The sequence below is a fragment of the Diadema setosum genome, chromosome 12 (genome assembly GCF_964275005.1).
Source record: "Diadema setosum chromosome 12, eeDiaSeto1, whole genome shotgun sequence".
Lineage (NCBI taxonomy): Eukaryota > Metazoa > Echinodermata > Echinoidea > Diadematoida > Diadematidae > Diadema > Diadema setosum.
Window position 1 is genome coordinate 33,508,405 of NC_092696.1, and position 144,179 is coordinate 33,652,583.

General features: G+C 38.0%; 5 protein-coding genes across 5 annotated transcripts; 2 read left to right on the plus strand and 3 right to left on the minus strand.

The window, feature by feature from the left end:
* Nucleotides 1-45,434: 45,434 nt before the first annotated feature.
* On the minus strand, nucleotides 45,435-47,120 carry LOC140235956 (potassium voltage-gated channel subfamily A member 1-like). The gene has a single exon (XM_072315951.1). It carries the CDS (start codon nucleotides 47,118-47,120, stop codon nucleotides 45,435-45,437), a length of 1,686 nt encoding a protein of 561 aa, XP_072172052.1.
* A 10,760-nt stretch (nucleotides 47,121-57,880) lies between these two features.
* On the plus strand, nucleotides 57,881-73,303 carry LOC140236182 (uncharacterized). The gene is made up of 6 exons (XM_072316148.1): nucleotides 57,881-57,978; nucleotides 66,407-66,538; nucleotides 67,144-67,272; nucleotides 68,112-68,249; nucleotides 70,551-70,679; nucleotides 72,454-73,303. Exons 1-6 carry the CDS (start codon nucleotides 57,888-57,890, stop codon nucleotides 72,987-72,989), a joined length of 1,155 nt encoding a protein of 384 aa, XP_072172249.1. The 5' UTR covers nucleotides 57,881-57,887; the 3' UTR covers nucleotides 72,990-73,303.
* A 12,302-nt stretch (nucleotides 73,304-85,605) lies between these two features.
* LOC140236112 (NEDD8-conjugating enzyme Ubc12-like) lies at nucleotides 85,606-97,733 on the minus strand. The gene is made up of 6 exons (XM_072316084.1): nucleotides 97,472-97,733; nucleotides 94,878-94,972; nucleotides 94,009-94,047; nucleotides 92,573-92,676; nucleotides 91,809-91,872; nucleotides 85,606-90,901 (listed from the first exon to the last, which is right to left on the minus strand). Exons 1-6 carry the CDS (start codon nucleotides 97,578-97,580, stop codon nucleotides 90,758-90,760), a joined length of 555 nt encoding a protein of 184 aa, XP_072172185.1. The 5' UTR covers nucleotides 97,581-97,733; the 3' UTR covers nucleotides 85,606-90,757.
* Nucleotides 97,734-106,338: 8,605 nt separating this feature from the next.
* Nucleotides 106,339-111,607, minus strand: LOC140236107 (UDP-glucuronosyltransferase 2A3-like). The gene is made up of 4 exons (XM_072316078.1): nucleotides 110,699-111,607; nucleotides 110,030-110,086; nucleotides 109,117-109,282; nucleotides 106,339-106,562 (listed from the first exon to the last, which is right to left on the minus strand). The coding sequence occupies exons 1-4, from the start codon at nucleotides 111,605-111,607 to the stop codon at nucleotides 106,339-106,341; spliced, it is 1,356 nt and encodes a 451-aa protein (XP_072172179.1).
* A 14,244-nt stretch (nucleotides 111,608-125,851) lies between these two features.
* LOC140236201 (UDP-glucuronosyltransferase 2A2-like) lies at nucleotides 125,852-132,778 on the plus strand. Its single transcript, XM_072316169.1, has 4 exons — nucleotides 125,852-126,760; nucleotides 127,287-127,343; nucleotides 129,026-129,191; nucleotides 132,555-132,778. Exons 1-4 carry the CDS (start codon nucleotides 125,852-125,854, stop codon nucleotides 132,776-132,778), a joined length of 1,356 nt encoding a protein of 451 aa, XP_072172270.1.
* The last annotated feature ends 11,401 nt before the right edge of the window (nucleotides 132,779-144,179 follow it).

Genomic DNA, 144,179 nt, shown 5'->3' on the forward strand with positions numbered 1-144,179 from the left:
TAAAAAAGAAAAAAAAAAAGAATCATGTGTAGACAATCCTTCCCATCACAAACAAACAAACTGCTTTCTGTGCTGGTATAACAACAAGCTGTGACTTCCCTTTAAACTACATGTGTCTGCCCAAATCAGCAAGAATAAAAAAAGAAAAAAAAAGAATCATGTGTAGACAATCCTTCCCATCACAACAAATGCAAACATTACATGATGTTACAGCATTAAAAAAGAAGATTAAAGGTCCTGTTTACCTTTGGGAAAAGTAATTTAAAAATATTTAAAGACATGACATTTGATGCATATGTATAGGTCTGTTGTACCACAAAACATCCTATCATATAATTTTATTTGCAATAAAGCCTAAAAAAAAAGGAGATATCTGTATTTTTTCAATAAACCACAACTGGAGACAGTTTAGTCTGGAAACATTTTATCATAACTATTGTTCAATTTTGCACATTTATGTGATTGTAATTACTTAAGGAACTCAGCCAGTATTTTGCTATCTACCAAAGATAACCCATTGCAGACTAGCCATGATTTGTGTGTGTATTTTTTGCTCTTTCTTTAGAATAACTCAATAGGGACAACTGCTGTATTTCAAAGTGTGTGCCCAAATCAGCAAAGAAAGAAAAAAAATGATAATGTGCACACAGTAATTTTCACCACAAAACAATATAAACGTTACATGATTGTTACAGCATGGGAAAGAAGGTAAACAGAGCAGAATGTATACAGTGCAGACTTTTGGTCTGTATGTATTTTGTAGTCATGCCTTATTATGTGATTGTAATGACTGTATAAGGAACTCAACCGGCATTTTGCTATCTACCAAAGATAACCCATTACAGACTAACAATTATTTGTGTGTGTAGTTTTGCTCTTCTTTTAGAATTTGATAGCAGGAACAAGTGTTGTATTTCAAACTACTGTAGTCTGCCCAAATCAGCAGGAAAAAAAGAAAAAAAAAAGAAACATTCACAGTAATTTCCACCGCTGAACAATGTACATGGTGCATAATTGTTACAGAATGAGGAAGAAGGTAAACAGAGCAGAATGTATACAGTGCAGACTTTTAGTCTGTTTGTATTTTGAAGGTATGCCTTGTTCAGTGATTGTAATAACTAAAAGAACTCAACCAGCATTTTGCTATCTACCAAAGATAACCCATTACAGTCTACCCATTATTTGTGTGTGTACTTTTTCCTCTTCTTTAGAATAATTCAATAGCAGGAACAAGTGTTGTATTTTAAACGAGTCTGCCCAAATCATATAAAAAAGAATCATGTTCACAGTAATTTCCACCACAGAACAATGTACATGTTGCATAATTGTTATAGAATGAGGAAGGTTAACACAGCAAAATATATACAGTGCAGATTTTTGTCTGTTTGTATTTTGTAGACATGCCTTGTTACGTGATTGTAATGACTACAAGAACTCAACCAGTATTTCGCTATCTACCAAAGATAACCCATCACAGACTAACCTTTATTTGTGCCTGGGCTTTTTGCTCTCTTTTAGTAACTCAATAGGCATGATTAAATATGTTTCTTGTAATTAATGGATTATGTATGATTGCATTGGATATGCCTGCCATAAGTAATACTTATTATTACAAATGCTGAGCATAGGCCTAATTTTTCTCATTCAGGGTGGAATCACCCCTAGACTGCACAATATGCTTCTTCCCTATTCTATTTTATCTCAGTATCCTGCCTGGATAAAATATCACTGCATGTGGGCCAGGTATGCATTGTTCATGTACATACAACACTGTATTCAAATTTGTTGGATGATTATGAATTATTAATTTAATACAAGCTAAATTATACTGTACCTAACATGTAATCTGTCAACACATTATCCGGATTATCTATAGCTGAGAAACTACAAATTAAGAGAATTTGGCTGAAGAAAATGAAACTTTATTATTATTTTCCATAGTAAACACAATACAAAGTATATAAATCTCTTATGAGTTTAATCTTATGCACATTTCATTGCATAAGCTGGTTTTCTCAATCAAGAGGTCTGTTCTTCTAATGTTTCTGAGGAAGGTTTCTGAGAATAAGAGAGAAATCACATACATATTGAAGGCTTGCAGTCCCCAAAAGTACTCTCAACATAATATCTCCTATTTAAAGGGGAAGGCTAGTAACTGATCAGTGGGAATCAGTGGAAATGCTGGGAGGTGATTGTTCCAATCCTTATGGGATTCATTCAAGAGTTCATTGTATATCTATTGTTGTGTGAAAATGATTTGCTTCAGAACGGTCTCATATTCAAGTAATGTGCAGATTAATGCTCCGTCACTGACCAGGGACGCTAAGCTGGAAGCATTAAACTGCACATTACTTGAATATGAGACCATTCTGAAGCAAATCATTTTCACACAAAAGATATACAATGAACTCTTGAATGAATCCCATAAGGATTGGAACAATCATCTCCCAGCATTTCCACTGATTCCCACTGATCAGTTACTAGCCTTCCCCTTTCTATGTGTATGATGCTATGTGATGTCTTTTATCATTAAAAAAGTTCTTTGAAATACAATTGAACTCATTGAGGACAAGTCCCGAGTATACTCAGGCAGGTGTCTATGGAAGATGATGTTGTAGCAAAATCAGCCTGTCCTCAATGGGTTACTCATCACATAAACAAATAAACATACTTGGATGGTAATCATTCACCCAAACCGATATCAAAGAGAATATTAAATCTGCATGTCACATTTACTATATATTTGTGAAAGACTTCTAAACTTTCATGGCGTTCATGTTATCGCAGATACATGTATCTGCACTGGGACTTCTATGAGTCTGGGTGACATCATGCGTGCACCAGTGAAGGCTAATGATGTATGATCCACCTGTCCAGCAACCCATGACGTGTAATTACATTTTGGGGGTGGTCAACTTTATGACTTGGGCAAGGCTAAGAGTCGAGGTGGATAGGCTGGATTGGGGGGGGGGGAGGAGGGGGGTACTTGGACTCAGCTGAAGCAAGCTGTGCGACAGTACAGGTCTAATTGGCTCATTACTTGCCATCCTTCAAACATGAGACTTTCTTCATTGCCAGATGAGGAGGAGGACAAAATGAAACATATGCACATCTGTTACAACACAGGCACTGTACATCAATACGTGCTCACTTACTCTTTTATCTAGGTCGCTGAGCAATGAAAACAAAAGCATATTATTGCCTGTACAAAAAATGTAAGGTTGACAAACAAATTTATGAGGAAAAGATAAACTTCTCCTGTCATGTTTATTTTTTTTATTGTTGTTATTTCAGTGTAGCTGTCAGTGAGTCCAACACTGGTGTAATTCCACTTCTACAGCTCAGTCAAGATCTCAAATTACAATTCATGAATGAATTGCAGATTTTGTTTTTCACGCAAGAAAAGTCATCATATGAGATGATACAAGTATTGTGTATAAAGGTTTCATTTTGAGAGTTGAAGTATGAACAAACATGGTATTTTAGCAAGCCATGCACAGTGGTCTAAATGTTTCACTGTCGGAAATGAAAACCACTGGAGGCTAGATATCGGGAGTCATATTGTGAAATCTGGCAGACCTGACAAAAAGTGTTATTTTTTCTTTACTGGCAGATTAAGAATGAAAAGTCATGTCATGCCTTTTCACTAAATATGACAATAAATCATCCTAAATTCATACTTTAAAATGAGTTTACAATTAGAAAAATGCACAGAGTGAAAGCAACATAGAGTACGTGCGGAACTACTGTTTTAAACATAATGAGAGTCATCATTGAAACTGTTGGATATGCAGGCTTCTCAGCCACATTGCATGAATTTGTTTAAAAACACTAAATTTCTAATCTCGACATGATAGTACTGTAACTAATAAATCATAAAGCCAATTTTTGTTCTGTACACAATCAACGGCAAGTTACTACACTTACAGCATATGGTACTCTCCAAATCTCTTTTTTTTTTTTTGGTAATAATATTTCTGCAGTTGGATTTCCATTTATCTTTTCCCATATCAAAGCAGGCAGAAATGATATGTGCCATAACATTTCAATAGTAAGATTTAAATTTGAAAAAAAAAAAAATCTTGTTGACTGAAAAATAAGCATATCATCATAAACTGATACTAATATCACTATTATAACTTTGTAAACTTATGTAAAAAATTCACAATATCACAATTTCAAATATCATTCACTCAGTTGTGATTAGATGATGTTAAGTTACATTTCTGCAGGAAGATTTGCATTTCAGAAAAAAAAAAATGGCTTTGTTGACTTAAAAGTACATCTGCTCAAACACTGACACTACACTCACATTGTAGTGTCAATGAAATTATCATCTTTCTAATCTATGATGGCAAAGGGTCAACTGTCACAACTTCAGATTATTTGCACATCTGTAGATACAAAGTATCTGAGGGTATTTGGAGTGGTAACATTTCACTCAAAAGAGACTTTGTTACAATATGTTAAAACCTCAAATAAACAGCACAGCACACTGTCACCAGCATTTACAGCTGTAGTCAAATGCACACACTGTACATGTTTATAATGTTCATTTTAAATAATCAAATCTATTTCATCAAATTGCAAGCGAGTCATGAAGGGAGATAAGAGAAATTTATACTGGTCTTCATAGCATTTGATCTGATACTTAATCTGTTTTCAAGTTGAATAATGAGTCAATAAATTAATCAGGTAAGGCCTAGATAGCAAATAACGCTGGTTCAATAATGTCCATAATGATATACATGTGTAACCTCATTAAAGCTGATTTTATTGTACTCAATTTCCTATTTAATTGCCTCCAGTCGAAGGATTTTCCAGCTTTTATGACACATCAAAATTTACATCTCTCATTTGTTATGCATCGTAATGGGTGGAAAAAATAGAATAAATAACCTGCATGGTAGTCTTGCTCCCTGACTCATTTGTTGTCTGCTCAAAAAGGTATTCAATTTTCATAGCATGAATCAGATGGAAGTATTAAACATAAGGATTCCTTTTCCTACGACTTAAATATTTTGTGTCTTTCCATGAAAATTATATCTCATCATAAATTATGAACTCAATATGAAAGTTTCTTTGTGGTGTATAAAAGTGGTGTATAAAAAAAGGTATACAGTTACTATTTTACAAGAAATTTGATGGTCCTAAAATACAATAGATAAGTATGGGAATCAGAATGCGGTCAAGAAAATGCTAGAACATTAAAACAAGAAAAAATAGAAATATGCTGCAAATAACTCTAAAAGGAAAACACTCAGTCAGGGGTTTAAACAGGACTGGAAGTAATGTTTAATCATGGATACTAATTTGGAAACTGTACCAACATTTTCAAAATCAGTATTATGATGTTAGCATTAAAGTCATAATAAAACTGTGAATAAGGCACATTTTTTTAAGACTATTCATACATACAATATGTCAGTTCAAATCTTTTTAGAAAAAAAAAGTATATGTTAATCTCATTGATCCAAATATAGCTAGACTGGTGCCAGAGGGTGATGAGTCTGGGGTGAAATACTAGAATTTATTTCAACACCGGTGTCAGGATGTACAGCCGTCATATGCAAACAGCAAAAGAGCAACTAAGCCCGGGAGTATTTTCGCAAGTGAAAGTTGCAGATCAATCAAATCAAGACAAAGACACTTATTAGTCAGGATTTACCTTCTGTCTTTTTATTTTTTGTTTGTAATATGCTTTTTTCTTTAAAGTAACATTTTTCAATTTTCCAAAATATCTAATGAAGCTACAGAGTAACTTACATATTGCCATGGAGTTACAACAAAAGTGTATTGACCCTCCACTGATAAAGATTTTTAGAATTTAACATTCCCAACTGAAATAGACACATCAGATAGAATGTCAAGGCATTCTATCAAAGGAGGCCAATCAACCATCAATTTAAAAAAGAAGAAAGACAAAATGATCCACTGAAGTTGGTCCCACAAGGTAAAACCCATTGCTCAGCATACAATTTATTTCAGTCATAAGGAAGTTCACTGACCGCATGAACCGCCTGTAGTTGCAATTTAATTATCCTTATGCTCTCCATTTCCCAAACTACATGACAGTTACACATGAATTGACTTTTCTGATTTTTCTCTTTTTAGAAAGGGAGGGGGTTGAACAGTCTATGGTATATGTACACATTATATTTTGTTTTGTTTGTTTTGGGGGTGATAGGCTGCAGTTTTGTGATGGACTGAGAATGGACTAGATGAAAAAAAAAATGTGGGACACAATTGCACTCCTAAATATCAAACCCTTTGAATGAAAATCATGAAAGTTTCAAGTGTAGGTCTCTTGCCATGTATGGGGACCATTATCCTACCTTATATGAGACAGTAAATTTTAGTTATTAGATACTGAATCATTCTAACATCATTTTCAAATGTCAATTGAAATATTTCAAAAGGGAGACTTGAGACATATTTTGGTAATATGGTATTGCTTATTTGAATTAAAATATGAAACTTGTGCTTTTTAAAAATTTTTCCCTGAAAATTGGCAGATATTAAATGTTAATTTTCAAATCCATGCATATATTGATCTATATTTTACTAATTCGAAGGGTTCAAGGATAAATTTACATTTGGGCATCATTTAAAATTGCCATGAAAATTTGATTGTTTAACCTAAATGTTTCTACTACAGTCAACCCTTTAAAAAAAATAATCCTTACAAGGGAAATAGAGATACAAAGTATCACATTTCACTTATGAACATATTAATCTTCATGACATACAGTAGCTCACTCTTCACGTTTGAACTTGGATATTTAAATAAAGCTTTGGTTGCAAAAGAAAACAAAGTCTTAAAAATTATTTGTAATAATTTCCTACATACAGTATAAGATTTACAGAATGCTTCTTAGACTAATTAAAATGTGTAACAGTTGAAGATGATATCTGGGAGGAATTTTGAGTAATTTTCTACAAGCTTTACCTTACTATTCATTCAAACAGTACATAAAATAAGAAAAAAAAAACTGAATGTTTGACATAATATGACATCATAACACAATGTTGATTTCCACTCACAACTCATTTAGTAAAGCTGTCCATTTTACAATCGAAAATCAACTTTTTTATGAATAACAGAGGGGGTAAAAATTGAGTCTTTCATATCTTCATCTGATAGTATAATGTTTTAAAGAGGTAGAAACTTTCCTTTCTTTTAATCTATAATGTTTTATGTAATTGCAACTTTGTCAATTCTTTTAAAATGTCAACTAAAACAAAATCTTATTACCTTAAATGATTGAAGACTGTGTATGTGAACTGTTAAACTATCTACAACTGAAAAAAAAACAAACAAACATGAATACTGTTTTATGCATTCTAATGCAAGTGACGGAAGAAATCATGTTAATTCACAGTGACACACTTGATATTTTTGCAGAAAAAAATAACAATGCTCAACACACAATAATGATGAACTGCTACTAGCTGCTGTATATCTTGTTGAAATTGAAGCAATACCAATACATACAATTTGTAAATATCCCTTCACTTCTACCTGAAGACATCCAACTCTGATTGCTTGAATTATCAAATAGCCATGTCTAAAAATTATTTTGATGATGATATATATATGGCTTTAATTTTATCAATGACATAAATAATGGCTTCAAAACAGCATCCAACCCATCCTCAAAGGATTTTTGCAATGCAGAGTTTCTTGGGTATTTCAGGGTGCAGATGGCTACATTTCATTGTAATTAAATGTGTGATGATCCACAACTGACGTGGCTCCCTTTCCAAGGTTTACAGAAAAGGTCGGCCATGTCTTCCATAATGCTAGATTTCTAATTTTTATAATGCAATACAGTTGAATGGGAGATTAGATTATGAGCACAAGCTATACGTGTCTGTGTGTGTGTATGTGTGTTTGTGTGTGTATCTAACTTGCTTCCTGTGGAGTTCAAGACATCCTAGTATTATTACTGTGAATTCGGCAGCAGACATGTCTTCCTTTAACCCGTTGAGGATGGACTGATTTTGCTACAACACAAATTTCCCATAGACACCTGCCCAAGTATACTCGGGACTCGTCCTCAACGGGTTAATACTGGATACGCTATATATTTCGCGTAGGTTTTATTTTCGCAAATTTCATGAGTCGAGAGCTATTCGCGAAATTAACAACACACGAAAATATTACCTTCCAAAATGATTTATGAATCCCTTGCCTTGATGATACGAACATTTTAGTACTAGTATACCATGTCACGGCTTACCGAACAGACCATACTGGCTAAGCTTGTTTACGTGCATATAGCACGTCCACGTCTAACTACTATTATACACAGCCCAGTCGCTGTAAGTAGCATTCGCACAGCACAGCGTATTAACAGCGTCTGGGGGTGGTCGGGCTAATCCACGTCTACTTACGAATACTGTAGAGCCAATCCATTATCGCAACCCCTCGTACCACTCGTCAGAAATCTAGCGCGATGGACTTAACCACTTCAAAAATGTTGAATTCTAATTTACTAGTTCACAGAGTTTGGTAAGTTTTTTTCATGCAGTGTATAACTAGTATCATTCTTATTTGCTAGTAAGCCGAAAATTCACACTTTCTTTGCCACTTCATATATTCTCTGGTCCCCCCAATCGCGAATTTAACCCCTCACAAAAATGTGTGACAGCGGCAATTCGCAAAAATTTATGTACGCGAAAATTATAGCGTATACAGTACATGTAGGTCTCCCTCCCTATCTCTCACTGCATACCTTGTATATGAATGGGAATACATGTGTGTTTGTGTGTGTGCTTGTACATCTAGGGGCTGCACACAGTATGGGGGCACCACACACACACACACACACACACACACACATACACACAAACACATACACTCCTGGCTCTGTGAAAGGAAAAAACATTTCAGGATTAGAAAAAAAAAAGTCACCACAAAATCCATCAGTGTTCCAGCCAGAAATAATTATTGTTGAGTGGGATTGGGGAATACCATGGACAACTGACACCCCTTACCACAAACACACACACACACACACACAACATACACTCCTGGCTCTTTGAAAGGAAAAAACATTTCAAACAACATTTCAGGATTTAAAAAAAAAAGTCACCACAAAATCCATCAGTGTTCTAGCCAGAAATAATTATTGTTGAGTGGGGTTTGGGGAATACCATGGACAACTGACACCCCTCCCCTACCACAAACAAACACACACACACACACACACACACACACACACTATAGAAAAATATATTCCATGGCCCATGCATATCTAATGAAAACTGGAACCCAATGGAAGCCAGTAAACATTATACAGTATTAATCAGCATTTGGTTAATTGATGTAAAGACATTGAAGACTGTGGTATAGTTATAATCACTCAATTTTCTATCCTCTCTCCTTGACATTCTTTCTATTGCTGTTCCTAAATGAGCACAGAAAAGTTTCATATATGTAGAGTCAAATATCTACATGGAGTTGAAATGTGACACTTGGAAATGTAGTCGTTCATGTTAAATTAAAATGCAAAGCAAAATTTAACAAACAAACCAGTAGTGATGGACATAGGTGTAAAGACATTTGAGACAAATCAAAAGAAGATGCACATACAAACACATCCACTTGAAGAACATAATTTCTCTTTCACACGATGCTGCAATGGTCGAAACATTATATGAAGGGTTTGTTTGCAAAAACCGATAAGTCCATTTTTGAAGATTTTGAAGTACGATCTCTGTCATAAAGTACAAAATAATACCTTTTAAATGATATATTGGTCACTACATATAACGGTATATTTTTTGAAGTTATGGTCAAAAGAAGCAAAAATTTTCTTATTGTTCTCTTTATTTTTCTTGACCTTTAATCGCAAATATCTCCATTTAGCAAATATGGACTTATCGGTTTTTGCAAACAAACTCTTCATATATTGCACTCATACCATCTTAATGTTATTGCTATAATTATAATCATTATCATCACATTCTAAGCCTGGAACTTTGAAAATAGAAAGGTAAGTGTTTTCATGTACCAATTTTTCAGCAATATCAGGTCAGGTGAAGTAATTTCAGCAAAGAAGTTTAACCCGTTGAGGACAGACTGATTTTGCTACAACACGCATTTCCCATAGACACCTGCCCAAGTAAACTAAGGACTCGTCCTCAACAAGTTAAAAAATAGTGTACCTTAAAAGTCATATAATACAGGAGTTTCAGTATCTGATATGCAGTAAGCGCTACTGAAAAGACTTCAATAGGACAGGTCCACAAGCACAAGAACACACACACACACACACACACATACATATATATGCGTCTATGGTGGAAACCGAGGACCTGTTTTACTCACAAGAATTTCACCACATAACCGAGGACCTGTGTGTAAGTAGGACTCATGTCAACCGAGGACTCATTCGTATATTACCATCCATCCGAGGACTTATTACAATAATGCTAATCGAGAACCTACATAAATGTACCCCTATGTGCAAAAGCAGGCCGTTTGGAATGGTCTGCGAAGCGAGGACGTCCTCGGTTCTCTGTGTGTCCTCAGTTTAAAATTTAAAGTTCATGTGTGTGTTCTTGTTTTCCACCATGGGTACGTGCACATACACACAACATACACTGTATAGAGTAAACCAATAGAAATTGCCAATGTGATGCTTCTAAAAAAACGTGAGGACAAGGAACTCAAACAGCATGACAAGAAATATGTTAAATTCACCCACTTTTTGAAGTAGCAATACTTAAAAGGAGGTGTGTGTTATGAGTACACACATTCAATATTACAACACATAGCTCCACAAGCAAGGAAGGGTGTAGAGATGGTGTTTACTCATTACATTGATTCATGCTTTATTACTGTAAAAGCTGCTATTTTCACATTGAGATAGTGTGCAAATGGCGATTTCATAGGCATTTTTTGTTGCGAGATGCTGTTTTCGCAAACTAACGCTGAGACTATCATAAGTGCACTAATCCTTGTCCATTTATAATATTTTCGCATGTTGTTAAAATTGTGGCCCAACAAAAATGTGCAAAATTCACAAAAATAACAGCTTTTACAGTAGTCAGTTATGAGCACACAGTTGTATTATCAGGGTAAGATATGAAAACAGTATCTGCAATCTGCTGTATACCTGGATTTGACTCACACTACATAATTCATCATAATGCTTCATCTGGAGAATTTCCATGCAAAAACCAATACATTGTATATCCATTTCAGTCAACTTGGGTTAATTGAGATTGAAGATACTGAAAAACAAAGACAACAATAAGTGGTAACTTCAATACCTTAAAGGGTGTGTACAGTTCTGGTCGAGGTGAAGATTTAGCTTTTAACGTTTTGTGAGATATTCAGAAACCACTCTATGAGATGTCAAAGAGCATGCGGTTCTAATGGGTATCAAGAGTTTATTCGATGAAAATCGGTTTTGAAATGGCTGAGATATCCAAAAACAAGGTGAAACAAAGAGATACTAATAAAGTTGGGGCATGTCGCCTTTTATTATTAGCACTTTTTGGGATATCTCAGCCATTTGAAAACCAATTTTCATCAAATAAATGTTGAATCCGTCTTAAAATTACATGCTCTTTCATATTTCATAAGAGGCTTTTCATTATCACACTTAGGAATGTTCAAAACATGAATCTCTACCTCAACCAGTACTGTACAGTCCCTTTAACACGATTTGCCGTGCAACCAGTGCAGTCTCACTGATAAGATTATTTTTTCTGTCTCTATTTGATGATGGCAAAAGTAAAAAAAAAAAAACAAAAAAAAAACACACACACAAACACACAAACACACATAGTATAACAATGTTGAAAATGGCAGTTATCTGTTTTTGCATGCATTTTCCCCTTCTTACAAAAGTTGTAGCTTCATGCATTATTCATTGGGTGAAACAAGTTGTAGAAATAAGGCAAATAGGAGGTGTATAAGTTCGAAAGAAGTCTATAGCTAAAATTATTATTTTCATTACTCATTATTACAAAACATATTGTATGATGTAAAGACATTATCATAAGAATAAAAGATAAAATGGTTACGAAGATCAAAATGGTTTTAAAAATCAAGTATTTTTTACCTCATTCTCTGTTCCACTTGTCCAACAGACCTCTTTTGGTGAAGTTGGAAGAGTCCTGCTGAGGCATGAGATTTGCATTTAGGCATGAGCACAGCTGGGATATTCCAAATGATTTCAGGTAAAGTCTTAAGAATCCTGGATGGAGGGACTGGCAGGGTATCACTGTCACCAGGCAAGGATCAAGTGCTGAAGAAGTTGAGGAAAATCCTTGCAAAGTAGATTTTCTTCCTCTTGGTTGCAGTGCATCAGCGAGGCCTTGCTCAAACACAGAATTGCCATGTCAGGCCCTGGGGGATTTCCCCCCTTTGGTGGTAACCTGGCAACAAGCCCCCCTGCAGAGAAGATGATGTCATCTCCTTCAATTGTTTACTCTTTCGTCCTTACAGGAAAGGGGGAGGAGTGGCTGAATATGTTCAATTTTTTGTTTTTGTCACTCTGAAAGCCGTAAGGTGTCTCAAGGTGTGAATGAAATGAACTATGGCAGAGAACGAGAAGCGGCATTCATGCCACGACCACGTAGCGGCTTAGGTGATGTTATGTTCGAGGAACAATTCCGGGAAATACAGACATTGCAGGGTGGCTGATGGTGTGAGGTAGCTTTCCAGGAAACCCAGGCTCCGGCAGCAGAAGCATGTAGGTTAACCCTAACCTCAAGGGATTGCACAATTCTTTTTCTTTTTCTATTCAGTAAATTTCCAAGGCTTCTTGAGTTCAGCAGTTTTCAGGCTTAGAGGCATCCAGAAGTGGATAACAAAGTCAGATATCCCACACAGGTGAATTGATTTGTGTAAGTCTTTCAGTGGCAGCAGACAGTACGGGCAATTAAAAATTCACAAAGGCTTGCAAGTTTTGCCTAATCTTGATTCTTTACATCACTTTTTTATCTTCTGTACATTGAAGGAGTCTTTGCAAAAGGTGGTGATATCATCTACAATTTTCTTTTCTAAAAAAGTAAAATAGTTTCCATATGACGACTCTTAAGCAGCATATCTATATCAGTGAATATATTCCATATCATTCTTCTTTCCGCTTCGGACAGGAAAAGACACTTAATGCAACATACATCAATAGTTTCATTGCTATTTGAAGAAAGGTTTGGAGAATGACATCATTGTAGCTATACAAACAAGATAAAGTATACTAAAAAAGACAAATCTAGTTTTCTGGTGTATGTTTGATCATTACTGATTTTACAATGGTGGCATAAGAAATCAATTTGTGCACAGAAATGAAACAAACTTTGATAAAAAAAACCTCAACTGATAAACATGCATTCAACTCACAAACATCACGGGTTGCTTTGTTCAAAAAATCAGGACAAGAAGTAATAGAGTAAGCTTTAGCCATTGCGTGCCCCTTGTTTTTCAGCCAATTAAAGAAACATTGATGATTAAAATCTTGAAATATATGCAATTTGAACAAAATGTGACTTATTCTATAGAATCTTTGTTCATTCTTATTGGATGAAAGTTCCTGAACACAAACATGGAAGAAGGCTTCAGGAATTAATTTGTTACATTTTTTTCCCTGCTGATACTAGAATCCGCATTCAAATTTAATGTTTGTCCAGAAAAACAAAACAAACAATCATACATTCAAAATCAATAGTGTAGCATTTGTCTAGGCTAATTGTGGCAGCAATGTATGCCCCATCACAGAGCCCTACAACTAATAAAGATGGGCATTTGTTAGAACATATATGTTAATGTAATTTTCCAGCTCTGTCGGGGATCACGTCATCATGTCATTGCCCATTTAGTGTCATGGCCGACGCATTCTGCTGTTTGGAATGCTGGAGCGATGGTCGCGACTCCCCCGGGGTCTGGCGTCTTTCTGCGCTCACCATGCCCGCTTGACTCATTCCCATTAGCAAAATACCTAGCTTGAAAAAGACTGTAGCAAGCATGTGCAGAGTAGACTACAGTGTATGTGAGGGATTTTTTTTTTCTTTGCTACTCATCCTCCTCCTCCATCTCAGCCCTCCCCCCCCCCCCCAATTTGAATGGATCTTCCCAACTGTGGCTCCACATGTACAAATATCACATGCAATTGTGGCTTGCTGGCCTGATATATTGCCTCTCCTGGGCCCGTTCTAGATGGGTGAAGAGGGATGTTAGAGGGAGAAGGGAGGAGGAGGAGAGAGGAGAGGGAATAGGAAAAAAAAAAACTCCAGAAGAAGAGAGGGGCTGTGAAGTGTATGTTGCATAAAGTGAGACAGATGAGTACGCTAGAATATGCAATGCTTGAATCATTTATGCCTGGGAAATTGGCTTCTATTGAGAGCTGTTGAATGTATTTTACCAGTCCCTGAATAGGTTTGGGGTGGGGGGAGTGGGGGGGGGGGGGAGGGGGCAGATGGGGATGATGGGAAGAGATGGGCAACAGATAGCACTTTCAATGTCAAACAGATGTTATTATGTCTCTTTGTAGAAAATTCTCTATTTTGCTACTTTACGACATTGATCAGCTACACTAATAAACGACTGTCTCATGACATGAAGTCTGTGAAACCATAATAAAAATATCATCCGATTTTGTTATTTAGTTTTGAGCTGTATAGTTGCTGATAGCTTTTGTAGCAATGTTGTATCAAAATGAATTGTTTGCCTCGACTAGCCAGAGTCACACACTTTAGTAAATATTACAGATACTAACTGTATGAACCCAGGCACAACCATGTTTAAAACATTTATGCATTAAATCATAATTTTCAAGAATCATGTATTTTATGGGGGGGGGGGGGGGGCATCCAAAAAAATCATGAAACACGATTATTTCATGGTCATGTTCCAGAGAATGCTATACACTTGTAGGTATCACACAGCAGTCAAAATATCTGTCAGTTTGTTAGACATTATGCCCTTTGCAAGCACTTTCAGAATGAATTATGACTTTGTGGTGGCAATAAAAACAAGATTATGAATTATCAATGCTGATTATGAAGCAAGGGCATAATCTATAGTAATCATACAGCTTGTGTATGTCAGATCATTTATGAATGTGCATTTGTGGTTAATGAGAGAGAGAGAGAGGGAAAGAGTATATATATGTATGGGGCTGGGGTACTAGTGGTGATTTTATTTTATCACGATCAAACAGCATACACAGTATTAATGCCATTGGCTGCTTTCCAAGAATTACAAATCCACTACTCACAACCACAAAAAAGAAATCTCCTTTAATCCCCTAGAGCCTTTTTATGCAGACTGTTAAAACATGCAAAATTGCCCACCATGAAGCCCATCCGCAGGGGGTGAAATTTCTCACCAAAATGTCGTAAAGCAGAATTTAAAGTGGTTTATGCATGCAGGAGTACAAGTATATGACAACACGCACTTTGCAGCTATCACGTCATATGTGCTGTGACATATCTCAGCGTCAATCCATATTGCCCTTACAATTTTTCGCATTTGTCTCCTTGCTCTGGAATGGTTGCTACTCTCTGGGCTGACTAGAGTAAATGTGCTGCTTCATGCAAATCAAGTGAAAATGACAAATTGAAGCACCTTTGAGACTCACTATAAAACAAAGTCTAGTAAATGAGTTTTGTTACCTAACAATATTTAAGACTGAGTGCAAATACAAAGAAAAGTGAAAGAAAGGGATTCTGAGATTAAAAGTGATTGCATGGGGAATCAATTTCAATTGCAAAAAAATCCCCAGGAAGAAGAGGCATCATTTAAATCAAGTTTGGCAGAGTTCGACGGGAGCAGAACGGTGTCACCTAGTTTGGTCAGTTGCTTGACAACGGGGGTAAAATTCACAGTTCTAATCTGATATCAGCATGAGGCTGGAACAACTCACGAATGGCACAGTCACTCCGACAGCACAGTACAAGATGCTGCTTTTACCTTCCACTGATCACAAATCGCTCAAAATCCTTTCCATCCGCGTAATGTTCACATATGAAAGAGGTGACAGCATGCATTTCGTTTTCTCATATTTGTCCTTTAAAGTCTCCATCAAGACTGGTGTGTATACATCATCAGCTGGCTTGCCCTGGATTACATGCCAACATAGCTTTCTTGGAATTGCATCTTTGGAGAAGTTGATAAAAATGTCTGATGATTCTTATTCTTTTCATTTTTTTTTTTTTTTGGGGGGGGGGTTGCTGTTGTGAAGATGACATGTCCATAGATGAAAGTTGTGACATGAAACATGTACACTCATGTCGTGACTCGATGAAAGTTTCAAATGATGGCGCCTGTAGAAAATGATTGCTACGGTTTATCGGTCCCTCTGACATTCCACGGGCTGCAGAACTGACTCTGAGTTGAGTGACCGAGTTGAGTCAAACGTCCCGTATATGATATAGCAGGGTTTACAGCTTTGTCGATCAAAGTTTTCACAGCAGTGAGCAGAATAATGCTACCCAGGTATGAAAGGAAGTATGTTGATCTTCCTGACTTCTATCCACAGAAAGAAAGAGGTTTCAGTTCTTCAGTTCTCATTTTCCCATCCCTAAACTGCGCCGCAACACATCACCACCTCACAAAAAAAAATCAGTTGAAGTGCACATCAGTTTGCATCGCTGGGATGAGAACTAGGCTCATTGCAGAGTGTGGAAGCTTTGTGGGCGACAGTCCTCGTAGCGAAAAAAAAAAGAAGGAAACAAAAAACAAAAACTGGCGCGGCAGCACAAATCCATGCAGCGGCAGATGTCCATTTATGTCTCCATTTCAACTTCCTCCCTGCACTTTCTTCCTCGCCGACGAGATGAATCGCTTCGAGACGAGGTTATCTACGGTAGAAGGGGGCTTCTCTGCCTGACTCCGGCGGTGGGGTCCATGGGATGCGCGATTTGCGAAGGCTCATTTTTCGAGACGAGAGAGGATATTGCCGTCAGAAACAGGAAATTAATAGCGTGGCTTTTTCACATGGGATCTTCTCCATTTTCAACCACAGGACAGAGAGATAAATAATTCAGAAAAGAGATAGAACAGGCATAGAAAGATGAAGACGAGGGTCAATTTTTTGTGACCAGAGTCACAGTAGGGAACAGAAGAGAAATAGAAATATCAGCATATACTGAGGTGCTAAGAAAGACACACACATTTGCGCTGAAGGTAAGGACAAAAGAAGTAAAATGTGGGCGGATGAGAAATCTCCCGAGATCTGTCACTCAGTGGCAAGAGCTTTACATAACACATCTTGTGGTGGCTTACAACATACACAACATGTGGTAGCTGTTACCTTTGTTGGTTTACATTGATAATCAGTGGACCTATCCTCACATCCATCTTGTAACACATACTTCCTATGACATAATGACTACACCATACATATGTGTGAGAAAAGGAGAGGTTCTTTAATCTCCATGCCTATAATCAACACCAACAAATTGAAACAATACCATGGAATCTGTTGGAAACCAGCTAGAGGCCTGTCACTTTTGCGCAGCGGCTGTGGTATTACACATGAACACTGATGACAATTCAAATCTTGAATGTCAGACAAAGAGACCAAGCACACGTGACCTATGACCTTTTCAATGCATGAAAGGACCAATTTCTTTGTATGATCGAAAAGAAGGGGAAACACTCAAACAGCAGTCAGCTGGTATCAGAGAAAAGAATTCTAACTGATCTTGTACTCTGCTGGGGGAAGCTCCCCATGGTTCACCTTTACACATATCCCACTTTTGGCTGCTACACCAGAGTAGATGTAATACTTTGCGAGTTTGATCCATACAAGTACAGCGTGATCATGGGAAACAAACTCACACTTTTGTTCTATGCACAGATATTTCTGAGACACTTTCAACGTTTGTTTTATGCACAGATATTCTGAGACACTTTCCATACACACCTGCAAACTGATACATGCTGTTTGTACTCGATCGACATTTCACGTATGTCAAGCACTAAAGGTAGCGACACATTTGAGGCGGGGATTTAAAAAAAAATGCAGTCAGAGTAGCCACTGAAAGTCTTTAAAAGTGAAGTCACTTGCACTCAAGCATTCACCTTGGTTTGGATCTACTACACTGATTGATAATTGGACACCAATACACACACTACACTCGGGAGGTATCCCCCGCTACTGGTTCAGAGACAGCAGAAAATACAATCTCCTGGTTGATGTTATTTCCCCAACACACGTTCTGATCAAAGGTCATGCTATGTAATATTCTTTTCAAGAAACAACAACATATGGGTGCTCATGACAAAAATTTTTTGAACTTATACATACGTATGAAGCTATACAATGACAACTTGGAACTTCCCGTTCCATCAAAATGAAATAATGCCTCAGTTTCCGTCTACAATTTTGAACGTAGTATGTATTGTGAGAATGCCAAGGTTACAACATCCACGGCTTCTATCATCGAGACGGGGAAAGGCGTCAAAATGTCCTGCGGCCGATTAACCCCATGGCGACAATTTGGTTTTGCAATAGTGTCTGTTGTCTGTAGACTCACTCCCCATTGAGAACTATAGATGGGTTAAAGAATGAATGATTACAGCACAATGAGGCTCCATCGCCAGTAGGCATGGGTAGAGGCATATCATTTTATGAGCGATGTCCTTGTAGTGCACGGGGTGTCCTTTTTGAAGGAGATTGCGTTCCATGCTGCATTTTCACAAATTTATTACAGCTCTCTTCCAAATTCTTCAGATACAAATGTAGTAGGAACGTACTCTCATCCAACCAATATCCCTTCAACACTGTCACATTGAATACTATAGTAATTGTAGCTTCTGGTATTCCTCTACATTGCATTGAATTAAGCTTCACAAATTCATTTAAGGATTGGTATTTATTAAAGGTTTAACCATCAAATGCATACCTGACCAATTAACTAGCAGACATCTCCATGACAAGGGAGAGCCTTGAAGGTTACAGTGTTTGCGACTGCTATCATCATGGTAACCCTTCGTGTGCGATGAGAGGGGATTGGCACAAAAAGGGCCATACCGTCTGTTGAGAATGAGAAGGGCTTTAAGTCTTCTCGAACACTATGGGTTTTGTGGTCACTTAACGCCCTTACGTATCATTCTCAACCGACGACCACATAGTGACTCTGTACACACAATCCAACGTCCCTGACACAGAGAGGGTTAACGTGATAGCTACCTTTAAGCCTACAGGACACACACTTCGTTATCCTACATTGTATGTTTACTTTCTCAGTAGTGTATAACCTGCTGACAGACTGCTAGGAACATGATGTTGTCAAAGCATGGGTCAACAGGTCATATAGAGCCATCGGCTCATGTCTCACACACCCAAAATGGCCTGTCCTTGCATCAGACGCCGTTCGACCACCATCCCTCATGTTACCCGACTTACGCGCTTCAGTGATTTTGCATGCACCAACCAGCCTGATGATCCAAAGGCGTCCAGAACTTTAGCCTTTTAATCCAGGCTTCTTGTTTCTCTTTTGATGAGATTAAGCATTTTATATTACTACTTTCCTTTCCATTTGCATTTTTAGAATATTTTGGCTTGCTACGCTTACAACAGTAGCAACAAGTGCAACACATGCCATTTTTGTCCCTTTCCGGTGAACTGACCAGGCAACTAAATCCTTATTTTACACCGTTTGAATATATTCTTCCATTGTTAGTACACTAGCAAACGGTCCACTGCAACGCTGTGTGTTAGTGTGTGCTGCAGCCACTATCAGTGGAATCATAAAATCCATCTAGATAATATGAAAAAAAAAAACAGAAAAAATGAAAAAAGGACAAAATTATGAGACATTAAAATCAAAACAGATCAATGGCATAAGATGTTGCAACTTTGAAGGTATAATACAAATATGGATATATAAATATAGACAAATATTGATAAATATGGCATATAGTGTGCATGTCTTGCAACATGTGCTAAAAATGAAGTGTATAGTCGGGCAAGCATGAGGCAAGCGGTAATACAGACAGGAGAGTATATGTTAATGGTATAGCATGACCTTTGAACCTTGAACGTGCGACATACAGGCTACTGCAAATAATATCTACAGCTAAGAAAGCATTAAAGTCGCTCAGGTATATGTAGCAAGACAAAGGTTTATTTATATTACCTTAACTGGCTTATATCTGGCTTATATGTCAGAATCTCTTTCTCTCTCTCTCTCTCCCTCTAGCTCTCCATCTCTCTTTTATATTAACATAAAAAAGGTAAAATTGTGAAATCCAATCCAATCCCTCCCCCCCCCAAAAAAAAAAAACATGCAAAACTGTATAAATTCTTTTAATTGTGTAAGTTCCTTACTGCCAGCTATGAGATATATCTGTATACATTTATGAAACTAATCATTTACTAAGTATATCCGCAGGCACTATGCGTCTAAATTATAAATAAAAAAAATCAAAGCTTATACCCCAAAAGTTACGTGAAGTGGCTTATCCTGCAATATAATAAGAGAGAAAAAGTATCACAGTCAAAATGGAAATAGGTAAATATTCACAATGACAGTGTGCGCCTGTCGAATTGAAACAAAATACAAATAAAACACATGTAAAATCATATTCTTTATTGACAAGCCAAAATGAGTGGTATATGAAATTTTCATGCAGTCACACTGGGCACATTCTAAAGCTCAAAAGATATACATACTTAAGCCAGCAAACGCAAATTAATCATCAGCGCATCAGAGTTCAGGAAACCAAAAAAATTAAAGAAATTAACACAAGGCACTAATTAGAGTAAGAATACTATCTAGTTAGATCATATCATTTCTTTCTATATCATATAGTGGAATGCACTTATCTGATATATCATTGAAAATCATTGATTGTACTTGTGTCTGTACACTTTTTGAGAGCTAATTTGATTTTAAAAATGATGGACAGCCACAAGACTATGCTGGAAAAGGTAATGCTTTTGTTTGGCTGAATCAAAGCATTTTCTGTAGGTAATATCATTGCATTTTTAGGGGAGGTATATTTTTTCCCCTGGCTAGACATGTTTGATGTGATAGAGTATAATTACCCCTTGATATACCTATCTGATGAATTGTGATAGATAACATCTACACAGCACATAGAAAAAAAAAATCACTGATATTCCCAAAATGACAAACTTTGAAGGGTTGCAATAAATGACCACAAACCAATCTGGACATGAATATCATAGGTTCACATTCCAAAATTGTAGAAATCTTTTTATAGAAATTCCCCCAGTTTTATTCCTCATGTGTATTATTTTGCAGCAAGAATCTGCATTTTTCTTTACATCATAATCTGATACTTCTTGGTTGTGTATAAGCACATTTCAAGCCTTAAATATAAAATATCACCCCCAGCTACTATAAGAGTGCAAAGATGCTGTTACATTTACAAATGCATATGTGTAGGTGCAGCTGTGCATGGTGTGTGCAATGAACCTGCAACCATTTTTCCTTTTTCCTTTTGTTTTTGTTTTTGATTTTTAACACGGTGCTTTTCGGATGCACTGTACCCACTGCTGGGGTAAATGAAATGAAGCTGACATTGCATAGCTTGGTCCAAATTCTCTTGTAAGATCTCTACCCAACGATTTTGTTTTCTGACCCATAATTCCTCTTTGGCCAAAAGACACCTAAGACTCTAATGATTCCCTGTACCTTTATCATCACATGCTTTAGACCCCAAAAACATTCTGACCTCACAACCATATTTCACACCTGTAGGTGTGATGTCGACATGTTCTAACAAATTCACAATTATGAAACAGAATACTGCAGATGATATCACTTCATTTTGCAAAATAAGAAACTTTGTATTTTGAATTGCGTGTTAATGAGTTACTCGAATGAACTGACTTAATATGGACTTTCCCCTTCCCATATTTTGCAAATGCTCGGGATTAAATTCTACACACTGCGTATCCCTCAGACTTGGACCCTATTTTGATTCTCATTCTCATGAATGCTCAATCTACAGAAGTTTTCACAAGACATTTTTCCCCATGTTTGTACAAACACAAGAACAATCAAAGTCTGGGATATTTTTGTTTTACAGTTGTCTCTATGGTGCAAAGTTTGGCATGTGAATACAAGATAATTGGTACTGTGCAACATAGCAATTCTTTTTTTCTTCCAAGAATGCCTTGTATTTCATTGTTACTCTTTCTTTTGTTTTGCTTTTTTGTAATATGGATCACTTGGACAAAAGTAACAAAAGGAAATTGACACAAACACATAAACAATGACTGCAAAGAAAAGGCCATTTTGATGTGTTTTTCTTTTCAAATAAAAAAAAACGGCCAGCAACGCCCGCACGCATTCTAAATGTACTCCAGTGCCAGCGACAACGGGGTGCATTCCACCTATTACACATTACATTTGACTTCACTACTGTGTCTCAGAATAACTGTGATTTACAAATCAAACAATTTTTTCAACACTTTCCACAACAATGTTAGTTCGCCCCATCTTCAGTGGCAGATACAGTACACAAAATGGAAATGACAAAAATAGCAGACTACATGTATCTACATTTTTAAAGTTCTTCTGGAACAGAATTTCTACAAGACATAATCATGTATGCATATATGCAGCATGATACAGAAGTGTGATTTACAAACAAATGCTGTGTCATACAATGTTTACAAAGAATTCAAGGCAAAGGAAATACAGTGTACAGTAAGTTGAGATTCCTTTTGCTTGTCAAGAAGGGCCTACATGTACTTACAAATACCATTTCCTTCTGGGTTTTTTTTTTCTGGAATGAACCATCTATTTGTACTAGAGACAGAATAGGCTTAGAGTGCTTTACATTTGTATGGCCTTCAACTATCACAGTGCATGGTGGGCCTCACATTTTCTTCTATGGTAGTGGATGGGTTAAGATTCTATTAACATTCCTCCACTCTCCTTGCTGCAGCTAATGTATCCAACAATCAGCATCCAAACAGCTAGACTGGTGCATGTTCCCCTCTCCAGCTGCTGTGTCTCATGGAGCGCCCCACTGCCACCCCGTCGAAGGAGAGACACAGGTGTGGCCCGGCACCAGTCTGTAGTAGGGTTGTGAACTCGTCGCAGGCAGCTGGAGCGGTAATTAGGGTTGACTTGCTGTGAAGGAGGGTAGTTAGCTCGGCAAAGCTTTCGCTGCGTGGCACGGACTTGAGGCCCCATCGAACACTGCTATTAATACATCACATATGAGGGAAGCTAATACAAACAGCTAGCTGCTCCATGCAGCAAGCTCCCAATGGGGGCGGCCTGCATGTAGTAAAGGTTACGCAGCAACACTGAAGTTCTATAACAACTCTCATGGCTTATTACTGAAACTATTTCAAATTAAGTGCAAGGAGCTGGGGAAGGGGGGGGGAGGGAGGAGGGAGTATATAGGGAAATGGCCATGATATGAAAAGCACGACCCCACACAGGATAAATTCACTCATCGAGAAACCCCAATCTAGGCGTAACAGGAGTGTCACAAGTGGTTGTATTGACAGAAACCTTAAAGAACTGTATTAATCTTCAACTAGATATATAACGTATTATATACAAGACTCCTATGTGTATAAGAGATGAAGCACAATCTACCATGCTACGTTGTGCCTGGTACAACATATGGCATTGTTTACTTCATCCCTGCTATCCCAAAATAGATGCCTCAGGCATTTCAAAAGACATACTTTGTCCACTTCAATCTAATTTTCAGGAAACTAGTAAACACATTCTAATTATATGGGCCCATGAGTCTTGTTAAATCCTTTAAACTAGTTTTGTAATCTCTGTTGGGCTTAGTGTTGTTACAACTGTCAAAAGGCTATTTTCCTTCAAATAGAAATCCATTCTGTTTAATAGGCAAATACACACTGTACAAAAAAATGGAATATTCTGTTTGTTTATTTTTCGTTTTGCCCTTTTACACTTTAAACACCAGCTCAATTAAAGATAAGAGTCACCTAGTTTGCTGCTAAGGGGTTAAATATACCATTTATACCATAGGGTACAAAATATGTTGGTTTCTTGATAAGAATACTGCAACACAATATGTGATTCTCACAGGCCATGGTTACACATTCCCTTAATGTTCTTTTTCCATCACTCAGTGATATTTTACCTGAAGCATTATCACAAGATATTGTATAGAATTGTAGCCTGCCCTTCCCCTACAATACATTGCAGGCTCACTTTATGAAGCCAGGAGAGGTACAACCTGTACACGCAATTCCCCCCTTCTTTTATTTTAGCACATTGCACCATTCTTTGCGGAGTATGCCCAGTTTCACAATGACAAACGATTTCAGGCATTGTACGTGCACATACAATAATGTATTGATATCCATTCTAACATTGCTTACGTCATACAGTGACAAACAACATTTCTTTCTTTTTTTTTAAGGGGGGGGGGGAGTATGTGTAGGGTGAAAAGTGTTTCCCCTCATTTTCTTCTTTAAACAGCTAGTATTCTTGAGAGTTTATGTTACTTTTATGCATGTGCTATTAAAGACAAATTGCCACAGGATTATTTACCGGTATTTATATCTTTCTTTCTCCTTTGCTCTCCATCTATCTACATCTACAGCACATGTTTATCTCTATACTTTTGGTCAAACCTGCAACATTCATCACACATGTAACAGTAAGAGACCCGACTGTGATGAAACGTGACAGAGATTAGCAGCAATGGGCTCATCCAAAGAGAGAGAAGGAGAGAGAGAGAGAGAGAGAGAGAGCAGTATGCACTTTACCTACATACGCATGCATGCTGCCAGTGACGCACAGTATGTCCGTGTGATACCAATGGTCGATAATAAATCAGGCGGCCAAGCTACTGCACATAAAGGGGATTGGTGGCACTAAATGTTAACAGCATTGAAAATACTGCTCTTTCCATTTGTAAATGACAAAAAAAAAATGTTCCCATTATGTGACGCAGGTACATAACTCATTTTTATGAGCTATACATACACCAAATGCTCCCTGTCTTTCTAATACAGAAGCCACCAGAGAATGGTGCATAGGGTATATCATTGTAGCAGTTCATCTCATCACTGAGCAAAAACAAAAACAAAACAAATATTTGGCCTTCACATTTCAAATCATTACTCTGTTAATATCTAAGCAAGATAAAAAAGCTTTTTAAATGGTGGCAAACACGATGCATTATATGCTTCAGAACTGAAAGTCTTAAAAAAACATATCAACACTAATTGCTCTTATTACAATTTTCCTGGCAAACATATATCAGAGATTTCCACTTTGTTTGATAATACTCTTGGGACGTGATAAAACGCTTCTTTTTTTTTTTTCTTCTAAATCTACATTTTACACACGAACGTATGAAAGCAATTGACATAACAAAAAAGTCTGAACTTGTCTCAGCTTATAACAATTACTATTGGGCAATTATAAAGAGATCAACAATTTGTACTTTGCCCATTTCTTAAGGCATAAGTATTTTCAGATGGAGAAATATTTCTGAACATCATTTTGGGCACGAATGTCAATGTTTGACTTAGTAAAATATGAATTCCCAGAAAAAAAAAAACACTCTAGTGCAGGGATCCATACATAATAATCATGTGAAGTGCATACAGTGACATACATTGTGAAATGACAACACTGTAGATTTCAATGAACAGTCTTATTTCAGGTGCCATACTTACATGTACATAAATATTTTATTTTACAAATAAGGATCATTATTCATGACACCGTCATGATAATTGCAATGATGCATTGAATCATAAACATTAAAGAATTTCTCCTACAATTATTGCGTACAACTCGATCATCAGCCTTGGATATACCTGTACTGTATGGTATAATTTTATATAAGAAGCATTTGAATGTAATGAGCAGATTATAATGTTGCAGCTGTTCTGAAGTTGACATTACAATGCACTCAAGAAATGCCAGCTGAATTGCACATTAAATCAATGCTCCTTTGTATAATTCTGAATGCAGGACTGTATTTTGCCTTTTTAATCAAATGGGTAAAAGTGTATCCTAACATCTTCTTCTCAACTTAGAAAAAAAAAATGACTCAACTTCAAGTATGCAGCTAGTGTACGACATTTGAACAGGTAAATTCAGGAAAACATAGACTTTTTTGTACAGTATGATGGCATTTCAAATTAAAGATAGTCATGCATGGTATATACAGTGTAGTCACATTCAAACATTAATGCTGATGTGCATAACATTGTCTGCCATTACACATGATTTTATGAATGCATGCACAGTAGTTGTACATTGTACTTCGTACCTTTTACCAGATTTGAAGGGTAGGCTCTAAAATGATTGATAATGCAACAATACAACGTGGTGTTACCAATTGCAAAAGCAGGGTTTAAGGGACAATGTACACACTCTATCCAATTGCAGAAACAATCAAACAATTTTTACCTAATACAGCCCCATTGTATTCCCAATGTTTGTTAGACACAGGAAATTAAAACAGCAATCTATAGAAGGCAACACTTGGAAGTATGATGCCGAAAGAACAAAGGGGGGGGGGGGAGGGAAATCCAAAGGCAATGTCTTAAATTGAGATACGACATTTATATAGCAAAGGTTATCTATAACTGGGGCGGGGCATACCCTCTAGGTACATTGTAGCATGGTATGTGACCAGAAACCCAAAGCTTGTTTTGACTGGGCCACAAGCAACACCAAACAGAAGGACAGTTTGTAGATTCAGTTGGCTCATGACACAAACACATATTAATAATGCAAACAAGCCTTCAACACTTGCATGAATGCTCATTCACATTAATCATCTGTGAATGATACAAATATACTAATAATTTAGTGGTTTTCTTAAACAATTTCAGTAGCCAGGACTTAAAAAAAGGAAAAAATGAAATTAATACATTACAATGTACAAGAAGTTGTAATACAGACTGTAATGTCATTTCTATTCATTACATTACTTTACCTTCAAAACTTTTGGCCTGTTTAGGCCTGTACATACAGTTGTAGGTGGTGCTACAATCCATCTCTTTCGAGTACACTGAAGAATTTAACATGATAGTGCTGACTTTAACTACACACAAATCTGTGCTCAGAAATTTGACTAGTCACTGTGCTGTGCTTGGTCTCTATGAAGACTGATCGCATTTTTCTCTCTTTGAAAGACAACAAGAAAAGTTTTTGCTGCAAAACAAAACTCGCCTGTTGCTTGCAGGTAGAAGCAAGAGGGAAAATGTGATAGCATTTGAATGCCTGCACTCTCTTCATTTTAAAGCAAAGCTGCCTGTAAATATGCACCCAGAGAGTGATGTTTTTCTCTATGAAACAGGACTTTGATTAGTGCAAACCAAGGCACTTGGTATATTTTGTTTGTGGGTTTTGTTTTATTTTTATTTATTTTTTTTTTTACTGTCTCATCTCTTGTTCATTTCGTGGTGCACTAAGAGCCAGTGCTGTGTGGGATCGCTGCGCACATATCGTGAGGGCGCCTTACGATCGCAGGAGACGGATAACGCAGTTGCTCTCATTGGACAGCGGACGATCCAAGCTTGCTCTTCTAAGTCTTCCAGAAAGTTTCCACCTGCACTACTAACATGCCCAAATTAGTCACAGAGTTCTTGTGAATTTCAATCACAAATCATAACAAAGAATATTGAAGTGAGAGTGAAAAATGTTGGGACATACAAGTTTAGTAACCCCACAGCATCGGCATCCCACAAAGCAATCCATGTACTTCAATGGCGCAAGGTAGTAATAGATCAAAGCAGTAGATTTCTAATTAAGATATTCTTTCTCTAACAAAATTATCAAAGGATTTATCCTTGTCAATTCGATTGCAATTAGGTTCACTAAAAAAAAGTTGCATTAGTACCTCCAGTTTCTTGATCAATCCTTAATTCTCCTTATAAATACCCCTTCAATTTTGTGTCTATTAATTGAGAGTCATGGATTAGTCATTACCCACTGGATGTTCAATACCCCAAAATGTAAATCCCTTGAACATACTTTTCCTATTCTATCAAAACACACCCACATCTAATATATAAAAAAAAAAAGATAGAGACAGCCTACCTAGAAATAATCCTTATGAATATCATGCTCATGGAATGCAAACTTTAACTAAAAACCAAGGAAAGAAAAAAAAAAGATGGTGATGATACTTGCTTGTCATTGTTCTGATGTTACTCTTGGGACAGGTTATGACAGGTGCCAAGCAAGCATGGACCCCCTGGGGCCCAATGAAGGCAGCTGGTTATTTCGCAGGGGTGAGAAGGTCAGAGGGTGAGAGGTCAAAAGGTGAACAGCAAACGCAGGGGGTCTATCTGATGCTTCTGCTTTTACGTGACTGACTGTCCTCTAAAAAAAAAAAAAAAAACATGCGGTTGTAACGTCAGCAACTGAAGCAGGCACCTTTGCAAAACGTCTCCCGGGAAGACAAGGAAAAAGAGGATACTAAACACAATGTGTAGAGTGAAACAGCTTCTTGGGTAATGTATTGAAAAATGGAGTCTCGAAAAAAGGGGGTAAGATGATACCTAGCCAAACAATAAAGAGGACTTCAGTGGTCCAGTTTTGTTGCCGCAGCACATCAGAGCTGAGCAGACATTTGTTCTGATAATCAAAAATCTGAAATCGATGTCTGATTATGCAAGGCGTTGTTCATTTTCTGCAAATCTTCCACGAGTGATTTTGTCATTGTTGTTCTCTCTTTGTTCCGCCTCTTGTGGGTATAGGAGCGCTAGTAAAGTACAATCTAAAAATAAGAGACATACGTACGGCAAGCTTGGGACGCTATGCTAAATCGTGTCCAGTTCCACGCACATGAGATCATGTGACTGTACCTACGGGTGAAAAGGGTAGGCATGCAACGAAAAACAAATCAAAATCATACGCAAACAAATTTCTATGGGGGAACTTTTAGGCTTGCACACTAGACTTACACTTTCAGGTGTCAAATTTACTGCTTTGCACATGTTTTTTGGCGATTTTTGCTTTACGGTTTTTGAGGCGAATTTTTGTAGAGACAGCCATAGAAGGTGATCAAACGAAAAGGGGCGGGGCAAACAAAACGGGACAACGGCAGTGAAGAATCGCTACAAACTCTCTTTCATGGTTGCCAGGCCTGTTTTCTCCTCTCGCTGTTGTGCTCGTTCCATACCATCTTCACAGGCTGACAGGTCAAAGGTCACTTCCTCCCAACACTCCACATGTGCCAACAATTGCAACCGAGCTGGAGTGAACATTCTCATATCTTTTGTAGATGTGGATATTTTAAATCAAAAAACAGCAATTACACATGGAGTATATAAGATGATGATTATAAAAAGCTGATGCACTCAATTCTGCAGGAGTTGTTATTTAATCGATTTCAGTTAGTGTCAAAAAAAAAAAAACAATGCCGGATTTTCATAAGAAACATGTAATGGTACAACACCTGTGGTCTTTAGAACCTCATAACATGAGTGGTGACATCCTGCAGTGTTACTTGAACTTTATCTTTATTTTTCCTCTTTTTGTTGTCTTTATAGAAGCTCATAACATGAGTGGTAATCTCCAGTAACATTACAGGAGCCTTATCTCTTTTTTTCTATTTTTTCTTTTTATTTTGATGGTTCAGATAGATAATTAAAATTGTAATCTCAGTGAAGACAATGAAAACTCTTGATTTATACTTAGGTGATGAAAAATATAAAAGGGCAAAGAAAACAGTATTTGAGGAGCATGTGTACTTAAAATGCATTATATCAATGCATGTATGGTCCCATGGAATTCATTGACTTTGATAGCTTTCTGTAGGGGTCACAATCTAATACAAGATTTCCCACCCCTAAAATCTGTTTACTTGCTAACCCCTCAGTTTGAGGATTTTTTGCTATCTTGGGTGGATTTCTATACTGTCACCTCTCTCGCCAGCTCTGATTGAAGGTTTCTATCAGTTCGGAATTCGCCATTTGCGGAGATCGGAAGAGGTAAGCTTCAACATTTACACCAAATGCTACACACTCGTATGAAATACCTATTACAGATTGATTTGAATAGTCACAACAGTGCATGCACATGGAACAGAGCAGATAACGGTTCCATGCCATCGGAAATATGATAAGACAAAATACATTGGGTGATCTACAGAGTGTTTTATGGTAGCGGATCTTGCTTTTAACAACAATTCATACGTCTGTGCATATTTGTGATTGAGGGAAGGGATGGTACTATGTAAGGGCAATCCTATAAGAGCAGGGTGACTGCACTATTTTGGATATTTCTCATGGATAATATCAAATGTTTTGAAATCCAAGCATGGAGACCTTGCTGTAGTGTTCAATGAAGGGCCACTGGCTTTCACTTTATCTTCTGTGAGGATTTCCAAGTGCTCAATAAAATAAAGAAAAGAAAAACAGGAAAAGTAATTACGAACTGCTAAGTGTGGAATGAGTGTTCCTCCATCATAAATTACATGTATATTTTCTAGAGAATGAAAATTGGACAGAACTTCCACTATAATTCTCATTGTCTGTCTTACAATGTACTCAGATGAAAAGACTTCATACTAAGCAATGCTTACATATTCCCAAATTAAGGAGTTAATAGTGATCCTCATGTGTTTATGTCATATCAATAGAAGAATGAAATTGATAATTTGATTTATTTGTTTGTTCACATACAAATACTTGAATAAAATCAGTAGCCATCTTTAGTTTGTCTATATAATATGTGATATAGTAATGTATTAGTCATTCTTATGTTCTTGTTTTTGAACAGAATAAAATCAATGCTCATCCTTATTTGTTTGTTTGTTTACATGATATCAACAACAGAGGGCAACATTTTCAGGGCCCTCTCTCTCTTTCACTCTTTTCTTCATTGTTTACTCTGCGCTCTTTGTTCTCTTGTATGTTATTCAATTTTTTGTAAATTATGAGCAATGTGCTTTTTTTTTAACGTTAAACACAGTTTCCCGCCACAACAAACGACAGTTAATCAAATAAACACTCTGCCACATTTTCCAGTGTTATTCATGCCATGGTACGGTACGTAAGTGTCAAAAATTCACTACTTGTTTGTTCTCCCTTGCCGTACATTCGGCAGTGAGTCAATTGTGAAATATACCTGACTGTCCTAAAAATTCAGTGCTTACAATATGTATTTAAAAGATGTTTACATTTGTGCGTGGGTGTGTGCATGTGTAACCCTATGTAATGTGTGCATACTGTATTTATAAACTTCCTGTACTTTCTACCAATCACCACGTGATCATCTTAAGATTGCCTAACGTTTATTTTTTCATTTCATTGCATAGCACTTCCAAATCCCTCTGACCCTAAGCTCCCTTGAACAGAGAGAGTAGAAAGCTGGCCACAGGAAAATCCTAGTTTTGACAAAATTGGCCTTATGGGTTGGACCTAGTCAACACACAGAAGATTAGGAATAAAAAATGAAAAGACAATAAAAACTCATTACATATGTGCTTTACAAAAGTGAAAAGTATCGAACTTCTGAACATTCTAATGTTGAGTACATTAAACTTTCAAATCAGTGTGATGTCATATAATTCAATTCCAGGAGTTTCACTCTGATGTCACTATTTTGCGTTTTTCTTGCTATAGGATATACAATGTATATATTCAAGTTTATCATGGTGCTGGGCTATTACATTATGTGTGTCTATATAGTTATACATCAGTACATGTGTGTACGATATTTTTTTCAAGGGGAAATTTCAAGCAATAATATCCACTTTAACCCTCATTTCTGTTGCATTTTGACAGGAGGACAAAATACAAGTGTTTACTATGTGCAGAGAGAAAGAGCAGGTAAAGAGACAGAGAGAAAAAAAAAAGAATCTAGCTTCAAATTACTAGAAGGGAATGATGCGCAATACCCTGTAGAGAGGCAAAACATTTAATGCAGGATTAGAGACACCCTTTGGTGGCAATACGACCAAAGCTCACTATTGGATGATGCATAGTTTGATTATATTGACACTGATACAGCACAGTTCGCATAATCACCTTTTCTGCGGCCTACCACATGGTTGAGGTTTTCACTCAATATCCACTGCTGATGCTGCTCTGATAGACTATGCATATCAACAAGTGCAAAATATGAATATTTTGGCTATAGTTCATTCCTGCTAACCATACAGTTCAGTAAATACGAATAACTGAAGGAAAATAATGAAAAAAAAAATGTTTTCACTTATCTCCCATGGTCACTATTACCAGGTGCTGACAAAATATGACCACAAGGTTCAATAAAGCGTCCTCTTTCCAAAGAGGAACATCCCATCTATTGGGAACAGTTGGAACGTATGTCTCGTACTGAAAAGTAATAAAGTGCCTTTACCATCTGAGCTAGAAATCATTCATATGATTATCTCAAGTTTAAGTGCTGTATTCAAATGCATTCTATACCTCGTGCGGTTCAGACCTTTTGATATAAAATCCTCAGCCATTTCAGGTTTTTTTTTTCTTTTTTTTTAATTGATGCGAGAAAGTATGCCGTTTTACAATGCAGCGGGAAACATCACGGCCTGATGATAAAGGATGAGGAACCGACATCCCGTTGCCATGGAAACCGTGTCCGAAATAATCACTTTGACAAACATCAGGACCCAAAGAGGAGGATGATAATCCAGTGCTCTGTGAATTAGCTTGCTGGTGGGAAAGTGAGGGAAAGTGATGTACACTTGTAGTCTCCATCATCCAGACCCCCATTTTATTGTTTCTATACTGCAGCTAGCTGCACTATACCCAGTGTATTCACAGCCATGACTTGCAATCTTATACATTAAATATTTTAATCATTATTATCATTATTATCATTACTATTATTGTAATGTTATTATCATTATTATTATTATTATTATTATTATTATTATTATTATTATTATTATTACTGCAAATACTACCACTGCTTTTATCATTACTTATGTCATTATTATCATCAATATTATTATCACTATTAAGTCATTATTACGAGGGGGGATGGGGGTAGGAGCAACATTCAATTTCCCCTTAAACTAGGCTATAATGCCAATGAGACATACCCACTATGGCACTACAAAGTGTGACAGTCCTTAATCAGGCTCCATTTAAAAGCAAACATATAGACAAGATTAGATGCATCTCTATAATCACTAGCAGATTTGGGAAACCCATGCCATATGGTGAAAAAAAAAAAAAGCTAGGGAAACAGTTCAACCCATCCCTATCATCGCTCTCCATTTCACATCACATCTTGAAGTGAGTAATATAACACAAAAAAAAAGGTCTGTGAAAACCAGTACAGAATATTTTTCCATCATCTGTTCTTTATCACCCATCCCCCCCCCCCCCCATATTCAGACTAACTAGAGAGTAGGCTAGGACTCTCTATTTTGTTATTTCTGAAATGAAAATAACTAAAAGCGATGGAAGAAGAAAAGCCCACAACCCTATCAAAATTGACAGATTGATAGACAGCAGATTAGTTTGCTCATTATAACAGAAAATACATGTTTTTTATGCACCTCTGAAAGAAACTAAAAGCTATACAGCAAAGATAAAGTCCAGACAACAAAACCGATCTCCCTATATTATGTCCCCATCTCTCTCTTCTCTATCTATCTATCTATCTATCTATCTATCTATCTATCTACCTCTCCTATCTATATCTATCTATCTATATCTCTAGAGTGTGTAGTATTAATGTGTGAATACATTATCCATTTCCCAGGTTTCTTCTTTCCCATTCCTTCCTCTACTATGTCTACTTTTAAATCTCTCGTTCGCTAAACTTGTCTGAATTGATTACCTATGGACCTATTCATGCTACAAAAAATAATCAGAAGGGGGAGAGGGGAGGGGACACATCATTGCCATTCATGAGTCACTGTTGACGTCAATCGAGCGTCGGTAAAGCTTCCAGGCAAGTCGAGTATTACATAATTTTTCTCCCTCCTTTCTTAAAGTCATAATGGCATGTCTCCCCTTGGTAAGGAGTGTTTAAGCTTGAAAGCCCTGGACATTAGATCTTTTCAATAGTGCACAAAAGAAATGTTTTGAATAGTGCAATGTGACTAGAACGCGGATCATAAATTGGTACGGCAAATTTAAGCGGTATTTGATTTGTATGCCATTATTACATGAGCTCACACCACTAAACCAACACAAAGTCACTGGATAGGATTGTTTCAAGCATATGCTGCTCATTTTTTTGCCACTCCTTACAATCACCCTTCAACTTTCTTGCCTCTTTTACCTTTTTTTATTTTTTTTTAAGAATCATATTTCCCATTTGCTAACTCCAGCATCTTGGAGCTACACAGTATTACTACACCATTTTGTTGTCTGCATGCTAAAGGGTTTGAATACTAAGCAAACTGACTATGTCCATGTTTTTACTAATTATATTATCTCTTATTCAAAGGGCCTTTGTAGTCTTGTTACCGTACTTGATTTGATGCACAGAGGAAAATTATGAATGATATAATGTAATATCTATGCCAAGAATCTGTGAAACAAGATAGAGAGAGTTAAACTCAAACAATAAAAATTTTACAGAGAATCTTTGTCCAAGAAATGTGAAACCAGAGGAGTGATATGGGAAAAGTCTCAAGCGCAGACTAGTCAATTCCCTAATGGCTGCGGTGGACAGGCGTTCATTTAGGCGCACTTAGTGACATGCGAGATTCTTATCACTAGAATGGCGCAGCAGCTGACAAAGGGCTGCTGGCCAAAAACACATAATGAATATATGCTCTTTAGAGTGTAGGGGAAAGAGTGTGCTGGCTTATCCATGCTGTTTGTTCCTTGTCTGAGCAAAAATAGTACATTAAAATAAAGATGAAAGAAATAAGAGCAAAAATACCAAAATTGATCTTTTTGATCTGTAGATCACTTTACAGTATACAGCTAAAAAAGTAAAAAAGAATCATCATGTCCTTGTGGCAGGAGAAACGGGATAAAAGAAGATATTCAAAATTCGAAATTTGAGGCTGTTTGTAAATCTAAAGAGATTAAGTTATGGCCATATATTTCTTAAGTTTAGGAAATAAAGGCCACCATCTACTGAAGATTTATCTGCCCCATACAATTTATTTATTAATTCAGTATTCTTTGCCCAAGGGTAGCACCGTCAGTGGTTTATACACTGTCCTGTTAAATACCTGATAATATCCCTTAACACCATGTACAAAGTTATATTTGGGATTTTTTTTCTTGGGGGGGGAGGGGTAATTTCATTTTTGTTTTTCCTCTGAGAACTGCAGCAGTGCTAAGATAACATTTTATAGGACTGTGAGATGATTTGTCCAAAATCTGAGATACGGCATGGAAAATGTAATGCTGCAATTTAGAGGAATTAATTTGCACACTTTATCATCAACCCATTGAAGACTAGTCCCGAGTATGATGCAGGTGTCTATAGGAAATGTGTCATAGAAAAAAAAATCTGCTCATTCTCAATGGGTTAAGAGTGATATGGAGGGAGATGTGTACATGTAAAACTACATTCTGATCATCAAAAAAGAACTGATTTGTACAGCCAGCATGTTAGAAGTGGTCAAAATAATACTACAGTGCACTCCCACTATAACGAACACGGTTACAACTAATTAAAAATTCAGTCCGCAACATTATCCACTCTGTGCATTTTTATTTTTTATATTTTCGGCTGAAACAAAATTCCAATATAACCAAAGAAAACTGCTGGTCGCGAGGAGTTCGTCATAACGGAAGTCCACTGTATAAATCTCCATTAGTCACTTGATTCAGATGTGAATAAATATGAGCGAATCGTAAATGACTATATTGAAAATTATGGAAGAATGAAAGCACACACAATATGCACAGGCTGTCCGCCAGCCCTCTGTGCCCTCCTGAATCCCAGGTTTGCATCCCTTTAAGCGTGCAGATGGCACTCCAATGCGAATACCCCCTAGTCCCCTTTCAATATCAATATTCTGTGGCTGAATAGGGAACATATTACTTGCATTTATATTGCGACAAGTGCTCTCTCCCTCTATCCTATCTCTCTCTATCTATCTATCTATCTGTATTTCCAGCATATACTTTAAACATACAGAGAGTGACATAGATATATTTCCTCTTTCTTCCTTTCCCCTCATATCTCTCTCATCTGTCTCAATTGTGCTCCTGTATGTATTCTGGCTGCAGTGTCCCCTTTTAGACAACAAGGGAAGATGACAAATCATCTGGAATCTAAGGCCCTTAATTTTCACAAGAATTTTGTTATGGTCAAAGTACTACATTGCTTAATTATAGAACAATATACAGCTGTATATTTCATACCAGAAACAGACATCCCACAAATGAACAGGAATATTATGACACACAAGTCGAGTAATTACAGGATTCATGAACCAACCCATTTTTCAACACTGCTATGAGGCTCCTGCTAAAGCAAGCATGTACAGTACCTTTGGGCAAACGGCCATTAGTTCTGGCACAGAGTAAACTTAAATCTAAAGAGCAAACAGCGATAAAACCCCAATTAACTCACTCTCCCCATCACCCTAAATGCTAATAACACATGTCTTGTTTTATGCACACTGCAGATTAAACGATTCCTGGTTTCCACGGGAAATCTCTCTTTAATTAACGCCTTCTCTCATCCCCTGCCATTGGAAGAGCACAATGGTTCCCTTGGGTGCATTCTCTTCCCATGTTAGTCCTATCACTATCAATCAGATTTAGATCTTATCATTATGATTTAGTCATTTCATGCTCTGCATTAATATCATTTAACTGCATACATAAAACTGTCAAATATATTCACTTTAGAGCATGCTGTACAATGTGTGCAGATGACACAAATTAATTTACAGTTTTCAACAATCCAGCCTACCACAATGTTTGTTTGTTTGTTTGTTTGTGTTTTGAAGGGGATGGAGGGGAGAAGAGAAAATCTTATTATATATTTCATCTTTTAATTTTATGAAACTAATATTCATTTACTATTAAGAAAAGCTTTACAAAAAGATATCAACTTTATAGCAACAGTTGTTTTAAATGCAGTAAAAAACAAATAAAAGGTTTGTACATTTTGAAAAAAAAAAAAAAATTGCAGCAAAAAGCTGACATACACTGTATGATTACAAAACTGTGTGACTGTCAGTTTGGCTATCTGTGTTAGTTGCAGTAGAATGTTGTCTTTTTGAAATTTCAAAATACCTAAATTGGACACCTCTTGTCCTAGGATCTATCTTGTTTCATACTCTGTTTCCTTTGCACATGTAAAATAACTACAATAATTTTTGAACTGTTTGAGCTCAGTTTCCTCTGATTTGGCTAGTTTTCAGACAGTAGGTATACTTTCTGAATGTGCACATTTTAGGAAGAGCAAAACTGGGAGTGTTTTCAGCAGAACACTGCATAATTATTGATATCAGCAATATTTAAAGGTATAAGATGATGCTGGCATCTGATGTGATATTTTATTTATTTCCTAATCATTTATGGGTGTGCATGTGTACAACACGTAGGCCTACTATTGTGGTTGTTGTTGAAATTTCATGTTTACAGCAGCATGCAAGTGCGCAATTGGCGAGTGTGTGAAGGCATGCATGACCGCATGCATAGCACAAATTTCAAAGTCCTTCTCTTCTCCGTCCCCCCCCCCCCCCCCCCCCCCCCGTATCCGTATCTGCGCGAGACATTAACGTGTACCACTTAACACAGTAACACGTCATTAACTAATGGTCCCATTGAATATCATTAACATACAACGCTCATTAGTCCTGTGCTCCATTGCCGCGCATTAGAACAGAATGGTTCAACGCTGGAAGCAGAATTTGACCCCCATCCCCCCCCCCCCCCCCCCCCCCCCGATGGTAATCAGTGCTAATGAGGGTATATCGCGCACTGAAAAATTCAATACTGCAAGCAGAATTAGGCTCTTGCTTCCACCTGATTGTTTCAGCATACCAGCCAGTTGCAGATACACGTCCAAGCATTAGCAAACTGGATATTAGAGAAAAACGATTACTCTGCCCTTAAACTTGCCACATATTTCTACAAAGCTTACTGAATACAGCAGGAGAATATTTCTACTGATATGTGGCCAAATAAATTATCTAAATATATGCCATATATTTCATACTAATTTTTCTACAATCTTTTTTTTTTTCAGATTAAATTGTACTTGGATACACCCACAGAAAAAAAAAATAAACAAAGATTCTGCCACTGCTAACCTGTCAATCATCCCTACAGTGATAATACAATTAACAACAGACACTGGAATACACACTTTCCTAGATTGAGCATAGCTTACATGTTTCGATTTCACTAATATGATTTAAAAAAGACACTGCGGGGAAACATGTGAGTTAAGCCAAGTTTAGTGGAAGTGCATTCCATTTTCTCTTTGTTAATCATATTAAATACTTCAGCAATAATTGACAGATTAGATCACTGGCAAAACTTTGGTTTGACAGTTGCTGTTTTTTGGGGGGTGCATGCAAGTAATCTGAAGAAAAATAGTAGAAAATTATTATAAAATATATGGAAGATAAGAAGATATTGATTTGGCCACATACATTGTAAGTGATGATCAGGGCATTAAATGGTGTATGAATCAATACAAGTCACCATGCATTTGCACTACATACAGTCCCTCTAATATTTGCTGCAGGAACATTATCATTTTGGGGAATATTATAAGTTTTGCACACAAGGGATGTGTTGCTGGAATATGATTTCACTGTCTACACCCCACCTCAAAACAGAAATTTCTTCTCTCACTCTCTCACACCAAAAACAAACAAAACAAAAACAATCCAATCTAGTTTTATCTTCAGGGTGTTGAAGTTGTTTGTCAGCATTTGAATGGAAGAAATTTTTAAAATCAAATGATTTATGGTTCTTTAAGACATCAAAGCCGAGCAGACACAAACATGATTTTGAATTTGAATTCTCTCGCTTTGAAAGTCGTTCTGAGAATTGAGAATTGAATTGCGTCCGTTAGATTGAGAGGACATGTAATTCGAGCATACATCTGAGCCATTATGGCTATGAATTGGCGCGCTGGATCTCTCACGCCACACGCCCCGGGCACAGTGCGTGATCACTACACATTCAAATCCAGCATGGTTCGTGTAACTCATTCCATTACAATCGCAGGCACACTGCGCAGCAAGATGTGGGTCAATTCTCGGCTCTGGAATCGGTTGCCACAGCTGAAATCAACTCCACTTATCGCATTAGATTTGTCAAAATTTGCAGTCCCCTCGTTGTGCACTCGTGTGGTCTGGCTCCTGTGCATAAATTATTTATCGGCTTGTCCTGATGCCCCTGCCGCCTTTCACTCTTTCTATACTGAAATCTAAAATCCCCCTACATTTAATACCAGCCTACTGACCACCAGCTGGCCATAGGAAAGAGGCTACGCATATTGATACTCTAACCACTGGTATCCTCCATCAACCCAATGTATACAAAAACACTTTACAAGTAGTGTTCCATGGAAAATACCCGAACAGTTTCAGCAGTCGTGTTCATATTAAACTTATTTCTACACAAGACTGTGGCTAATATTTGTGGCAGTAAAATATCTATCAAATAAGGAACCATGATGTTATAAATATCATAAGCTGTCTGGTATTAAGGTTGATGAATGATTAAGACTTTATAAAAGTCTCTCTTTGCACAACAAAGTCACTATGAAGTAAAATCTGGAGTTTACAAAGAGGTAGAAAAGATACCAAATGATGTTGGAATTCCTGGCTTATATTTCAGCAGGGATGCCAGTTACAATGAAATAAAGGACCTGAAAATCATTCACAAGAAGCTGATCTGTACCTGAAAAGGGCCTGAAATCCAGTGCTGCCAGGGTCTATGTTAAGGCGTTTGCCTAAAAAGTGTTATCCCCATATGAAATTAAAAAAAAAATGATAATGTTGGATACACATCCAAGTACTTTATTAACATTTATGCTTGACCTATGGCTTTGCTATTTGACCTTTACCAGGTTTTGCTCCAAATATTAGAAGAGTTGCATCTTGCTAGTAAACATGTTATACATAATCAAGAACAGTTTTAGCTAGGCTCTCAGCAACCATGTACTGAGTAGGGAGAGAAGCATCCAAATCAATCATAGCCACACTCATCTAACCACAAACACCAAGGGAAACCTGAAGAGGCGTGTGCTAATTCAGTGGAGATTCCAGAATCTTGTACAGAAAAAATTACTGAGTAAAGGAAACCAAAGTCCACATTACATGAATTTGGAAGGAGTGAAAGCAGCAATATAAGTAGAACACATCAGCGTATGTTTGGGGAAGATTGGACAATTGGTCCAAAAGTTGAGAATTTTTAAGTTTTAGTGACTTCATCACTGGATAAGGAGACTACTACATCTTCACAAAGTCATTATAAACAACAATATAAATATAAATATAACAAGGATAATGCTACAAAATTATATTTTCTAAGATATAAAACTATATGATATGTCCTTGATCTGTTAGTGATAGATTTCAAGGGTTATAATATCAACCTGGTTTCTGAAAGAAGAAAGTAAAGAGCTCTTTCATTATGCTAGAAAAGTGAACTATGTTATTTTATTTCAATATTTTCTTTTTATTGATATCCGGTCTGACAGCATGAGTGTAGAAGTCTCTTTTGCCTGCAATGACAGCATTTAAACTTTGAAAAAAAATGATTGTCCACTTTTCCCAAAACTGTTACTGATGCATTCTAATGATATTTCTACTTTCACTCAAATCACATTTATATTTGGGCTTTGGTTTCATTTAAGCATATATTCCCTCTACATGTATAGCAATTTATCTATAGGTTACACCAACCCTAACAGAAAATAAAACTAATTTTTCTTGTTGGAGATATATTAATTCTGCCAAAGGATAAATAGTATATCGAGAATGAGGGGGGGAGCCTACAATGTTTCAGAAGGTCATTCTAAACAAGACATTTGGCAAATGCCTGGGAGGAGAAGAAATTGAATAACTAATATTCACTTCTAGAGGAATTGCTTTATTATGGTGCTTAAGGGCAATCTTGTGTTTACCAATGCACTGAGATGCATTTTATACATCTCAGCGATCCTACGGTGGCTGCCATCATCACAAAGTAATTCCAACACATCACTTTTGTGGATCAAAGCTGTTTAATCACCAACGCAAGCACAAGACAGCTAGCCGGAGAGTCTAAGTCTGCCATGTGAAATAACAAGATGGTTCATTCCTACTTCTACACTCAAGATAACAATTGAGAAAGTTCGTTGAAATCCACTCATAAAGAAGCCAAGACGGAATTAAAGAAAATGGAAATAATGAAGCCGTACCCTTTGGCAAAAGGGGAGACAGTATCATCTTCTTCAGAAATCCCACCATGCAATAACATCTTTTTCATGCAACATTCTAACACCATCCTCCATCAGAGTTTGGCTGCAAAATCCAGAGGGGAATCCACTGTGGAGTAGACTCCCATTGCAAACTCAATTTCCCTGAACTCTGTCAAAAAGAAAAAAAAAACCCTGATTTTTTTTTTTATACACTGTATGTGTGTGTCCTTTTGAAAACAACAATACATAATTCAGGAGCTCAGAGCAAAGTGATATTTAAGTAACAGACTATCGTAGCTGGGATGGAAAAACTGCTCAGTTCACCAGGTCCTCAAATTGAAAACACTTCAAGACTGCCTACATGTAGATAATCATTAAATCCATGATTACCTTTGCTACTGTACAGCTGATCCTTGGCAAATGTTAGTGAAACAAAGGATTTGTAATCATGTCTAACAGACTGTCATTATACAAGCCAGATCACAATGTGGTTTTTTTTTTTTTTTTTATTGAATAACATAGTTTTCAGTATCATCAGTTTCTAACAGTCTGTATAATGAGGAACAAAATAAAGGATGGGGGCAGATGCATGGAATTAACCCATTGAGGATGATTCCAGAGTACACTCAGGCAGGTGTCTATGGGAAATGTGTGTTGTAGCAAAATCAGCCTGTCCTCAATGAGTTAAGGCTGAGCAGAGTAGTTTGTAATAATGATTTGAATGTAATGGGAATGACTTTCATCATCAATATTTAACCCTTTGATGACAGACTGACTTTGCTACAACATGCATTTCTCATAGACACATGCCTGAGTATACTCAGGACTCGTCCGTAACAGGTTAAAGATAATGAACATTGGAGAAGATGGAAACACACAATCAGCAAAGTAGAAAAGAAAATAAGATTAAGATGACTATTGAACAGACAGTTTTGTTTGATTAAATTCTAAATTTTTGAATTATCGAATTGCCTTCAAAATCCTAGAAGAATGTACTACAATTGCTGTAAGAGAAGGAACATATATGTACTCCCTCTGAATGGTGACAATAATAATCATCTAATTGGGAAATTAATAGTCTTGCTCAATAACAATATCAGTGTTGAATTACAAATAAATGCAGTGCTTCACGGAGTCAATGAAATGTGAAGTTTCTTGGTAATGCACAGGTTAACATTTGTACATTTAGTTTGACTCAACTGTCAAAAGAATATAACCAGCAAAATCAATTAAGAATCCAGGGGGGCTGTTTCACTTACAAGTACATGTAGCATTACAGTCAATCTTACAGTGTAAGTCCCATCCAACCAATTTCAGGGAAAATTTTGGATGACTCCTTCCTCAGAAGTCAAGGACAATTTCACTATTTAAAGCCACTATGTAGGGGGCAGTATCTTTGGTCCACTTTGCCACATTCTAGAATACATTTCAACTGACTATGCATCCTTCCCAACAGGATCTTATCTGAATCTTTCTCAAATTTGGGTCCATTGTTTGGCTTGATTCAGTGCTCATGTTGGTAAAGCAGAGCCCAGGTTTACAGTTGTGTCTTGATAAGATAGCACAGTGTGAAGTATATCTTTGCATAATTACAAAACTTTTACATATATGAGCTGAAGAAAGTAGAAATTAAGTTTCTCTCTAATGCAATGATAAACTCTCACTGATTATGCAAAGATGATAAAAACATATGTTTCAAGTGAAGATCACAATTCCTCTCTATTTTCTCTTGGGGAAAAATGGTGCAAATTCTCCTCGAGCTTCCTCAGATTGCCTTTTCTTTGAGCATTCAAGATGTCAGCCATGGACTGTATGGACAAGAAAGGCATACAATTCCTGAAGACATCATTTCATGGTGGCATGTTCTGACAAAGCTGTGAAAACATAGCAGGATGACATGACAACTGACATTAACTCTTTATGTGCCACGTTCGCACGTCCGGCTCAGTCGACGGCGTGCCAACTTCGCATATTCTGCTCAACAAACAAAGCCGCCAAAACCGATCGATAAATCGCTAATCACTGCTAATCCCGCGGCACAATCAAAGTGTTTTTCGTGCTTTTGTTCCTTTCATATACGGCTTGCATTCTATGTGGTGATTGGCTATCAAGCGGTGTTCCCAACTAGATTTGCTCGTACATTCTAAGTTTCTGTCACGGTTTTATGCGCAAAAATCATGCCTATGCAGTAATGTAGCAACTGGTCATTCGAAAGAGAAAGTGGAAATAGATTCGTCATAAAATTCATATCGAAACAAAGTTTTGCATTCCTCTTTAACTTTGCCTACTATTATGCCTATCTTAACAGAAATTTGTAGAGGTTATACAAATTAGAAAAACAGAATTTTTTCTCAAAGCATGACTACCTTCGTGTCTCGGAATAACGTGGCACACAGGGGGTTTTCACCATGGCACATAAAGAGTTAATAGAGTGTCACTAATACAAGATGGTTAAATCATATATTCAAAGAGGTAGAATGAGAGAAGTATGCTTGCTTTGATGTGTATCATTGCCTTTCTTTTGAAAAAATAAATAAATCCCCTTATATAACTGAGATTTTCTCTACTTTTTTTTGAAGTGTTAACAACTGCAGGTGATTTGTTGGCATTTGTGCAGCTCCGTGTCTCTTGCAAGTTGTACAGTCTACTTGAAAATATAAATCGTAAATGAACAGATTTTGTAAGCTTCTGCATACTGTATGAATGCAAAAAAGCATTATCGGATTCTGTTGACAGTCATTCGCAGAGTAGCCTGATGAAACAGGCAGTCCTTTAAATATGTTGTATTTCAAGTTCAATATCCATGATGTGAAAGATATATGAGTGTGTACACTGTATGTGTGTGTGTGTTGTATATATGTGTGATTTACACATTTCTCTTTCTAGTTAAAGGGAAACACATGTTTGCATGATCACTCTTCATAGTTATTGTGGCTGCTTTTTGGTTAATATCTATTTGAAGAATATTGACAATTCAGCAGATTGAGTGAAAGTCTTACAGTGGTTTGGGGCCTAAATATACAAATAAGCACACATGAACTGCTTGTAGATTACTATGAATATGTGATACATGACTATGATGAAAACAAAATATCATATCTTACGTGTACATGAAAACAAAAACACACAAAATGATATATACGTGTAATAACTTAGTTGACAATACACTATCCTAGTCACAAACATAAGACTGTATTTTATAAGATGCATAGTGCAAACAAGTCATGTAATCATTTTTTTTTTAATCAATGCAGTTTGACTACATTGTTTGTGATATTTTTGTGTAAAAAGTAATACAAATGTGAATATATCTTTGTATTTACATAGGATAGGGTTGAAATCACCTAGCCTAGCATCTATTCAAAATGTGGAGCAAAGTAAAAACATATTAAATTTGCCCAAAACAAATGTAAGTGAAAGGCTACTGTGCTTGTTCATATATTGCTTGTTGATATATTATAATGACTGATGTATAATGTTTTGTGTGTATATATACCAGAGGTGATAGTCATGTAAATACATCATATTTACAAATAAAGAAATCACTAGGGAAGCATTACAGGAATATGATTGTAAAGTTTTAGGTTTACAGTTACAAGGCATGTACTCAGGTCCTAGGATTCATTCTTTTCATTTTTATCAAATTTGTTGTCTGTGTAATCAACTCTAATACACATCAAATTCACTCAATAATCACACATGACTTAATTGCATGAGGCAAATACTGTGTAGTAAGGAGCATGACTTATGATAAATATTTCTTCCTCTATGGTTCCTGTATCTATGCACACGGGATAAGCTATTATCATGTGAGTACCCTCAGCTAACCCCAACTCACAGTGTCACACTACATGGCGATAATTCATGTTTGCGGATGCTGTTGATGATATATAATGTCAGAATATGTTCACATCCATATATGATGCCAATGGTCTATGACACTGGCTGTGTACATATCTCAGTCATGAGCAAAGACAGATATTGTATGATACGCTAATCTCTCTGTTCAATGCGTCTACATGGGAAATTGGTGTCAACTTGACTTGCTATATGTTTAGACTGATATGCCCATGTCTAAATATGGAGTATGTGTCGGCACAGGAGTATAGTACAAAGAAGGTCTAACCTTCAGATAAAAACTACAAATATGGCTAACGAGTTTGTACGTGTGTCCAGAAACATAAGCTACGAGGTTAGACATCAGTTTCTATGCTAAGAGCATTTAGATTGTTATTTCTGACACAATTACCCTGAACATTATTGGATTTGGAATTGCCATTGTGGTTTGATTTCTTACTCCCTGACTCGAGTAGCCCCTCCTCCATCTCCACAAAGTCATGCGAATCCAACTCACTATTACCTTCACTTTTGTCCTCTATAGAGGGCGTTTGTTGGAACGGACAACTGGGCACATGTGAGTAGTTTGAGGAATCTTCACTGTCTGCCTCCCTGTGGTAGAAATAATTGAAATTGGACACGATTACGGGAACGGGTAGCGCGATTGTTAACACGCCGGTAACGGCGCACAGCGACCCCACAATTTTAGCACCTGTACTTTTTGGCTTCATGTCACCGTAACCCACGGTAGTCATGGTTACCACAGCCCACCAGAATGCGTCTGGGATGCTTCTGAAGACTGGCTTACCCTTATCATCTACGCTGTCTGCATCGGCGAAGTACACGGCACTGGAATACAAGACCACGCCGATACAGAGGAAAAATATGAGCAAGCCAAGCTCTCGCATACTGGCTTTTAGAGTCCGGCCAAGAATTTGTAGGCCCCGCGAGTGTCGAGACAGCTTGAATATTCTGAAGACGCGCACAAGTCGGATAACACGAAGGATGGCTAAAGACATTGTCTGGCTGTTGGTGTCAGTGGAGGACTGTGCGATCATGGTGCCCAACTGTATGAAATAAGGAAGTACTGCTATGATGTCAATGACATTCATTACGTTTTTTGCAAAGTTGAGTTTGCTTGGGCTGGAAAGGAAGCGTACCAAAATCTCAAATGTGAACCAAACAATGCAGCACGTCTCTATGACAAAGAACGGTTGTTGGAAGTATGCTGCCAGGTCGTCCTTTGACGCGGCAGCATCTGCTTCCGACATGTTACCCGCCTGAGTAAGAGTGGGCACTGTTGTCGCAACTGACTCCCCACAGCTACTAGTAATTTCTTGGCCATTCTGACTGATTTTACGAGAATCTTTGAACTCAGGCATTGTTTCCATACAGAAGATAACGATAGATATGAGAATTACAGACACTGATATCACAGCTACAACTCTTGCTATGCGCGAAGACTCGGGATATTCAAATAGAAGCCACATTTTACGTTGAAAGAGATTCTTAGGCAAGACTTTTTCCTCATCCTGAATAAAGCCTTCGTCTTCACGATACTTTGTGAGGGCGTCGTCGCCGAGTTCATAGAATTTGATTTCCTCGGTGAAAACGTCGATTGGGACATTGACAGGCCTCCGTAGCCGACCTCCACTCTGGTAGTAGTACAAAATGGCATCGAAGCTCGGCCGGTTGCGATCAAAGAAGTACTCATTTCGAATGGGATCAAAGTACCTGATTCTACGCTGAGGATCTCCTAGTAAAGTGTTCGGAAACTGGTTGAGGGTTTTCAGGTGTGTTTCATAGTGCAGTCCACTGACGTTGATAACCACTCTCTCCCATCCAGGATCCTCGCTGGCCATATCATCACCACTGTCGCTGCTGTCATCACCCTGCTCCAGTAACCGTGGCAACGACCGGCAGTTGCTCATGCCCGGTCCAATGCTGGCTCCACCCGGCGAGTGCGTCAGGGACCGTCGGTAGTGCTGCGGGGTTGCGTAGAGGTTCCCCTGCGGCTCAATCCCAGCCATGGCTGCCTCCATCTTGGACCCTCCCGGTGAGGCCAGGGGCTTCCCCTTCTGGGCCCCGGACCACGGGCGCAACCCTCTGGAGTGCGACCGAGACCAAACGGGGTTTAGACCCCACCGCTCGATCAAATCTATTTTATTAAACACGGTGGCGGTTGGGGGTTTCCACTTTAGAAAGAAAAAAAGAATCGCGCGGACATAGAACAAAAATTGCAAGTGTCGATAAGACGTGATAGCTGCAAAGTGTAAAACTTGGGGAACTGAAGCTATAATCACTCTTCACAGCTAAGGAAACTTCTTGAATGAAATGCAAAACTTAAATTGTTATTCTGTGCACAAATATCATACTCAAACCAACACTGTTTGCTTGCATTAAGCCAAGCAAGAGTACAACATGGTAATATACTCAGATGAAATATATAACCACACAAAACATACAGATGCAAAAAGGGATTGAATCCCCTCAGGGATAGGTGTGTATTTGCTAGTGAATTTGGCAATAATTGGGTTTGTTTCACTTACCACAATGACATCAATCAAAAATAAAAGGAGGGAAATCTATCAGTTGCGATTATTAATGATATCACCGAAGAGCAAGCAATAACCTCACTCTCACTTCAAACTCCTTCCTGTCTTCCTATCTGATGTGAGACAAGTGTAATGCACACTCATGAAAAATGGCAAAGGTGTGCTTCTTTTACAGATAGAATGCCCATTACAGCTCCAAATGTTGTAGACATTTCATCACTTACATGGCTAACATTTCCGAGTTCTGTCCACGGAATGTTTGGTGCTAACAAGCCTCACTGAGTGTACGTGATGGGTTGTGTTCGCTCTGTTCCGCAAGCGAATAATGATCACTGGATGTAAACATGGAAGATGGATGAGAAACCGTGCACTGTGATTGCGAGTTCTGCCCGTCTCTAAGTTTCTCGTGTCGGGCGCGAAACTATCACGAATCTTCCTCGATTTCGTGGATGAACCACCGCAAAATACTGGTCCTCCTCCCCCTATCTATGACGAGATAAGAGTCGAGCTCCATGCCTCAAGCAGGCCCTAAACTTTCACATCGCGTCATCAGGCATCTAACGTCTGCCCAATCTCCTCCACGCAGCATAAATGCGTGTCGTACAACTGAAGTATCGTGGTAGATAGGTAGATGCGCAAGGCGATGTATTACTATCTACGGTAGCTGGTTACACTGGGGCGCTGTAACACACAGGCCATAGTACTTATGGCGAAGCGCGTGTATTAATGGCGATAGAGAAAGTAGGTAGTTCGGTCGCCTGTCGCCGTCGTCGCTGCAAGCTTCGTAGAGGCCCGGTTCGTCGCCTCTCCCTTCGCAGTCCCCTTTTCAGTCTCTCGTTGACTTCTACAACGGAGAAGTACCAGAGCTAGGGCGGGCGAGATGGCGTAATACCGGTACGACGAACATAATGATATGCCCGCCAGACTTGCTGAGCAGACCCTATAATGCACGAAACGCGTGTACACATGTATAATTACGAGTGTGTGTCTTGTGCCTTGCGTAGCAGCGATTTGCCACACACACAATAATGCATTTCTTGCGCGATGCTGGGCAGCGCTAGAACATCCAAACTGGAAAAGGAAAGATACATATTTCAATAACTGTGAAATAAGAACATAAATGAATTCAATAATTTTCGCATTGTTTTATGATGAAACAGTAAGCCAGTGCACGTGCCTCCAACTGATAGAATCTATGATAGTGAAGAGTTTTCCTCTTTCATCTTTTGCTTGCTGTTTTTTATCGAATAATCTAGGCCAATTACACCATATAGAGGTATAAGACCAAGGTGAGTAGCAGGTGTCAAAATGTGGTCCTGTTGGTGGTATAGGGTGGAGACATTTTGATGTATTGTCATTGCTATATGAAAATTTTGGCTGCTGAAAGAAAATTACAAGTAACCTGTGCTAGAAAGTATAACAACAAAAATAGAACAATCTGCCTAGTAAGCTTATACTTTACTCCAGCATTTCTTTTTAAATATGCATAAGAGCTACGTAAAGCGGCGCCATCAAACTGATGATTGGCCCCAGAATGATGGTAGGCTGCATTCCCTGTTTGTAGCTGACAAATTGTCCTGCAAAAGCGTTTGATCACATAACGGGTTAAGCGCCATTCTCAAACAATTCAAAATAAGTCTATCATCAGAGCAAAGCAGTCCTAAACCTTTCAGTAATACATAACTTGTTACATAACAGCTGTTCAAATTTTCTTATTAATTAAGCTGGTCGCCTATAGGTCTTCCTTTATTCCAGTCAATAGATCACGAGTCTATATGCAAAGTTTGATAACTTATATCGTTCACTCATACTGTAATCATCAAGTTCACTTCTTTCTTTTTTTCTTTTTCTTTTTTTTTAGAGGGGTGGTCCATCATCGGCTTTTGATTCGCTTACATGTGGGTGAAAAGAGTGTTTTTTCTTAAATTGCACTATTAACACCAGGATGTTACATTATGCCACTATTTCTCATGATGTTTATATGTATCAATATTGGTATTTGTCTCACCTCCATATGTTTGATTGAATCTCAGCATGTCATCGCAATGTCATTCTTTTCAGAAATGTTCAAATAACTTGGAGTTGAAACGAAATGTTTTTTATACTTCTCACCTTAAATGTAAAAACTAAGTGATCTGTATCATACATCATTTGAAAAAAACAAACAAACAAACAAACAAACATTGAGGTTAAGAATAGTGCAAGGTTCACGTGTTTAGTGTAAGCAGCAAACGGAAGTGTAAAAAGCAAACTATGGTTACCATGAGACATACCTTCAAAAGACAACTCAGTCTCTTATACGCATTTATTTCTCTTTTTTTTTACGTAAATAAGAGAAACATAAAGGGATGTGCAGTTTCCGTAGAGATGGGGCTAGAGGTTTCCAACGTTTCTTGATGATGATTTTCTTTTCTTAGATAATGAGAAACCTCTTACGAAATATAAAAGAGCGTATAATTCTAAGAGGAATTAAAAGTTTATTTGATGAAAGTAGGTTTTGAAATGGTTGAAATTTCTAAATCAAGGCAATCATAAAAGGATGAACAAAGGATGAAAAGTGAAAACGCATTGCCACAAGAAAAAAAAATGCATGGAATACAATTGGGTCTAATTCTCATGTCACAATTATTTGTGTATTATAATCACTGTCATGGCTATAAGCTACTAGTATGTTTGATCTACTCACGTCCTTCAGCTGTTTTATTACTGGATTTAACTCTTGTCGTTCTTTGAAATTATACACGTAACAACTGCGCGCACAAAGGCATGCTCAAAAAGTTTCCTTACAATAAAATTGACGCTGTGTCTGTGTGTGTAAGCGTACACAAAGAATAGCGTTTAATCGTTTTGTATATAGTAATTAATCCAGCAATTTACTGGAATCACACAGGCGCTAGTAAAACGGTAAAAGTTGTTCACAGTTCTATGGTCCGGAGAGTGACATCGCACAACGGTACATTGAATAATTTGATATGATTGCTAAATTATATGCCTGATGAATATAGATCGCCGCATATCGCTTTGATAATTGTTAAGCATCCTATTGTTACCATCATTCAAGACAAGTTTGTACGAAACCACTTTGTTAAAGATGAAATTAACCAGGTTACGTCTGATTATGAATACTAGGAACTTAGTAATTTCAGTTCTTAATGTTTTGTTTTTGTTTTGTTTTTTGATGATATTAATGATTTTGTACAGCCCTGGCAGTCTAAATATTAATTTTGCATTTTAATGGCTTGTCACTATATCATACTGCATTCATGCTCAAAATATCAAATCCTTAAGTTATCAATTACAAATGTATATACACACATACACGCACATAGTACATTTGCACATTCCTTTCATCTTCACCATGTACATGATATTTTTAGAGTACATAATTTTGATAATAATAGCGTTTTACTGTGTAGACGTTGAAGAGATATAGGATAAGTCATCTCGCCTGCGATTATGATATTTATCTGAGCAATCATGATTCCAGAAACCATCTATTCTATTATCGTTTTGAGAGCTGAAGGATTATCGAGGCTTGAGGGGTTTTCCTATTTTCCTTCAAATCACTATGTTTGTGTGTGTGTGTGCGTGTGTTTATGCGTTTTCAGTAAAGATCGGCCATTAAGCATAGAAATCACGTATTCAGACATAATAGGAAAATTTTGCTACTTTCTATGGATATTGATTAATGTCAATATGATTATGATATAATACGTTTCTTTTGAGTACCTGTGTTTACCTGGAAAGGGGGATCACTCTTTTTTCACCATTGTCGTCACAGTATGGTTTAAGTTGTAATGGAAATAATATAGTGGTACTTACATTCGAATAGGAATATAGCGTATAGTTAAGATATCAAATAGAAACAAACAAACAAACAAACATGTTATCATCACCGAAGTCTCGCGTGCTAGAAATTTCAAAGTATTGGGTTTTTTTTTATTACATATAACATAATCATGATATAAATAATTTCAAATGCTATAAATACGCATAGGGGCACTTGCGTTAGTTTGGAGCACCATCTTGAAAGAACTATTACAAGTCATACCCGCAAAATGCCCATATACAGTGAGACTGCTCTGTGATACGTATGCGTTACATGAAGGTGGAATTCATTTTACATTGTACGCGTGCTCGCTCAGTGATAAGACTGAAATATATGGTAGAAAATAGATGTAACAAATGAGTTTGTGACTATAGTGCACGTCATAAAAACACAGACTGGAGCCTTACTGGTTTACCCTCTTATCGTTCGAATAGTGAAAGCCTTTACTGCTTGTTGGTCTTTTAATTCGACAAAAGACAGGAAAACAAGCATGAATACTTGTTTATTATTATACCGTAATCTCTATTTGTTTTTTGTTTTTTTATGTTAACTACAGACATCGTACATGGCCTGAAATTATGTACTGGGGAAAATACTCTTAAAGGTCCTGTTTACCATTGGGAGCAGTGATTAAAAAAAATAATGTTCAAGATGTCACAAATTTTGGCAATAAAGCCTAAACTATAAGGAGATATCAATATTTCTATCGTTATTTAGAAAAAAAAACCCATATAATTCTGCTCATAAAAACTCTGTCAAAACTAAGTTATTGCAGATTTCTTATCCACCCACTTTTTTCCTTTCTCTTAAAAATGAAAATCCCGCACTCACACTAAAGCTTTAAGCGAGGGAGACGTTTGTCTGGTGCAACACAATAATGTGTGTTTATTAATCTATCGATAGCAGTACACCCCTTCTTCTGTAGGCTGTGTGCGCAGCATTCGCATGGCAATGAAAATGCTCAGCATAACCTTGGGCTCTTTGGGGCGAGTTTTCAACAAGGTGCACTGACATATATATATATATATAAATTATATATTATATATATATTATATGTTATATATAAATTATATGTATATGTGTGTGTGTGTGTGTGTGAGTGCGTGTGTGTGTACATTATAAATGTTTACATATATCATTATATATTAATGTATATAATATAATATATATCAGAAGTATATGGACTTTATGCACAAATTTATTCATCCGTTTCATAATCATATCGAAGCCATAAAACGTTCAGAGCCATCGCATTATAGTATTATACTGTAGCGTCATTGTTGTTATTTTTTTTGTTTGTTTGTTTGTTGTTGTTGGGTTTTTTCTTTTGTTTTTATGGAGAGGCGAGCATAGGGGAATCTATTCATTCTCTCTTTGACAAACGTGAATTTCTTTCAGTTGGTTTTATGCTTTTAAAGAAAAACCTGTTTAATTGAATGTTTACATTACCGCATTTTTATCAAGAAAATTTCTGAGAAGTCATTACAATGTGTATATAGCCGTACAATAGAAACATTACTTGCAACTGATTGGCAAAATCATTGCCCTACTTTGACGTAAACGTAAACACGTTGAGAAACATACTTATATCCAGATTACTATGATGATGATTATAATATACAATGTATTTATTATTTATACTATGATGATAATAACATACAATGTATTATCTTTGCGGTTTGGTCCGCGACCACATCCAGACATCATTATACCATAATGACATTCTTTTCCACCTATACCCAACCTTCATTCTCCTTTCCCCCTTCTTCCCCCCCCCCCCCCCCCCCGTCCCTCCCCTGGTCCCCTCCATAAGCATGAATGTCACTATGTCTGTATGTGGCTGATATAACCATGATATTCATACATTATTCGTCGCCTGCTAATTGAAGGAAACATCCACCCAGCCTCAACATTTTTTTTTTTTCGCCAGAGAGGGAGAGAGGGAGAGATGGATCTAACAATAATACAGTCGTGTTTCATTTTTTTTTTCTTCACTTGATACGGTGTGATATATTATATCCATCATTTCATCAAGACAACCGCGACGAACGGGGAATGGCTGTGTCATATTATTGGATGCAATCGAAAATTCAATAGGGAGAAGGTCCCCGTGTTGTGCACAGGAGCAGAAAGAGATACAGAGAAGAAGGGAGGATAACATTAGCATTAAAAGAGACGAAGAGAGATCTGCAATATGTCTTTTGTATACATGCTATCTACGTGCTGTATGATATTGTAAGTAACCTTTTATATGAAGGTCCGTTAATTCAGGATGGTCATGAGTTGAAGGAGATCACTTTTTTTTCAGAGAAGTAAAAAGTGTAAATAAACTATAAAACATGATTGTACTGTGTATGAGCGTGTGTGTGTGGGGGGGGGGGGGGCAATGATTTCCTCCATTGTCTATACAAAACATCACTCATTTTTTGTACCAATATACATGTGGTGGCATAATTCAAAGAATTTACACAATGTCCGACAACATTATAGTGTAAAGGTTTTCATAATGCATCATGATTATCTGGGAAGGCTTTACGACTCCATGGAACTTAAGAACAAGAACAACAACAAAACAATCATTCAGTAACGGAATTAAATCTCAAGAATTACTGTGTTCAAAACAAATTAAAAGGCAAACAGACGTATAAACAAAAGCCTTCGCAGAGTCACATGAATACTTCTATGTGTTTTGAAATAACTGAAAATAATTGCTAAAAGAATGAACAGAAATTTTATAATCTGTTTGTTGTAAATTGAAATCTCCGACATTGTGTTTATCCATTGCAACACTGGTTAGGCTTATAGTTAATGAGTTTAAGACCAAATTAAAAACTAATCTTTAGGACAATGTATTTATAATTATGTTTGAATTTGTATGTCGTGATTATTACTTTGCAATGCGCAGTAGGGGTCAACCCACGAGACCGACACCCACAAGTCATACAGCCCACGAGTTCGACTTTAAAAACAGGTCCATGAGTCATACAGTTCACGAGTCATACAGCCCACGACTTCGACACTACTGAGGTAAAAACAGCCCACGAGGTCGACAGATATAACACGAGGCTTAATGTGTCGGTCTCGTGGGCCTTGTTGGCTTAGTGTCGAACTCATGGGCTGTAATGACTCGTGAGCAGCTGTATAACTCGTGGGCTGTATGACTCATGGGCTGTATGACTCGTGGGTGTTGGTCTCGTGACGTGCACCCGTATTGTGTGTGTGTGTGTGTGTGTGTGTGTGTGTGTGTGTGTATGTGCGTGTGTGTGTGTGTGTATGTGTGTGTGTGTGTGTGTGTGTGTGTGTGTATGTGTGTGTGTGTTTAATCAGGCCGACGAATTAAGAAAAAAAGAAATAAAGAAAAAATACAGAGAATTTAAGGTCTAGACACTTACAAACAGAGAGATGTAGGGGTTGGTTAAAGGTAACGCTAGTGGATGTTAAAAGTCAATGGTAACCTCTCAAACCATCCCCCCCCCCCCCTTCCATTCGACGAAGTCGACCCCGGCCAGGCCTCTGAAAGTTATGATTTTTTTTTTCAGCATCTCCCCTTTTGCAGCAACCCCTGATTAAAAGAAGGAGGAGGAGAAGAAGAAGCAGAAGATGAAGAAGAAGAACGAGAAGAAGATTAATGAAAATAATTATTATAACATCAACACTTTTTCATTTTATTTATATTGAAAGTAACACTGCATTCTCTAGTCAAACACACGAAAATAACGAGATCTTGAATATAGAGGGCGCCATACATTTAGGAGTATGCCTACAACTGTAAAATGACAAAGACCGGCACGTACAAATCCCACACTAATAGTAACCTTAAATTTGAACCCTGTTTTAACATTCAGTGATTCATGTGTGATACTAGTAGATCGGGGATCACTCATATTTATATCCATAGGCTATAATGATATCATTAATACAGATATCATTGGCTGGCACGGTTCCATAATAACTGCGGACACCAGTGCATTAGTAGTTATTTCATAAAATCAAACAACCCTAATATTTGCCAGAAAGAAAATGCCAATGTTAATAATAAGAACCAAAAAAAAAAAAAAAAAAGGATAAAAAAATTAACTTTCATTCCCCCGCTTTGTAGAGCCTGTTATTCACATGTATTGAGTTCACGGACGAAAGTCGCCAAAGTTTCATCATGAGAGTATGTTATTCATAAGAAAATTAATATGCGTATATAAGCCTCATCAAACTCCCTTCTCTCAATAAGTTTCAGTCATTTTGGGTAAAAGAAGAAAAAAAAAAATCTGTGATACTTCAAAATATCAGCCTATTATAATAACAGGCCCTAAATGACGTGAAAGTTTCCTAAACCTTGCAGAACTTTTGTACATCTGTAGCTGTATCATGAATTTTGAACAATAAGTACTTTGTGGTTGTTTTGAAGGACTGGAACCTTCAGAGTATTGAATTGAAATGAATTTATTTTCCATTTCCATGACAACATGAACAAAAGACATGATACTTAACATTGACACACAAGTAAAAATACAATGACATAAACGGTTGCAAAAAAGTAGACAATATGAATGGCAAATGGATGGACCTCCGAAAGTAATGAAATAACTTATGTCGAGTATGTCATCAAAGGCAAGAAACATTGGGCAAAATCCGTCTGTTTCAGAGAAAAAACAAGTACTTGAACTAGGACAAGGCCAGACAAAAGCATCAGAAAATGTGCACAGACATTTTATAAAAATAAGATGATAATCATCCAGTGTACCTTGAATAATATAAGAAGAAATTGCCTTATCTCTCAGAGAGGAAGAGGAGCCAAGAAGAAAATAGATGCCCAAGCAGAAAGGTTTATAAGTTTACAGTTTTGTTCAGAAGGTAAAGTGTGGGATTGTTATGGACAATCGGGGGAGGGGGAGCTAAGAATGAATCATGAATTCTGTATCCTTTGTTCTTTGTAGTAGAAACGAACTTCCTGGAAAAACAACAACAAGAACAATATGGGAGTTATAGATACTTTTGTCATGTTAGAGGCATATTTACCATTGTATTTTGCAGATGAAACAAAAACCCAGCATTAGTGCTTTAGAATAGTGTTAATGTGAGTTAGGGATAGAAACTACCACTGTAAAAAATTGAATCGGTAAAATCGATGTTAAGTATAATGTGAACAATAGTTATAATAAAAATGGTTCCAGACTAAACCGTCTACAGTTACGGTCTATTGAGAAAAGTACAGATATCTCCTTTTATTTCAGGCTTTATCGCGAAAATCTTATATTACAGAATGTTTTGCGGTATAACATATCTACACATATTATGCATTAAATGTCATATCTTTTCAATTTTTAAAATCACTGTTCCCAAGGGTAAAGAGGACCTTTAATGCCACGAGGTACGTATTTATTGAAGTGCGTCACCCTATAAGATGTTGAATAATGAAAACATTTAACAAATAATGATAGGGCAGTTCAAAGATCACTAAAATACATTATCGTGTGGCATTCCTGAATGTTTGCAATATTTCTTATAATGACGCATAAAGCGTCATCAACATAGTTTTATATTTGGAAGTGAAACACTTTGAGGCTTCACTCTGTTGATGCAGCAAAGCCTGCAAAGTCTGCAATGTAATGCTGCTCTGATGGTTCAAAAAATAAGTTTGATTTTTTTTTTTAATAGGCATACTCTCTCTCCCCACCCCACTCCACTTAATGAATCTTAATGCTGATTTTGATGAGTGTCAATATTAATGATTTGTGAATGGTTACAATTATCGTTGGCACTATCTATACAGTGTTTGAAAAACGAACGTTCTATCTGTAAGATAGGGCCTGTAATTATTATCAATTAATGCTCTTATGTCAAGTGTGTTTTGGCTCCGTTTATAATTCAATTATTTAATTTCGTATCATCTTAACCTGTAGGCCTAGTGTTCTTGAACTCTTGTGATGTACAAGGCCTACTTCATCACGTTGTCCACATGCAGATGTATTTCCTATAACTTGTGTGTATAGTCCCCCATAGGCCTAATTTTGAATTTAAACAAGATAATTAAATGTCACATGAACATAATGCAAATTTAAGTTTATTTGAGAAATTTTGATTGTGGTGACGTCGACCTATGAATTACGGATTGCAGTTAGCCATTGTAATACCCCGCTCTAAACTCCTCTAGAGTGAAAGTGGGAAGAGCTCTATGAACACAATCAATGTGTGTGTGTGTTTGGGGAGGGGGTGGTATTTGAGCCCCGCCCCCTTTCCAGTGTTTGTAAACATACCGAGTACCCACCTCGCTTCGCCCCTCTCCGAATGATCTCCTCAAGATATCCCTGCCTACTCAACACGCTCAAAATACGGGTGCGTTTGAGTATCACTGGCGTAGGCACGTACTGTGATACGGTATATCGCAAATGCTTCCGGAGAAAGTACAAAGGTTACGCGATGCAGCTAAAATGGCAAGCGCCTGGCCTATGATATGGCGAACAAATCTGCTATTTTCCTGTCTATGCTGGTTCGCACAAGAAATTCAAGTCCATGTTGCAGGTAAGTAGAACATTTGGGACGAGCAAATCATATTTTGTGGACGTGTAAAGCCTTGAAATTCAATATCAGAGGGTATTGTGCAATGTATGAAAACACAAATCCGAGGATCTATGCAGTATGTATACTAGTAATCTTGCAAGCAACTCAGTGCGAATTGCACGCAAACACGCACCATGCACCACAGTCGTCATGCCAAGTACTGCTGTATACCAAACATGTTTACAGTCTTGATATCCATACACGGTCACTGTAAACCATAGACAGCCAGTAGAAACCATAGAGATACGAGTATTTTAGATATAGCCTCTATTATGTGACCATAGAATTGAGCGCAAAAATGAAATATTCTTGTTTGTTCTATGGGTGAACGGTACCAGTAAGCACACTAGGTATTTTCTATGTAAACTTTAATGGTTTGATTCCACACCAAGGTCCTGGACTAACTGGAGGTTATATTGGCACATTGCCATTGGAGTTCCAACTGCGACCTGGCTGTGACTAATATTCAAACAGTTGTCAGATTTCTATTGATGTACTACAAAGGAATTCCACAGGTGCACTTGTGCCTTTGATGATTGATGTTCCTTGCCGCTGTCTTGCTCAGCATTCTGAAGATTAATTTTGAATGTTATCATAATTTTGGCCTTATTTTGCTTATCTATTTATTAAATGAAATGAAATTTCAATTAATGATAAAGCATGTAAAACAAAAGACATTTCCATCCAGAAATTTGTGCAAAAGTGTAAATCTGAGCTGTATCATGTGAAAATGTTTAAAACTGTACCATCCTGGAAAGCTGGTTTTATCACTTTTCCGCTTAGTTTCCACAAGTGAAACTAATATGGAATAATCTTCAAGTTATTCTTTATTGATAGATATATCAGATTTGTGCCCGCATATGCCCAGTCGAGTAATTTTCATCTTCATTTCAGCATTGTTTGCTCAATTTCTATTCGCGCATCCTCATGTCTGTGCCACCTAACGTTACCTTTTATAAGAAGGGATAGCGAAAAGTAATTACCATCACAAAGAAATATCTTCCTTTGAAAGTGGCTAGTGATTATGCAATGAGACACAAGTCAATTGTCTTCCTATCTGCGCGGCAGATCCTGTTTTGCACATGCTTCAATTATTTTTGAGCGGCGACTTCGAACATCTAGTAAAGGAAATGAGACGGTTGTGACTCCATTCTCTAGAACCTCCTTGATTCCACTGACCACAGTGCAGTGACGACCACAGAATCTAACAATAGCATTTGTAAATAGTAATGTAGCATTACTATTAGACCTAGTAGCAAAATTCATCTTATAAATTAGATCTAATTTTATTACCTAGTATTTACCTGGGATTAGCATTCTTACTCAGCAGAGTGCGATAAACTACATGTAATTGTGTGAAAATTGTATGGCAGTTGTTGTGTGTCTTCATCAGCTCGAAGTTTCAAAGTAGCGCACTATCTTGCAGTTACCAAACTAGCCCGATGTCAAGATAGCGTGCTATCTGTGTAGTGAAGACGCAAATAGCGCGCTATTTGATTGGGAAAATTTTCCCCAAAATCTTGGTCTTGTTCGTAAACTAGAGCTCTAATTTGTGAAATAGCTATTTTGGGTGCGTCTCCTTCAGCCCGAAATTTTCTCGATTCCTCCACACTTCTGGTTAGCCAGCTGGCTATGAAAAGCGCATGGATGTACAAGGTAGTGACTGTGTATAGTACATACACGTACGGTGTATTCAAGGATCACATGTGTGTACTAGGCCTACATGTACTGTTGTTGACAGGGAGGTGATTCCTCTCACCTCCCTATAAAACTCAGTGATGTGCATGCTGGCTGTTTTTTTTTTTTTTTTTTTTTTTTTTTTTTTTTTTTTTTTACTTTTTCTTCTGGTCCACTCTGCCTAAGCTGAAGATTCTTGCAGATTGTGTGTATTTTGGGCTTGTTTAAAACATCAAAAATCATTATTTTCGTATAGAATGCCTCACTGGGCAGAAGAAAGAATAGTGTTATTACTATCCATTTGGAGAGAATATGCTGTACTGCTCACCTCTCTGGTTGTAGTATCGTACATCTGTACAAATGTACATACGGTGAGAAAGGAGATTTTGAGTGGGGAAATCCACTTTCGAACCACGAGCTAAGCAGAGTAATGATGCAAAGTGCGCATGCATCAATTTTCGGGCTACTTTCCCCAAGCGGGCTGTTCGAGCTGATGAAGACACACATTCGCCGTATCGGGCTATTTTCCAAGACTGTAATAGACACTATATCCCGCTAGTTTGAACTTTGGGCTGATGAAGACACGCCTACTGACTAGATCTACTAGAAGCCTCTTGTTATGTAACGTCATTGGAGCTTCCATCTACAAAGCCATGGCGTCTTGACTGAAGAGAGGACGAGCTATGGGCGTGTACATGCAAACCGCAAATATGCATGGTGTGAAGTTCATTGATCCTGTCTGCAAAAAAGATAAAAATCCATGCAATTTCTCAGATCACTACCATGACTACCAAAACAAAATTTTTAACTCTTCCTGCAAGTTTCATTCAAATTCTTGCACAACTTTTTGGTTAATTTTGTAAACAGAGAGACAAACCAACACTGATGAAAACATATTTGAATCTCCTTTGTTAGCAGAGGTAATATAATAATAAGTACTGTATATGCCAAATATTTTGCGAGGTTTTTATTTTCGCGAATTTTGTGAGTCAGCTGCTATTCGCGAAATCAAAAACATGCGAAAATATTGACTCTAATACTGATATGAATGTGACGTACGTTTTAACATTCTTCTATTCAGTACACGACTCGCGAAATTGTCGGGAAGTCTTGATTCGCGAAATATATGGCGTATACAGTATCAGGGCTGCCAACACTGGAAACTAGTTGAGAGTGAGACTCCCATAGGCCAATGCTATAATTTAGGAGTCATAAAAAAAAAATGAGTGACATCAATAGAAATGCATGCAAATGAAATAAAGCTTTAGAGTGAGAAAGCACCAAAATGCATGAGTCTCGCTCTCAATGCGTGAGAGTTGGCAGCCCTGTGCACAGTATTTAGCACAGACAAGTGTAGTTAAAGGGACTGTACAGTACTGGCTGAGGTGGGGATTCATGTTTTGAACATTCCTAAGTGAGATAATGAGAAATCTCTTCTGAAATATGAAAGAGCATGTAATTTTAAGAAGGGTTCAACATTTATTTGATGAAAATTGGTTTTCAAATTGCTGAGATATCAAAAAAAGTGATAATAATAAAAGGCGACAGGCCACGCTTTTTATTAGGATCTCTTTGTTTCACATTGTTTTTGAATATGTCAGCCATTTCCAAACCGATTTTCATCAAATAAACTTTTGATACCCCTTAGAATTGCATGCTCTTTGACATCTCATAGAGTGGTTTCTGAATATCTCGCAAAACGTTAAAAGCTAAATCCTCACCTCAACCAGAACTGTACACACCCTTTAACAACAACAACAACAACAACAACACACACACACACACACACACACACACACACACACACACACAAACACACAAACAAAAGTAATGACTTTGATTTTGCCTTTGCTGGGGAGGGGGAGATGAAAGGGAGGCAGTCCTGCAATGATTGTTGTGAGTGTTGAAGCAGGAGTATGCACAGGAAAATGTACATAGAGGTCTGCAACCATGCAGTTTTATTTGTGAGAATTCAACATTATACTTATATTTCTAGCAAAATAAATTGAGCACTTAGATTTTAAAATACATGTACTTCTGTCAAAAGGCAAGGGGAACAGCATTTACTTTTTATGACATGAAGTTAATTGGAATGTATACTTTTCATAAAAAAAATGAAATTTTGTACAATTCTGTATTTTATTTTCTTTCATAATTCTACTATCATTGTCCTGCAATGATTTCAGAAACTGTTGTAGTCTTCTCATCCAGTGATGGTTGCACTGAATCCTCAATAGCATAACTTTTTAATGGATTGTTTGATTTTCCTCAAACTTTCACTGATGTGTTCTACAGTGCACTCCCGTTATAACGAACACGGTTATAACGAAATTCCGGTTACAACGAAATAAAATTTAGGGCCGCAACATTATCAACTCTATGTATTTTTATTGTTTATTCATTCGGTTATAACGAAATTTCGTTATAACGAAAGAAAACTGCCGGTCCCAAGGACTTCGTTATAACGGGAGTCCACTGTATTACGGTATACACCATACATTTTGCGAGTCTACATTTTTGCGAATCAGGACTTCCCAACGATTTTGCAAGTTATTAAATTCGCGATTGTGGAGTACTGTACTGAACGGAGAAATGTATACATGTTCATCACATTCATATCGGGATCGGAGTCATTATATCCGTTTGTCTTTAATTTCGCGAATAGCACCTGACTCACGAAATTCACGAAAATAGAAACCTCGCGAAGTATTTGGCATCATACAGTATGTCTTGAATTTTCCTGCATTCACTCTCCCACCCGATAATTTACAATTAATTCAGTACGTGCAGGGATAAAGCTTAACCCTTTTTGTGCTGTGGTCCCTGCATGCTCTTACACACTGTAGCTTAACCTGCCATTTTTGTTTTTGAGTCCACTCAGTTACAAGCGAAAATGAAGCCTTGAAGGGATATGATTGATGTACAATTATTTGCATGGTCATTATCACATATTATATACCTCAAAATCCCCTCATGTGATTGGTTAAAAGCGGAGTCATGAAAATAGCTGTGCCCCATTTCTGATTTATTGTGCCCGGCACCGGGGCACAGTAATGCACTTGTCAATTGTAGTCCCGGCCCATGGGTACCCGGGGATGGCCGGGACTTGCATCCCACTTGCAATTTTGCATGTTACACTACCCGGCCAAGTCCCGGCCAAGTCTCCGACAGGTCGGGCAAAATTTTCACGGAAATCCCCCGCTAAGTCCCCGGCAGGCCGGGCAAAATTGAAGTTGAAATCCCCGGCCAATTCCCCGACAGTCCGGGCAATATTTGTGCAGAAATCCCCGGCCAAGTCCCCGACAAGTCGGGCATATTTGTATAGAAATCCCCGGCCAAGGCCCGGTCACACAGCCCAAAAGTCGCGTAAGTTTGCGTGAATCACGCAAGAAATTTGGTTTTGCGCGTGCTTGTCCGTTGAGAATTTTCGCTGATTTACGCGATGAAAATCACCGATGAATTGCGCAAGAACTACGGAAATATCACTAAAAAATCACTAATCAGCGCATAGGCACGCAAAGGCCCCAAATAGGGCGAATTCGTGATTGTGCGCGACGCCTGACGACAGAGGTCCACGGAAAATCACGCATAATCTGCGCTTTATCACAATTAACTGTGTATGAATCGCACATAAACGTGATAGCGGCAACATTTTCGCAAACGATCACTGATATTCCACGCATATTTCGCGCGTTGTTCGCGTAAGAACAACGCAAACTACGCAAAAATTGTAAAAACTAAAACAGCGCAATACTGCCTAGAAGTGTGTAATCTTTTACGCGAAGCCGAGTTTTGAGCTGCTCAAAAACCTGGCTTTTGAGGACCTGTCACACTGCCCAAAAGTCACGTAAACGCATGAATCACGTAAGAAATTTGAGCCTTAATTTACGCGATACGATGCGCGATTTGCGCATTTCATGAGTTTGTCTACAATTTTGAACCTTCGTAGTTGTCAGCCGATGTGCGCCGGATCGGCACTTTACGCAGTTCCATGTTTTGAGGAGCTCAAAACTCGGCTTCGCGTAAAAATTTTACGCAGTATTGCGCTGTTTTACGTAATTTTTGCGTAGTTTGCGTGGTTCTTACGCGAACAATGCGCGAATTATCAGTGATTGTTCGCAAAAATGTTGCCGCTATCGCGTTCACCAACGACTCTCCACTGACAAAAAAGCAGACTATAATGACGCATGTTTCGCGCTTGCAACACCTACGTATCACTGAAAGTCACTGAAAAAAAAATATTGGCGTAGGCCTATTAACAGAACACGGTAAATACTCACGAAATACTGATCGAAGAATCACTAATGTATCACTAACAACTCACGTATGATTGTGGCGCTATATTTTTGCGTGATCTTTCCGTAGTTCTTGCGCAATTCATCGGTGTTTTTTCATTGCGTAAATCGGCGAAAATGGTAAAATTCTCGACGGACAAGCACACAAAACCAAATTTCTTAGTTACCGGTACGTGAGTTATGCGATTACGCAACTTTTGGGCAGTGTGACCGAGCCCGCCCGCGTGGAATCGCGTAAAGCGCCGATCCGGCGCACATCCGTGGACAATACGATCGAAGGTTCCACGTCAGAAAAATTCATGAAATGCGCAAATCGCGCATGTTTCGCGCTAGGCTCTTACGTGATTCATGTGTTTACGTAACTTTTGGGCAACGTTACGGAGTCCCCAATATAGCGGGGAATTGCTAGTCAAGCGAAATAATTTATGGTCACATTACCGTACTGGAAATGGTACAAGTCATAATCAACTCTCAAGCAAAATCTGGCTCAATCCCGGCCAAAATTCCCGCCCCAAATGCCTGCCATTTGGTTGGAGCGAATTTCCCCCGACAAACCCCGGTTTATTCCCTACCCACCGGGGCAAAATAAGTGAATCTCCCCCGACAAACCCCGGTCCATTCCCGACCCACCGGGGCAAAATAATTGAATTTCCCCCGACAACACCCCGCTACATCCCCGGCCCACCGGGGCAAATTAAGTGAATTTCCCCCTACAAAGCCCGGTCTATTCCCGACCCACCCAGGCGAAAAAAATGCTGAAATCCCCGCCCAACTTGGTTGCAAGTCCCGGCCATCCCCGGGTACCCATGGGCCGGGACTTCAATTGACAAGTGCATAAATCAACTGTGCCCTGTAAATAGGTTTGGAGACAGTCGCGACCCCGTACACTGTACACATAGATGATCACTCATATGTATAATGTACGCACCAATAATATGACCGCCGCGCTGTCGATCAGCATTGATTACAAGTGCTGTAAAAGAGACTAGAATCTATATTTTTGGTATCTATATTTTTCGGTATATAAAACAAATAATGACTGCTTGATATTCGCGGGGCACAGTTAAAATTATGTAGGCCCTCGGTGATGTGAAAACCATAACCATGCCCTCAGCTTCGCTTCGGGCATAGTTACGGTTTTCACATCACCTTGGGCCCATAATTTTAACTGTGCCCCTCATAGCAGTCATTATTTGTATAAAGTTTGACATGTTGAGTTGTATTAGTGGTGGGGAAACTCGTGGTCACTCAGTGAAGCTTTGAAAACAGTGCTGGTATGCTAGATTGGATGTGAGGAATTATTTTTGTACCTACAGAGTGGTGGATATGTGGAATTCTTTTCCAGAAGGTGTGGTCTCGGCATGCTTTGATAAATAATAAATGCTTTTAAGAACAAGCTGGACAAGCATCAGCTGTGTATGTTGATTATGAGTAAACTACTACACGTATGTATACGTATAATGTCTCATACAGTTTTCCCCCCTCCCTTGGCTGCTATGTGTATGTCCCATAGATTTTTAGAATTTTAAGATAACATGCTTGAATGAGATTAGCCGAGGATACAATCCTAATCGATATAGAGCAGGCTCTGACCTACAGCATCTTGCCGGAAAAGTAAGTATTAACCCGTTGAGGACGGACTGATTTTGCTATAACACGCATTTCCCATAGACCCCTGCCCGAGTCATGATGTCACAATAGCGGGGCTTTGAGTAACCTTGTGTGGGAGTTTAGAGTGAGACACTGGGAGGGAGTGAGCGGCCAAACCAGATCGATCACAGCGATAGTGTTGGTGGGGGGGGGGGGGGGGGTTGGGGATGTTTTGGATGGCGAGCGTCCCCCCCCCCCCCCTTTCCACTGTAGGAAACTTTCCATTTTGCATTTTAAATGATACACTCTGGTGCATACCTCGGTTAACCCATTTAGAACGAGTCCCGAATATACTCGGGCAGGTGTCTATGGGAAATGCGTGTTGTTGCAAAATCAGTCCGTCCTCAATGGGTTAAGATTTCAGCACATGCATAGAGAGATTGTGCCTGTGGGAAATCTCGAAAGTTTGGGCTTGGACATATTGAATGTTCGTATACATGTTCAGATTATCATGGATTTTGAAGACATTTCTTTTTTTACTTACTGTTTTTAGGATTTAGGGTTCAGCGTGAGAATTCTTTCATCAGAGTGAGAGAGTTAGATTTTGGTGAATTGCATGAAGCTCATGCTGATTTTGTGAGATTTGACAACCTTGCAGTTTAGGGATTGGGGGATTACATTGTAGGTAATCTCTATTCATTAGCAATTACTTTTCAGACACCTGTTTCAGTTCTACAGGGAAAACATGTAAAGACGTGGCCAATTGTTGAACGAAGCACAGTAAGGATTAAAGACACTTTTCTCATACTTTTCTATGATTGTATCAGCCACACCCACAAGCTTCAACTGTACGCATGACATCGACTGCCACCATGGAGGAATGTGTGTGAAAACAGCTGATCTGGACACATCATGCCGATGCCAGCCAGGATGGACGGGACAACGATGCGAAGAAAAAGGTAAAACCTCGCATTCCAATGTCTCGTCGTTGTTTATTCATGACTTCATATCTACGCACTTGTTATATCCGTTATATACTGTATATATATGTTATATCCTGTTTTTATTCTTCATAAACTTTGGGTGATATTGTCTCGACCATAATACAGCTTTATAAAAAGCATTTGTAAGATACATGTGCTACCCTTGCAGACTACACTTTGTAGGAGATGACCAAGGAATTTATACTACTAAGCGACTTCTAGTAGTAGTAGTACTACTACTACAATGTACTTCTAAAAGGGTACTACAGTCTTTACTACTACTACTACAACTACTACTGCTTAGTACTACTTGTAATGTACAACTACTACTACTCTACTACTACAGCTGTACGACTACTACTATACTACTGCTGCTGCTGCTGCTGCTTCTACTACTACACTACTATAGCTAACTAGTAGTAGGCCTACTACCTCGTACTGCTTCTGCTGCTGCTGATGCTTATGATGGTGATGATAAATATGTTAATGATAAGAAGAAGAAGCAATAGAGAAATTTTGGTAACAACAATAGCTGCAACATTACTAATATTTTATTCTGTGTCTTTTTTATCCTGACAAAGTAGTTTTAGCCTCGATGTCCTGCTTAAGCAAGCCTTGCAAGCATGGAGGAACTTGCCAGGTTATTGGGGACCATTTTGTGTGTCACTGCGACGTCTACTGGACAGGAGCGTACTGTGAAGAATTCAAAGGTGAGCAAAACTTGTCTTGAGTCACTGGAACCGTTTGTCTCACATACATGTATATAGCTTGCATTTTATGTGCTGATTGACTATCAAGCGGTGTTCCCTAATAGATTTGCGTGTAAATTCTAAGATTCTGGGGCTGTTTTGTGTGCAAAAGTCATGCCTTTACAGTAATGTAGTTACTGCTCATTTCCAAGAAAAACGATCACCGATTTGTCTTTATACAATTTTCATCAATGAAAAGCTTGGCATTTTCTCTACAACTTTGCTCACTACATGTCTAGAAACCTATAGAAGTTACATAGATTTGAAAAACAATGTTTTCTCAAAGCATGACTACGTTGCTGTCTCAGAATAATGTGGCACACAGGGGGTTTTCACCATGGCACATAAAGAGTTAAAAAGTCTAAACACCAATGGTTGAATAAACCCAAGTGATACTAATCACAAATATAAATCCCAACACCTAACTAGTGTTATCTTCCTACCACTGCGAAGTCCACACTTGGTTCAAGTCAAATATACACAGATGTAGTCACGACTGCTAAAAGTTTCAGAGACATACAACGTAATGAGGAAGATGAATTCAACTGACACAAATTTCATCCCATCTCCAAAATATAATAGTATTAATTTATTAAAATTAAAAGATTTCAAATTGAATTATTGATACCAATTGTTCTCGATAATAATTATTGTTGATATTAATTATACCCAGCAATTGATATTAATGATATCTAGAATAATGATGAAGAAAGTACAGTTGTAATGGTAGTCACAGAAATCTGTCCACCTACATGTAATCAAGCTATATGGCTACTCTGCATTTCTCTGTATGCTACCAGGCCTACCGGATTCCCCGCCCATCTCCACGTTGTGTAGCTCCAGTGACTTCCAGTGCTACGACGGTACCTGCGTCGTGGCACAGTCCCTGTGTGACGGTATCGGCGACTGCCCAGATGGAAGTGACGAGGCAACGTGCTGTGAGTAATGTCTTATCTTTTTTTTTTTTACACAATTTTTATTGTAATGCCCAAACACCCCCTTAGCATTAGGTGGTTACTTGCAAAGTTAACCTCTACTCTTTTCATCTATACTTGATTAGTCCCCTGTGTATGTATATGATACCTAACCCACCCCTTTTATTTTCATTGCCCTGTGTTTCCTGACCCACTTTTAATTTACTTGATGGGGTACGAATGCCAAATTTGATTGTATTTTCTTCATAGATGGGGGAACACAAAAAGTGGAATTCCTAAAAAATACCCTCAAATTTGCTTAATTAGTTTAGACAAGTAAAGAATAACAGTATGATGAATATGACTATGCATTCTTTTTAAATACATGATTTAACACTGGCATGGCAAGTTTGGTCACAATCGTTTGATAAATGTGTCCCTGCATCACAAATCCAACAAAAAGTTGCCAGACATGGATTCAGAATGAGCAGATTCTAAGCTTTAAAATGATGTGTAACTCAATTCAAATGGACTCCCCTGACCCATCTAAATACTGGAAAGAAAACAAACACTCTGGAAAAGTTGGAATTTATAAAAGAGGCTCTGAAGTACAGGGTCTACTCAAGTGCTTAATCTTTCACCAAGCCACGCTAGCTGTACGATGAAAGGGACAAAACACAAGATGTCAACCACTGGAGCAAGAATAATGAAGGGATCATCAGATTAAGCTGAAATTGAGCATGTTGTATTAACACATTCTGTCCATGATTAATGCCAACTTTCAAAGCAGTAGCATTATCTTTTCAAAAGTTATCTGACTTGAAATCGAAGAGTGTACAAAGGATTTAAAGAAATGAAAAGGGGCCTCCAATACATACCTGATCATTTTACTCTCCCCCAAAAAGGGGTTGTAGAAAAACTGCTGAAAACACACTTTCCCATATTTGTGTTATGATCCCAAACTGAAGTATAATGTAGACGAAAGATAGCTTTTTCAGAAAATATGCAACACTGAAGATTGACTTAGTTGACCCATTTCACCTGTTTTGAGTCCTCACGTAAAATCAAGGGATGCGACTTTTTGTTTTGTGTTGTGATGCATGGTCACAAATGGCAGAGATGGGGGAGGGGGGCAAATTACCCCCCTCCCCCCTTGGGCTACATGTATGCAGTGAGTGTGACTGGGCTATTATGATTAAGGCCGTCATTATATAAGTACACATGAATGCATACCCATGCCTTTTGAGAAAAAAGTAGTCTTCCATGTATACAACAGTACAGATGTACTATTTGTGATATGTGTGCACAGAAATGTCTTAGACCATGTCTGTAGTGGTTACCTATCTAAAAAAGGCCACTTTTTTTTTCTCCCTCAGGTGGCTGGTAAAGACAGGTTTGACTGTTTACATAATGTATGAAGAATGTATAGTGTAGCAAAAAAAAAGCTGGTGAAAACTGCTTATATCCAATAGTGGCGAGCCAGTGGAGTAAAATGGAGTCAAAAGGGGCCTGAGCTTTCGATCCTAGAAGAATCTTTGTCAGAGGTAAAATGACAAACAGGCAGGGAAAGCAATCACATATTATAAGGACTTCACACAACAAGAACAGTCAGGGACAGGCTGGGTACATAGAACAAAGAAAACAAAAGGAGAGGGTAGGATGTCATGGGCAAGGAGCCCAACAGGTAAAGGGAGGGGGATTAGAGCAGGAGGGTGGACAGACAAAAGGCAGAGGAGGGTCAGTAATGATCCTGAGGACCATGGGGGCAACCATTGAAGGAAAAGGATGAATAGGGAGGCTACATCAAACAAGATAAAGGAACAACAAGAGGGTGAAGAAAAAAGAAGAGTGTAATAGCACCAGCAGGGGAAGTGGGGGGGGGGGGGGGAGGCTGAGCAAACAGAGAGCCCTTATTGGTGTACAAGGAGGAGGCAAAAAAATGAAAGTGAGAGTCAACCAACAAATGTAAGTAATCAGACATATCAAAATATATACACAGTAATGATTATAACGTCGCTGGGGTGACAAGACCTTGTATCTGCAATTTTGGTGAAAGTGACTTTTTTGGATGAATAGTCAAATAATGGGTTAAGTGATGTCCTGTCCAAATCCCAAACGTTCTGTCTTAGTCCAAAACTGAAGCCACCACGGCATGTCAAAGGAAAGGCTATCCCACTCGCTATAGTGCTTTGGCTGCCATGTTTTTTGGCTCTCCTGAACATTTGACATTTTGTAGATACGAGGTCTTGTCGCCCCAGTGACGATATGTATGTATAGTCCTATGCTCCTTTCAATGTCTCTCTTCTCCCCTTCTCCATTCTCCAGCCTCAGAGAAGCCTCATTCGCAGTGTGCACAGTGGGAGAATCAGTGCGAAGATGGTCTGTGCATCCCAAGGTACAAGTGGTGCGACCTCTTCAAGGACTGTCGGAAAGGGGAGGACGAACTCAACTGCAGTAAGAGAGCAATACTGTAAAATGAATAAAAATGCATTGAATGTTAGAGGCAACTTGCGAAAATTTCATGCTGCGAGAAAGGCCGTGGGCTGCAGTTGGCGAAAATTTCATGCTGCGAAAATATCATGTTTTACAGTATTTGAACCTTCTGTGTCTTGCTGTATGGTGTGAGCCAAGGCAGATGTTGTTGTTGTTTTAAAGAACGAAAGGAGAGAGAGAGAAAATGGGGCCCTATACAAATAATTCGCCCCAAGGGAGATGTGATATCACTTCGCCGTTGATACTGTACCACATCTATTTGAAGCCTTGATACATTTGTGTGGCATTGTCAGTAATAGTGTCAGACCGAAACCAAAGATTATTTCTTGGCTTGTTTAACTAGGCAACTAGATGCTGAGACACCATTGATTGTGTAATCCACACTTTTGCCAACTATTGTCATAAAGATGTTTTCTTCAGTATGATAAAGAAAACAGGGACCTGAGTTTGTCCTGTAGGAATTGTGTGCATTAGGTTAACTATGGAATAGGTTAACCCACAAGGTACAGCTGAGTTAGTTTAGATCAGTTACTGTTGTTACCACATGCACACAATTCCTAGTACCACACTCGGAGAAAATGTCACATGTTCATCATCTGTTTTATAAAATGATGGAAAATTTGTTCCATTTATTTTTTATGCCTCCGCCAACGAAGTGGCCGGAGGCATTATGTTTTCGGGTCGTCCGTCCGTATGTACGTCTGTCCGTCCATCCGTCTGTACGTCCGTCCGTATGTCCGTCCCGTTTTGTTTTTGTCGACTTCTCTAGAACCGTGTGGTGGTTTTACATCAAACTTGGTATGAGGGTATATCCTGGGGAGATAATACTTTCTTTGGATTTAAAGGTCATGGGGTCAAAGGTCAAGGGTCAAAGGTCAAGTGAAAATGTTAAAATTTAACTTTTTTCTCCATATCTCACAAATATTTCAAGATATATCTTCATGGAACTTAATATATGTGCATGTACAACTGACTGACAGTGATCATTTAGGGTATTTACAGGTCATGGGTCAAAGGTCGAGGTCAACTCATCAAATTGTCATTATTTCCCTCTCATCTATGCAATGCCTGTAGAATTTTTCCTTGAAACTTAGTGTATGCATGTATTACCCAATACAGATTCTCTTGGAAGTTTCTTGTCAAAAGGGCAAAGGCCAAAAGGTCAAAGGTCGAGAAAGTGCTAAATTTCACTTCTTCTTTAAACTTATAAAAGGGTCAAAAGTTGGGTACAAATTCCTAAATACCTGCACTCTTACTAGACAGTATAGCCATTCATCCAAATAAACCTAGTTCAAGGAAAGTGAACATTCAATGCATTTGTGACAAACCTGTCATTTTTAATATTTTGCCAGTTATGTGAAACTGTCATCACACATTGTCAAGACATTGTGCTATAGGCCTATTCGGAGAACCATGCATTATGGTGGAGGCATACCAGTCGCCATAGCGACATTTCCAGTTTAAATTATCCATCCCGCAATTACTGATGCATGGCTGTAATACCAAGGACTGAGCCACTGGGCCTCTCTCACTTCGATTCAATGAAAAGGGCCTTTAAACATACAAATGCTCCCTGTAATTTTAATTATGCTGCAAATGTCAGTATTGCGATTGTCAAAAATGTGAATTTGAACTCCGTAATAAATGTATCGAATGGACATCATAGTGTAACCTAAAAGTAATCAAAAGTTTTACTCTTTCAGCATTCCTGTGTTTTTTTTCACTGACCCAGCAGGGCCCGAAATCCCAGAAGATCCACAGCGCCCACCCCAAACAATCTCCCCCCACTCCGGTGGTCTCAACTTCAGCAACCTCCTCATCATCTCCTGCACCATGGTGATCGCCGTCCTGGTCATCTCCATCCTCGTCTACGTGCGGCGGGTGCGCAGCTCGCAGCGTCGCCTCTACTCGCCCGTCAGCTGGACGCTGAATCAGCATGGCGACGGGATCAGCATGCCCTACCACGTGTCGCAGCACGCTAACTTTTGCCACCACCTGCCTCCGCACCGCTGCCCCCGGACTAATGGCCTGGTGGGGTTCCCCCTGGGGGACGGGATCACCCAGGGGACGAGCTCCGACGAGCCCGATGTGCTCCTCGCCACACTGGAGATCACGCAGGGGCAGGGAAATGCATCGGGAAGGGGCTGTCACAACAAAGAAGGCGGCAACCAGGAGAACGATGTGCCCCCGACCTACCTGGAGGTCATCAAGTCCGACGCCCGGCAACGGAGCGGGGACGAGACCCCACCCCCGTCCTATGAAGATCTCTGATGCCATCCAGAGCTTGGAATTCTTTTCCAAAAGATTCTTGTTGTCCACTTCCGCAGGAAGGAAGTGAGGCCTGTTTTCGTTTTTCTTTCCTCTTCAAGGAGATGCCATTGCATGGTTCTAGTCTAGCGGGAGATGGCAAACAGGGCTGACCAAAGAATACTCTGTGTACCCCCATGCAGAGAATTAAACAACAGTGGTATGGTGATATAAATATTGAGCTAAGCTCCGACCGAGAGGGGAGCTCACCTTGAATTGCCGTAACGTTGCCCCCTTGTCGCAAACTGGGTCCAATTATCAATTAGTGCATCTCACATCCACCTTGTTCATATTGATTTGTTCTTGGACCACTATTTTGGTTATGAGCCCATTTATTGTCTAATGGCTCGGTAACTCTTTCATCCAAACTTTGTAATAGTGCTCACTGGAACAACATTACCTAATGCAGACTGTGTCATATCATGCGCATGGCATCAATTTATTTGACTTTTATAATGTGTGTGTATGTTTCCCAGTGGGGAAAAAAAAATATTAATGATATTTTTCTGTCAACCAGTAATCCATTGTTAATACTAGAGTGGTCTTGCATTCATAGGTTAATAGACCGGTTTACTAATGATATGCATAATGACGTCAACCCCACGCGACCCTAGTGATTGTAACTAAGTCGGGCAAGCGAAATGAGCGCGGACGCGCGCGCCACACATTTTTTGCATTCACGCGTGTATTGTCTACGATCATTACTCGCTGCGGATAATCGACAACTTTTGTTTGTTATAATCTTGCTTTGAGATGGCGTCAGCTTCAAGTTCTAGCCAAAGTTCGAGCAAGCCATGGAAGAATTGGACAGGTTAAGGAGTATTTTAGGGATATAGGTGTGAGCACAAGCGGCTACAACAAGGAGAAAGTCATCAAACTAGTGCAACTGCCGTAGCCGATTTGGATTTGCCCATCGATCCCGACCTCTCCCGGGCGGACACCGGCCGGTCACTGCAGGAGAAGCTCGCTCTGGTAGGCTGCTCGTTCTCCGTTCCTAGCTCGCTGGGTTTACATCCAACTTCGAGAGTATTCCAGATTTTGGACTCTTTGACGTGTCCTACCTGATCATCAATCGGACTGACTATGACTGGAAAAGCTAAAGGGATACGACTCATTTGAGGACTACCGTCTTTTCGCGGATGGGAGTGTTTCAAGCCTGAAGTTCAATGAGGTTTCGGACACGAGCCCTTTTCGTGTTTGTGAGGTTAGGCCGACCGGACATAGGGTCCTACCTCAACAAACCAACGTACCAGACCTGGGTCGTGATGAATAAGTCAACGGGGGAAATAAATGTTGCCTACTGCGAATGTCAGGGAGGTTAGGTCTATCATTGTTTTTGTTTTAAATTTTAGGTCTACGTCTAGATCTACTCTAGTTCTCTAGATCTAGTCTATATAGGGCTAGGCCCCCTAACTGTTATTGTTAATAGAAAAATAGGTCAAAATCGTCATTCTATTTCATGAAGTTAGTAATCAGTCTGAATCTAACTTTAAAAAAAAATCCTTGGAAACATATCGATTATGAGAGATTCGTTGTCTAGTTTAGATTTCACAATCAATCATAATGCTTAAAATCATTGAAGTTTGAAGTGATGCGGTCATACTGTTGTATGTTCCGTAGCAGCAGTGTTTTCCACCCATTTTCAGAACTGCTGAAGACAAAATCGAAGCCAAAATTCAATAAAATCGAAACTATAGTCCAAATTGCGTTTGATCACAGCAGAATTTTCCCTCATCTAAGGTTGGGAATTGATTTAGAGCCACACGAAATGCCAGGAGGTAAAGTCGAAGTTGATGCATCGCACACAATATTGGTCATGTACACAACATACACGTAAGTCTACATGTGGGGACGTGTCGGGGACGGCTGCAGCAGCCGACGTTGCAGGCTCGCATCCTTTGTTTGCCCGAGGTTGCGGCCGTGTGCAAAATTAAAGATCTGTGCATACATTAGTAAACCGGCCTATTAGGTATATGCATGTACAGTATATTTTAAAACACACCATCAAATGTGACCGTGCGTCACAAAACCAACAAAAAGTCGCACCCCTTGATTGTACACGAGGACTCAAAAAAGATGAAGTGAGTCAACAAAATCAATCTTGAGTTTTTCATATTTCCTGAAAGACTTATTCTTCTACATTATACCTAAGTTTGGGATCATAAAAGAAATGAGAAAATGAGTTTCCAGCAGTTTTTTAACAACCCCTTTTTTGTAGACTCTTGTGATCAGGTATGTCTTTACCCAGAGGCCCCCTTTCATTTCTTGAAAATCCTTAGCACACTCTTCACTTTCAACTCTAATAGATAGCTTTTGAAAAGATGATGCTATACAGCTTTGAAAGTTGACATCAGTCATGGCCAGAATGTGTTAATAGATCATGCTCCATTCCACCTTAATCTGATAATCCCTTCATTGTTGTTGCTCCCGTGGTTTACATCCTGTTTTTTGTCCCATTCATCTCACAGCTAGCACAGCTTGGTAATCAAAAGATTAAGCACTTGAATAGACCCTGTATTTCAGAGCCTCTTTTTTCATTTCACACTTTTTCAGAGTGTGTACTTTCTTTCCAATATTTTATAGGTTAGGAGACTCCATTTGAATTGAGTTACACATCATTTTGAAGCTTCATGTGTGGTGACTTTTTGGGGTTTTTTTGATGCAGGGTCACAAATATTTTTGTAGACTTTTCCAAAGACACTCTTGCCGTAGTAAAAACAAGCAGTGATCACATACAAGGCACAGTCAAGCCAACTGTGAGATGCAAGCCCCAGTGGGAAGGCCTATGGGGTCAAGTGTAAAATTATTAACTTAATGCCTTTGAATTACTCAATTTTGTTAACAACATATGGTAGCAAAAACACTTCACCAGTCATCTGAGCTCTAAAGAGTTCCTGCACAAACCACTTGGCGCAACAGCCAATGGATGATCTAGCAATTACATTGTTCAAAGTGACTAACTAATTGGAAATTTGGCAATTCCATTGTTCAAAGTGACTAAAAACTAATGGGAAATTTGGTTATTCCAATGTTCAAAGTGACTAACTAATGGGTAATCTGGCTATTCCATGGTTCAAAGTGAGTAGCTACTGGATAGTCTGGTGTAATATTCCTTTTTTTTTTTTCTCAAGGTAATTAACCAATGGATGATCAAGCTATATCATTGTTCAAAGTGAGTAAATAATGGGTAATTTGGCTATTCCATCGTTCAAAGTGAGTAACTAAAGAAGTGAACTCGCTATTCCATCGTTCAAAGTGAGTAAATGGGTAATCTGGCTATTCCTTTTTTTTTTTTTTCAAGGTAACTACAATGGATGATCTACCTATTCCAATGTTCAAAGTGAGTAAATGAAGAGTTTGTTCGCAAAAACCGATAAGTCCATATTTGCCAAATGGAGATATTTGCGATTAAAGGTCAAGAAAAATAAAGAGAATAATAAGAAGATTTTTGCTTCTTTTGACCAAAACTTCAAAAATGTACCTTTATTTGTAGTGACCAATATATCATTTAAAAGGTATTATTTTGTACTTTATGGCAGAGACCGTACTTCAAAATCTTCAAAAATGGATTTATCGGTTTTTGCGAACAAACTCTTCAAATAATGGGATGATCTAGCTATTCCATTGGTCAAAGTGACTAACTTGATTATACAGTTGAAAATTTGAACCAGGTAGTCTCAAAAACATTTTACAGATAGATCTCTAAGGACCCATGCGCTGATGCTCGTTGTAGCATCTGCACGCTTTGCTTCAATGCAATCATCTGCTGCCTTTGAAAAAGTTTGATACAGTTACCTATTTAAAATGCTATAAGATGTTTAATGCATTGGCCAGCCATGGAACAATGATATATTTTCATGTTCAAAAGACATGATTTGATTTGAAAACTTTTTTTTTTCAATGTTTGAGCTTTGATCACTCGGAATCATCAGCTGTCACCAGTTTGGTACACTGTGGATTATGAAGCACAGTTACGAAGTGAGGTCAAAAGTTGTGAAACAGCTTCTTTTCGGTAATTTTTATTATTACCACGACTCTTTTTCTACATATTTTACATGCTACTGTTTCAGATTTTGGTATCTATTCTTACTTTTTATCTATTGCAGCGTGTGAAAGCAGAAGTTATTCATGTTTATGATAATTGGAAACTTGGTGTCGTTACAGCTGTTTGATATCGATTGAAACGTAAATCCAGTAACCAGAAGTATAAGTGTAATTTGAATAAAGCGTCAATGATGTTTAAGGTGTTAAATGCACTTGTTTCATGCTTGGATTGTTGCATAACTGTGAGATAAATGCTTTAAAAGAATACTATTGTTATATATTTATATATGATTTTTATATTGTTCAAGTGAGGAGATGTAAATGTTATAATAATCAATTCTAACGTGATTCTTATCTTAAAAGATTGCAAGACTTGTGCTGTACATGAACATGTTTTTTTTTTTTTTTTCATATTTTGTTTCATCGTATTCATGGAGATATGTTTAATATATTCAAATTCCCTGGCTGCAGCTTGTGTGCATTGAAGAGAGTGTTTGTTTTTTTGTTTGTTTGTTTGTTTGTTTGTTTGTTTGTTTGTTTTTGATTTGCCTGATACCAAAAAGCAAAATGACATCAGCAAAAGAATTGATTTTTCCTTTGTTTGTAATTTTTGTGAAAGCCGAATGAAAACAAAAAGTGTGTTTGGTATTGAAATTGCGTTTTAAAGTGTGTCCATATGGTTTGTTTTCATGATATCTCTTTATTTGTATTTTGCACTGTTGATATATAAACCTTCTTTGGATATTGATGTGAGCATATGATGGATCAACAGTGGATGATTTGTCACCTTGCCATTTTTATCTCCGCCACGGAGGTCATGTTTTTGTCACCGTCGGTTTGTACATCTGTTTGTGAATTAACTCTAAAAGTTGTGAACGGATTGGGATGAAACTTGTAGGAAAAGTTGATAACGAAACATGGAACAGAAAAAAAACAAGGAGATGTGTGATATTTCTGAATCAAGTCTATTTTTGTATCGCTTTGGAAAAAAAAAGCAGCTCAAGAAAGTCTAGATTATCTTCTAGATTTCATTCAAGTGGCACAGTGTACATGATGCTGTCTTGATGATGGTAGATTTAAACTGAGAATTTTTGTGGCAAAGTTTGTCTGAGCAGCCTGTGCCAAACACTCTTAGCAGATATAGTTGCTCGTTCAACTTGAACATATATTGAAGTCTGACTGAACTTTAGAGTCATTCTGAAGAGATATAAAAAAAGAGAAGAAAAAATAAAGGAGCTAAGCAGGTGTGCTCTTCAATTGATTGCTCAGAAAAATGGCGGCATCAAATCCAGATTTCAAATGCACAAATACACCTGTCATTTTCTTTTGTGCACTCCTATTCTGTATTAGCAAGCTGACAGCTGCTTCAATATTCATAGCCAGTTGGAACTCCAGCTCTTAAACCTCCTTGGTGAAACTAGATATAAGACATGGTGCTATGTTGAACTCTGTGTTTGTATTCCTTGTATATGATTATTTTCCATGTTATTTTGCCTGCCGCACAAATCCCGTGAGTGGCAGTGTTTTTTGGACCTGGGTTTGAATGAGCACCTTCTATCACAATTCAGTAGTTGCAAATTGAAGATAAAGAATATGTTCACTTTTATAGTTTCACGCACTTTGCTTGCTTCGAGACAAAGTGATATGTAATATATAGTTGTATCCTCTGTAGAGTTGTTACTTCAACATGAAAGACTGAAAAAATTTTAAGGAATTACATACTGTATACGCAGAATATTTCCTGAGGTTTTTATTTTTGTGAATTTCCCAACTTAGGTGTTGTTTGGGAATTTAAAAACACATGAAAATATCATCTTTGATCCTGACGTAAATGCAACTTGCATTCATACATTTCTATGTTCAGTACTGTACTCCACATCGCATATTAAACTCGTGTCGGGAAGTTTGAATTTGTGAAAAATTAGACTCGCTAGATATACGGCATGGAATACAGTATTCCGTTAGGCAATGTGCTCAACTTAGATTTTATGGTTTTGTTTTGTTTTTTAATCTATATATTTGTATTCATATCAATTTATTCAACTTTAATTTTATTTATTTGTTCTTCCTGGTCATCTCAAAGAAGGAGGAAGGAAACTCAACAACAAAAGTGCAATATGGTTCAAAGACGATAAAAAGGCTGATAAAAGTACCTAGGGTACAGTTTTGTGTAATAATTTCAGAGGGGCAAAAGGAAAAAAAATGCAACAATGAAGCATCCTTGAGGTGAAGACAAATTGAATTTCCATGCTTAGTTAGGCATTGTATGATGCAGAGTTGAATAGCAGGAACAGACACTGAGCAATGTTGGCCAGGCGATCTGAGAATGAATGTAGTTAGAAATCTGTGTATAACTTGACCAATAGATGTCCTACTGTGTACATAACAAGACCAAAGACAGTTCATAGTAAACTGGTTTGAGTTTGAATTCTTTTGTCACTGAGAGAAAATGTATGTGCTGATTTGCTCAGCTGTAATTGCAAAATATTGTGTGCAGTTGGTTTAGACGTAATATTTTGCGACTGATCAGCGAATTCACCAACTTTATCCCTTAATAACAAGTAACGTTCATGCTGGTCATGTTTACCAGCTCATAACGGTGCCACTATTGTGTTCTTGCAGTGTAAAAAAAGACAAGTCATTATTTTTTTTAATGGAGCTTTACAGATTGTAGTGTGTGTGCATGGCTGATTATGCTGTATACATAATCCATCAGTATCCAAGTTTTATCTGTTTACCAGTTTTAAAATTATTTGTAAGAGTCAATTATACAACTCATGAAAAGATTCTTACTATCCAATAGGTCAATAGCTCATTGTCATGGGACATGCAGTAAAAAGTAGCATTGCACTTTGTCTCTCTGTAGAGCATGCAAATTTTACAAAGCAATTTTGCATGTTGTAACTGCTGACATCACCATTCATTTGCTACTGTGTGAGGCTCATAATCAACTCATAGTTTAAGTTGATCAACTCATATGGTCCTATCTCAAAGATGACTGGAAAAATTCTCAAACCATCCAGCAAAAGAGAAGTGAATTAAAATTGAGGGAAACATCATCTCATCTCAAATCCATCATACAGATATATTTGACTGATTTAACAAAGTATGCTTTTGTTTGAATTTAAAATTTGTAAATTATGCTCGATCTCTGTAAAACTGGAAACATTCGTGGCATGAAAATTTCAGAACTGGTTGACCATGATTGTGTACAGTATTGTACTGGCGTGCAATGCTTTGTGTAAACAAAGTCTTTTGTGTGAATTTTACTTTGACTGATCTTGGCACCTCGCAGAATTCATGAAAGTTTCAATACATACAAAAATGTCTGATTTTACAGTGTTCAGTCTATTAAAGAATCCACTTGTAGACTATATTTCGCTGACTCTATCAGCGAACAAAGCTCAATAAGGGTCAAAAGAAGAAGATCAAAACAGAGAAATGGCAAATTGGTTGAATACACCATTCTCTCAGTTTGGCAGATAGTCCAGAAATCTTTTTCGTGGTATTTGTGGGGCATTTTCCTTTATACCTAGATAGTCCAGAAATCTTTTTCGTGGTATTTGTGGGGCATTTTCCTTTATACCTTTTGCTTTTAAAAAGTTTGGTATTTCCTTACCGAACATGATTTAACTTCCTTGTGGCCTGTGTAAGGTTATGGTTCATTATACCTTGATTGTCTCATTGTATGTGCAGTGGCGGATCCAGAGAGGACCGCACCGGGCGCAGGCCCCCCCCCCCCCCTTTATTGTTTTTTTTTTGTTTGTTGTTGAAACAAAAGAAATAAAAGAAAAATTCAGGAAGGGAAGCCTGCGCCCACCCTTTAATTTTGTAAGCGCGCCCCCTCTTTACGGAATTCCTGGATCCGCCCCTGATGTGTAATTGAATGTTTTAGGAAGAAGTGAAAGAGTGACTGATATTTTTTTTTGGATAAAATCTTGTTTCATAACATGATAGCATTTGTATTCATCGCTCAAGTCAATTTACTCAACTTATCAACTCGTGCATCACCTTTGTTCATCTGTTACACATCATGTGTTGTTTGGAGGTTCATTCGAAAGTTTTTCCATTGACCATTGAGAATTGCTATTAAGGCAGTGCCCGTCTCCATTCATTTATTTGTCGTGTCTCGTCATACTATGTGGAGTTTGGAAAGTCTCTGTATTTGGAAGTGCTTTCTCTCCATATATTGTATTTCTATTTATCTTCCTGCTGCGTTTGTTTGTTTGTTTGTTTGTTTGTTTGTTTTTTGTAATGTATTGAATCATGTTGGTAATTCTTTGTAATGGCATTTTGCTTTAATTTGTGCATTTTCTTTTTCAGTGACTCTGTGCTGAGTGGGAACTTTGTTATACAAAAAAAGATAAAAATTGAATATTGAAGCATATATGTGTATATATGACACACATTATTGGTCATGGACTGTGTATTGCAAGTTCATAATGTATGAAAATAAAATTGAATGGGATATATTGTACATATGTCTGCATGAGGATTGTTTGGATTATCAGTCATAAAGTTGTATTTTATAGGCCTCTTGCGCCCCATTCTCACTTGGGTGGCTTTGTATGTTTGAGTTTGCATATAGTGAGAGAACCTGCCTGAACTGTAAAGGGAAATGAAACCAGAGAAAATACAATTGCATTTGCACCTGTACATGGGGATTGAGTGAATGCAGCAATATCAGTGAAAAGTTGAGGAAAATCTTACAATCTGTTAAAAAGTTACAAATTTTTGAAGTTTCCATGCTGCCATAGTGGATAGACAACAACATTTTGTGATATCAGGCATTGAGAACGAGTATAAAGAAATAATCATAATAAGATATTAAAGTCAACAATATATTTTCACTTTTCTAGCATACATGTAGTATAAAATGAGCACTTGACTTGCCTCTTTTAAAAAAATATGGGGAATGATATTACCATTAACCCGTTGAGGACGAGTCCCGAGTATATCGGGCAAGAGTCTATGAGAAATGCATGTTGTAGCAAAATCAAACCGTCCTCAACGGGTTAACATATGCCAGCAACAAGTCGGGGGGGGGGGGGGGGATTCATAATTATTTCATAATTATGTACTATTTGTTAAAAATTTCATATAATATTCTTAATATTTTTTTTTTTTACACATTTCTCAGAATCTGTTCAATCTATAAAGCTGATTACTAGCATCCAGTAATAACATAACCAACCATCTGACAGTATTCTTTTAGTGACATTCTTCAAGTGAATTTGTGTGTGGCCACATGTTGGTTATTAATTGCTTTCAGCACTTTTTATTTTGGACTGGATGTGACCTTATGTTACTGGACAGTTGATGGCAGAATGGGTATGTCTGTGGCAGAATGCTGCCAACAATCAACTCAACTGGTTACTATTATTATAATTATCAATGCAAAATATCATAGACCAGTTCATAATTCCACTTTGCGCATGAGCAGAAAAAGGTCATTTGTACCAACAGGCATTTTGGTTTGTAAATTCACTGAAATAAGCATCTGTGATGCGATGATTATTCATGTGATCCTTATCTAAATACTAGTGCTTGCCAGCACATCCACCCGACAGCAAAATGGTATTTTGCAATATAACAGGAAATAGGCTGTTATTGCATTCAATACAAAACAATGAAATGGATGCCTGCTAAATTGTCAACAGATGGAGTATTCTGATCACCTGCTCTAAACACAAGCTCATTCTTTGTTTGAACATGAATTGGGTCTAGGGCAATTACCCCCTGGGCAATTACCCCGCACCCTTCCCCTGGCCCTTATCCTAATCCTAATCCTGACCCTAACCCTAACACTAAACTAAACTCCTAACCCTAAACCTAACCCTAACCCTAACCCTAATCTTTACTCTTACCTTACCACAAACCAGAAATTGGCCGGGGGGTAATTGCCCTCTGGGGGTAATTGCCCGGATACGCATGAATTCCATAAATTGTTACGTCGGGCAGGCTTATGCATTATGCCGCTTTTGAAAACGAGTGAAGTGCCTAACCAACTGAGAAAAAAGAAAGGTCATTTGTACCAATGTGTAATATGAGCTAATTATGAACTGGTTTACTCTCCAAGTCTTCTAGAGGAGCTGGATCAAGAGGTCTTCAAATAATCTTAAAAATATCTTGAAAAAAACAACATTCTGGCAAAAGGCTTTTGAAATGTTATTCACATGGCCCACATGAGACATCAAAATGTTAGTTGTAGAGTCTCTGTCTAGAGAGGGCAGCATATGGATTTCTCCGTGTAGCTCGTTCTTCGATCATAACTGTCAAATAAGCCAGTTAACAGCAACATTGCTTTGTAATAAACCTCTGAACCACAGACTTTTGAAATTCAAAACATGGATTACTCAATTTTAAACTAGAAGAGCAGTTGCAAACAGCCAAGCAGAAAGTGGTAATTAACATGTGTACATAGGCCAAAGTGTGCTGTACATAAAATTATGGCTATTGTTTATTTGGTTTGAGTACACATTCACTTGTAATAGTACATTCTGATATGTAAAGCACCTATTGTAGTTCAATATGAATTTATCTACATGTATTGTATACTTGTAATACAGTATGTCCCCCCAAAAAAATTACAATCAGATTTTCGCATTGATAACACCCAATATGATTAACCCTGTAACTGCCCAAATGCTACTTCAGGGTCTTAAAATGTAACATATAGCTATTTTGCAGAAAACCCCATTGACTTTGGGTGAGCGGTCACACAGAAATTTTGATTGTTGTAAAGCACGTCATGAGTCTGATTCTTCCAAGTTAGGCACTTGAATGCTCTTGGAACTGCACATTAATGTGTACACACAATAGACAGAACTTGGAGGGAAAAGATTCCTGAAATGCTCTACAAAATTCCTCATTTCTCTTTCACCACTGAAGCAAATTGAATGGGGTTTTCTGTAAGATATGGGCAATAAGTTATAGTTTCATACCCTGATTGTATTTGGATTGATTCACTATTTTTAAAGTTATAATTTTGACGGGTCCTGTTGTAGTTTTTTTTTTTTTTTTTTTTGGGGGGGGGGGGGGGACATACGATACAGTTTTCATGAAGACCTATCCAGCTTTTCAAATGCCGCAATTACAAGTTGGTTAATTTCAAGGTCTGCAATGACCTTTATCTGCAAATGCTCAGATTGTGACTTGTGAACTGGCTTATTGTGCTCAAATTTTCACTCAGTGTTTCATCAATGTTTTTGCATTCATTGAATCACATCATAATGTGTGGTAAAATATCCTCTCTAAGGTCTCGCAGCACACTCCACAACCCCCCCCCCCCCAAAAAAAAAAAAAACACACCCAAACTATCAACGAAGCACAGCAGTGATGCCAATCAGTTGAATACTGTACATCTTTATTAACTTAGGTTACGTTTGTTTTCTCTCTGTCGGGTTGACATTACTCCCATTCAAATGATGCACATTCCCCTTCGACACCAAACTCAAAATGAAGCAAATAAAATCAAAGGAAAAAAAAGCACATTATACGGACATAGTTGTATACAAATCTGCGCTGCATGCACAATGACAAGCTCAAAGTGTAACAATAAAATGCCCCCGATGTAATTGCAAGCATTTTGAATTTGGTTAAATTACGATTCCTTCAGAGTAACCTCATTTAAAATAGTTTAATTCTTAAGAAAACACACATGCTCTCAAAAGATCTCAATTCTAGAATATTCCTTACTATTCCAGAATATTCCTCACTCTTCCAGAATATTTCCCACTATTCCAGAATATTCCCAACTCTTCCAGAATATTCCCAACTCTTCCAGAATATTCCCCACTATTCCAGAATATTCCCAACTCTTCCAGAATATCTCCCACTATTCCAGAATATTCCCAACTCTTCCAGAATATTCCCCACTATTCCAGAATATTTCCAACTCTTCCAGAATATTCCCAACTCTTCCAGAATATTCCCCACTATTCCAGAATATTCCCAACTCTTCCAGAATATTTTCCACTATTCCAGAATATTCCCCACTATTCCAGAATATTCCCCACTATTCCAGAATATTCCCCACTCTTCCAGAATATTCCCCACTCTTCCAGAATATTCCCCACTATTCCAGAACATTCCCAACTCTTCCAGAATATTTTCCACTATTCCAGAATATTCCCCAATATTCCAGAATATTCCCCATTCTTCCAGAATATTCCCCACTCTTCCAGAATATTCCCCACTCTTCCAGAATATTCCCCACTATTCCAGAATGGATAATTTACAACGTGATAAGGTCTTTCATTGTCTGTCACTGTCCCTCTGGGCACACACACAATAATTAAATTGTACCTACAACGTAATGAGCACATCTGAAAATGTTAATATGGACATTTTCCTCAACATACATTTATGGCATTCCAAAGAGAAGATGAAGAGTAAGAAAAAGAAAACAAAGTATAGCAGTAGTAGTAGTGGTAGAAGTAGAAGTAGTAGAAGTAGTAGTAGAAGTAGTTAGAAGTATAATAGTAGAAGATGAAGAAGAAGAAAAAAGAAGCATACCATCCACACTGGTTGATGGTTTCAATTCATTCATGGGTCTGTGGCATGAAATATACAGTTTAATGCTTCAGTCAGGTTCATGTACATGCACTGACCTATTATAAATACATGTACCAGCAACGACACACATTAACTTCACTATAGTGATAGTTGTAGCAGATTTAACGGTAGCAACAATAGTAGCAGCAGTAATGGTAAAAGTAGCCAGTAAAAGAAATGCTTAAAATTGTAATAACAAAACAAAAGAACTACATGAGAGTAACAGATAAAATAAAAACAATGTTTTCATTGAAAAAATTTGATATACAATGTAATTACTTATGTTAGCAACCCCCCTTTTCCAACTCTCTAAGACATGTTTAATAGGCATATTAATAGTCCATTCTCTTCAATCCTGATTTTATACTTTGCACGTATAGCACCGCCCTTGTGGTTCGAACACGTATCTTCAGCATTTGTAGAACATGGAAACAAGTCTCTGGACCCATGTCCCTGTAAATACATGGTGACTCACATTTACATCGACTGTGCAATTCCTCACAAAATGATAGCATTGAACTTCAGATAAACCTTGTCAGCTTTCCTTTACTTTGAAAAGACAAGGAAACAATTATACCCTAGATAGTACAGACTACTATATTCTTTCTTACACTTTCCATTTTGACATCCTGTAAAACACGCAGCGGGAAAATTGAGGCTTAGCATGGGGGAAAGATGAGGATATAACGGTTTCCTCCTCAAAACCAAAATTAAAAATCAAAACTAACAATATCCTGTAAAGATACAAACTTGATATGCTTAAACAACATCATCACATTTTCACTTTCCTCGTAGTGCAATGAAAGTTGTTAGTGTTGGTTACAGCAATAATCTTTTAATATCTGAATGATTTAACGCCAGAGCTGGCAGCAATGCAAAGGCCTACTGTAAAACCAGAACCATTCCTAGCATGAAACTTTTGCAAATTCGAGCCGACTCCCTTTCTCACGGTATGAAACTTTCATGAATCGCAGACCGTTAAAAATGACTAGCATCATGCTACATACATGTACAATGTATATTTTACTAGCATTCAAAGTGAAGACAGAAACTTTAGTGTGTTATATTTGCAAAATTTGCAAAAGTTTTAGGCATACAAAAAATTCTGGTTTTACAGTACACGACACTGACACACACACACACACATACATACATACATGCACATGGCAAAATTTGGACCGAAATGAGCAAGCCACTCTAGTCATAGAATCTCTTCAGGTGGAGTTCATCAAAGTTGTTTTGTCCGGGCCATCGTGAATAGGAATTCTTATCACAAGAAAGGCCTAAACACTGGAGTAAGAAGAGCTAGGGTATCCGATAATCACTGCTACTGCATGGTCAGATTTAAGCCACTGTCTCCCAGGTGAAAATAATTCTCTATCAATGCAATACATGGTTCACCCTGTTCTTATATGCAGTGAATTTCACTGAAGTGAATATGAATATGAATATAATTGCAGCTGAAAGCACACACACACACAACATACATACAGGCATACACACACAGACACACTGGGGGGTTTACATGGTCGCCTTCAAGTGTGTCTTGGCGTATCACGCGCCCCTAAGAGTGATCTGCATGCATGTCGTCAAACGCTGAGCCTCGGTATCTATCACAACACTTTGGCATGATGGTGTAGCAGCAGTTTGAAGATTAGGAAAGTTCAGTACGACCCCAACAATACATATTCACTGAAGACATTGCGTGCCAATTGTACAGAAGCATGAGAGATGATTACATATCATATACAATATAATCTTTACATACATTCCTTTAATCATCACAAAGATATAATTATGATTTGCTGCTGAACAATCTGAACACTACAAACAGTGCTCCTGTTCAGCTCTTGAATAGCCGATAAGCCGTGCCGAGAAGGAAAAAAAAATGCGCTGATCATGACTTTGAAACAAAATTGCATTTAATACATTATGTAACACAATGCATTCAGGGTTAAAGTTCAAACACACAGGTATTGTGACCCAGGTCAATTGGTGTCCAGAATGCACGTGTTACCAGTGGTCACAATGATAAAAGAGATTTTACAGAAACGACAAACTAAATTTTCAAACTGGCATTCTGGCATGAAACGCTTTCGGAAGTGATACAGCGCTTCTAGCTAGGTTTGAACACATGTTCTGAATAATTACATGAAACAATGGCTTCAGAAGAGTAGCGTACATGGTCATCCTCACTAGCACCAAGCCAGATGTACGACTCGAGGGCAGGCTTCGATTAGCACATTACGATGTACAATGTACGTAAATGTTGTTTGAAAAGCACAGTAAGGAGTTTTAACACATCACAAGAAAAGCTGACTTTTGTGTGAGCCGACATGTACGTGTCTGGGTTTTCAATATCACACTTGTACATGTACACATACACTATTTTTTTTTTTTTTTTTTTAAACACTACAGTGTATTCATGTCACAATGACTGTGTGTGTGTGTCAGTATGTGTGTATGCAAGTGTGTGTGTGTGTGTGTGTGTGTGTGTGGTGCAGCATGTGGCTATGTCTGATATTAAATTGTAAAATCTTTCTTAGAACCAAGGGAGTATCACACATAACTCCCTGGTTGAACTTTTCTGACTCTGCTTTTCTTTTAAATCATAATTACATATTCTTGTGGCAGCCTCCATAATGTGATCTCATGAAAAGTCTGATAAGGATGTCTGCAATTACAACCATACATGAGGGCTGAATAAAATATGCTTTTACCATGCCAGTTCAAAATGTGGGGAAGTGTTTGAAATTAAAAAGTGAGCAGGTAGGGGGACAAACAATTACAATTTTAACACAATCAGTATTGACTCATACACATACTTTTATGACAAATGTTATTCCTAGTGACTTGAAAACTGGATCACAGCATGCCCATTGCTGCCAACAATGGATGTGCCGCAAACTCAATGCAATGAAAATCTTTAAAAGAAAAAAAGTTTCATACATTACACAGACCATTACTGTTCTTAGGCAAACAAACCACAAACAAAACAGTGAATTTTCAAAGAGGGGCCATGCTGCATTTTCAGCATTTCTTTAAAACATACAGCAGTAATAATTCCTGGTACAGTTCAGATCTTTGAGATGAATTTTACTACAACAACACCAAGCTCACAGCCAAATCAGACTCTAGTGAAGGTTGAAGAACTTGCCAAGTAAATCAAATGTATTGTAGTGAGTAGCTTACATCAAATTTTAGTCCCACTGTACAAGCTACAAGGACATATTCTTACTTGGGGAAATAAAACTGAGTTGCTGGGAGCCTTTTTGTAGCACTGGGATGCAGATTAAATACATGCATTCACGTTCGCAGTTCTGGCAGATTCATAGCAACTTGGTTCCAATAATGTTGCGAACTGAAAAATAATCATATAAACTTTTCTTTTCTTCCTCACCCCATATACAAAGTGAAACATAAACTGAAATAAAGAAAAAACAAAGAAAAGAAAAATGTTCATGGAAGAAATCATGTGACCATTCAAACTAAAATACCTGACCATTACACATGAAATACAACATTCAGTATTTTCTAGCCACTCCAAATGTGTCAACAAGACACACTGGGGTACATGTATGTACAATAAGAAGAGAATAAATGTTAACTTACAAACCATATGTGTCCATATCTATTTTCTCTGTTTTTCATTCGCTCAATGATGACAAAAAGAAATAAAAAAAGATTCAACAATGTCGCTCAAGACAAAAGGATATATAAAGTTCAATGTACATGACATTTACAACAACATATTTTATTATATCCACGCACTATTTTACTCGTACATTGCATCGACGGTAAAGGTGACTTGTTTTACCATTAGTATTGGATTAAATATGAACTTCAGGCTATCTAGCTAGGCCTCTCTCTCTGATATTCTAAACAATACTATATCATTGATTAACTACTCACTCCTTGAAAATAGTCCTCGATATACAGTGTACTTAACTTAGATTTCAAATTGCATCATTCTTTTTTTGTTAATGTCAACAAGCAGCAGACAGGGGAATTGGAACCAATGGATATGACATCATTTCAAGGATTGACGCGTATGTTAACAAAATCCATTTTAGTACACCCAAAGACATCCATATTAAGGTACGCATATTGAAAGGGTGGGGGGGGGGGGGGACGGGAACAAAACAACAATGGAGACACAATATCAGTAGATGTGAAATTTCCAAAGTAAGAGAAAACACTCCCTCTCTCTGCATACAAGAGTAGGCACCTACAAGTTTGTGTTCAAGAAATGATGTGCGAAATAGATGGCGCATCGTTACACTGCTCACAAAGTACAATATCAAAGCAACTCAAAACCAAACAACCAAGGACCAGCTGTTGTAATATGCCCTGATAATACTGTACATGTATACGCCATATATTTTGCGAGGCTGAAATTTTTCAGCGAAATCCGCAAGTCCGGTTCTAGTAATGAAATTTACTATAACATGCAAATACACTAACGCTGAAGCTGACATAAATATGATGTGCATGGATACGTTTCTTTATCCACTGGTAAGCTCCCCAATTGCAAATTTAACCTCTGGCTATAAAAATGTTGGGAAGTCCTGACTCGCGAAAAAATAAGATCTCCTATATATCACGGCTTGTACAGTAGTTGAAAGCAGAGTTTGAAAAGCCTCCAAGATGGAGATTACCCAATCATGCGTCGAGATTACCCAACCACGCATCGAGCAGTGTGGATATACCGAAAATCGAGGAAATCTCTCCTGGATTTCAAATCAAAACAAAAGAATGACGGCATCACGACATTGAATCTGAGACCACGTCTGACATGACGCAATTTTCGTCAAAATTTTGATAAAATGCCATCCCATAAAACATGCACCAGGCAGTTTGACAAGAGATAGAGAGAGAGAGAGAAAAGGAAAATATATAAAGAATTTTCTAATTCATTTCATCTACAGACTGTTGCATTGTGCATGTGTTCACACCTTTGCAGCAAAGCATATGTTTTACTGCTTGCCGTGTGTCATCTCATTGTCAATTTTACCGACCACACTGACAAATATAATAATAAACCTGTACGAGACCAAGAGATGATGAGATATGTTACGAGTGTATTTAAATTTCATTTTTCGAGCGAAACACGCTAGAAGCTAATGATCCTATCATACAGAGAGGCAGCGCTCAAAATATGTGTTGCCTACGTAGCCTCCCCGCATAGACTTCATCACGTTCTGCTCGAAGAGCCGTCGGTTATGTTGGAGCACCTCGGCCGCCTCTTTGTTCAAGGGGTCCTCTGGGTTGGGTTCCTGTGGGATGCAGAGAAAAATTTGCCTGCAATCAGCCCAATAATTCTAATGTTGATATTCTCTGCACCGAAATAGCATTCAAAAGGGGGGATGAATTCCAAATACGTGTGCGGATTGAGTGAATGCAGCAATGATAGAAGAACACATCAGTGAAAGTTTGAGGAAAATCTGACAACCTATTCGAAAGGTATGAATCTTTGTAACTTGGTGCAGCCATCACTGTTAAATCTATTTTTCACAGCAATTCCTAGAATGGCAAGTTGCTGAATAAAATATCTGTATGTAAAGACCATGGACATTTGAAATGCACATTACTGGAAGATCTCTAAATGATTTGGTTGTAGATAACAGAAAAGGTAAATTATTAACCCCCCCCCCCCCCCCCAGCACTGTCTTCAAGCTTTATGATTTATAGTAAACAGCCAGAAGATAGTCTACTAAGTCACACTCCCAGTTCAGTAGCAGGTTTTAATTGGTTGAATACAAGTTACTTGTTAGTCTAACCATTCATTTTAATATCTATTTCACTTGAGTTACTTTAGTATATGGATACTACATTAAAACAAGGAATAAATCACCACGTAGATGTACACCGCATAATGTACGAATGAGTCTTCATATAAAGTAGGAATATGTGTAAGTCTCCATGATGCAAAACAAAGAATTTTTCTTGCAAGCAACAATAGCAGCATTAACATCTGATATTAGATAAAGATATTATGAAATTATGGTTACAACAAAGTAAAAATTCAGACTGCAACATTATCCACTCTATGTTTTTTTTTGTTGTTGTTTATTTGTTCAGTTAAAACAAATTTCAATATCGATATAACGAAAGAAAACTGCCGATCCCAAGGACTTTGTTACACATGGGAGTCCACTGGAATGTCCACGAGGTCATACTCACCAAGAAAAGATACTGTAAACCATAGATTATTGAGTTTATCGTTAAAACTGGCTTCCAGTCTTCCCTGTGAAGGTGAGAAACAAAAGAGGGAAATACAATGCAATACTTAGATTTGTCAATCACCTTTTTAAACTAAGGAGTTTTTGTTTGTTTGTTTTTTACAAATAATAGAACTTTACATCACATCATAGTCTAAAAGGCAGCTGCAATACACATGCACTCTGCTTTTATAATTTCACTTTTTATCAAGACGTTGGTATGAGAAGAATGCACCTATTATACTCCGTCATATTAATACAAGGAATTGATTCTCTTTGCCTGGGACACCTGCAAGTACATTGTAGCTTTATAATACTGTATTATGCCGTAAGTGCTCCAGACGGGTCTAGGGCAATTACCCCCTGGGCAATTACCTCGGACCCTTGCCCTAACGCTAATCCTGAACCTAATTGTAACCCTTACCCAAACTCCTAGTCCTAAACCTAACCCTAACTCTAATCTTTACTCTAACCTATACCATAAACCAGTATTTAGCCGGGGGGTAATTGCCCAAATACGCTCCAAACGTATGGTCCTGTTATTACAAAATGTGCTACCCTTCTGACTAGAGTCCAAAAATAACTCGTTAGGTAGGCTCTCTGATGCCTTTCTCTGTAGAGCACTTCGAATGCTCCCAATATGGCATGGTGTGGTACGGTACGCATTGGTTTGGTCCGGTTCAGTTCGCGTTTTAGCACTCAAACGCGGCCACTGAATCTCCTCACCTAAGTATATTGAGACAGACATTGCCTTCCAGGTCTATGTTGGGGTGGTACACCATGGTTTCACATTTGACCTTTGGCGCATCATGTGGATATCCTGCTCCAACCTGGAATGAAACAAATCCCATGCAAAATGAACACTCGATACAGGGAAACTGCATTGAAAGAAGCTTGCTTACAACACAAGGTACCACTTTTAACCCGTTCCTTACGGGAACCTGGTTTACCAGGCTCCCGTGGGAGCAACTGATATATGTGAACCTGGTTTACCAGGTTCCCAAAATGAAGACAAGGGTGCCTGCTTCTGTGGCCTAAATTCATGTTTCTTTGTGTTAAAATGCTCAGAAAAGTGGGTTTGATAAAAAGATCAGAGTTTATTCTATCAGGATTTGTTCTCCTGCTGTTTAAAAAAAGGGGGGTTTTACAGTATTATGTACCTTTTCCTGATTTAGTTTTTTGCTTGTTCTGCTGTAAACTCGTACGAACATGTACATAATGATCAAGGCTGAGATCAGTTAGAAATGCGGGTTCGCTGACCCCAGTCACCTCATTCGGGTACCTGGTTTTGTGTAGAACAAAAGATTCTGAGAGCTCATCAGCGCACGCTCTATTCATACCTCGCACCCGATTGATATTTCCATTGTTCACGGGCACATGTAGTTGACCGTAGAAAGGGGGACACAATGAACCGCTTGACTGCCTTCACACAGCTGGATTACCAACCTGTGTGCCTCTCTGTCGAGGGGCGAAAAGAATCTCGTTTGGGGGCATTAAAGGCACTCAGAGAATTGCGGAAGAAACGGGTTAACAAGGCGAATTTCCCTGTACGTACAATATGTATAATGTATTCATACACATCCCTCCTTCTTATATGGTACTATGGGAGTGGTTGATACAATTTACAATGTAGCTGACCACTGCTTTTCACTTGGGGAGAATTGCAAGGGGCTGGCATATCTTATTCCTTATTTTTAATCTTCAGTGCAATTTAATTAATATCTGAGTAATTTTTCAGATTCAAAAACATTGAAAACACTAAAACCTGTTGGAAGGACAGTGTTGGACCCTGTAAAGTACTTCTTTTGTTAAATACAGTATCTCCACTACAGTGTTAATCTCATTTCACACTTTTGTGAATAAAATTTCTACAGCTACAGTGTATGTCACATGGCTGACTCTCTTTTTTATAATAGAAGATTCAAGCTGCAGCAGCTAATTAACTATCAAAATTCAACTCAATATTCTATAAACCATCATATCTTACTAGTACAAATATTTCATGAATCCGGACCTACATATAGGAGTTGAACTTTATTTAGAAGGCAACAGTGATGGGATGAAAAACTAGCATTTTTCCTTCTCAAGAAGAAAAGTCTAGTTTCTATACAAAATCCTAACAGAAACAATTTGTGGTATTCCAACTATGTACTAAGACTCACCTTGAAGCTGAAAACAAATCTGCCATTTTTGTAGAAGCCCTGCAGGATGTAAAGAATTGAATATGAATTTCAAATCAAACAAATGATGCCAATGAGCGAATGAATAATCTGCATGAAAAGTCTAAGGAAATCTGTTTGCAAGGAAATGCAAAACTATACTGTAATCTATGTGTAGCATGTACACATACTTCCTCATATTGTTGCATGCCCGGTTTAAAAAAAAAGAAGGTATCATAAAACAAGGGTTTGTGGACTTTAATAATCATACAGGACAATGACAAAGAAATCCTTGCATTAAGACTTATAATACAATGAGCTTACATGGCTTTTTGTATTCAAATTAAACAGAAGAGAAAGATCAGCAAGATACAAAACCTTTGTACATACAACATGTAAATACCTCTTCAAATTTTCCCCTTTTTCCAAGTCAACAACAAATCCATGGCATAAAGGGTCTTTTCCATTAAAAAAAGAATGCCCTACTACCTTCTTGCACTAGATTGTAGAGTCTTCAGTGGTATGAAATCACAAACAGAGTCCTCTTTTTTATTCAAGATATCAAATAATTTATCTCACTGGAGTCAAGATTTTATGAAGATATCCCTTTTCCTGTAAAATTCTGTCATTAAAAAAGAAAATGAAGACAGAAAGGGCAAAAGAGAGTGGAAGAAGAAGATGAAAGAAAAACAAATTAGGGCTACAAAGTAACATGACTTTCTCCTGCAAATGCTTGCATTATATGACGATAAAAAGCACAGACACAAGTTTCAGTCCTCAGGGAAAATGGACGCCATGGATGTGGACGCCAATTCTACGGTCAAGAGCCAAAGGCTGGTCTCCTGGGCGATGGATAATAGGAGGACCCTTACCTCGTCCGGTGAGATGATGAGCTTGAAATTCAGGAAATCATCCTGGTCTGGGAAGTTCATCTGACATGTTTTTGGTAGATTCAAGTCATTGAGATCTAGGATTATGAGTGAAGTTGTACAGACAAGAAAAAAAAAACAAGAAAAAAAAAAAACATGTATCATGTTTCAACTTTCATAGCAGTATTAATTCATAGAAATAGCAAGAATACACATGATATACTTGTACATGTAGGAAGATTTATGGCAAATTAGGATGGATGAAGCAAAGTTACAGAAACTTAGCTAATAAAATAAGGAAAGTCTGATACTGAAACTAAGGATGCCATTACAAACATTGTATGTAATACTTTCAACATGAAAACCAACTAGACTAAAATGTTGATTGAATTTGGAGGCAGTTTTACTTCTTCCATTAAAGTGCAGCTTCTGTAGATTATGCACTGTAATTCAACTTGCATCGTATCAATAATCAGTAAGATGTTAATTTTTCATGGTATCTAATACACAAGTTGTACTTCAACATTTTCATATTAAATGTACATGTACACGTTACATGTATCCTGTACAGTATCTGATCTCTACAATGCAGGTAATGGCGTAGACTTTTAAAATTTTATATTAAGGCTGTTGTCAGGCTATCACTCAGATTAATTTTTACTTTTTGCTCTTAACTCAGTTACAGATAGTTGTATGCATTTGAGATAATTTGCTGATTTCAGTTTATGAATATGTTATGCCCTCCCAACAATCTGTTCCTTGTTTTTTTCATAAAGACCAAAGACGAAAGGTTAGCCATGTGGCACACTGCTGTCAAGAGCTGTGTAGATCTAGACTATAGTTTGACAGACAAGTATGTATAATTCCGCGAAAAACTTCTCATTTATAATAATGACATTTGCTGGGTCAGTTTTTCGGTTCTTTAGACAGACACCATTGATACACACGCTATTGCGATGGTTTCAACCGTTCGGGTTGAACGCAACTTCGACCCAGTTCCCCGCGCATAAAAATGGTTATCATTATTATTTTTTCCAGCTTGGTTTTCAAACCAATCTGGAAAAAAACATATTCAGGATTAATCAGTCAACATTTTGATTCACCTCTTCCACTGTTTCCTCCTGTTTTCTAGTGTTTCCTCCACTTCTTTGCAGCGCTCCCCAATTCATCATCACCTTCGTTTGAAAACATGACCGCAAGAACGTCTACGGCAAGCCAAATGCTCCATACAATCACTATATCGGTACACTTGTATGTTTATTGACTAAAGTACTAGTAAGTTGTTCGAGCGCTAAATTTAACTTCGTAATATTGTGAATGAGCAAGAAAATGCTCATTCACAATATTACGAAGTAAAATTTAGCGCTCGAACAACTTACCAGTACATGTACACTGTACTATAGTCAATAGGTTTTAAAACGTAAGTGTACCGATATAGTGATTGTATGGAGCATTTGGCTTACCTTAGACGTTCTTGTGGACATTTTTCAAACGAGGGCGGCGATGAATTGGGGAGCGCTGCAAAGAAGTGGAGGAAACAACCAGAAAACAGGAGGAAACAGTGGAAGAGGTGAATCAAAATGTTGACTGATTAATCCTGTATATATTCTTTTCCAGCTTGGTTTGAAAACTAAGCTGGAAAAAAATAATAACCATTTTTATGCAGGGGAACTGGGTCGAAGTTGCGTTCCAACAGAATGGTTGAAACCGTCGCAATAGCATATGTATCAATGGTGTCTGTCTAAAGAAGCGAAAAACTGACCCAGCAAATGCCATTATTATAAATGAGAAGTTTTTCGCGGAATTAGACATACTTGTCAGTCAAGACTATAGTTAGACCCTGATTAGCATTGATTAGTGATATGAATCATTCACTGATGTACACATGAACATGATGAATGTACACTCATACAGCTGTAGACACATACTCATAATCGTGTTTTACTATTGACATTTCTACCCTGGAGGCTGGAATCCACTATTTCTAAATTGAAAACAATTTCACAACCATTAAGCAAACCCACTAATTAAACAGTTTTCTATATTGAGTTAGATTTTACAGTTTGTATACACATCATAGCCAAAAATGCAAGCCTACAACCTTTGCAGGCTATCCTGGGTTTTAGGGGTCCAAATTATTTTGGGCTGCTAACTTCAGCACAGGCATAGATACGGAATATGGAAAGCCATCTTTTACCATAGAACAGATCCCGAATGTCTAGCAATGTAAATTTATTCTGTACATTGTCCGCCCGTAACCCACCATAAAAGACCATAAAAAGCTGTCTTTTACTGACTTTTCGACTTTGAGTGACGGGTGAGTCGCACAAGCGACATGCAAATGCCAAATGGACTGAGCTGATGTTGTTGTTGCCATTCATTCACTGTTTGAATGTGTGTCCAATTCATTGACGCGATGACATGACCAATTCAAAGAAAAGATATATCTAAAATCACTATATTTTCTAAGCCCTGCCTCAAAGCAGGACTTTGTTTGTCTACGAAATCTATGCATGCTGTCACTGGGAAACCCCTGCCCCGCATCCTGCCCAGCGCACTTTGAATCATCCAAATAATGGCAAAAACTGTATCGTCACCTTTCTGTATTCGGAGATACGCAGCTGACGGTCTTTTCTGTGATCCTGTCGATTTGCCCGACGCCTCGCCATCCTTTTTCTGTTGTTTCAATGAAAATAATCTAATCATCGTGCATTCCAATGACGCGTCCTATCCCTCCTTCAAAACTTAAAGTCCAGTTTCTGAAAAAATCCGGTGGGATTTTCGATTTTGCAGCCTCCCGATCCAAATGTCGTTCACAACATACTGCCATCCATTGCGTTGCCAGCAGTTCCGCCTATTGTTATTATGCTGTGCATGCATGCAGCGATGTTGTGTACCCGCAGTGCAGAAAGGTGCATAGACATGACATACATGCCGTACATACAGTGCACGACGACTTGCCGATCGCGCGTGTGCTGTCAAAACAGTATGAGCGCTGCACGGTCTAAAACCGTGCTATACCATTACACATTCCATACAGTGATGCAATGTGTGAACATTTCCCCTTCGTGTGCTGTGTCAAAGTTCACACGGGCGGGATGACGCACCCGTAATGCACGTGTGCACTGCAGGCGCGAGCCGACCACAACTTACTAGTACGCCAGTCAAAATTTTAGTGTGAACGAGTTTGAGATGGCTGTACAAACACTACGTCATGGTACGTCAGCAATTTAATTTCAAAATATGCGAAATAGTTAAACAAAGATATGACTAAAAAAGAGAAAAGTATACGATCTACTACAACTCATCTAAACATGTCAGAAATCCAGTCCAAATAATAAAATAAGTTAGTCTGATAAGAAAGAATAAAATGATTATTACGAGTCAACGGTAAAACTTGGATCGAAATCGGGTGAAAAATGAGAAAGTTACATTTTGAAGTTTCGCTAATATTCCAGGAAACAGTTTTTGAACGGTCAATAAGAATATGCAAATGGCAAAGTGAGCATGTCATCTCCTCACAACTAGCCATATAGTTTGTAGATAAAATTTTGAAATTTCCAGTCTTTCATTCAAACGCAGTACTATGCCCGAGGCTCAAATCCTGGGGGGTGTTTCATAAAGCTGTTCGTAAACTTACGAACAACTTACGAGCGACTGGTGATCAGTTCTTGTGCTGAATTATGGAAATTCTGGTAAGTATAGCACATCAGAACGGATCACCAGTCGCTCGTAAGTTGTTCGTAACTTTACGAACAGCTTTATGAAACAGGGCCCTGGTATATCTAACTGATCACTATTCTGAAGTTATTCAACCAGGAATATATCGTGTTTCAGACTTCAATGACAGAAACATTGAATCTTCGTCATTTTGTTTTTGTACACGATCAATAGAAAATTGCGAGGTTATTTGTCGTGGTTAGCTCACTCACTTGCATATTCACATCCACTGTATTACGAGAACTGTTCACGCAGAAAGAAGAAAAACCTCAAAATGTCATGTTTTTTTTTTTTTTTGGACCGATTTCGGTCAAAGTTTTGCCATTAAACTCGTAAGATTTTACTGTTTTTTATCAGATTAATTTATGTTTGGACTGGATTCTTCTTTAAGCTTCTCCATGTTCAGACTGTCTTCATGATAATCGAGTATAAAAATAAAAAGAACAAATTGACCGAACTTTTATTAAACGTGGATGCGACGGTATATAAATAAAAGATATGTCTTTTCGGTATGCCCTATCACATGTTTATCTCCATGACAGTGATAGCTGACCAACACATTCATGTTCATGTGGTGATGACGTCATAAGCGATCTGACGTCACGATGTCTCCCACTGAATTACCCACAAAGTAATTTCCTTGTGACATTGAATTAAAAATAAAAAAATAAAAAAAGAACTGCGTTCTCTGTATCTTTTTTTTCGGTCATGATGCAATTTCTATGAAGCGAGCAGGACTTTTAGGAGGTAAAGAACAATGGTCGCTATATTTTATTCTGTTTAAAAACCATGGGGACTGGAAATCTGGGAATTGATAACGTATAACTATCTGATCAGTATACCTTCGCTATTTTGCTTCATTACAAGGTTGCTACCGATATTTCTTCTTACTGGAAACATGCATGTAAAACTTGGATTCATAAAGACCTACATTGCTGCTTTTCTTTTAGATTTAGATTTTTTCTTTACTATTCTTTTCGTCTACATTTACTCCGATCAACACAGAACTCGAACATGCTGTGAAAGTGCCCTACATATACAGTCGTACATCAAAGAGACTCATTCAACGAACAACAGCAAGGTGAATTGAACACTCACCGAAATTTTAAGTTGTGAATTGGACAATCCGCTTGAAATATTTATTCTATAATAACCGTCATAATGTAGCTATATGAACTCTGAATAATAACAATTGGAGAGATTGATTTCATAACTATCGAAGTGTCATTTTTGTTGATTTGAGATATACATTTATTTGAGATTAAAGCAATTAGAATACAAAGAAAACAACATTCTAAATCATAGTTTCAAGAATAATCCTTGCTATGTAACAAAGTGAGGTATCACTGGAAAAAGTTTTATTTTACTCCTTCTCATGTCAGACTTACTTTACATAAATGGCTTTAAACTCTTGCGATTAAACTCATTTCATGCTCATTTATGATATCACATGATGATTTAACAAATAGTCACTTTTAGTTCATGAAATTGCAAATTCCCATAGACTCTTGGTTGCTAATAATGTTGAAGTAATTCTTTTTTTTTTTCTCTGCCTTCCGATGGTTCTTTATTCCGTTGTTAATCCGAAAATGAAATATGGTTCGTATATAGGCCCTCATCCGAAATTGAAAATGGACGTGCCCGTGCTATAGTTTTATAACGAATCTTCGGAATTACAAACTTCATTTCGTTTTCGGATTAACGAACCTTTGGAATAGGCCTAACGAGCCTTGACATAATAATGAAAAAGAAATAAGCTTTTATGATCCGAGTCAATACGTTGTTTAAAAAGGCGATGTCATCATTACTTTTTTGTATGTAAGATTATGTCATAATTATAGTTTTGTGAAAACTTGTGCAACTTGAATTTGATAATTTTCAACTCTCCTGTGCCATTCTGTTGGAATTGCGTCGATAGCGGAAATAGAAATTGAAGAGTTTTATTGCAAAATGAGCTAAGCACCATTTTTAAACATTTCAAAGTAAGTCCATCATCAGATAGAGCAAAATTAATCCATTTCAGTAATACCTCACTTGTAAAATAACACGGAACATTTTCCGAAGTTACGATTAAAATTTTTGATCACTTTCTTTGTGTGTTTTTTTAGCAACTTTAATCACTAATATCTCAACTTAACAAGAATGGATTCAGCTCGTTTTGCGATAAAACTCCAATTGTAGAAATAAAGCTATGGAGTGAGTTTTGTTACAGAGCGCCACCATCTGGGGATTGTTGACAATTGCACTTTGTGACTTTAAAAGAATATTGTCTAAAGAAAGATAGTGAAAATATAAAGGTGAAGTAGATTAGTTACATTAAAGGACAAGTTCACCTTCATTAACATAAGGATTGAGAGAATGCAGCAATATTAGTAGAACACATCAGTGAAAGTTTGAGGAAAATTGGACAATCGATGCAAAAGTTATGAATTTCAAAAACTTTTGTGTTGGAATCGCTGGATGAGGAGACTACTAAGGCTAGTGATGTCATATAAAAGAAAAAATATAAAAGATATTATAGAAACTGTAAAGAAAATTCAACATATTAAATTTCACTTTTTCGCATAATCAAAGAGCACTTGACTTGCCTCTTTCTAAAGGCAATGGAAATAATATTACCCGTGTTATTATGTGTCAGTAACTAGTCAAGGGAATGTGTACTTCTTTCAAAAGATGAAATTTTGTGAAATTCTCTTTATATTTTCCTCATATTGTTGTACGCATGTGACATCGTACACTGTAGTAGTCTTCTCATCCAGCGGTGACTGCACAAAAACTTCAAAAATTCATAACTTTTGAACGGATTGTCCGATTTTCCTCAAACTTTCATTGTGTTCTATAACTAATACATGTATTGCTACATTCTCTCAATCCTTATGTTAATGAAGGTGAACTTGTCAAAATTGCGTATATCGGGTATTTTGGTGCATTTTCATAAGATACTGACAGATTACAATGCGAACATGCACACAGTCAGTGAGTGACATAGACCACGTCCTCCACAGGCAACTGAACAACCAGGAACAGGCTGGGCTGGGCCTGGCTGCGAAGAAGAAAGCTGTCTGTCAGCGCGACTTTCTTTCAAGGGCGCCCCCACTCGACTCATGACAGAATCCGGCGAACTTCATAGCTGGATTATAATCATTACAGCTGCAGCTGCTGCCATATAAAATAGGAGATTCCATGCAGCTGTTGCTTTCATATGAAAACAGATATTGGGGGAAAATAATAGACAGACAAAATAATAACTGTTAAACTTTAGAGAGTACGACAAATTGGCTATTCTGCACGACGAAAGGTGTTGCGCAACTCTCCATTGGGTTTTTTGGCACAATTTTTTTAAAATAATTTTCCTTTTCTCAGCCGCGTTGTTGTTGTTGTTTTAAAGAAAAGAAGAGAGAGAGAAAAATGTGTTATTGGGAACCTATTAAGTAAATAATTTGCCCCAGACAATACTGACATAAAATCAGACCATTTGAATAAATCTTAAGGAAATCAAACATTGTTATAGGATATACGATAATGTCTCCACGAGGGAGCTCATATTGAAAGTCTCCGCAAGGGAGCTCTTAATAAATACATCCACAAAAGAGCTTATACAAAATCCTTTGATTATTACGGTAATATTTCTCAATGTTTGGGCGGAGATAGGCCTTTATCCAGTGACGAGGACAACACGCAATACGTATTAATCTTATTACATACCAAGAACAGAACAGAAGCATTTCTTCTTTGGAGAAAATGAAACTTGGTGTAATTTTTATGTACACACCGAATTACTCAAGATCAAGTTCAAGTTTATTTGTACTTTTTTCCATTTCAACATGATCAAAAACACAATGTACATGAAAGTGAAGAAATATCAACAATACTAAAGGGGCACATTATACTTTTAATGGGGATTGCAGGAGAAGGCCTTGTGATAATGAATCGGAGGATGGAGATTGGGGACCCACTGAACATGCTGAAAAGCGAAGCTCATAGATTGTGGGTCCTACCAGTTACAATATACAATATACACATACACACACACACACGCCCATATTATAACATATCCAATCATTTTCTTAGAAGTGCTGACCATCAACACTTTCGCGCTTCATCACCTGCACACGCACTCACAGGCACCACTCCTGTTTACCAAGTAATTGTATAAAACTGGATTTACACGCACTTTAACATGGCCCATCTGTATTAGTGTTCAAGTACTACAATAAAAAATGGTAATTTAACTCTGGCTGTCCGTCTGTTCAAGCACGGCTTATAACGGCGGCCCTCTACATCATATGTATATATTATATATTGTACTGTGAATTAAGTCATTATTGGCCATATAAACATTTTGTATGTTATTTAACGTTTCATTTGTCTTTACATACAAAATATGACTTACTATGTAATATGTCAATAATTTTCAGAATTGTATTTGTGTAATTGAACCTGCCTTTGTTATTTTTGTTATTCTGAAAGAAAATATGAAATGCAGAAAATAAAATCTTTTCAAACATTTTCAAACACACACACACACACACAAAGAAATTCGTGATCACCAAACCCAGTTCATTTATTGCTTAAACAATCAACCAAATTTAACATAAATAATTAGTAAGATGACATGAATTGAGTATCTCAATGTAGGAATAACCCAAGTCCATGGAAGACCATTTCGAGTAAACTTAAAAAAATTTCATTATCTTTTTTATTTGTCCAATAATATTCTATTTAACTGTGATTGGAAGGCAACATTGTATATACAAATTAGAACATATATTATTATGACAATTAACATTTACATTAATTGTGGAGAGGCCATTTTGTGTGACGGACTTGGGTCGTACTTTGAATCATATGGACTTGGGTCGTTCTTTGAATCATAATATTCTGCTATAAGGGTGAGAGAAGAATGAGAGAGGGCGCTATAATACATATGACCCAAGTCCTTCATTCTTACATTCATATAAGATTTAACTCATTCATTTCAGGCACTTCCGGGGGTAATTAGGATTTATCAGTTATACACAAGATGAGTCCATGCATAAGCTACAATTTCCCATGTCAAACTGAATTTGGCCAAAAATTGGACTTGGGTCGTTCTTATATTCAGTTTTTCAATATAGTAAGGGGCTGATACAACAATCCAACAGAAACCGACAAACAAGAAAAGATATAAGACAAGACAGGCCCTGCATCAGGTACATGAGAAAGAAACACCGAAGTACAAACAAGAACACTGCAGCAAACGTAACAATACAACAAAAATCGGGACGGGTGTTGAGAAAGGAGAAAAAGAAGAAGAAAAGGATAGAGGAAAGAATATGTGGTAGAGTCATTAAAATGCGCAGAACAGGCAATGGCTTAGTGATAGTAAAAGAACATGAATAAACACTGATCATACTAATCCATAAAATTACATGCATTTTATTTACGTATTCACGTATATTGGAGAGCACATGCTCAACAATAGATCACGGAGTTACCAATTTGTCCCAATTTCTAAACAGTTACAATATCAATCTTATTTAATAATATTCCCAGCTGTATAATAGCTGTATTATGAACTCACTCGTGGAGACGTTATGAGCTCCCTCGTGGAGACGCTATGAACTCCCTTGTGGAGACATCATGGTATATTTAATATTTTTGTTTAATAGCTCTAAGATTTATTATGTTTGTTTTATATTAGTATTGTCCGGAGCAAATTATATGTTGTATACGGCCCCAATTTTTTTCTCTCTTCTTTCTTCAAAATACAACAACAACAACTATTTATGTGTACGATATTCCTCCAAGTTTTCACTGATTTATACTTAATTCTGAGTTATGAGCTACCTTAGTATAGAGATATTTTAGTTAGGCCCTGCAGGTCTTTATACTTCCTGGTATAACATCTAAAACGGACGATTCCTATACATCACAAATTACTGCGACGTACCGAAAATGCACAAAGTAGTTCGTGAAAAAAAAAAATAATCATAAGAATAAGGAGTGCATCCTTGCTAGCAATGTCACTGTGCAGCATTCACAGTTACATGTATACAAGGCAATTACAAGGTGAAAATTATGCTTGTGAAATTTTGGTTTCAGTCATGAAAATCTTTCTGAACCATTGTCAGTTAAAAAAAAAAACGGTTTTAAAGAAGTTTACATTCTATAAAGCTGTTTGGCGTAATCATTCATTCAGACTTCGGCTTAGTCGTTTTCTTCGAGCGGGAGCAGCAGCACCGACAGACTATCCATCTCACGATGTATATCTCTAGTAATAAAATGGCTAGAAGAAAGACTAATACATCCAGAGAGTTATGTTGGATGAAGTTCAGGTCAGCTGCTCGAAGGCGGAGATGATCCCCGCCAAACTTGAGGACGTGCTCCACCCAGAAGACCACGGCATCCCGGGGCGGAACCGGCTGGTCCTTCATGATAGCTGCTGCTCGAGCCATGTTGGTCTTGTATCTGCGAAGAACAGCAGGGTTTAAAGTTTTATTGGGATTTATTTTCACTTTTAATTAACGCTAAGAAAAAAAAATGATTATGTAGTCATTTATTCCTTCATCTTTAGATTTTTAGAAAGATGATTATACCTATATAAAATATTTTTTTACACTTATACAATTTATGATATACTTTTTATATGACGAAATGAGGGAAGATGTGATCACCTTGAATATAACAAAATATTAGTGAGATTAGTGAGATTCAATAATTGTTAGGCTTCTGGCAGTGTCAGACATGCCCTTTTCTCAAGCTCGCACTATGGTATTCATATTTTCATTAGTCATTTCTAATCTCAACATAGTTTTGTTCGGCTGTCGGTAACCTTTAATAGGTCATAAAGATTATGTCTTATTATTTATCATACGCTGTAAGATAGGATTGTTTATTCTTTTTGTACGGTACTCTTCCCTTTCCTTTTCTGTCTTAAAGAACAAAACAGTTCAAACAAGAGAAGGATTACTGTAATCGACAAGGCTATACTATACTACTTGATAGAAGCATGTTGCAAAATGAAGAAATAAATAATACAATAACATCATACTCTACAGAAAGGTAGAGATAGGCATAATCTATATACAGCACTATCCCCGACTCTTCTTCAGGATTTGGGTCAAAATTGTTGGGAGAATCTGCTTACAAACGATAGTAATATGGGCAGTGGGCACGTTTATCGGGACTAAATATCAATGAATTTCAATAGCAACATTCAGTTAAATCATAGATCAGCAGTTGTGATCTTACAAATTTCATTTGTAGAGGGAGACAATAATTGAAGAAAACTCACACCTCAACCTTCAAACTCTTGCTTTCATTAATGCCTTGTCCGCCTTTGACTACTCAATATCGGAATTTCGGAGCTTGGGTATTTGTTCCACGTTCATCGTGTCACTGCCGGCAACCAGGGATAGCCTGATGGTAGTGTCGCTGCCCGGAAAGCAGTAGATGACAGGTTCGAGCCCCGTGGTTCCTTTTCCGACATGTTTGTTAAATTATAGATCAGCAATTGCGATCTCATGCAAATTTAATGTGCAGAGGGAGACAATTTGAAAAAAAAAAAAAACCCACACCTGAACCTTTCCCCCTCTACTTCATAATCTCTTGCTTTGAACAATATTTTTGTTTAGAATCTTTTCAGAAATTACTTAGTGTAACAGTTCGGGGGAAGTCCAGCGAAGATGCGATTCCTTATACAGTGTATTGAATAAAACGTAATGTTTATAAATAAGGTCAACCGTCCATTGAGCAGGTAACCTTACTTCGGATTTGAGAGAATCTCGTTGACGGCTACGCGGAATTCTTCCTCCGTGATCGCGTTCTTGTCGATGGCGAACCCGAGTCCCTTGCTTTCTACCCGAGCTGCGTTCGCCATCTGATCTGCGACCAGCGGCATCAGAAGCAAAGGCACACCGTGACTCGTGGCTTCGTAGACACCTGCTGCCCCGCCATGGTAGATCAACATTCGCGTCTTCGGATGACCTGCTCATCGATTGTGAAAGTTACAGAGAAATATAGATTTATTATAGAAAAAGTCAGAATAGCTTATTAATCATTGTTAAAAGACCCCACATGATTCAGGGCTCGACAATAACTTTTTCCCTTCTTGTGGCCGGATCAGGCTAAGAAAGTCTTCAAATTTTAAATTTTGATGGCCTTAAAAAGAGAAAAAAATATTGGCCCCAAATAAAAGGAAACAGATCAATCCACTATGAAACATTGTTCCCCTCTGTCAGGACATAGATACCTTTTTTTTTTTCCTTGGGGGGGGGGGGGGGGGGTTGGTAGCCCAACATCGATTTTTAGTGGCTCAGGGCCACCGGACCACCGCCAGTGTTGAGCCCTATGCATAAGGCACACCCGCAGACCGTCTTTAAAGCCCCAGTCAAAGAGACATGCCGGATCACCCCGAATCTGATCCGGGGTGATCCGGGGAGAGATCCGTGTTGACGCCTTGGGCATCCTTGGAGGTCCGTGTAGGTCCTGGGACATCCGGGAGGCCAACACGACAACTTTTGGAGGTCAGAAACATATCACCTGGCGTCATCCGGGGACTGTGCCGTGTTGGCAGAGCAATCCGGGATGATCCATGTGGCTGCCTGGAACGACCGTGTAGGCGCCCTGAGTATCCTTGGCAGTGCAAGGACAGTCACGGATCATCAAGGCAGCTATACGGACCTACACGGCAGCCACACGGCAACTACACGGACCAAAATCAGCTTGCTTTTTATGGTAGATTTGCCGACGTGGTACGTGTAGCTGCCGTACTGGTCAGTGTAGACGACCTGAAGGTCCGTGTAGACGCCACGCTCTTCCGGCATGAACCGTGTAGTTGCCGGTGGGTCTGGCATGGTCCGTGTAAGCGCCGTGTAGATGCCGTGTAGATGCCGTGCTGTTCCGGCCTTATCCGTACAGCTGCATTGTTGATCCGTGTGTATAAGTCATCAACGCTCGTCGACGCTCCATCCAGGGCAAAACTACTGCACGGAACTCCCCGGATCATCGCCGGCATGATACGGGAATCGCCGTGTACATCCCCACGTTTATCATTATGTGACTGGGTCTTAAAGGGAACCCAAACCCAAAGAGCAATGTGGATTGAGTGAAAGCAGCAACATTAATAAAACACATCAGTAAAAGTTCGAGGAAAATTGGACAATCAATGCAAAAGTTACGCATTTTTAAAGTTTTGGTGTTAGAACCGCTGGATGAGTAGACTACTAGAGATTATGACGTATGTGTGGACAACAATATAAAGAAAATATAAAGGGACTTCCACTCAAAATTCATTTTTCATGAAAGTTACACATTCCATCAACGTGATACTGACATAATATTAAGGGTAGTAATTATTTCCCTTGCTTTCTGAAAGCGGTTAGTCAAGTGCTCTTTAATTATGCTAGAAAGGGGAATTTTTTGAGGAATTTTCTTTACATTTTCTTTCTAATGTTGTCCACACATACGTCATAACCTCTAGCAGTCTCTTCATCCAGCGGTTCTAACACCAAAACTTTAAAAATTCATAACTTTTGCATCGATCGTCCGATTTTCCTCAAACTTTCACTGATATGTTCTACAATGTTGCTGCTTTCACTCAATCCACACTTCTCTTTGGGTTTGGTTTTCCTTTAGGGAAGGAGTTCTATGAAACCTGTAAAAATGACAAGACGCCACAAATCTCTTCGTTTGAGTTTATATTATGTAAAACAATGCCTTACAATTTCCAGAGTGTTTACACATACATCAAGGTAAGGTCGAGCTACAATAAGACACGTAAATATTTCGATTCGATTCAAAATTTATTTCATTTTCCGACAAAACATAAGTTACACTTCTTTTGACAACAGAGAATAAGGTAAACAGAACATTATGTATTGAAAAGAATGTACAACAATTGAGGACCTTATACATTGTTGTAAAAAAGAAACAGAAGTGATCGAAATGAAGTACATGTATATATAACTTTGCTTATAAAGTGCGAAAAATGGAGAGACCCACTAAAAAGACAGAGCTTGTAGAATGTGGGCCCCTCTGGAAAAATAACATCAATGGGAAGATTAATTGAAGCATCATAAATACAAAAGAAGAAAAAAGAAAAAAAGAAGAAGAAAAATCTGGAAGCCCACTGAGAATAAGATTCACAGATAAATACATTTACTTTCATAGACGCGAACAAGCATAGAAAAAAACTAGACAACGAAACAATTACTGAAGAAAAGGCTGTACGGGACAAAACGGAATGGACAAGACTAACAAACAGAAGACAAAATAGCAAACGAAAAGGCACAACAGAGACAGCGATCTTCGACAGAAGCATGTCAAGAGAAACAGATGATAGTTGTGGAGAAAGAAAGTAATATTGTAACGCCTGAAAGGAGAAAAGCAAGGAAATGAAGGGACGTATGAACAGGAGTAAGACAGAAATTAAGTCTTTGACGCTTTGGGCGATAGCGTAGATGGCAGCAGACATCCAAAAGAATACAATAGGAAGATTATGAATTTCAGGGACCTAAAACTAGAACAAGAGATTCCATACCAAGTAGGTCATTTTGCGGCAGCCAGTCAGAAATGAGCGTGTTGTTGCCAAGGTTACGAGGTTTGGCTCCTTTGTATCGCCACAGCACCCTCTGCGGCAGCTCGCTGAAAACTTTGGCGATGCTATCGACAAGTATGTCATTGTCAAGCGACGTCACACCCGAGCCCTGTGAAAGTTTGGTATCGACAATCGACATGTACAATACAGCTCTCTTTTTTTTTTCAAGAGGTCTTTCAAATTTTAGGCAATTACCTGGAGTTTCCCTGAATAATGACATGTTCATTTATTGTTGAACCCGGGGGGTGGTGCTTCTGAAGTCTTGACGAATTTTGAGCAGCATAGGTTCCCTTGTTAGGTATGTGTATAAAATGTAGCTCACCAATACATTAAGCGAATTAAGTTAGTTCAGTCCGATACGGTACTATCAAATAATATTGCTTACACACTCATGAAGTCTTAGCAGATCGTCGCTGACATGACGTGACCGCGAGAAGATACAGACAAACATTAGATAAGTCCTTCCACTATTGGTTTGGCAACGGAACAGACTTGTGGAAAATAGAAACACTTGAACTTTGTCCCACCGAATTTAAGTTCTTGCTTTCATGTAAGCTAACATTAAAAGACTACGAACCGCTGCATGTGTGCCTTCGAACTATTTGATGTCAATTAATTGTTTAACAAGGCAAATTCATACATTTCAGATACACCGTGTACCGATTGAGACATTATGTACAATTACTTTCTTATTCAGTGTACCAGTTGATCGGTATCGCCATGTTTTAGATGGTTATAAGTTAACAAAACTGTGAACCTCTTCAGTGACTCAGGAAATAAAAAAAGAAGCTTGTCCATTGTCTATTCATAGGAAGATTATGAATATTCAATCAGCAATATCTCCATAGGAACTTACCAATGTGAAAACAATGATACCATTGTCTCCGGAATCTTCTACAAAGTCATTCAAATCCTGTCAAAAGTAAAAGAAAAAAAGAAAGAAAACTTCAGAACAATTCAGGAAACGTTCAACGTACCGAGACCTGTCACAGAAAATTGTACCGAAGATATCCATCTTTAGTATTGGGAGCTACTAAAAGCTTTATTTGACAGGTTAAACTTGATGACATTCATAATTTTGTATGACAATCGTAATAAGGTGTTTAGGGCAAGGACGTACTATTGTTTACAGGGCAGCACGGTTGCCATGAGGTAGCTTTAATAATCATAAGGTTGCACCAGTTCTTGTTGCTACTCGATTGATTTAACCTAATGTGTATTTCTACATAGTGACGAGCAGGAAAATTATCGGCCACCGCAGTATTTATCGAAAATGGAATTTGACGACAAGTAATCTAGACTTATCAATGATTATTGTTCCCTAAGTCATGTCAAGTCGAAAACCCCATTATATTATGATCTGCGCCATATTTATGTAACTTCTATTGTCCGGCTTTTTTTTTTCTGATTTTTGTTGTTGTTTTTATTTAAGTTGATTTGAATATGACTGTAAACGAGGGATGGCGATTTGATTTGATTTGATTGATTTGATTTGATTTATTGGTTTCGATTCTTGCTGACGTACCTTTGGAAGAGGTTTAGCAGGCTTTGCTGTGATGCCTCCGATAGGGATCCAGTTTGGAGCCGTCGGCTGAGCAAACTCGAAGGCGAAGTTGGAGCAAACCAGCCAAAGCTTGGATTCAGCCGTAAGCTGTCTGAGACTGAGGTCAGGACGGATGTTAAACTCTCTCTTTATTCTTTGCACCGGATATGTCGCGATATGCTCCATCGTTGGCATGACAACGTAGCGGAAGAGGATGTTCATGAGGCGTTCTTTGAACGACATCCGATCTGTATATCCCAGAAAAAGAGCGAAAGGAACATAGGAGGATGGAATGGGAATTCCAAAATGATCCTCGGTTAAAACAATAGACCGTCGGACCGGTGAGATAGCCACGTAGGGAACCTCAAGGTACTGTCCTAGGAGAAAATCACATCCAACCATAGGCATTGTAATGATGAGGTCGTAATTCTCCCTCTTCAGTTCATCCAAAGTGTCTGTATCATTGAACAAGGACACACATCCTTCGCTAAGCAAGGAGATCTTATCCCTAAAGATTTTCATGACACTGAAGGGTCCAAAACCACTCAGCTGATTCGCCAAGGAAGAGAAGCTGGCAACAATTTCCTCCAGTTCTTCCCTGGACCGGGGGCCGGCAAAGAACTTCTTGTCGGTGACCGCTGTGTCTGTGAGACCTTTGGTGATCTTATTCATCGGAGCGAGGAGGGTGACGCTGTGTCCCCTCTCAACCAGAGGTTCTGTTATGGCCGAAATTACGATGTGCTGGCTGGGAGTGTTGATGATGGATGTCATTGACAACAAGATCTTCGCCCCTTTGGTCGGCAGCGGACTGGCCCCGAAACCCGCAAAGCCAAAGATGATACATATCCATATCGTCTTTAGGTGTGAGTACGATAGCATTGATCCAGCCATTATACAGGTTACTGATCTATGATGAGGCAAACGATATGTAGCTCTATCTACTGTTTCCGTTAAGTTGCTTTGCTGATCAGTGATATGAGGGACATAGACGTGGCAGGCGCAGAACTCACAAGCTCTTCAGCGGGGCTAACATCAAAACCGCTTTCGACCACGGACCTACAGCTCACGTTGTGAGGGAAAGATTTTCGTCATCCAAGAAGTGCACTAGACATCGCGCGCAATTTGTGAAGACAAGTGTACACGTTGATTATCATGCGTATATGATCGCAATGCTGTATGGAAGTGATGAGGTCAAGAGGTTTTGCACACTGACTTTGCTCCGATTGCTATACAATTATCTCTGAGGAGGACATTGCAATGACGGCCGTTTCTGATGTAGGCTTTTCCAAAGGAGGCAATTCTTGATCGATATGACGTCCACATAAGACACGCACATCAATCTTTAAGTATTTATGCAGTTACCCATTCTTATTGATAAGTGGCGTTCGCTCCTCCGATAACTCTTAGTGACATGTACAGATGGCGGAAGTGACACAAAAAATACATGCTAAGAGTGAAACCCCCCCCCCCCCCCAAAAAAAAAAAAATAAGATAAAATAAATAAATATTATGGCCTGGTCACATAATACGCGTAGACGCAATCAAAAATTTCTGATCAACATCGTCATTGCTTGATAGAAATAAATTGAATTGAATTGAACTGAATTGAATTGAATTGAATTGAATTGACAAACAATCGACGACAAGCCCCAAAATACTTAAGTGGCTACTGGCTGCTAACCGAATACCGACCGTTTGGCAACCGGTTGCCGACCATTTTCAAAACATTTGACGACGGGTTGCAAAGTATAACCCTTCAGCAACTGAAGATTGCATGTGTGGTGACTTTGGTCACATTTTCATGAATTTAACGACAAATTTGAGAGCGAGCATGAACACAAACCACCTGTCCATAGTCTGAACGAAGAAGGCGCGATCTGACATACCGCGATGGCGCCCCCACACTACTCGTGAGAGAATCCGGCGAACTGCAAAGCAATGGTGGGCAGCTAGAGTCATTAAAGACAACCGAAACCCAAGTAGGCCTATACATTTGGATTAAGTATAAGCAGCAACATTAGAAAGACGCGTCAGTAAAAGTTTGAGGAAAATCGAACAATCAATTCAAAAGTCAATGGTCATGATTTTTTTTTTTTTTAAGATTTCAGTGACATCATCGTTGGATAAGGAGACTACTACAGTTCATGATGTCAGTGTGGACAACAGTATAAGGAAAATGTAAAAAAAAATCCTTATATTTTCACTTTCTGCCACAAGTGACCACAATGAAAGAGCACTTGACCTACCTCTTTCAGAAAGCAAGGGGAATGATAAGCACTGAAAAGTGGACCTGTGCGCTATACAAGTAGCCACTATTATTATTATTATTATTATTATTATAACATCAACACTGTGTCGGTTACAAGTCGATGGAATGTGTACTAATATTTTCTTATTGTTGGCCATTTTGACGTCATGAAGTAAAGTAGCCTTATCTATCGATAACGTAAGTCATACGAAGGTACTGAGTATTATATCTAAAGAGTGAAATACATGGAAACAGGTTAATTAGTTGACTTTAAAGGGGGTGGCTAGTAACTGATCAGTAGGAATCAGTGGGAATGCTGGGGGATGATTGTTCCAATCCTTGTGGGATTCATTCAAGAGTACATTATACATAAGCATCTATTGTTGTGTGAAAATTATTTGCTTCAGAATGGTCTCATATTCAAGTAATGTGCAGTTTCATGTCTCCAGGTCAGCATGCCTGTACAGTGACGGGGCATTAATCTGCTCATTACTTGAATAATAGGACCGCTCTGAAGCAAATGAAGAGTTTGTTTGCAAAAACCGATAAGTCCATATTTGCCAAATGGAGATATTTGCGATTAAAGGTCAAGAAAAATAAAGAGAATAATAAAAAAATTGTTGCTTCTTTTGACCATAACTTCAGAAATATACCTTTATATGTCAGTCAGGACCACTTGTCGTTTTCGGCAAGAGAAAATCTTGCTATTATCGGCAAGTAAATGCACTCTACCGCTGGCGGCACTGTGCGATCATGCGACGATTGACGCAAAACTATCGCTTAGCTATCGACGATCGCTGCGTAGCAGAAACAAAAGTCCAGTCGTTTCATTAAAACAACGTACGACGGGATTTCACACTGCTTTGTTTTTCGCAGTGCGAGCCGTTCGTTGTTCGCTGCGTTACACCAGCGAGTGTCATCGTATCGGGTAGGATTAGTCTGCAGTTACTAGCATGAGATTAGAAGAGGATTAGTCGAAGAACTTTGTATAAATGACTTCATTACCTTGATTTAGAGCATCCATGATCTCAAAACACTCCATAACATATCAGGGATCGATGATGATTGGACGATTCCTTCGTGTGTGAACACCACATGATAATGATCAACAGGTCAGTGGAACAACCACCCGTTAGACGTTGGGTAATAGAATCACGGCACATTTTCCCTTCATAAAGTACTTGTGACATTGAACCTCGAAAAAAAAAAAATGTTCGTTCATAACGTGGTTCGACAAAGGGCGCGGCTTCTTCGTGGAAGGCAACGAAACTAATGACAGAAAATAGTGCAATTACAAAAGTAGATGGCGAAAAATAAAAGCAAATCGAAGTGATGTACGTGCGTGTTCTCCCATCATTGACAGTGATATGCATGTGATCCGTGATCCGAGCTTGTTTATGCAGCTTTTATAATCCATGTCAGCTGCATGTGGAGGTTATATACATCACACTACTATTATGTATCCTCCGCGAATGGGAGAGGAGGATGAGGTACCCCTTCCTATTTTAACTAGATGTAAAACAAAGATGCTCCAGTCAGTCCTCCACATGTAAACATCCCGCGCATAATCTTCCAAGAGAGTGAGAATGCATACGAGAGGATCGATCTAACGCTAGGAGGGAGGGAGTGTAGAGTGGGGCTTATTATATAACATTCGGTGTAGAACAAAGGAAGTCCAGTCAGTCTGACACATGTATCCCAAGTTTGCTTCCTACTTTCCCAAGGATCATGCCGATGGAGCCCTGACAACATCAATCCACGGACAAAAAAACAAACGAACAAATGAAAACAAAACTATCATCTCTGCATCCTGCACGAAGGCATCGAATCAGTGATTAATTGTCAGCATATCCAGCGACACTTCCATGCGATGAACTATAATGTCTTGATAGTAAATGTGCCTGAACGTATACTAAGCGTTTCACTTCAGTCATCGTGGTCACGGTGGTAGGCTTGAAGGTTAAACTCCAAAAGGGCGCGGGCGGGAAGAGCGACTTGGGTCACGACCCCACCACCAAACAGCTCTTGACCACTGATGCTGACCATGCAAGTCGGCTGTGAAGGCAGCTCCCCCAATTACTTTTTTTTTGTTTGTTTACAGCAAATGAGCAGGCCGTATCAAATCTCATAGATACACAGTAGCTTTGATCACATGGATTTGGAGCTGCAGATGATTGACATACTAGTAGAAGCCAACTTTTGTTCTATTAGGGTGGGCTAATCATACATAATTGTTTATTCATTTACAAATGAAAAGTATGATGTTGAACCATGACGTGAAATTCCAAACCGAATAGCTGATCCTACAAAATCAAAACTCGGGATGCAAATCGAAACATTCCTGAACAATTCTTGCTACTCAATGAGCGTTTTCATTTATCACTTGTACTATCAAGAAAATTAAAGAGTTAAAGAGTTAAATACTGTACCACGAGTTATTGATTAAATCGGGGATTTGCAGCTTAGGTTGCCCTGCTTTTCAGAACAACAGAAGTGATTTTGAGTGATTACAACCTTTAACTGCTGCCGAGGGTGCGATGATCATCATCGCCAGGCATGGCAGACTGCATGCAAGCTACTCAGTGGCCGCGGAACGGGGGAGGGGGGAGGGGGTTTGATGGGGACTAGGGTAGTTCGATTCAACTTGCTCCCATGATCCAATAATGTATTATGTCATAATGTGGCAATGCCTTCTTTAGTTGCATCAGCATCATGCCCATTATAATTGCCACGTTATAAGTTCCATAAGCGAAATATAGTTGAACACATAAAATGGAGGAATAATCAATGCATCTCTCCTCAAAGTCTGCCATAACTTTTATACCATTCAAGTGGCACAATTAATTGTGATGGCCATGCAGATTATAAAAGTGTACACTGCAGGCCTTATCTAAATGTACATGTAATCATTGTAAGATATAGCGGTGACGCACTTTTTGATCAGAAAGGTACCTATATGATATGATTTGTCTCAAGCAGTCCAAATTTGAGCACATTTTACTGACTCCCAACATGCCCAATTCTTCTGCATGGCATATTTCGGAAACATAAGGTCGCACGAACTTGGGGTATCCAGTTTCTGAAAGCAGAGATTCGATCTACTTCTTCTTTTTTTTTGTGACAGGCCGATAAATCTTATTTCATGTGTCGAGCAGTCCGACGCACTTGACAGTGACGATTGCTGGCATATGAAATGTGTACAACCAGAGGAGAGGGCCTAGGGAACTATCTCATGACGGGACTGCCCATCAAAAAAAATTTGAGTCGTTGACAATAGGTTTGCCGCTGTCTACAGTGCGAATTTCTTGTCAATCTTTTATTTCTTAGCAATATACATTCATTAATGTCCATCCAGATAGGGACCTACTTATGTATGTGAGACATTGCTTTGGTTAGCATCGATGACCAAAATAACTGGTTATATATCGGAGCAGAAACAACCACAGAAATTCCACTTTCCGTCTCTTCTTACAGCCGGACTGGTGCATTTCCTTCATAGGTGAATAATGGACTATATTTAGTAAATGAGTGCAATGGTCGCTTGCCACCATCATGCTATGTGCAGTCACTGCTTGATAGTGATGACGTAAAGTTGTAAAGTTATCATGAGGTCTTAAACTACATCTAAACTGCAAATTTGACCAGATTTCTGTCGCATACACAAACAACATACTACGTACGTGCAGTCGTGGGAAACAAGGTAAACAAAATTGTCCCTCCAAGTACCGCACCGCGCTGGGCAAGGCACCACCCCCATTGTAACTTGTCGACTAGCCGAGCATCACACACGTGTCTACACGAGCGTTCGGTGCGAACCCAGTGCACAACAACTGTTTCTTTCATGATTGTACGTCTGTTAGTGGTCGGTGGTACACACACACACACAACACCCACCAGTACCACACATACGATAAGAAGTGACGCACGCATATTTTCAATAGACGACTGGCAAATGAGACTATTCGGAAAACGACCGTTTCGTTTTCGAAAAATTTTTCTCAACATCGCCATGCTTTTTAAACGATTTCGCCGAAGGTTCAGCGGTAATTTTTCCCTAAATGATTGAGAAAGGAGTTTATTTATGTAGCATACTGTATTGAGAATTTTGAAATGCACTGTCCATTACTTTGCGCACATTGTTCAGCGATTTACAATGACTCCTCCCGGAGAATATTTTTCCATAGACAAAGCACGCACGTTCGAGACAGCGGTATCGTCGGTAGTATCGTTAACGGGCAGCAGTGCGAAATTCTTGCCACTTCTGGCAAAATATGCACCTTGCCGTTATCGACAAGTGGTCCTGACTGTATGTAGTGGCCAATATATCATTTAAAAGGTATTATTTTGTACTTTATGACAGAGATCGTACTTCAAAATCTTCAAAAATGGACTTATCGGTTTTTGCAAACAAACCCTTCAAATAATTTTCACACAGCAATAGATATATAATGTACTCTTGAATGAATCCCACAAAAATTGGAACAATCATCCCCCAGCATTCCCACTGATTCCCACTGATCAGTTACTAGCCATCCCCTCTAATGTGCAGCACTGATAATTACGAGCACATGACTTTTACTCAATAAATAGAAATAAGATTTCACGTATCTTCAATCAAAAAGACAGTCTCACAAATCGAAGTTTACTATAAATGTTTGAAGGATATCAGTCATTATAGCTCATCCAAAGCACAAAAGCCCGACTGATGAACATCAAAAAGCGTCCCCCTCATTTTGAATAAAGCTACAAGACAAGCTGTCATATTACTTTCTATTTTTCTCTCTCCATATTATTATATTTGTATATACATAATAATAATATTTATTATGAGCAGAAACAAAATAGTGCATTTGAGTCTTATACTTACATGAAAAAATGCATCGTCTTTTCGACAGTTCATGGAAGTCATGGATCTTTACTTCGTTGTAACGAGAATTTCGTCATAACCGTGTTCGGTGTAACGAGAGTGCGATGTACAGCCTTCTTGATGTGAATACATTTTAATCATTATCTCACTCGATTTACTACCGTGAAACACTTGAATCATGAACCGCCCCACAACCACGCGTGAGTTGAATTAATTCGACTCAAGGCTGTACAGTGCACTCTCGTTACAACGAAGTAAACATCCAGGACCCTAAATTAATCATCATTTTTGTATCTTCACATACTTTACTGTTCGACTATTATATATATACATATATATATATATATATATATATATATATATATATATATATATATATATATATATATATATATATTATAACACGAAAGAAAACCGGCGCATCGGTTCCGAGGACTTCGTTATAACGGGAATTTACTGTATAAGCTGCCCACGTGTTGCTGTCACACCAAAGTGGGACATTTTTTTGAACTAACAAAATTCAATAACAGGTTAAAGCAATCATTTCAGGCCTGTCATACTCAACTTTTTGTTTCCCCTTTTCTTGACCGGGAGTAACTGGCTCGGATAGAAGAAACATTATAAATATAATATTATCATTAAAAAAGATAAAGTCCACCAAGGAAATGTTTCTTCTCATCTATTTTGTTTCTTAATTCATCTTTCGGAGGAATACAGACCACCATGGAGTGTATCAGCGTACTATTCTTTTCTAATTTCAATTCTGTTTTGCTTACTTATGAATTTATATGAATAAAAGTAGGCAAAAAAATTAACTGATCCTCAGTTTTATCGCTCCAGTCAAAAACGTTTACTAAATTCCTGACGCACACTTCCCACTCATTTTGTCACTTTAAATTTGCAGCTTCTTGCGCTCTATAGTCGTGACACCGAAAGCGATCTGAGATACTCTTAATGGTGTTGAATAAAACATGCCTTCAACAAATTTGTTCAATTCTTTGCAAGCCTAAAAATCCTTTGATCCACTCTTCCGGCCTTTGCGTAATTTAAAGGTTCTAAATGAGATAAAACTCACTTTAATTTCTTGGGCACAAAGTCGATTAATCTATTAAAGAAACCCTAGTCAATATCCTAGAGCTACCATGCAGGCAAGCCATTAACCCTTTCTGTGCAAGGACTTTGGGTAGTGTGTACAACGCTATGGAAATTTCTATGCCAATCGCACTCAAAGCGCACAAAGGGTTAAAAAGTCCCCAAAACTCGAGGTAGAGACTAAATCCAATATGGACTCCAAACATAAAAAGATAACAAATTGTTAAAACATAAGTAATTCATGAGGATTACTGGGACGATATATATTGACCATATCAATTGCGTCATTATTGTATTCTAAAATAACTTATATAAACTCCTGTGGCCTTTTACTTGTGTTTCGTAGGTGTGTATTTTATAGCTTAAACATTGTGTTGTTGACTTGGAAGATGTAAAGATCGCATTTTTTACTCTTTTACAGAATATGTCAAGAGGTACAAAAGATACAAACACTATGCAAACGTATATGCCTCCAAAAAAAAAAAAAAATAAAACTTGTTAGTAGCACAAAAAGTCATACTAAAACTGTCCCAATGATTTATTTCAGTATTTTTCTTAGGCCCTGTTCTTCCTTCTCAAAAGATTATGACGGATCAGAGTTTCAAGCTTTCACCTTACTTTCGGTAGATATTTTAGGATAGTGATCGAAGAAAATAAGTTACATCTTAACTTTCATTCTGATCAAGATCTCGATATCAAGGTTAATTTGAAACTAACACATAATATTATAATATTAGTCTCACAACGAACACATGGATCAAAGATATCCTATATATAACCTCCATAAAAGGGGGGGGGGGAAGTAACGGCTTTTGAAATTTATTTTGAAATATTTTTTTTTTGTTTGAAAAGATTTTATTTTTTGCATTTCATATTTTCTTTCAGAATAACAAAAATAACAAAGGCAGGTTCAATTACACAAATACAATTCTGAAAATTATTGACATATTACATAGTAAGTCATATTTTGTATGTAAAGACAAATGAAACGTTAAATAACATACAAAATGTTTATATGGCCAATAATGACTTAATTCACAGTACAATATATAATATATACATATGATGCAGAGGGCCGCCGTTATAAGCCGTGCTTGAACAGACGGACAGCCATGCTTGAACAGACGGACAGCCAGTATCATATCACAATAGACTTAACTTGGAAACCAACGAGGTATCCGTTTTTAAATTTCATCTTCCTTTTCGTTCAGCTTTTTGGTCTTCTTCTCATATTCTTCTTTTTACCTGCGTTCTTTCCTATCTTCTATCTTTTGCTTCTAGAGCGCGGCAGCTATAGGCGATTTTCTACGCAATGGAACATTCGTGAAATCACAACCAAAGCCTGCAGTGAGTCCTCGTTGAGGGCGCTATGACTTTACTGTTGAGGATAATGTGCAATCAAGGTAACAACAAAATGCTGTCTGCATGACAGCTCAGTTTTACAATAACCGAAACTGATGGAATAGAAAAAAAAAGTAAAGCCCTAACATTACGATTAGCTTTAGTGTAGACCTAGTGTTTCTCTTGATTTCACAATGGTTGAGATACACCAAAAAACAAAAAAACAAAAAAACAAAACAAAAAACACAACAACAACAATGCGCATATTTTCGTGAATTTAGTACAATAGAAAAGGAAAAAAAAAACTAACAAACAGCAGTTCTGTGAAATATGGCGCCAGATATGATCAGTATAGAGGCTACTAACAGTTATCTGAACGTCTGACGGTTACTTAAAGGGGACTTCTGCATTTCTTCACCGACATATTAATAACAATACCACCAATCAAACATATCAAACAAACATAAGATTAACGATACGGTTACGTAGTAGATGGTTTAAGTTCTAACTAATCGCGTTTTCTGTACTCTTAGTTCTAATGAACTATACACCTTAACATTAATACCCACCATTTCCCCTTTCAACTATCAAATAGCAGGAGCTAATTTCTATGTTTCTCTTAATTTCTAATCGGTCAAGGATTTTTCACCTATCTTAATCTTTTATTTTGTCACATACAATCTGCACACCTTCCCTCTAGCTGTTGCCTCCCAGGAAAATGTGATCAATGGACTTTATTCCTGCCCTTGCGTAGAAATCATTCATCTCATGTGAGAAAATCTCATGATTATCAGGGGCCTGTTTTATAAAGAGATGCGTTCGATTTATTAAGCGTAATTTAGCGAATCGAGTGTGAGGTCACTACCGATTCATTCATTCATTCATTCAATTATTCTATTTCCACACGGGCAGATGTTTCAGTCACGGACAGGCTGTTCTTCCACAAGTCCGATCGTAAGTCTGTTTCATACAGATACTTACGGTTGATTTAAAAACACACATTCAATAGCAGATCTACCGTAACTTTCTTTAATTGCATCCAATCGTAAGATCAATCTTACGATCAATCTTTTTGAAAAAGGCCCCCGGGGTACTGATGTGGAGTCTCAAGGGGTAAAGCTATTACGACCCTCCTCCCTCCTTCCACCGAGCTTTCTTCTCAGGCCTTGAAGTCCTGCAGACGGTCTTACATTCCAGTAATAACTAAAATGGACGGTTGTCAATTTGTCAATGAGTTGCTATACAAACAGCTCGATGGAAGAAATTCATGAATTTGACGAAATAAAATAAACGGTTCCTATCAAAATCACTACGACGTATACTGGGAATGGCATACATTATTCGCTCTAGAAAGCATTCTTAAAGTGTAGAATAAGGAATGCATCCCAGACTGCAATAAAACTTGTACTAAGAAGCTTTCCCAGATGAAGATGAACCCCCTATATAAGAAAATCTACTCCGTGTTATGCAGAATATGTTTCTCGTTTGCCTTTATAATATTGATTTTTTTTTTTTTTTTAATGCAGATGAACAAAACACGTGTAAGTTCAGATTGGTGAAATCGTAGCGTACTTTATACCCTCTGGAGCTAAGATGAAACAAAACTGTTCACTTTATTGATAATCGGAATCTTTCTTTCTTGGGGGGGGGGGGGGGAGGTATATTTTGTCTTCATGTTTTTCCATTTTATCTCAAGTCTTGATGGGGTAGAATACCAGGAGAGAGACGTACAAGAGTAAGGTCAAGCTCAAAGGGCAAAGGTCATATGTACCTACGGTCAAGGTACACTTTCGCCGGGTTTCAGAGAATGTGTACACGCAGTGTGCATTGTAATGCAGCTGAGCACAACATACGGGGATATTCTCTGGATGCACGTAACGCTCTTGTAGTAAAACGTTCAAATCAATCGTGTTGAGGTGCAGGCATGAACGCGCGAACGCTAAAAGCATGAAAATGAGTGCAGGTATTTGCTTCTGTGATGGTGGGAGGAAGGCATGACTCCGGTAGGACACGAGTAAGTACTTCGGTATATACTTGTACATAATTCAGACTTGTTTGAGGAGTATAATTTGTTTATCTAGTCATAAAAGGAATCGTTTTAACAGCGAGTAATACAAAGTGTCAATACATTATATCAACTTGGAGGTGATAATGCTGCCTTTCATCGCTCAGTGTGCGTCACCAACTGTCTTTTATTTGTCATAAATATAATTGCATTTTGAGACGTGAACTTTAGAACACAGATTGAGTGTGCGTGTGTGCACAATCCTGATAGTCGCAGACTATTTCATGGTGAATAACCATAAAGTTTCGCACTTAAAAACCATCGAGGCTGTGCGACAGAAATTCGTTATCTTCAACCGCTTAAAATCATTCTTGTATTTGTTTTGTGCTCAGTATGAACGTATAAGATTGACAGAGGAGACTCGCAGCTCGCTCGGCAATGCGATCAAAAAGTGGTTTCTCGGGAACTATTATGTCCTTCGGGCCCTTGCAGGCGTATAATAACATTGTTTGGACTTATAGGCATATATGTTAAGACCTTGTTTATAAAGTCAACCAGCTGTCATTAGATAGCTTTAACAGCGCACATTAATTATTAAGTACTTTCAAAATGGAGTTTAACTGACGCGCCTTGTTGATCAAGGTAACCCCTTCAGCTGTTCTTCCAAAAACTAAGAAATATTTCCGATCGAACTTTCTATGAAGCAGGGCAATCGACAGTTGTTATCGAAAGGGTTAAACGTATTTGGGCACAACATATAAATCTAGTCAGGGTAGGCCCTATTATGATATAACGACATTTATTTTGTAAACGTTGGTGACCGATTTCGCATTAAAGATTAGCTGAGGATTAAATTTGTAGAGGAGAATTAGTGAGATGGCTGCAAATTCTAGTTTAAATTCTCTCCGAGTTTGTTCCGAGTTGGTACACGAAGAAAAAAAAAATGCAAAGCCGCTTTTCTTTCGTTGTCTAAAATTCATAGGGCATTTTTTATGTGGACACAGTCAAAACACATTGGTATCATCTATGATTCATCAACATAGATGAATTAATTCCTCAGGCTAGCGATGGCGTGGCATTATAAACATTTACTATCCTTACAATTTGAACTAATGATTATTTGCATCATGGCTCCAATTCTCAGTCACTGAGTTCACTGTTTCCTCTTTCGGCTGAATTGAGTAAAACTGGAAAATTTGTCCCTAAAAATTAAATGAAATGAACCTTCACCATTAATTCCTTCTTCGAATTTCGAGAAAGCCACATATTTTTTATGAAATAACGTAGTGTTATACGCCCCTTTGTGAAAGAACAAATTGAAACATGTTGAATAAGATGCACTATCCTGAAAAGAGCCACGATACTCTAGCTTCCGTCCCATTTCGTGTGCACATCATTCATATATAGGTGCTCCTAACCCCTAGCATCGAGGATTACTTACATTCTCATGTTCTTCCGCACCTAGATTACGCTATCTTAGTCAGAGGTCCGTATAACAGCATGTCACATTCCGAAGTATTATAACAGTGAGAACACAACCCACGTAGTGTGAAAGGGATAGTGCAGTTTTGCTTGAGATTGGGCTTCGGGTTTAAACCGATTTTTTTTTCCCATGATGTCTATTGAGATAATGAGAAACTTCTCATGAAATATGAAGAATATGTGATTTTAAGAGGAATTCAAAATTTATTTTTTTTTATGATTTATTACTTTTTTATTGAAAGAGCTAAGATATCCAAAACAAAGCGATCCTAATAAAAGGTAGGACCCACCTTTCATTAGGACAGCTTTGTTTTATCCCATTTTTGATATATCACTGCCATTTCAAAACCGATTTTCGTCAAAGAAGACTAGTTTTGAATTCTGTTTAAAATTGAATGCTCTTTAGCATTTCATAAAGTGGTTTCTTGGTATCTCGCAAAAAAATAAAATAAAAGCTGAATAATCACCTCAACCAATACTACATCATCCCTTTAACAGTGTATACCTTTCAGCGTCACGATGCATGTTTTGCGATTTCAAAGGTCAAAGCCAAGTCAAGAATAAGTCACCTGATCCTTCTTTCCGCTGAAAATCACTTAACCATCATATGACACACACGTGACCTTTATGTCCATGCAGTACATCCTTAAAGGAGCGATCTACTGTATGATAACTATGTGCATTCATTCATTCATTCATTCATTCATTTATTAATTAATTCATTCATTCATTCATATATTAATTAATTAATTAATTCATTCATTCATTCATTCATTCATTCATTCATGTTTTATTTTAATCTCCAAACAATATACATTGGTAATAATACAAACGTAAAAATGATGGTGTATTCTTGTAATATACAATGTCACATGATCAGTAGAAATACATCTTGTTTCTTAAGGACTTGATGGGAATGAAAATTGAGAGGCTGCTAAAAAGCGAACTTGTATAGTGCAGTCCCCTCACTTACGTTGCATTACTACATTACTGCAATACATTTATACTTTCAAATCTCCTGTAAGGGATCTTAAACACTCAAACAAACAGCAGATATATTATGTGATACGTCATCATGAAAACTGTATAATGGCAGGAATATGATAACCGTCATATACGTATACATACATTAAAATGAAGGACATATACCATATATACCGCTCCTTCCTACTTATCATTATACTGCATATATATAAATGTATATATGTATATATATATATATATATATATATATATATATATATATACATATTGAGTAGGTTGTCCACGTGTTGGCAAGATAAAAAGATAAAAAACAAAAGTGGAAAAAAGTTCATGCTGTATTCACCAACGGTTTATTTCTGTACACAAATTTTCGAGCTACTCGCTCTTTCTCAAGTGTTGATACATATATATATATATATATATATATATATATATATATATTATATATATATATACATACATACATAACACCAATTGGTATTTATCAAAATCCAAATTTTCGGGGGCCTCCCCTTTCGTCGGGGATGAAAATGCTTAGCATTGCTAATCTTTTCCAATTTTGATGTTCTTTGTCTCACATGATGTTACACCTCTTACAATACCATCTGTCTCCGAAGAGCTGATACTGAATAAAGTCTGTGTATATCGAGTTTATAAACGCTGTGTAAATTAGCAAAGACCGCCTTTGGGGAAGACTATATCAACCTTGCAGTCATAGCAGTTTCCTTCGTAGAAGCTTTTGCATACTACACGTACTAAAAAGGGCAAAGTCAGTTTTGCAGAACCTCTTGACCTGACATCACTTCAAGAAAAGCTTTGTAATCATAAGTATGATAGTTATTGTGTAAACGTGTCTTATAATATTTTGCAATGACTAATGCACTGTTTGGATAACGAAGTCTTTTCTATTTGAGCCGTAGGTTGTTGGTCGATGAACACTGTAGTGGTGTAAAACATGGACATGAGTAGGAGTCTCGAATCAAGCCAGGTTTGACGAGCTCCATCGGAGAGTTTGGACATTAAATGTTCCTGTCATATCACTCTCAGACAAAGCAGCTTTACGGAAACCTATAGAGAGCCACTCACTTTTTTGTCATAGGACAGTATACCTGTATGATGGCTGGATCAACGCTAGGGAACTCATACTTCAAGACGATATGGATATGTATCATCTTTGGCTTTGTGGGTTTCGGAGCCAGTCCGCTGCCAACCGAAGGGGCGAAGATCTTGTTGTCAATGACATCCATTATCCACACCCGCAGTCAGCACATTGTAATTTCGGCCATAACAGAACCTCTGGTTGAAAGGGGACATAGCGTCACCCTCCTCGCTCCGATGAATAAGATCACCAAAGGTCTCACAGACACAGCGGTCACCGACAAGAAGTTCTTTGCCGGCCCCCGGTCCAGGGAAGAACTGGAGGAGATTGTTGACAATCTGTCTTCCTTGCAGAATCACCTGAGTAAAGTTGGGCCCCTGGGAGTCTTACAGACATTCAGGGATAAGGTCTCCTTGGTTACCGAAGGATGTGTGACCTTGTTCAATGATACAGACACTCTTGATAAACTGAAGAGGGAGAATTACGACCTCATCATTACAATGCCTATCGGTGGATGTGATTTTCTCCTAGGGCAGTACCTTGAGGTTCCCTACGTGGTTATTTCACCAGTCCGACGGTCTATTGTTGTAACAGAGGATCATTTCGGGATTCCCATTCCATCCTCCTATGTCCCTTTCAGTCTTTTTGTGGGATACACGGATCGGATGTCGTTCAAAGAGCGCCTCATGAACATCTTCTTCCGCTACGTTGTCATGCCAACGATGGAGTATATCGTGACATACCCGGTGCAAAGAATAAAGAGAGAGTTTAACATCCGTCCTGACCTCAGTCTCAGGCAGCTTACGGCTGAATCCAAGCTATGGCTGGTTTACTCCAACTTCGCCTTCGAGTTTGCTCAGCCGACGGCTCCAAACTGGATCCCTATCGGAGGCATCACTGCAAAGCCTGCTAAGCCTCTACCAAAGGTACACTAATAAGTCCAACCGCACCCCTCGTTTACGAAGACTTTAGCAAACAAACTTACAGACAAAAACTGAACAAATGAAAAAGAAAATAGAAGTTGCATGAAAATGGGCCATATCATCATAAAGCAATGTGCATTGTTTTCGACAGGACTTAGGAAACAGTAGTCATAATCACTTTTCATCAAATTCGTTTTGAATACAATGACTTTGCCCGACAACTTTTCTGCTGCTTTCTATATGGAGATATCAGTTGCACACCATATATTCATCAACAACAAGAACGGTTCTCCTCTTGATGTAAATGCTAGCATGCTATAGCAGCTGATCGAACCTGTAAACATCCAGTGTCTGTAATTTCTTGCCCTTAACATTAATCTTAGGTTGTCCTTGTGAAAAAATTAAAAAAGTACATCTAGTTAAACCTGTCAATGTAACCCAGATACGAGGAAGGTCGAAATCTTCAATAGAATCTTTCATAGCAGGTTACTGTGAACGTTTGGTGTTTATGTTGTTTATTTTTTTGCAGGAATTGAATGACTTTGTGGAAGGTTCTGGAGACCATGGTATCATTATTTTCACGTTGGTAAGTCTCTATCGACATAAACCCCTTTAAAAAGTTCTGCAATTTCAGTTCGATGCATCGTACTTCTCTTAAATCTGTATCATTTCACCTGAGTGTGACATCATATGAAAGTCTGATTAGTTCTCTTTACAATGACAGTTCCCTTGTTTTTATGATGCATTTCTGTAATGCACAGTACGGCTGAGTATGAGGAAAGGTCAAATGTGTAATGCTGCAAAATGGAGCAAACGTGTTTTAGGTCATACAGTGAAATCCCCATTTGTTTTGTTTGTTTGTTTGTTTTTCTTTTAAGGGGAGGCATGTGCGTGAACGCATTCCTGGCTTCATCCATATGAATTCAAAAATTGAAGTACATCGTATAGTATCAGCAGATTAGAATTAAACAATGTATAGGTTGACCAAAAATCACATAATGTTTTAGGAAATCGGAATTTTTTTGAAAGTGCTCACGTTCAAGCTTTGGTTATTCCAGTGATCTTTTTCCTTCAAAACAGTTCATTATCGATAGCGACTTTTCAGTTTTGATTTGTCTCCATATTCGACTGTTCCGCATATTCCAAGAACACCAACCATCCAAGTGAGATGTCATTTTAAACATAATTAATCAGACCTTCTTATTACGGAATATTTGATGACATTAATGCCGGTACAAGGTAAAATGATATATCACACCTTATTGCAGAACCTATATTGAGAAACATATAGAGCAGATTGTTTATATATCATCTTCACATTTTATAGTAATTCTTTTAACTTCATCACAAAGACAATTTATTAATTTCACTAAACATGCCACTGAAGAGGTTCGTATAGAGAAGTTTCACTTTTATCTACTCGAGTTGAACTTAAAACCATGTTAAAACGCGGGAAATCCAACACTATTCAGAAACTCATTATTGATAATCTTATGATATTGTCCTTTATTCTTACTCTTAGTATTGGCTAACATTGGACATCTAGTTATAGCGTTGGGATTCATAAGTGGTCCGATTAAATCGATTTGATCTCTATTCGCTGCCCACGGGGTACATCCGAAAGCAACGAATAGCAGCCGTCAGCGAAATGAATACAGAGTGTATAGGCTCATAGGTTACTGTTGACTCCGTACAAGATATGGCTGTATGTACACATAAACGTAGAAATCAGTGATAAAGCTGTACACGGTTCGCGATGTGATTCTCGAATACATCCGAACCGGGGCCAGCCTTCCCACTTCTGGGTGTCAGCACGTTACTGGGTGTCTTAATAACACAAGCTACAGCAACTTCCGTTGGAGAAGGTTCAAGTGTCTCTATTTCCTACAAGCGTGTTCCGTTGGCAAACAAGCATGTGGATATATACTTATTCGATATTTCTTTGTATTATCACACGGTCATATACCCGCAGTATAGATGAGAAGAACTTATGGGCATAAGCAATATACATTCTTTCATATGAATACCTCTCATTATTCATCAAGGCCTCACAAAGCCCCCGTAGTCTTCCCCTCGATCTTTTCACGTTCCGTTTTTTCAGAGCTTTGTTTGTTTGTTTGTTTTTTCCTATAAGAAAGGATTTAATTAAAGGGATATGTGCTTCACAGTACTGCATGTAATGTCAAACTCTTACACGACCTCCTAATATACTGTATTTTCATAGAACTTTAGTGTTCATGTCATCGATACTATTACACTTTCACGCAGGGCTCGGCTGTGACGTCACTTCAGAATGAGAAACTTGCCGACAGCATCGCCAAAGTCTTCAGCGAGCTGCCGCAGAGGGTGCTGTGGCGGTACAAGGGAGCCAAACCTCGTAACCTTGGCAACAACACGCTCATCTCTGACTGGCTGCCACAAAATGACCTGCTTGGTATGGAATCTCTTGTTCTCGTTATGGGTCCCTACATTATTCACGTATCTAATTTGCACTACACCTTTAAATTGCATGAAGTGTGTGTAAGCACTTTGGAAATCTAGGACCGTTAAGTACTAGTATCCTGAATGATTTCTAATAATGTGTCAATAAGCCTTTCAAATGACAATACTGCATTACTTTGCTTGAAATGTGTTTCGTACACTCATAACCAAATTCTCAATCATCCGTTCGCCTCCACGGAATAATCACAGATTGTTATAACGTCAAAGATTAAAGGCATAATTTACCTTTTGCAGATGAAACAAAACCCAGCATTAGTGCTTCCAAATAGTCCTAAGATGTGATTTAGGGATAGAAACAGCCAATGTAAAAATTTGAGCCAGTATAATAAATGTAAAGTATTGTTCTATATACAAAATGTGAACAATAGTTATAATAAAAGTGTTTCCGGACTAAACCGTCTACAGTAATTATGGTTTAATGAGAAAAAATACTGATATCTCCTTATATTTTAGGCTTTATTGCAAAAATTGGATATGGTAGGATGTTTTGTGATACCACTGACCTACACATATATGCATCAAAGATGATATTTTGAACATTTTTAAAACCACTGCTCTCAAAGGTAAACAAGACCTTTAATATCTCACCGATCTAATTTCTCCTTCTGTATAGTGGCAACGCGACATGTGTTACAATATGATTTGATTTATTTCTGCTTAATTCCGTTAATGATAATTCACAACATTTCTATAGCGCGTTATTATGTCTCTAAGCGCTAGCGTTACATCAGATATGATTATGTACAAGTCATTTATGACAAACAGTATATCGACCAGTGGCGTATCTAGGGGGGGGGGGGGCAAGGGGGGCACGTGCCCCGGGCGCCACTCCTTGGGGGCGCAAAAAAACGAAAAAACGAAGAAAAAAAAGAAAAAAAAAAGAAAGAAAAAGAAGAAGAAGAAGGAGAAGGAAAAAACAAAAACAAAAACAAAACTCGCCCGGACCCGGGGGGGGGGGGGGGGGGCGCAGAAAACCAAATCAAACAAGATAAAAACAAAACATGATGATGACGCGGACAAATAACAATGTTTATTGTGTTCACACAAGAATTAACAAAAAAGAAAGATGAGAACAAAACGTGATGATGACGCAGAAATATACAAATTTCGGCTCATCACTCGCGCATACTAATTTAGAGTATATATTTTTCAAGTCTTCAGTTTGTTGGTATGAATCGTTATCTATAAGGCCGCCACTATATCTTGATTAGAATTGTAAGATTTCATAAGCAAAAAAGACAAGAATTCCATGTTTTGTAAGCTAAAATGCAAAAATTTTCGGCTCGCTCGCTGCCCTCGCTCGCCAAAAATTAACCAAAAAAAAAAAAAAAAAAGAAGATAAGAACGAAACGTGATGATGACACAGAAATATACAAATTTCGGCTCATCACTCGCGCATACTCATTTAGAGTATTTTTCAAGTCCTCAGTTTGTTGGTATGAATCGCTATCTATAATGCCGTCACTATATCTTGATTAGAACTGTAAGATTTAATAAGCCAAAAAAAGACAAGAATTTCATGTTTTGTAAGCTGAAATACAAAAATTTTCGGCCCGCTCGCCAAAAATTTATCAAAAAAAAAGATAAGAACGAAACGTGATGATGACGCAGAAATACATCGTATACAAATTTCGGCTCACTCGCGCATATAGAGTATTTTTTCAAGTCCTTAGTTTGTTGGTATAAATCGTTATCTCTAAAGCCGTCACTATTATCTTGATTAGAATTGTAAGATTTAATAAGCAAAAACGACAAGAATTCCATGTTTTGTAAGCTGAAATACAAGTTTTCGGCTCGCTCGCTGCGCTCGCTCGCCAAAATTTATCAAAAAAAGAAAGAAAGATAAGAACAAAACGTGATGATGACGCAGAAATATACAAATTTCGGCTCACTCGCGCATGTGATTATACTAATTTAGAGTATTTTTTCAAGTCCTTAGTTTGCTGGTATAAATCGTTATCTATAAGGCCATCACTATATCTAGATTAGAATTTTAAGATTTAATAAGAAAAAAATGACATGAATTCCATGTTTTGTAAGCTGAAATACAAAAATTTTCGGCTCGCTCGCTACGCTCGCTCGCCAAAATTTATCAAAATTTATTTCATTTAAATCACCTCAAAAGACCCCTCGTAGGTGCTTGAAAAAGCATATCATGTGGACCTGGATGGGGTTGGGGTTGAACAATTTTTTAGAAATTAGGGGCGCAATTTTCCCGCTTGCCCCGGGCGCCGTTTTCCCTAGATACGCCACTGATATCGACACATAGTTTTTAGCACAAAACAAGACAAATACAAACAGCTTAGGGAACTTAAACAGAAGGGTCTCCAAAGTAAGCCGAGGCTTGACGGTGTGGAGACTCTATGCTTAGCTACGTGTACTCTGGATAGAATAAGGGATAGAGGGAGAGGAATAAGGAAGGGTAGGGGGAAAGGGAAAATCACAGAGTGTATGTGTACCACTCCAACTACTTTACAATGATAGTAATGAACTTGTGTAATGATGGTGAAGAATGGGCAGTGAATGTTTTAATGTATGATACAGAGTCTCGCCCTATTTGTGGAATAGAAATCTTCATGTATTATTTTTATTTCTCAGCTTGGCTTTTCAAAGATCTTATAGCGCGTTTCTCCTTACATGAGTCATATTTTAAGTCACGATGGCATGTCTTTTCCGAACAGCTCATCCCGCGCGTACTGTTCGTCTGCAGAAGTCAATCTCCAGTTCCACACCATTCTGGCAGGTGTTGACTTTATTAACCCTCTGCATGCCATACCTTGTGTGTTTACACGGACATGTGGTTGGAATTTGTGCACATTATTCTTTGACTCGTGGACACAGGGAGGATCAAATGGAATAAAATCAAATAAAGAGAATCTTGAATGTCCCACCACTATCGAATCTCAAATACCAAATTCCTGGCATTACAATACTTTTCAAATCGTTCATAGAACGTCTTCCCTATTGGCAGTCTGCGGGTGTGCCTATTATACAGGGTTTGGTATCACTGGTGGCCTGGTAGCCGACGCCACTAAGAGTTGATGTGGGGTAAAAAAAAATATATATATAAAACGTTTTCTTTTGTCAGCCCAATCAGACAACTGAGTTTCAAAATGACTTATCATCTCTCTTTTACGTTGGGGGACAGCAATATACATAATACAAGATTTTTACTGGCTGAACGAACAGCAAGAGAAACAAAATTCGTGCCAAACCTTGAATCTTGTGTCTCGATTTATTTATGCTAATCTCACTTTTCATAAGAAATTGATATTTCTTCACGCTCGATGAGCAGGTCATCCGAAGACGCGAATGTTGATCTACCATGGCGGGGCAGCGGGTGTCTACGAAGCCACGAGTCACGGTGTGCCTTTGCTTCTGATGCCGCTGGCCATAGATCAGATGGCGAACGCAGCTCGGGTAGAAAGCAAGGGACTCGGGTTCGCCGTCGACAAGAACACGATCACGGAGGAAGAATTTCGCGTAGCCGTCAACGAGATTCTCTCGAATCCGAAGTAAGTTTACCTGCTCAATGGACGGATGGCTGTGTAAACATTACCTTTGATTTATTAAAGGGGATGACATATTCATAGGATTTTCCCTCAATTTTTTAAACATAAATGTCGAATTTTACGCGATTTTTTTTTCTGAATGATTCTAGTAATTGTTCTTTCTTGTTTAAACTGCTTCGTTTTTTTGGAAAAAAAAGATCCTGTAAAGAATACACACACACACACACACACACACACACACACACACAAAATAATATCCTTCCTTACAACACGTACAAATTGTTAGTTGCTTAGACACATGGACTACTTTTTAGGTTACCGACAGCTGGGCTAAACTCTGCCGGAATTGGAATATCTTAATGAAAGTATGAATACCCATCAATATTCTAGTGAGAACTTTGGACAAAGACATGGCTGGAGAACGAAGAGTTTTTTTGTTTTTTTTAATCAATGTTTGATATATATTCAAGCTGACCTGACCTCTTCTCAGTTTTTTTTCTTCATATTTCAACATAAGATCATCATAACTGAATAATAGATATTATGGTAACAATGTTTCTTTTCTTTTATCTCTGATGTTTCACGACGTTAGGCAGGAAAATGAATAGGTGACTATCAGCGGTCATAATCTCTCGGGGTTTTTTTTCTTTTGCGTTGGTCAAAAGTGAAAAATAAATCTCTACTCTACTCTAATCCCTGCTGTTCTTCGCAGATACAAGACCAACATGGCCCGAGCGGCGGCTATCATGAAGGACCAGCCGGTTCCGCCCCGGGATGCCGTGGTCTTCTGGGTGGAGCACGTCCTCAAGTTTGGCGGGGATCACCTCCGCCTTCGAGCAGCTGACCTCAACTTCATCCAACATAACTCTCTGGATGTATTAGTCTTTCTTCTAGCCATTTTATTACTAGAGATATACATCTTCAAATGGATAGTCTGTCGGTGCTGCTGCTCCCGCTCGAAGAAAACGACTAAGCCCAAGTCTGATTGAGTGATAACCCCAAATCGCTTTTTTTTTTTAAATCAAACTTCCTCAAAATCATTTCGACTGGCAATAGTTCCGAAAGATTTTCATGACTGAAACCAAATTTTTCAAGAATGTTACTTTTTATATTACTCTGAATGCATGATTCATTAGCGACTTATTGCCTGTTGGTGGTGGTGGGGATGGGGGGGGGGGGGATGGGATTAAAGGTACTCATCTCAGATTAGACATAACATCCATGATGGTGATAAGAATACCTGAATACTTGATTCATGAAGCGTTCTTATTGAAAAAATTTGTGAAAAGTACGCTAGTTCACCAGTATTTATAATTCTATGGCAGTTGTATTTACATTTGTTACATACACATAAACATAAGTATGTGCATTTGAATTTTTACTACATATGAATAAGACTACAATATACATGATTATAATATGCATATGTGCGCGTATGCATTATATAAATTATGATAAAGGTGCTAGTGCAGTCCATTCAGGGACCCAATTTACGAAGGTACTGCAGTTTGCATGTAAATCAATCAATTATGCAAACTTATTGACTGTACACACTGCGTGACACGTCGGAACACCAACGGCCATCCAATCATGAACATGTCATAACTGACACGCGCATGTGGAAGGTAGCTTTTTTGCATTTGTTTCAGTTCACAGATTAAAGATAAAAATCATGAATTTGTGCTAACATAACTTTGTGAAATTGGGCTTGGTAGTTTAGAATGAATATAGCATATATTTTTCTTTTAGGAGAATTGAGACGTTGTTATACCTCATACCACTAATCGTTTTCATATTATTTCATTCCATTTTTTTTTTCGTATTACTGATTTTTGAAACATTGCAAGCAATTTAGGTACCAAAATGTCATCATTATATTCATGGAAATATAAAAATTATACTTCTCAATACTCTCACATTGATTTCCATTGGAACATTTTAGTTTGTGTATTATTTCACACAATTGAGAGCGAGACAGCATATCACTGCGAGGAAAAGCTTATAACTTGTAAATCAATACATCACGACACGGAAAATAGCTTTCGCATCGTGCCTGTAAAGCCCGCAGCACACTATACGATCCGGCCGGTCGTACGACTTTAAGACTGGAAGTGTGACGTCACAGTCTTGCCAGTTTCCAGTCGTACAACTGGGTCTTAGCGCCAGTCGTAGAGATTTGACATGTTTAATTTCTACGACCGGTCGTGGGCTTTCAGCCAATCAAGATAAAGTAAAATGCAAGCGCACGCTCTAAGACAGAATAGTCGTAAGCCTGCTCGTAAGGTCCGATCGTATAGTGTGCGTTGGCAGGTCGTACGACTGGGTCTTCTGGTCCTAAGGTCGTATAGTCGTGAGTCGTGTAGTGTGCGACGGGCTTAATTTGTAAACTATTATGCGCAGGACCCCAAGGGTGTTATCACAACAGTCACAAATTGTTTTTGCACATACAATCAAACAAAGTTTAACAAACAAAACAACACACATGCTTCTGTCAGAATGTTAATTTATTAATATTGTTATTATCATTAATTTACTTTTTTTTTCAACTTTCTTGCCCGATGAACTGAATCTGAAGTAAAACAAAAACAGAAACCGATGCTTTGGACCATAATTATGCTGACAGCGTGGTACACATGCTTGTTGCTTTACACAACAATATCACTAATTGCGCTGATCTCGCTCATGTTTCCTGTTTTGCTGGAAAATGCAACTAACCAATAAACAACCACGACAACAGCAAATGGGACAAAAGGCAACACACTACATACCGTGTGGAACGCTTTGAAACAGTCATACGCCACTTTTCTGTGCATGCGGGACGATGCTAACCAAATTGTCTATGCCTTTTCAGTAAGTTCTTTTGAAGGTCCTTGTTTTCATTGATAGCTTACACGTTGAACCATTGAACATTCTACAATATGCTGTGCTTTGAAATATACAGCAATGAAGAATTCTATCTTCGTGTTTCATTGTTTAAAAAATACGCAGTGTTGTATTTTTTTTTTCACTCCATTTCACGGGACGACAGTCACTTGTCTAGTTTGAAATCATTTTCATGTCATTCTATATTTTCTTTTTCATTTTCATGGATTCTAGGAGCATTTCTTTCCTTTGGCATATGCGCATGATAAACGGAATTGCAATACCACCTTTGTCAATCAGCAAATCCATTACTCTTATAGCGTTCCACCTGTTTCATCCAAAATAAGAAAATAGTTGTGAAAGCGACGGAATCTAACAAAATCTTCACAAAAGGATCTCAGTCCATATCAATATTAATACACAGTGAATCCGTTGTTAACAAAGTGCTTACCCTCCATATGCTGAATTCATAGGAAGATAACCCATATCAGTTGCAGCGACTTACCTCACCCAATTCTTGGGACAAAATGTAGCAATTTCAATCTTGTCGTTTAATTAGCATATTTGCAATTCACTCTGACAGCATCTGATATTCCAGGAATATAATATGAAATTGATTATGTCATTCAAATCTGCATGAAACCAGAGAGAAATTTACTAACTTTGTCAGTTTGAGAGAGAAACAAGGACAAGATTTTTTTTTTGATTCTCTGAAACATATCGCCAATTTGAGAATCCATTATAAATTTAGCAATCAGAAGACTTTTGAAATTCTCTAAAAAGTAAAAGACAAATAGATATGAACGCCAATGGGCTCTATCAAATCAAGAGATGTTTTACTCTATCTTTGTTAGAATTGATGCAACAGTCAAGTAAAAATCAATCTCAAGCTTGAATTTGCTAGACTTGGTGGGTTAACTTAATAAAGAAAACGGACTTACTCTGACTAGGAGATGTTCTTGGAGTGAATGAAGAAATGGGATTGTTTATAAGAATTATTAGACAATTTACACCACATAAAGAGTGCACAATAAGTTAAGAGATTTCCTCTTTGAAATCCCTGAGTGACAACTTAGGTCATGGTATTCCCATCAATCTTCATAGCAGGTAAGATAATAATGAAAACGCAGTTATCAATAATTATTAATAATCAATACGCAGATGAATCATAATCTCAGAACTGCTCACAGATTGTACGATATTGCACATCGATGTAGTACTTGAATAAGTTCCCCCATGTGCTTGTATGAGGTCGTATCAAAGCGGTCATGTCTGACTGACGGAAAGAAAAGCAACTGTAGGTACCACCTTAGACTGAAAAAAAAAACCACACGACAAATCATGTACATTTAATCCTATGATAAAGTAGACAATTTTCACAAATTTCGACTGACGAGCATGACTGTGTTCACACAAACAGGATATCCGAACTGTCATTTAAAGTTGCCCAATGATGAGGATGTGGGTGCAGGTCTTTTACGATATGTTACATCCCGGCTTAAAGGGAACCTCCGGAAGATTTTCAGACTTTTACATTTGAACAACTACCTACTATACTGAGTACAGAGATTCACAGTGACTGGGATGAGAAATAGTAATGTTTTCAAAATTTGTAACAAAATGTAGCAAAAAAAGCTGCTGAAAACTGCTTATCCAATAAGGGCGAGCCAATGGAGTAAAATGGAGTCAAAAGGGGCCTGAGCTTTCGATCCTAGCAGAATCTTCGTCAGAGGCAAAATGGTCATTTGCTTTCGATCCTAGCAGAATCTTCGTCAGAGGCAAAATGGTCATTTTGCCTCTGACGAAGATTCTGCTAGGATCGAAAGCTCAGGCCCCTTTTGACTCCAAAATTTGTAACAAATTACAATGAACAAGGATGATGACATGACAGCCTCACCTTAAGAATGCATGAGCTGGGGCTCAAGGGAGCAAAACAAAGGTAGAAGGCATGCATAGATTCGACACAGGTGAACTTGTTAAGGAATCAGTATTGTAATGGAATTACACTCCCGCATTTCTGCAACATTATGAGGCTCCTTTGTCATCGACACTGTTTAGTGTAATTTGTTTAAGATTTTCACATTATAGTTTTCTCTGCTGAAGGGCCACAATAAATAAGTCTATACATGGAGCTGTTCATTTATGCACTACATGATGTGAAATAAATTTTATGAAAATCGAAATCGTCTGGAATGCCCCTCTAATGTAACGTAATTTGGTGTCATGTTGAGTCAATGTCTGTCGTGCTGTTGTGCACTCTTCTTCCGTATCTGAGCTCCCAGTATATCCCTTGCCTCTCTGGTTGTAGCCATGTATATGACGGGCCTTATCAAGCTTGTGGCCGCTCCCATGAAGTCGAGGGCTGCTAGTTGGCCGGAGAGATCCTGGAGAGTTAGGAACACGATCCAGGGAATCCAGCAGATGTAGAACGGCAGCGTCAGTAAAATCACGGTGGTGACGCCGCGGGACGACGACCGCCGTGGTGCAAGGCCGCCGGGCTTCAGCGCCGCGATTGCCCGCGACTGCTGCCTGGCTACGTGCAGGAGTCTAAAGTTGCTGAATGTCGCGACGGCAATGGTGATGGAAATCGGCACGACGAGAAATAGCGATTTGAAGAGGTTCTCCCACTCCGACAAGGACCCGAACTGGTTGATGCAGTTGGCGATGATTATGTCTGATACGCGAGACCATCTCGGCAGCGGTAAGTGCGTTATGCACAATAGAAACGACGCGGTAAACAACACCGCAAGAACAACGGCGACGCGGTTCGGGGTGACGAGAAGCGGATATCGTAAAGGGCGCGTTATGAATACGTATTTGTCGATACTAATAACGCACATGGTAGCCAGAATGCACAACGCGAGGAAGCGGTGTGGGAAGAGGAAAATATAGACGGCTAAGCGGCAGTTCTCGGCGTCGTTGACCGTGTACCACAGTATCGACCAGGTGTTCCAGCAGAGCCCCATACCGAGGTCGAGCACCGACATGACACTATGGATGAGGCGTGACACGTCACTGATTGTTCTTTGACGCTGCAGAATTCGAAGTAATAGAACGTTGAGCAGGACTGTCAAAATCGCATTAACGCCATGCGCGATATTGTACACTAATAATTCAGTGGTCGGCATACCGGGAGAACCAATATCAGGAGATTCAGTCGTTATATCCATGTCATGAATTACAAACTTGAAACAATCGGAAAGAATCAAATGCTTGGAAACTGTTTCATCCCAGACTCTTGCTATACGTTATCAGTCAGCCCAAAGAAAACGACAGGTTTTCTGCCAACGGGCAGACTGGATGCACACACATCAAGTGCCTGTGGGAACGAAAGAATCAATAACATTCACCTGCGATTACATTTAACTATAGATTTCTTGGGCAAACACAGTACGGAAGCATTAGATGGGAGGGGAGTGCGTGTGATGTATAAGACATTTATCTCCGGAAGAAGATCCATTACGCTGCGGATTTATTCATTTCAGGGTTCTCAAATACGGCGATCCGATAAGAGTCTCTCTCTAGAACGTCGTAACACCTCTTACTACCCTTTGCAGTTCAACGTGAAAGCAATGCTTGAAATATTTACTCCTCGTATTTGCACATTCACCAGGTTCTCACATGCACTGGATTGCAGTCCTCCCAAATCAACAATATCGATTTCAGCATCTCCTCAGTACTGCGCACTGATTGTGCATAGTCTTGTCTAGAAAAAAAAAAAATCAAAGTCATGTGTTTTTTAATATCCATCAAGCAAAGTAGGGGAAAGAAGAACGATATTGCCTTTGAAACAACATGGCACCGAGCTACAAAGTAGAAATGCCAGTATATCGCGTAATCAGCGAAAGAAAGTGTACCTGTTTCCGCGTGTTCTCTTGTTTTCTGATTCAAAGACATAATTCGGAGCTCTCTCAGCGGTGCTTTTTATTTGACTTCCACCTTTAATTTCTTGCTAATGATGTAATCAAGCGGCGCAAGTGAGAAGAATACAGCTGCTTAATATTTTTGCTCAGACTAGTTTCATTATGAAAATGAAATTCAGATAAGGAAAATTCTAAAAGTGTGTGCGCCAGTGTGTCAATGAGATACTCTATTATGTATTTTTATGTATAGGTTTTCCCGGCCAATTTCGCACTTTTGCCAGTCCATTTGATAAAAGGTTCATTCAATTTAGCGAAAATCCTCGTCACTGCACATTCTGTCATTCAAAATTGCAAGTTGTTTGTTCAATTTAGCATTTCGATCAATGAAATTCGGACATATGCCTTTCGAATTCGTAAAACGGGCATTCAAATTGGCACATGCTCTTCAGTCAAATTCGCCAGCACTGGCGGAAAATGGCATTTCAGTCATTTAATTTCGCGTATGGGCAGTCAAATTCCAAACATGTTCGTTCAGATTGGCGTAATGTTATTTCTATTTTGAAAAGATGAGAACCGTGATTTATACGTGTTTAAATGTGAATTTTTGTTTCATCCACACACTGTTAAGTATATAGTAAAGGTATCTTTGACCCTAAATACTCAAGTTTGTTGTTCTGTATCGCCCCTTTTCTTTCATACATGTTATCAGAACTATACATGCACCAGTAACATAGATTCACTTCACTTTCTTATGTCATTGTATGTCCAGTCATGGCAGCACAAGTTAGATACAGGCGTACCTCTCAAGAAGACAGGGAAAGAATCATAGAAGCATTTGAGGGTAATAACCTTGACAATTTGATGGCTAGAGCTGATCTAAGGACTTTATTTCTAATGATGATTGACGCAATATAGCACCCACCAAATGAAAATAATGAAACACGCAGATGAAACAAATAATCACCATGTAAATTGAAACTTCCTTCTCCCAATTAATGTCAAAACAAATTTAAGATTTATGTACCTGTGAATGAAATGATGCTATCAAACAGTATAAACACATGTACACATATTTTGAAAGTACTGTTGCAAAGATGATATCAGAATAAAGAATGAATACGAAAATATGACATGTTATGATTCTTGCAAACAATACCTATGATGAATGAAAATGAAAAAAAAAGAAGAAAGAATAAGAGCATAAACGTGTCTGCTAATTTGACTGCAGTAAATGCGAAACTGGATGCCCAAGAATGAATTCGAATGAACGAGCGCAGCGTATACGTGATCACGTGACTATATCATGCTAAATTGAATGAACGATTTACGAAAAGGTGCTTGTCTTACAAATTTGAACGGAAAAAGTGCTGATTCGAATGAGGTTAGAGGTAATTTGAATGCTCCAAAATGAATTTGAATGAAAAGATTATAAAATTGAAATACCGAACTTGCCTTCTAGGCTAAATTGCGCTAAATTGAATGCAGCAATTAGAAATTGGACTGAAAAAAGTGCGAAATTGGCCAGGAAAACCTATATTATGTCTGTTATTAATCATGTAACTGCTGTCACGCCAAAATTCATTCCATAGTATCCAGAAACATGCGCAGAGTATGGTTTTCCCCTTGAATTTGCCGTGTTCTCACTCTCCCTTAATTTCATGAAGAAGCTGAATAATGTTTGATAAACATATATGTATCACCCATAATATTTCACATTATTACTAGTTTAGAGTTGTGGTTATGCGTGTTAGGTCTTTTTTAACTGTTTGCAGTTTTTCAGATTTACTTCTTTTCTTTTCTTTACTCTTTATAAAGCTACGATTTATATAATATTCGAGGGAGCTATCAAGGATCATGTGTTTAAAAGCTTATTAATCAAAGATTTTACTTTACTAGTTTTCCCCAAATACTTACGACAATAAATACAGCAAAGCGCTGGTATGATTGTTAGTTTGTTTGTGAGTTTGTTTCGGTTTTTGATTTGACGAGCTGATAAGGTTAGACTTCGTTGGGGTCCATCAGTTTTGAGTACAATGTACTTGTGGCGGACACCTTTCACGAGGTTATGCGCCATGCTCTTTGCGATAACGCACGGTCGTTTATTTGCATGAGTTTTGACTCTCTCACGCAAGGGTCCTCCATTGTATGTCCTATTTCCAGGTACGCAGTGTTTTGCCTCAGGATATTACGTCGTGAAAATCTCATCAATTTGAGGTAAAATTGTATATAGACTTGGATTATTATGTAACTAGGTTTGAGCACACTATTAGGCATTTTCCCATTCTGTGAAGTATTTTCTCTTTTTTTTTTTTCGATCAGGGGAATCTGGGTCGGTAGCTTAGCCTCTTTCTTTTCAGCTTTTGAAGGATTTACGACAAGGTAACCAGTGTATGGATTCACAGGCATACAGATTCATTCATAATCATGAAGGTGAAAATACACACCCATAAATGCACACAAACGCACACGCATCGTGTAAACACACCAACATACATCACGGACACACACACACACACACACACACACTTCACACTTCGCACCAACGCACAGGTTTCCCGTGGCAATCTTTGATCTTTGTGATTGAATTATAAAGTTAGCTGTCGGTACAAACTTCCGAACGGTCGGCAAACTTTTTTTTTTTTTTTTTTCAGGGAGACGAGACGAGGGTGTCACGACTCAACCCAATCACCACATCATGACAATCAAAATGTTCCGCTCCATTCCTGGCAGATCGCACCCAAACCATCACAACAATGTTGCAAAAGACCACGATTGGGAAGCCATGTCTTGATCTGAGAGCGATAACTTGCTGCGGACCTCTTTATTGGTATTAGCCTTGTTCAAGGCGCATCACATCTCCCCCCTTAAGACGGGAAGTTATGGAAGAACTTTCCAGTCAAACTGCAAACAGTCGTTACAAACATGTTCCGAAACACGATACATAAAAATGCACAGTTGTGTGTTCATACACTAAAGTGGATTCTTCACATAAACAAGCTCAGACTTAATGAGCCTTATCAAAACCTTTCTTGAGCGTAGGCTAAGTCTAAATATAGATCCACTACCTGCTCGGAACAAGCATGTGCGTATACGCGCAAAACTTTACAACCACAACATTCCTTGTTTTCTTTTCTTCTTTTTTTTTTTCTGCTTGGTCATAAATCATGAAACATGTATTCTCTTTAGCTTTCCTGAAATGCTTATGAGTATCAAATGGCCAAACATTTCAACACCTAGTCGAAATCTAAGAAATGCTGCTGGTTCAGAACAAAATACACTGTAATTGTATCATGAAACAATATACCATAAGTATGGACATATCAAACTTCTCTCTTAGCTTGATGTGCATATGCTTGAGAAAAACCGCTACACATATCACTGATTAACCTGCATACACTGACAATCATGCAGGTTGAATACTGAACTTTATACGGTTTTGTTGTTGTATTATGTCACCAATAACAGAAGTAATCTTCCATTCACTATACTTAGTAACCATTTTTACATGGTGAGCTTGTAGCAATCTGACCTTTGATGAAAACTGACATAACAACGCGTTCAGCTCAACTGTTTGGTCTGACAAACATCTCTACATTTCTAATTTCTTGACACTTCTGTTCAAATACCGTAAAGCTTTGTTCCTCAAGACAATAAATGCATGTACAGTGACTAGCGTATAGCAAAACAATGCAATTATGAACACCTGTTATACTCTCTCTGTTTCTGAAACAAGATATCACATGAATATAACCTGGTTATGTCTGTACACCTGTATGGTCTCATGAACCTTACACATTCACAACATTATGAATATCATAATGTCATAATTTCACTCAGTCGATATCTATGCTATGGAAAATGTGTATAATTGGTCAATTCTGTGATGCCACAAATTCCAACTCTTGCAGATTAAGCATTTGAAAAAAAATGCAACAACAGCTTTTGTGTGCTTGTGTGTGCTTTTTGCAAACAGCAATGCAACTTAATTTGCAGTTCCAATTAATACAATGTCTACATTATACCCTATATCAAAATATGCTGTATTACTGAAAACCCCTTTCTTCACCATATAAAGCATAAAACATAGCAAAACTCATGCTATATCACTTGAAATGATTTTGCCCTATTTTGGTGCAAAAATCATGACCATTTGGAAAACATGCTGTCTTTTTCCCTGCAGACAAGAACAAAAAGAATAAATTAAAGCAGTGTACACAATGTTTGTGTCATCATTTCAAAGCAATCAATAACACTCTTTCTTCAACATGAGAAATATAATTTTCTTACAAATGCATGGAAACACATTTCTTTTGTCTCGTATTGTTCATGTTTCCAAGTCATTACCAGTCTTATTATCTATGGATAATAAGCACATCTGTGTCCTTTTGTCCTATCCGTGGAAATATGCGTACTTCTATCTTATCCACGGGACAAAGCGTCTGCAATGACATTGTCTTTTCCACGTACGTGCTGTATCACGAGGTTGTACTCCTGTAGCACTAGCGCCCATCTGGTTAGGCGTCCATTTTTGTTCCTCATTCGCGACAGGAACACAAGCGGATTGTGGTCTGTGTACACCAGCACTGGATACTTTGTAGTGTTCAGGTACACGTCAAAATGACGAAGAGCCATGACGAGCGCTAACGTCTCCTTCTCGACAGTGGAGTACCGTCGCTGATGTTT

What these genes read in the sequence shown, in the direction of transcription:
- LOC140235956 (XM_072315951.1), bottom strand. Translation starts at nt 47,120, where the DNA reads ATGGAGGCAGCCATGGCTGGGATTGAGCCGCAGGGGAACCTCTACGCA.
- LOC140236107 (XM_072316078.1), bottom strand. Translation starts at nt 111,607, where the DNA reads ATGGCTGGATCAATGCTATCGTACTCACACCTAAAGACGATATGGATA. An exon ending in CTGCTAAACCTCTTCCAAAG is followed by an intron (nt 110,087 to 110,698) that starts GTACGTCAGCAA and finishes TACTTTTGACAG; the next exon opens with GATTTGAATGACTTTGTAGA. An exon ending in GCCGCAAAATGACCTACTTG is followed by an intron (nt 106,563 to 109,116) that starts GTATGGAATCTC and finishes ATCGATGAGCAG; the next exon opens with GTCATCCGAAGACGCGAATG.
- LOC140236201 (XM_072316169.1), top strand. Translation starts at nt 125,852, where the DNA reads ATGGCTGGATCAACGCTAGGGAACTCATACTTCAAGACGATATGGATA. An exon ending in CTGCTAAGCCTCTACCAAAG is followed by an intron (nt 126,761 to 127,286) that starts GTACACTAATAA and finishes ATTTTTTTGCAG; the next exon opens with GAATTGAATGACTTTGTGGA. An exon ending in GTATCATTATTTTCACGTTG is followed by an intron (nt 127,344 to 129,025) that starts GTAAGTCTCTAT and finishes ACTTTCACGCAG; the next exon opens with GGCTCGGCTGTGACGTCACT.
- LOC140236182 (XM_072316148.1), top strand. Translation starts at nt 57,888, where the DNA reads ATGGCAAGCGCCTGGCCTATGATATGGCGAACAAATCTGCTATTTTCC. An exon ending in AATTCAAGTCCATGTTGCAG is followed by an intron (nt 57,979 to 66,406) that starts GTAAGTAGAACA and finishes TGATTGTATCAG; the next exon opens with CCACACCCACAAGCTTCAAC. An exon ending in GTACTGTGAAGAATTCAAAG is followed by an intron (nt 67,273 to 68,111) that starts GTGAGCAAAACT and finishes GTATGCTACCAG; the next exon opens with GCCTACCGGATTCCCCGCCC.
- LOC140236112 (XM_072316084.1), bottom strand. Translation starts at nt 97,580, where the DNA reads ATGATTAGATTATTTTCATTGAAACAACAGAAAAAGGATGGCGAGGCG. An exon ending in GTATCTCCGAATACAGAAAG is followed by an intron (nt 94,973 to 97,471) that starts GTGACGATACAG and finishes TCATAATCCTAG; the next exon opens with ATCTCAATGACTTGAATCTA. An exon ending in GTTTACAGTATCTTTTCTTG is followed by an intron (nt 90,902 to 91,808) that starts GTGAGTATGACC and finishes TGCATCCCACAG; the next exon opens with GAACCCAACCCAGAGGACCC.